Source organism: Hoplias malabaricus, chromosome 1, assembly GCF_029633855.1.
Source record: "Hoplias malabaricus isolate fHopMal1 chromosome 1, fHopMal1.hap1, whole genome shotgun sequence".
Lineage (NCBI taxonomy): Eukaryota > Metazoa > Chordata > Actinopteri > Characiformes > Erythrinidae > Hoplias > Hoplias malabaricus.
Genome location: NC_089800.1, coordinates 34,668,620 through 34,812,798, shown reverse-complemented (window position 1 = coordinate 34,812,798; position 144,179 = coordinate 34,668,620).

Sequence of the window (144,179 nt, the reverse complement as noted above, 5' to 3'; positions counted from 1 at the left end):
CTCGTGTCCGTAGCTTGAAAATTGACCGAGTTAGAGCAGTTCGAAAATTAATTCCATAGAAATGACTGGGGAAAAACAGAGCGAAAAACGAGTGTAGCGGACGAACGAGTGCGGGTATCGGAAAGCTGTATACAAGCACACATCGTCGCTATAGGACGCACGATTTCCAGGTGGAACGGAGTCGATAGCTCGAAAGCTGCGGGACTAGTTAAGCGGACAAGGAAACGCGGAATAATAAAAATAATAATAAAAATAATAATAATAATAATATGACTTTCGGATAACAATATATTGCGCGCTGCTGAAGCAGCTTGCGCAACATAACTAGAGGTCTGCATTTCCAGGAGGAAACGCGAGATGTTGCGCCGCCTAAACCCCTGCCTCCCGATCCGCATCTTTCCCGCTTAAAGCGAGGTCCTCGATACGGTAAACCCGCGTGGGTCACTAGGCGACGCTTATGGTGAAGGAGTTTACTGCTAAGCTGTCGGTAGTGGGATGTTAAGAGAGCACTCTCCCACAGCAGTTTACATTGGACTCTATGGAGCTCTGTAGGCCGTGAATGGAAAACGGGGTCAAAGGTCATGAAGCGGGCGGGGTATCGGCCTATAATTTCACGTGGTGGGACCGTGGACCCTCGGGTCTGCCCGTTTGAATTCTGGTGTCTCTAGCTCGAAAACTGAGCGTGTGACAGCAGTTTGAAAGTTTGACAAAAGTTTATGGACATATTTCCATTCATTCCTATGGGACAAAAGATGAAACTTCAAATGCTTACTGTGCTAAAACTATGCAACTTTTCCAAAAGCTGTATACAAGCCCGCATCCCACAGGGAAGCTCTACGAATGAAACTTTGAACGGAGTCGATATCTCGAAAACTGTGGGCGGAGTTAACCGGACAAGAATGAACGATCCTCAGAATGAAGGGCAGCAAACGTAACACTAGAGGTCTGCATTTCCAGGAGGAAACGCGAGATGTTTCGCCGCCTAAACCCCCGCCCCCCGATCCGCGTCTTTCCCCCTTAAAGCGAGGTCCTCGATACGGTAAACCCGCGTGGGTCACTAGGCGACGCTTATGGTGAAGGAGTTTACTGCTAAGCTGTCGGTAGTGGGATGTTAAGAGAGCACTCTCCCACAGCAGTTTACATTGGACTCTATGGAGCTGTGTAGGCCGTGAATGGAAAACGGGGTCAAAGGTCATGAAGCGGGTGGGCTATCGGCCTATAGTTTCACGTGGTGGGACCTTGGACTCTCGGATCTGCCCGATTGAATTCTGGTGTCTCTAGCTCGAAAACTGAGCGTGTGACAGCAGTTTGAAAGTTTGACAAAAGTTTATGGACATTTTCCCATTCATTCCTATGGGAGTAAAGATGAAACTTCAAATGCTTACTGTGCAAAAACTATGCAACTTTTCCAAAAGCTGTATACAAGCCCGCATCCCACAGGTAAGCTCTACGAAACAAACTTTGAACGGAGTCGATATCTCGAAAACTGTGGGCGGAGTTAACCGGACAAGGAATGAAGATCCTCAGAATGAAGGGCAGCAAACGTAACACTAGAGGTCTGCATTTCCAGGAGGAAACGCGAGATGTTGCGCCGCCTAAACCCCTGCCCCCCGATCCGCGTCTTTCCCGCTTAAAGCGAGGTCCTCGACACGGTAAACCCGCGTGGGTCACTAGGCGACGCTTATGGTGAAGGAGTTTACTGCTAAGCTGTCGGTAGTGGGATGTTAAGAGAGCACTCTCCCACAGCAGTTTACATTGGACTCTATGGAGCTGTGTAGGCCGTGAATGGAAAACGGGGTCAAAGGTCATGAAGCGGGTGGGCTATCGGCCTATAGTTTCACGTGGTGGGACCTTGGACTCTCGGATCTGCCCGTTTGAATTCTGGTGTCTCTAGCTCGAAAACTGAGCGTGTGACAGCAGTTTGAAAGTTTGACAAAAGTTTATGGACATTTTCCCATTCATTCCTATGGGAGAAAACACGAAAGTTCAAATGCTTACTGTGCAAAAACTATGTAACTTTTCCAAAAGCTGTATACAAGCCCGCATCCCACAGGGAAGCTCTACGAAACAAACTTTGAACGGAGTCGATATCTCGAAAACTGTGGGCGGAGTTAACCGGACAAAAATGAACGATCCTCAGAATGAAGGGCAGCAAACGTAACACTAGAGGTCTGCATTTCCAGGAGGAAACGCGAGATGTTGCGCCGCATAAACCCCCGCCCCCCGATCCGCGTCTTTCCCGCTTAAAGCGAGGTCCTCGATACGGTAAACCCGCGTGGGTCACTAGGCAACGCTTATGGTGAAGGAGTTTACTGCTAAGCTGTCGGTAGTGGGATGTTAATAGAGCACTGTCCCACAGCAGTTTACATTGGACTCTATGGAGCTCTGTAGGCCGTGAATGGAAAACGGGGTCAAAGGTCATGAAGCGGGTGGGCTATCGGCCCATAATTTTACGTGGTGGGACCGTGGACCCTCGGGTCTGCCCGTTTCAGTTCTGGTGTCTCTAGCTCGAAAACTGACCGTGTGACAGCAGTTTGAAAGTTTGAGAAAAGTTTATGGACATTTTTCCATTCATTCCTATGGGAGAAAATATGAAACTTCAAATGCTTACTGTGCAAAAACTATGTAACTTTTCCAAAAGCTGTATACAAGCCCGCATCCCACAGGGAAGCTCTACGAATGAAACTTTGAACGGAGTCGATATCTCGAAAACTGTGGGCGGAGTTAACCGGACAAGAATGAACGATCCTCAGAATGAAGGGCAGCAAACGTAACACTAGAGGTCTGCATTTCCAGGAGGAATCGCGAGATGTTGCGCCGCCTAAACCCCTGCCCCCCGATCCGCGTCTTTCCCGCTTAAAGCGAGGTCCTCGATACGGTAAACCCGCGTGGGTCACTAGGCGACGCTTATGGTGAAGGAGTTTACTGCTAAGCTGTCGGTAGTGGGATGTTAAGAGAGCACTCTCCCACAGCAGTTTACATTGGACTCTATGGAGCTCTGTAGGCCGTGAATGGAAAACGGGGTCAAAGGTCATGAAGCGGGCGGGGTATCGGCCTATAATTTCACGTGGTGGGACCTTGGACTCTCGGGTCTGCCCGTTTGAATTCTGGTGTCTCTAGCTCGAAAACTGAGCGTGTGACAGCAGTTTGAAAGTTTGACAAAAGTTTATGGACATATTTCCATTCATTCCTATGGGACAAAAGATGAAACTTAAAATGCTTACTGTGCTAAAACTATGCAACTTTTCCAAAAGCTGTATACAAGCCCGCATCCCACAGGGAAGCTCTACGAATGAAACTTTGAACGGAGTCGATATCTCGAAAACTGTGGGCGGAGTTAACCGGACAAGAACGAACGATCCTCAGAATGAAGGGCAGCAAACGTAACACTAGAGGTCTGCATTTCCAGGAGGAAACGCGAGATGTTGCGCCGCCTAAACCCCTGCCCCCCGATCCGCGTCTTTCCCGCTTAAAGCGAGGTCCTCGATACGGTAAACCCGCGTGGGTCACTAGGCGACGCTTATGGTGAAGGAGTTTACTGCTAAGCTATTGGTAGTGGGATGTTAAGAGAGCACTCTCCCACAGCAGTTTACATTGGACTCTATGGAGCTCTGTAGGCCGTGAATGGAAAACGGGGTCAAAGGTCATGAAGCGGGTGGGCTATCGGCCCATAATTTTACGTGGCGGGACCGTGGACCCTCGGGTCTGCCCGTTTGAGTTCTGGTGTCTCTAGCTCGAAAACTGACCCTGTGACAGCAGTTTGAAAGTTTGACAAAAGTTTATGGACATTTTTCCATTCATTCCTAAGGGAGTAAAGATGAAACTTCAAATGGTTACTGTGCGAAAACTATGCAACTTTTCCAAAAGCTGTATACAAGCCCGCATCCCACAGGGCAGCTCTACGAATGAAACTTTGAACGGAGTCGATATCTGGAAAACTGTGGGCGGAGTTAACCGGACAAGAATGAACGATCCTCAGAATGAAGGGCAGCAAACGTAACACTAGAGGTCTGCATTTCCAGGAGGAAACGCGAGATGTTGCGCCGCCTAAACCCCCGCCCCCCGATCCGCGTCTTTCCCGCTTAAAGCGAGGCCGTCGGTAGGTAAACCCTCGTGGGTCACTAGGCGACGCTTATGGTGAAGGAGTTTACTGCTAAGCTGTCGGTAGAGGGATGTTAAGAGAGCACTCTCCCACAGCAGTTTACATTGGACTCTATGGAGCTCTGTAGGCCGTGAAAGGAAAACGGGGTCAAAGGTCATGAAGCGGGTGGGCTATCGGCCCATAGTTTCACGTGCTGGGACCGTGGACCCTCGGGTCTGCCCGTTTGAGTTCTGGTGTCTCTAGCTAGAAAACTGACCGTGTAACAGCAGTTTTAAAGTTTGACAAAAGTTTATGGACATTTTTCCATTCATTCCTATGGGAGTAAAGATGAAACTTCAAATGCTTCCTGTGCGAAAACTATGTAACTTTTCCAAAAGCTGTATACAAGCCCGCATCCCACAGGGAAGCTCTACGAAACAAACTTTGAACGGAGTCGATATCTCAAAAACTGTGGGCGGAGTTAACCGGACAAGAACGAACGATCCTCAGAATGAAGGGCAGCAAACGTAACACTAGAGGTCTGCATTTCCAGGAGGAAACGCGAGATGTTGCGCCGCCTAAACCCCCGTCCCCCGATCCGCGTCTTAAAATGTTGAAAAGACAGCCAGTATATTGTGAATGAGGTATTCTTTAAAAATTCCACCTTAAGAAACCCTGGATAATTAAGACGTCCCCCTTAAAATGACCTTTAAAGTGTTAGACACTGCCTATGTATGTCTGTCCTTCATACCTCTCCCCCTCGGTCTCTGCCTCTGCCACTGCCCCTCCCCCCTCTCTCTCTCTCACACGCACGCTCACAGAATACAACTGACAGACTCATGATTCAATGAATTTCGACCGGTGGAGCACCCTCCAAAAAATCACCCGTAGCTCGAAAACTTTTCCCAACCAAAATTGAACGAAGCATACCGTAGCGACAAGGAGAGTCTGGTGCTCGAGATGGTGTAAAAATTTTTGCACTTTGAGCGAGATTTGATGGTGTAATTACGAGTTAAAAAGAGGCAAAGTTTTGAAAATCTGCGTGCCGACCCGCTCTTAAAATACATTGAGCTCTATGGGAGGAAAACCCTCCCAAGTGTGGAACAAAAATTCATAACTCAAGAACGGTATTCTCAAACGGTCTGAAACTTACAAGTTTGAGAAAGGGGACATTTCTCTACCATTTAAAATTTAAATGAAGTCTGTAGGTGAAAGTATAAGGAAGTTATGGTGAAATGTTCGGCAGAAAATTGAAAAAGAAAAAAAATAATTTCAATGGGTTCCTATGGGAGCGTACCCACCCTCCGAACAAATGCTTATAGCTCGGAAAGTTTTCCCCACATCACTTAACCGTATATACCGTTGCGACAAGGAGAGTCTGGGGATCGATATGGTATAAAAAAATTGCAGATTAAGTGAGAATTGAGCATGTTATGACGAGTTAAAAACAGGAGAAAATTTTAGAAACCGCACTCTGAGCTGCTCCAAAAATACATTGAACCCTATGGGAGCCGAAACCGTCCCTAGTGCCGAACAAAAATTCATAACTCAAAAACCGTATTTTCAATAATGTTCAAATTTAGAGGTGTTAGAAAGGACAAGTTTCTCTACCATTTAAAATTTAAATGAAGTTTCTAGGTGAAACTATAAGGAAGTTATGGCGATTTGTTCGGCTGAAAAGTGAAAAACCCGTTTTCTGAGAAGGAATCTACAGTGTATGATGTCACCCACTCTAAGAGCCTCCCATTGAAATGAATGGAGGGATTTTGAAGGAGTGATAGAAAGGGAAGGATGAGTGCAAAAATTCCGAAAACGGAAGTGACGGGAGCCGGTACGCCCGGGTCCGACCGTCTGAAATCCCGTGTCCGTAGCTTGAAAAATGACCGAGTTAGAGCACTTTGAAAATTAATTCCATAGAAATGACTGGGGAAAAACGGAGCGATAAACGAGTGTAGCGGACGAACGAGTGCGGGTATCGGAAAGCTGTATACAAGCCCACATCGTCGCTATAGGACGCACGATTTCCAGGTGGAACGGAGTCGATAGCTCGAAAGCTGCGGGACTAGTTAGGCGGACAAGGAAACGCGGAATAATAAAAATAATAATAATAATATGACTTAAGAAGAACAATATAACTAGAGGTCTGCATTTCCAGGAGGAAACGCGAGATGTTGCGCCGCCTAAACCCCTGCCCCCCGATCCGCGTCTTTCCCGCTTAAAGCGAGGTCCTCGACACGGTAAACCCGCGTGGGTCACTAGGCGACGCTTATGGTGAAGGAGTTTACTGCTAAGCTGTTGGTAGTGGGATGTTAAGAGAGCACTGTCCCACAGCAGTTTACATTGGACTATGTGGAGCTCTGTAGGCCGTGAATGGAAAACGGGGTCAAAGGTCATGAAGCGGGTGGGCTATCGGCCTATAATTTTACGTGGTGGGACCTTGGACCCTCGGGTCTGCCCGTTTGAGTTCTGGTGTCTCTAGCTCGAAAACTGAGCGTGTGACAGCAGTTTGAAAGTTTGACAAAAGTTTATGGACATTTTTCCATTCATTCCTATGGGAGTAAAGATGAAAGTTCAAAGGCTTCCTGTGCAAAAACTATGCAACTTTTCCAAAAGCTGTATACAAGCCCGCATCCCACAGGGCAGCTCTACGAAACAAACTTTGAACGGAGTCGATATCTCGAAAACTGTGGGCGGAGTTAACCGGACAAGAATGAACGATCCTCAGAATGAAGGGCAGCAAACGTAACACTAGAGGTCTGCATTTCCAGGAGGAAACGCGAGATGTTGCGCCGCCTAAACCCCCGTCCCCCGATCCGCGTCTTTCCCGCTTAAAGCGAGGCCCTCGATACGGTAAACCCGCGTGGGTCACTAGGCGACGCTTATGGTGAAGGAGTTTACTGCTAAGCTGTCGGTAGTGGCATGTTAAGAGAGCACTCTCCCACAGCAGTTTACATTGGACTCTATGGAGCTGTGTAGGCCGTGAAAGGAAAACGGGGTCAAAGGTCATGAAGCGGGTGGGCTATCGGCCTATAGTTTCACGTGGTGGGACCGTGGACCCTCGGGTCTGCCCGTTTGAGTTCTGGTGTCTCTAGCTCGAAAACTGACCGTGTGACAGCAGTTTAAAAGTTTGACAAAAGTTTATGGACATTTTTCCATTCATTCCTATGGGAGTAAGGATGAAACTTCAAATGCTTACTGTGCGAAAACTATGCAACTTTTCCAAAAGCTGTATACAAGCCCGCATCCCACAGGGAAGCTCTACGAAACAAACTTTGAACGGAGTCGATATCTCGAAAACTGTGGGCGGAGTTAACCGGACAAGAACGAACGATCCTCAGAATGAAGGGCAGCAAACGTAACACTAGAGGTCTGCATTTCCAGGAGGAAACGCGAGATGTTGCGCCGCCTAAACCCCCGTCCCCCGATCCGCGTCTTTCCCGCTTAAAGCGAGGTCCTCGATACGGTAAACCCGCGTGGGTCACTAGGCGACGCTTATGGTGAAGGAGTTTACTGCTAAGCTGTTGGTAGTGGGATGTTAAGAGAGCACTGTCCCACAGCAGTTTACATTGGACTCTATGGAGCTGTGTAGGCCGTGAATGGAAAACGGGGTCAAAGGTCATGAAGCGGGTGGGCTATCGGCCTATAGTTTCACGTGGTGGGACCGTGGACTCTCGGGTCTGCCCGTTTGAGTTCTGGTGTCTCTAGCTCGAAAACTGAGCGTGTGACAGCAGTTTGAAAGTTTGACAAAAGTTTATGGACATTTTTCCATTCATTCCTATGGGAGAAAAGATGAAACTTCAAATGCTTACTGTGCGAAAACTATGCAAATTTTCCAAAAGCTGTATACAAGCCCGCATCCCACAGGGAAGCTCTACGAATGAAACTTTGAACGGAGTCGATATCTCGAAAACTGTGGGCGGAGTTAACCGGACAAGAATGAACGATCCTCAGAATGAAGGGCAGCAAACGTAACACTAGAGGTCTGCATTTCCAGGAGGAAACGCGAGATGTTGCGCCGCCGAAACCCCCGTCCCCCGATCCGCGTCTTTCCCGCTTAAAGCGAGGTCCTCGATACGGTAAACCCGCGTGGGTCACTAGGCGACGCTTATGGTGAAAGAGTTTACTGCTAAGCTGTCGGTAGTGGGATGTTAATAGAGCACTGTCCCACAGCAGTTTACATTGGACTCTATGGAGCTGTGTAGGCCGTGAATGGAAAACGGGGTCAAAGGTCATGAAGCGGGTGGCCTATCGGCCCATAATTTTACGTGGTGGGACCGTGGACTCTCGGGTCTGACGGTTTCAGTTCTGGTGTCTCTAGCTCGAAAACTGAGCGTGTGACAGCAGTTTGAAAGTTTGACAAAAGTTTATGGACATTTTTCCATTCATTCCTATGGGAGAAAACACGAAACTTCAAATGCTTACTGTGCGAAAACTATGTAACTTTTCCAAAAGCTGTATACAAGCCCGCATCCCACAGGGAAGCTGTACGAAACAAACTTTGAACGGAGTCGATATCTCGAAAACTGTGGGCGGAGTTAACCGGACAAGGAATGAAGATCCTCAGAATGAAGGGCAGCAAACGTAACACTAGAGGTCTGCATTTCCAGGAGGAAACGCGAGATGTTGCGCCGCCTAAACCCCTGCCCCCCGATCCGCGTCTTTCCCGCTTAAAGCGAGGTCCTCGATACGGTAAACCCGCGTGGGTCACTAGGCGACGCTTATGGTGAAGGAGTTTACTGCTAAGCTGTTGGTAGTGGGATGTTAATAGAGCACTGTCCCACAGCAGTTTACATTGGACTCTATGGAGCTCTGTAGGCCGTGAATGGAAAAGGGGTCAAAGGTCATGAAGCGGGTGGGCTATCGGCCCATAGTTTTACGTGGTGGGACCGTGGACCCTCGGGTCTGCCCGTTTGAGTTCTGGTGTCTCTAGCTCGAAAACTGACCGTGTGACAGCAGTTTTAATATTTGACAAAAGTTTATGGACATTTTCCCATTCATTCCTATGGGAGAAAAGATGAAACTTCAAAGGCTTACTGTGCGAAAACTATGCAACTTTTCCAAAAGCTGTATACAAGCCCGCATCCCACAGGGAAGCTCTACGAAACAAACTTTGAACGGAGTCGATATCTCGAAAACTGTGGGCGGAGTTAACCGGACAAGAATGAACGATCCTCAGAATGAAGGGCAGCAAACGTAACACTAGAGGTCTGCATTTCCAGGAGGAAACGCGAGATGTTGCACCGCCTAAACCCCCGCCCCCCGATCCGCGTCTTTCCCGCTTAAAGCGAGGTCCTCGATACGGTAAACCCGCGTGGGTCACTAGGCGACGCTTATGGTGAAGGAGTTTACTGCTAAGCTGTCGGTAGTGGGATGTTAAGAGAGCACTCTCCCACAGCAGTTTACATTGGACTCTATGGAGCTCTGTAGGCCGTGAAAGGAAAACGGGGTCAAAGGTCATGAAGCAGGTGGGCTATCGGCCCATAAATTCACGTGGTGGGACCGTGGACTCTCGGGTGTGCCCGTTTGAATTCTGGTGTCTCTAGCTCGAAAACTGACCGTGTGACAGCAGTTTTAAAGTTTGACAAAAGTTTATGGACATTTTCCCATTCATTCCTATGGGAGAAAAGATGAAACTTCAAAGGCTTACTGTGCGAAAACTATGCAACTTTTCCAAAAGCTGTATACAAGCCCGCATCCCACAGGGAAGCTCTACGAAACAAACTTTGAACGGAGTCGATATCTCGAAAACTGTGGGCTGAGTTAACCGGACAAGAATGAACGATCCTCAGAATGAAGGGCAGCAAACGTAACACTAGAGGTCTGCATTTCCAGGAGGAAACGTGAGATGTTGCGCCGCCTAAACCCCCGTCCCCCGATCCGCGTCTTTCCCGCTTAAAGCGAGGTCCTCGATACGGTAAACCCGCGTGGGTCACTAGGCGACGCTTATGGTGAAGGAGTTTACTGCTAAGCTGTTGGTAGTGGGATGTTAAGAGAGCACTCTCCCACAGCAGTTTACATTGGACTCTATGGAGCTCAGTAGGGCGTGAATAGAAAACGATAAATTTTGAATTCCACCTTTAAAAACAATTCCACCTTAAGAAACCCAGAATTGTATTGAAATGTCCACATCACAGGCCAAAAGCAAAAAAAGATGGCCAATACATTTTAAATACCACCTTAATAAAAATTCCACCTTAAGAAACCCACAGTTGTATTGACACGTCCACCTTTAAAAATGACCACTTTAAATAAAGCTTAAAATGTCGAAAAGACAGCCAGTATATTGTGAATGAGGTATTCTTTAAAAATTCCACCTTAAGAAACCCTGGATAATTAAGACGTCCCCCTTAAAAATGACCTTTAAAGTGTTACAGACTGCCTGTGTATTTCTGTGGCCCTCACAGCTCTTCCCCTCAGTCTCTGCCTCTGCCCCTCCCCCTCCCCCCTCTGTCTCTCTCACACGCATGCTCACAGAATACAACTGACAGACTCATGATTCAATGAATTTCGACCGGGGAGCACCCTCCAAAAAATCACCCGTAGCTCGAAAACTTTTCCCAACCAAAATTGAACGAAGCATACCGTAGCGACAAGGAGAGTCTTGTGCTCGAGATGGTGTAAAAATTTTTGCACTTTGAGCGAGATTTGATGGTGTAATTACGAGTTAAAAACAGGCAAAGTTTTGAAAATCTGCGTGCAGACCCGCTCTTAAAATACATTGAGCTCTATGGGAGGAAAACCCTCCCAAGTGTCAAACAAAAATTCATAACTCAAGAACGGTATTCTCAAACGGTCTGAAACTTACAAGTGTGAGAAAGGGGAAATTTCTCTAGCATTTAAAGTTTAAATGAAGTCTGTAGGTGAAAGTATAAGGAAGTTATGGTGAAATGTTCGGCAGAAAATTGAAAAAGAAAAAAAAAAATTTAATGGGTTCCTATGGGAGCGTACCCACCCTCCGAACAAATGCTTATAGCTCGGAAAGTTTTCCCCACATCACTTAACCGTATATACCGTTGCGACAAGGAGAGTCTGGGGATCGATGTGGTATAAAAAAATTGCAGATTAAGTGAGAATTGAGCATGTTATGACGAGTTAAAAACAGGAGAAATTTTTAGAAACCGCACTCTGAGCTGCTCCAAAAATACATTGAACCCTATGGGAGCCGAAACCCTCCCTAGTGCCGAACAAAAATTCATAACTCAAAAACCGTATTTTCAATAATGTTCAAATTTAGAGGTCTTAGAAAGGACAAGTTTCTCTACCATTTAAAATTTAAATGAAGTTTCTAGGTGAAACTATAAGGAAGTTATGGCGATTTGTTCGGCTGAAAAGTGAAAAAACGGCTTTTTGCCACTGAAACTACAGTGGATGACATCACCCCCACTCTAAGGGCCTCCCATTGAAATGAATGGAGGGATTTTGAAGGAGGTATAGAAAGGGAAGGATGAGTGCAAAAATTCCGAAAACGGAAGTGATGGGAGCCGGTACGCCCGGGTCCGACCGTCGAAAATCCCGTGTCCGTAGCTTGAAAAATGACCGAGTTAGAGCACTTTGAAAATTAATTCCATAGAAATGACTGGGGAAAAACGGAGCGATAAACGAGTGTAGCGGACGAACGAGTGCGGGTATCGGAAAGCTGTATACAAGCCCACATCGTCGCTATAGGACGCACGATTTCCAGGTGGAACGGAGTCGATAGCTCGAAAGCTGCGGGACTAGTTAGGCGGACAAGGAAACGCGGAATAATAAGAATAAAAATAATAATAATATGACTTAAGAAGAACAATATATTGCGCGCTGCTAAAGCAGCTGGCGCAACATAACTAGAGGTCTGCATTTCCAGGAGGAAACGCGAGATGTTGCGCCGCCTAAACCCCCGCCCCCCGATCCGCGTCTTTCCCGCTTAAAGCGAGGTCCTCGATACGGTAAACCCACGTGGGTCACTAGGCGACGCTTATGGTGAAGGAGTTTACTGCTAAGCTGTTGGTAGTGGGATGTTAAGAGAGCAGTCTCCCACAGCAGTTTACATTGGACTCTATGGAGCTCTGTAGGTCGTGAATGGAAAACGGGGTCAAAGGTCATGAAGCGGGTGGGCTATCGGCCTATAATTTCAGGTGGTGGGACCGTGGACCCTCGGGTCTGACCGTTTGAATTCTGGTGTCTGTAGCTCGAAAAATGACCGTGTGACAGCAATTTGAAAGTTTGACAAAAGTTTATGGACATTTTTCCATTCATTCCTATGAGAGAAAAGATGAAACTTCAAATGCTTACTGTGCGAAAACTATGCAACTTTTCCAAAAGCTGTATACAAGCCCGCATCCCACAGGGAAGCTCTACGAATGAAACTTTGAACGGAGTCGATATCTCGAAAACTGTGGGCGGAGTTAACCGGACAAGAACAAACGATCCTCAGAATGAAGGGCAGCAAACGTAACACTAGAGGTCTGCATTTCCAGGAGGAAACGCGAGATGTTGCGCCGCCGAAACCCCCGTCCCCCGATCCGCGTCTTAAAATGTTGAAAAGACAGCCAGTATATTGTGAATGAGGTCTTTTTTAAAAATTCCACCTTAAGAAACCCTGGATAATTAAGACGTCCCCCTTAAAAATGACCTTTAAAGTGTTACAGACTGCCTGTGTATTTCTGTGGCCCTCACAGCTCTCCCCGTCAGTGTCTGCCTCTGCCCCTCCCCCTCCCCCCTCTGTGTCTCTCTCACACGCACGCTCACAGAATACAACTGACAAACTCACGATTCAATGAATTTCGACCGGGGAGCACCCTCCAAAAAATCACCCGTAGCTCGAAAACTTTTCCCAACCAAAATTGAACGAAGCATACCGTAGCGACAAGGAGAGTCTGGTGCTCGAGATGGTGTAAAAATTTTTGCACTTTGAGCGAGATTTGATGGTGTAATTACGAGTTAAAAACAGGCAAAGTTTTGAAAATTTGCGTGCAGACCCGCTCTTAAAATACATTGAGCTCTATGGGAGGAAAACCCTCCCATGTGTCAAACAAAAATTCATAACTCAAGAACGGTATTCTCAAACGGTCTGAAACTTACAAGTGTGAGAAAGGGGAAATTTCTCTAGCATTTAAAGTTTAAATGAAGTCTGTAGGTGAAAGTATAAGGAAGTTATGGTGAAATGTTCGGCAGAAAATTGAAAAAGAAAAAAAAAAATTTCAATGGGTTCCTATGGGAGCGTACCCACCCTCCGAACAAATGCTTATAGCTCGGAAAGTTTTCCCCACATCACTTAAACGTATATACCGTTGCGACAAGGAGAGTCTGGGGATCGATATGGTATAAAAAATTTGCAGATTAAGTGAGAATTGAGCATGTTATGACGAGTTAAAAACAGGAGAAAATTTTAGAAACCGCACTCTGAGCTGCTCCAAAAATACATTGAACCCTATGGGAGCCGAAACCCTCCCTAGTGCCGAACAAAAATTCATAACTCAAAAACCGTATTTTCAATAATGTTCAAATTTAGAGGTCTTAGAAAGGACAAGTTTCTCTACCATTTAAAATTTAAATGAAGTTTCTAGGTGAAACTATAAGGAAGTTATGGCGATTTGTTCGGCTGAAAAGTGAAAAAACGGCTTTTTGCCACTGAAACTACAGTGGATGACATCACCCCCACTCTAAGGGCCTCCCATTGAAATGAATGGAGGGATTTTGAAGGAGGTATAGAAAGGGAAGGATGAGTGCAAAAATTCTGAAAACGGAAGTGATGGGAGCCGGTACGCCCGGGTCCGACCGTCTAAAATCCCGTGTCCGTAGCTTGAAAAATGACCGAGTTAGAGCACTTTGAAAATTAATTCCATAGAAATGACTGGGGAAAAACGGAGCGATAAACGAGTGTAGCGGACGAACGAGTGCGGGTATCGGAAAGCTGTATACAAGCCCACATCGTCGCTATAGGACGCACGATTTCCAGGTGGAACGGAGTCGATAGCTCGAAAGCTGCGGGACTAGTTAGGCGGACAAGGAAACGCGGAATAATAAAAATAATAATAATAATATGACTTAAGAAGAACAATATATTGCGCGCTGCTGCTTAAAGCAGCAGGCGCAACATAACTAGAGGTCTGCATTTCCAGGAGGAAACGCGAGATGTTGCGCCGCCTAAACCCCTGCCCCCCGATCCGCGTCTTTCCCGCTTAAAGCGAGGTCCTCGACACGGTAAACCCGCGTGGGTCACTAGGCGACGCTTATGGTGAAGGAGTTTACTGCTAAGCTGTCGGTAGTGGGATGTTAAGGGAGCACTCTCCCACAGCAGTTTACATTGGACTCTATGGAGCTCTGTAGGCCGTGAATGGAAAACGGGGTCAAAGGTCATGAAGCGGGTGGGCTATCGGCCCATAATTTCACGTGGGGGGACCGTGGACTCTCGGGTCTGCCCGTTTGAGTTCTGGTGTCTCTAGCTCGAAAACTGACCGTGTGACAGCAGTTTGAAAGTTTGACAAAAGTTTATGGACATTTTTCCATTCATTCCTATGGGAGAAAAGATGAAACTTCAAATGCTTACTGTGCGAAAACTATGCAACTTTTCCAAAAGCTGTATACAAGCCCGCATCCCACAGGGAAGCTCTACGAATGAAACTTTGAACGGAGTCGATATCTCGAAAACTGTGGGCGGAGTTAACCGGACAAGGAATGAAGATCCTCAGAATGAAGGGCAGCAAACGTAACACTAGAGGTCTGCATTTCCAGGAGGAAACGCGAGATGTTGCGCCGCCTAAACCCCTGCCCCCCGATCCGCGTCTTTCCCGCTTAAAGCGAGGTCCTCGATACGGTAAACCCGCGTGGGTCACTAGGCGACGCTTATGGTGAAGGAGTTTACTGCTAAGCTGTTGGTAGTGGGATGTTAAGAGAGCACTCTCCCACAGCAGTTTACATTGGACTCTATGGAGCTGTGTAGGCCGTGAATGGAAAACGGGGTCAAAGGTCATGAAGCGGGTGGGCTATCGGCCTATAATTTCACGTGGTGGGACCTTGGACCCTCGGGTCTGCCCGTTTGAGTTCTGGTGTCTCTAGCTCGAAAACTGAGCGTGTGACAGCAGTTTGAAAGTTTGACAAAAGTTTATGGACATATATCCATTCATTCCTATGGGAGTAAAGATGAAAGTTCAAAGGCTTCCTGTGCAAAAACTATGCAACTTTTCCAAAAGCTGTATACAAGCCCGCATCCCACAGGGCAGCTCTACGGAACAAAATTTGAACGGAGTCGATATCTCGAAAACTGTGGGCGGAGTTAACCGGACAAGGAATGAAGATCCTCAGAATGAAGGGCAGCAAACGTAACACTAGAGGTCTGCATTTCCAGGAGGAAACGCGAGATGTTGCGCCGCCTAAACCCCTGCCCCCCGATCCGCGTCTTTCCCGCTTAAAGCGAGGTCCTCGATACGGTAAACCCGCGTGGGTCACTAGGCGACGCTTATGGTGAAGGAGTTTACTGCTAAGCTGTTGGTAGTGGGATGTTAAGAGAGCAGTCACCCACAGCAGTTTACATTGGACTCTATGGAGCTGTGTAGGCCGTGAATGGAAAACGGGGTCAAAGGTCATGAAGCGGGTGGGCTATCGGCCCATAGTTTCAAGTGCTGGGACCGTGGACCCTCGGGTCTGCCCGTTTGAGTTCTGGTGTCTCTAGCTCGAAAACTGAGCGTGTGACAGCAGTTTGAAAGTTTGACAAAAGTTTATGGACATTTTTCCATTCATTCCTATGGGAGTAAAGATGAAAGTTCAAAGGCTTCCTGTGCAAAAACTATGCAACTTTTCCAAAAGCTGTATACAAGCCCGCATCCCACAGGGAAGCTGTACGAAACAAACTTTGAACGGAGTCGATATCTCGAAAACTGTGGGCGGAGTTAACCGGACAAGAATGAACGATCCTCAGAATGAAGGGCAGCAAACGTAACACTAGAGGTCTGCATTTCCAGGAGGAAACGCGAGATGTTGCGCCGCCTAAACCCCCGCCCCCCGATCCGCGTCTTTCCCGCTTAAAGCGAGGTCCTCGACACGGTAAACCCTCGTGGGTCACTAGGCGACGCTTATGGTGAAGGAGTTTACTGCTAAGCTGTTGGTAGTGGGATGTTAAGAGAGCACTCTCCCACAGCAGTTTACATTGGACTCTATGGAGCTCTGTAGGCCGTGAAAGGAAAACGGGGTCAAAGGTCATGAAGCGGGTGGGCTATCGGCCTATAATTTCACGTGGCGGGACCGTGGACTCTCGGGTCTGCCCGTTTGAATTCTGGTGTCTCTAGCTCGAAAACTGACCGTGTGACAGCAGTTTGAAAGTTTGACAAAAGTTTATGGACATTTTTCCATTCATTCCTATGGGAGTAAAGATGAAACTTCAAATGCTTACTGTGCGAAAACTATGCAACTTTTCCAAAAGCTGTATACAAGCCCACGTCCCACAGGGCAGCTCTACGAAACAAACTTTGAACGGAGTCGATATCTCGAAAACTGTGGGCGGAGTTAACCGGACAAGAACGAACGATCCTCAGAATGAAGGGCAGCAAACGTAACACCAGGAGGAAACGCGAGATGTTGCGCCGCCTAAACCCCTGCCCCCCGATCCGCGTCTTTCCCGCTTAAAGCGAGGTCCTCGATACGGTAAACCCGCGTGGGTCACTAGGCGACGCTTATGGTGAAGGAGTTTACTGCTAAGCTGTCGGTAGTGGGATGTTAAGAGAGCACTCTCCCACAGCAGTTTACATTGGACTCTATGGAGCTCTGTAGGCCGTGAATGGAAAACGGGGTCAAAGGTCATGAAGCGGGTGGGCTATCGGCCTATAATTTCACGTGGTGGGACCTTGGACTCTCGGGTCTACCCGTTTGAATTCTGGTGTCTGTAGCTCGAAAACTGAGCGTGTGACAGCACTTTGAACGTTTGACAAAAGTTTATGGACATTTTTCCATTCATTCCTATGGGAGTAAAGATGAAGCTTCAAATGGTTACTGTGCGAAAACTATGCAACTTTTCCAAAAGCTGTATACAAGCCCGCATCCCACAGGGCAGCTCTACGAAACAAACTTTGAACGGAGTCAATATCTCGAAAACTGTGGGCGGAGTTAACCGGACAAGAACGAACGATCCTCAGAATGAAGGGCAGCAAACGTAACACTAGAGGTCTGCACTTCCAGGAGGAAACGCGAGATGTTGCGCCGCCTAAACCCCTGCCCCCCGATCCGCGTCTTTCCCGCTTAAAGCGAGGTCCTCGATACGGTAAACCCGTGTGGGTCACTAGGCGACGCCTATGGTGAAGGAGTTTACTGCTAAGCTGTTGGTAGTGGGATGTTAAGAGAGCACTCTCCCACAGCAGTTTACATTGGACTCTATGGAGCTCAGTAGGGCGTGAATAGAAAACGATACATTTTGAATTCCACCTTTAAAAACAATTCCACCTTAAGAAACCCAGAATTGTATTGAAATGTCCACATCACAGGCCAAAAGAGTCTTAAAAGCAAAAAAAGATGGCCAATACATTTTAAATACCACCTTAATAAAAATTCCACCTTAAGAAACCCACAGTTGTATTGACACGTCCACCTTTAAAAATGACCAGTTGAAATAAAGCTTAAAATGTCGAAAAGACAGCCAGTGTATTGTGAATGAGGTATTCTTAAAAAATTCCACCTTAAGAAACCCTTATGAAAATGACCTTTAAAGTGTTACAGACTGCCTGTGTATTTCTGTGGCCCTCACACCTCTTCCCCTCAGTCTCTGCCTCTGCCCCTCCCCCTCCCCCCTCTGTCTCTCTCACACGCACGCTCACAGAATACAACTGACAGACTCATGATTCAATGAATTTCGACCGGGGGGACCCTTCAAAAAATGACCCGTAGCTCGAAAACTTTTCCCAACCAAAATTGAACGAAGCATACCGTAGCGACAAGGAGAGTCTGGCGCTCGAGATGGTGTAAAAATTTTTTCAGTTTGAGCGAGAATTGATGGTGTAAAGATGAGTTAAAAAAGGGCAAATTTGAGAAAATTTGGCTTTCTGAAAATACATTGAACTCTATGGGAGCCGAAACGTCCTACTGCCAAACAAATCTTCATAACTCCAGAACCGTATCTTCAAATGATTTCAAATCTACATATTTTAGAAAGGGGAAGTTTCTCTACCATTTGAAAGTAAAATGAAGTCTGTAGGTGAAAGTATGAGGAAGTTATGGCAAAATGTTCGGCTAAAAGTTGAATATCGAAAAAGGACAGGCATATTCATTTCAATGTATTCCTATGGGAGCGTACCCACCCTCCGAACAAATGCTTATAGCTCAGAAAAGATATCCCAAATGGCTAAACTGCATATACCGTTGCGACAAGGAGAGTCCAAGGAAGAAGCTGGTATAAAAAATTAGCAGTTTGAGCGAGAATTGACCGTGTTATGACGAGTTAAAAACAGGAGAAAAATTTAGAAACCGCACTCTGAGCCGCTCCAAAAATACATTGAACTCTATGGGAGCCAAAACCCTCCCTAGTGCCGAACAAAAATTCATAACTCAAAAACCGTATTATCGATTACGTTCAAATTTACAGATGCTAGAAAGGACAAGTTTCTCTATCATTTAAAATTTAAATGAAGTTTTTAGGTGAAAGTATGAGAACGTTATGGTGAATTGTTCGGCTGAAAAGTGAAAAAACGGTTTTGGCCAGTGAACCCAGAGTGTCTATGATGTCACCCACTCTAAATGTCTTCCATACAAGTGAATGGAGGGATATTCAAGGAGGAATAGAAAGAGAGGGATGAGTGCGAGAGGTCCGAAAACGGAAGTGACGGGTCACGGTGCGCCCGGGTCCGATCGTCTGAAATCTCGTGTCCGTAGCTTGAAAATTGACCGAGTTAGAGCAGTTCGAAAATTAATTCCATAGAAATGACTGGGGAAAAACGGAGCGATAAACGAGTGTAGCGGACGAACGAGTGCGGGTATCGGAAAGCTGTATACAAGCCCACATCGTCGCTATAGGACGCACGAGTTCCAGGTGGAACGGAGTCGATAGCTCGAAAGCTGCGGGACTAGTTAGGCGGACAAGGAAACGCGGAATAATAATAATAATAATAATAATAATAATATGACTTACGGATAACAATATATCGCGCCGCTGCTTACAGCAGCAGGCGCAACATAACTAGAGGTCTGCATTTCCAGGAGGAAACGTGAGATGTTGCGCCGCCTAAACCCCCGTCCCCCGATCCGCGTCTTAAAATGTTGAAAAGACAGCCAGTATATTGTGAATGAGGTCTTTTTTCAAAAATTCCACCTTAAGAAACCCTGGATAATTAAGACGTCCCCCTTAAAAATGACCTTTAAAGTGTTACAGACTGCCTGTGTATTTCTGTGGCCCTCACAGCTCTCCCCGTCAGTGTCTGCCTCTGCCCCTCCCCCTCCCCCCTCTCTGTCTCTCTCACACGCACGCTCACAGAACACAACTGATAGACTCATGATTCAATGAATTTCGACCGGGGAGCACCCTCCAAAAAATCACCCGTAGCTCGAAAACTTTTCCCAACCAAAATTGAACGAAGCATACCGTAGCGACAAGGAGAGTCTTGTGCTCGAGATGGTGTAAAAATTTTTGCACTTTGAGCGAGATTTGATGGTGTAGTTACGAGTTAAAAACAGGCAAAGTTTTGAAAATTTGCGTGCCGAGCCGCTCTTAAAATACATTGAGCTCTATGGGAGGAAAACCCTCCCAAGTGTCAAACAAAAATTCATAACTCAAGAACGGTATTCTCAAACGGTCTGAAACTTACAAGTTTGAGAAAGGGGAAATTTCTCTACCATTTAAAATTTAAATGAAGTCTGTAGGTGAAAGTATAAGGAAGTTATGGTGAAATGTTCGGCAGAAAATTGAAAAAGAAAAAAAATAATTTCAATGGGTTCCTATGGGAGCGTACCCACCCTCCGAACAAATGCTTATAGCTCGGAAAGTTTTCCTCACATCACTTAACCGTATATACCGTTGCGACAAGGAGAGTCTGGGGATCGATATGGTATAAAAAATTTGCAGATTAAGTGAGAATTGAGCATGTTATGACGAGTTAAAAACAGGAGAAAATTTTAGAAACCGCACTCTGAGCTGCTCCAAAAATACATTGAACCCTATGGGAGCCGAAACCGTCCCTAGTGCCGAACAAAAATTCATAACTCAAAAACCGTATTTTCAATAATGTTCAAATTTAGAGGTCTAAGAAAGGACAAGTTTCTCTACCATTTAAAATTTAAATGAAGTTTCTAGGTGAAACTATAAGGAAGTTATGGCGATTTGTTCGGCTGAAAAGTGAAAAAACGGCTTTTTGCCACTGAAACTACAGTGGATGACATCACCCCCACTCTAAGAGCCTCCCATTGAAATGAATGGAGGGATTTTGAAGGAGGAAAAGAAAGGGAAGGATGAGTGCAAAAATTCCGAAAACGGAAGTGATGGGAGCCGGTACGCCCGGGTCCGACCGTCTGAAATCCCGTGTCCGTAGCTTGAAAAATGACCGAGTTAGAGCACTTTGAAAATTAATTCCATAGAAATGACTGGGGAAAAACAGAGCGAAAAACGAGTGTAGCGGACGAACGAGTGCGGGTATTGGAAAGCTGTATACAAGCCCACATCGTCGCTATAGGACGCACGATTTCCAGGTGGAACGGAGTCGATAGCTCAAAAGCTGCGGGACTAGTTAAGCGGACAAGGAAACGCGGAATAATAAAAATAATAATAATAATATGACTTACGGATAACAATATATCGCGCCGCTGCTTACAGCAGCAGGCGCAACATAACTAGAGGTCTGCATTTCCAGGAGGAAACGCGAGATGTTGCGCCGCCTAAACCCCCGTCCCCCGATCCGCGTCTTAAAATGTTGAAAAGACAGCCAGTATATTGTGAATGAGGTCTTTTTTAAAAATTCCACCTTAAGAAACCCTGGATAATTAAGACGTCCCCCTTAAAAATGACCTTTAAAGTGTTACAGACTGCCTGTGTATTTCTGTGGCCCTCACAGCTCTCCCCGTCAGTGTCTGCCTCTGCCCCTCCCCCTCCCCCCTCTGTGTCTCTCTCACACGCACGCTCACAGAATACAACTGACAAACTCACGATTCAATGAATTTCGACCGGGGAGCACCCTCCAAAAAATCACCCGTAGCTCGAAAACTTTTCCCAACCAAAATTGAACGAAGCATACCGTAGCGACAAGGAGAGTCTGGTGCTCGAGATGGTGTAAAAATTTTTGCACTTTGAGCGAGATTTGATGGTGTAATTACGAGTTAAAAACAGGCAAAGTTTTGAAAATCTGCGTGCCGACCCGCTCTTAAAATACATTGAGCTCTATGGGAGGAAAACCCTCCCAAGTGTCAAACAAAAATTCATAACTCAAGAACGGTATTATCAAACGGTCTGAAACTTACAAGTTTGAGAAAGGGGACATTTCTCTACCATTTAAAATTTAAATGAAGTCTGTAGGTGAAAGTATAAGGAAGTTATGGTGAAATGTTCGGCAGAAAATTGAAAAAGAAAAAAAATAATTTCAATGGGTTCCTATGGGAGCGTACCCACCCTCCGAACAAATGCTTATAGCTCGGAAAGTTTTCCCCACATCACTTAACCGTATATACCGTTGCGACAAGGAGAGTCTGGGGATCGATATGGTATAAAAAATATGCAGATTAAGTGAGAATTGAGCATGTTATGACGAGTTAAAAACAGGAGAAATTTTTAGAAACCGCACTCTGAGCTGCTCCAAAAATACATTGAACCCTATGGGAGCCGAAACCGTCCCTAGTGCCGAACAAAAATTCATAACTCAAAAACCGTATTTTCAATAATGTTCAAATTTAGAGGTCTAAGAAAGGACAAGTTTCTCTACCATTTAAAATTTAAATGAAGTTTCTAGGTGAAACTATAAGGAAGTTATGGCGATTTGTTCGGCTGAAAAGTGAAAAAACGGCTTTTTGCCACTGAAACTACAGTGGATGACATCACCCCCACTCTAAGAGCCTCCCATTGAAATGAATGGAGGGATTTTGAAGGAGGAAAAGAAAGGGAAGGATGAGTGCAAAAATTCCGAAAACGGAAGTGATGGGAGCCGGTACGCCCGGGTCCGACCGTCTGAAATCCCGTGTCCGTAGCTTGAAAAATGACCGAGTTAGAGCACTTTGAAAATTAATTCCATAGAAATGACTGGGGAAAAACGGAGCGATAAACGAGTGTAGCGGACGAACGAGTGCGGGTATCGGAAAGCTGTATACAAGCCCACATCGTCGCTATAGGACGCACGATTTCCAGGTGGAACGGAGTCGATAGCTCGAAAGCTGCGGGACTAGTTAGGCGGACAAGGAAATCCGGAATAATAAGAATAATAAAAAAAAAAATAATAATATGACTTTCGGATAACAATATATTGCGCGCTGCTGCTTAAAGCAGCAGGCGCAACATAACTAGAGGTCTGCATTTCCAGGAGGAAACGCGAGATGTTGCGCCGCCTAAACCCCCGCCCCCCGATCCGCGTCTTTACCGCTTAAAGCGAGGTCCTCGATACGGTAAACCCGCGTGGGTCACTAGGCGACGCTTATGGTGAAGGAGTTTACTGCTAAGCTGTTGGTAGTGGGATGTTAAGAGAGCACTGTCCCACAGCAGTTTACATTGGACTCTATGGAGCTGTGTAGGCCGTGAATGGAAAACGGGGTCAAAGGTCATGAAGCGGGTGGGCTATCGGCCTATAATTTTACGTGGTGGGACCTTGGACCCTCGGGTCTGCCCGTTTGAGTTCTGGTGTCTCTAGCTCGAAAACTGAGCGTGTGACAGCAGTTTGAAAGTTTGACAAAAGTTTATGGACATTTTTCCATTCATTCCTATGGGAGTAAAGATGAAAGTTCAAAGGCTTCCTGTGCAAAAACTATGCAACTTTTCCAAAAGCTGTATACAAGCCCGCATCCCACAGGGCAGCTCTACGAAACAAACTTTGAACGGAGTCGATATCTCGAAAACTGTGGGCAGAGTTAACCGGACAAAAATGAACGATCCTCAGAATGAAGGGCAGCAAACGTAACACTAGAGGTCTGCATTTCCAGGAGGAAACGCGAGATGTTGCGCCGCCTAAACCCCTGCCCCCCGATCCGCGTCTTTCCCGCTTAAAGCGAGGTCCTCGGTACGGTAAACCCGCGTGGGTCACTAGGCGATGCTTATGGTGAAGGAGTTTACTGCTAAGCTGTTGGTAGTGGGATGTTAAGAGAGCACTGTCCCACAGCAGTTTACATTGGACTCTATGGAGCTGTGTAGGCCGTGAATGGAAAACGGGGTCAAAGGTCATGAAGCGGGTGGGCTATCGGCCTATAATTTTACGTGGTGGGACCTTGGACCCTCGGGTCTGCCCGTTTGAGTTCTGGTGTTTCTAGCTCGAAAACTGAGCGTGTGACAGCAGTTTGAAAGTTTGACAAAAGTTTATGGACATTTTTCCATTCATTCCTATGGGAGTAAAGATGAAAGTTCAAAGGCTTCCTGTGCAAAAACTATGCAACTTTTCCAAAAGCTGTATACAAGCCCGCATCCCACAGGGCAGCTCTACGAAACAAACTTTGAACGGAGTCGATATCTCGAAAACTGTGGGCGGAGTTAACCGGACAAAAATGAACGATCCTCAGAATGAAGGGCAGCAAACGTAACACTAGAGGTCTGCATTTCCAGGAGGAAACGCGAGATGTTGCGCCGCCTAAACCCCTGCCCCCCGATCCGCGTCTTTCCCGCTTAAAGCGAGGCCCTCGATACGGTAAACCCGCGTGGGTCACTAGGCGACGCTTATGGTGAAGGAGTTTACTGCTAAGCTGTCGGTAGTGGGATGTTAAGAGAGCTCTCTCCCACAGCAGTTTACATTGGACTCTATGGAGCTCTGTAGGCCGTGAATGGAAAACGGGGTCAAAGGTCATGAAGCGGGCGGGGTATCGGCCTATAATTTCACGTGGTGGGACCTTGGACTCTCGGGTCTGCCCGTTTGAATTCTGGTGTCTCTAGCTCGAAAACTGAGCGTGTGACAGCAGTTTGAAAGTTTGACAAAAGTTTATGGACATATTTCCATTCATTCCTATGGGACAAAAGATGAAACTTCAAATGCTTACTGTGCTAAAACTATGTAACTTTTCCAAAAGCTGTATACAAGCCCGCATCCCACAGGGAAGCTCTACGAATGAAACTTTGAACGGAGTCGATATCTCGAAAACTGTGGGCGGAGTTAACCGGACAAGAACGAACGATCCTCAGAATGAAGGGCAGCAAACGTAACACCGGAGGTCTGCATTTCCAGGAGGAAACGCGAGATGTTGCGCCGCCTAAACCCCTGCCCCCCGATCCGCGTCTTTCACGCTTAAAGCGAGGTCCTCGACACGGTAAACCCACGTGGGTCACTAGGCGACGCTTATGGTGAAGGAGTTTACTGCTAAGCTGTTGGTAGTGGGATGTTAAGAGAGCACTCTCCCACAGCAGTTTACATTGGACTCTATGGAGCTGTGTAGGCCATGAATGGAAAATGGGGTCAAAGGTCATGACGTGGTTGGGCTATCGGCCCATAATTTTACGTGGTGGGACTGTGGACCCTCGGGTCTGCCCGTTTGAATTCTGGTGTGTCTAGCTCGAAAACTGACCGTGTGACAGCAGTTTTAAAGTTTGACAAAAGTTTATGGACATTTTTCCATTCATTCCTATGGGAGTAAAGATGAAAGTTCAAGGGCTTCCTGTGCAAAAACTATGCAACTTTTCCAAAAGCTGTATACAAGCCCGCATCCCACAGGGCAGCTCTACGAAACAAACTTTGAACGGAGTCGATATCGCGAAAACTGTGGGCGGAGTTAACCGGACAAGAATGAACGATCCTCAGAATGAAGGGCAGCAAACGTAACACTAGGCGACGCTTATGGTGAAGGAGTTTACTGCTAAGCTGTCGGTAGTGGGATGTTAAGAGAGCACTCTCCCACAGCAGTTTACATTGGACTCTATGGAGCTCTGTAGGCCGTGAATGGAAAACGGGGTCAAAGGTCATGAAGCGGGTGGGCTATCGGCCCATAATTTTACGTGGAGGGACCGTGGACCCTCGGGTCTGCCCGTTTGAGTTCTGGTGTCTCTAGCTCGAAAACTGACCGTGTGACAGCAGTTTGAAAGTTTGACAAAAGTTTATGGACATTTTTTCATTCATTTCTATGGGAGAAAATATGAAACTTCAAATGCTTACTGTGCAAAAACTATTTAACTTTTCCAAAAGCTGTATACAAGCCCGCATCCCACAGGGAAGCTCTACGAATGAAACTTTGAACGGAGTCGATATCTCGAAAACTGTGGGCGGAGTTAACCGGACAAGAATGAACGATCCTCAGAATGAAGGGCAGCAAACGTAACACTAGAGGTCTGCATTTCCAGGAGGAAACGCGAGATGTTGCGCCGCCGAAACCCCCGTCCCCCGATCCGCGTCTTAAAATGTTGAAAAGACAGCCAGTATATTGTGAATGAGGTCTTTTTTAAAAATTCCACCTTAAGAAACCCTGGATAATTAAGACGTCCCCCTTAAAAATGACCTTTAAAGTGTTACAGACTGCCTGTGTATTTCTGTGGCCCTCACAGCTCTCCCCGTCAGTGTCTGCCCCTCCCCCTCCCCCCTCTCTGTCTCTCTCACACGCACGCTCACAGAACACAACTGACAGACTCATGATTCAATGAATTTCGACCGGGGAGCACCCTCCAAAAAATCACCCATAGCTCGAAAACTTTTCCCAACCAAAATTGAACGAAGCATACCGTAGCGACAAGGAGAGTCTTGTGCTCGAGATGGTGTAAAAATTTTTGCACTTTGAGCGAGATTTGATGGTGTAGTTACGAGTTAAAAACAGGCAAAGTTTTGAAAATCTGCGTGCCGAGCCGCTCTTAAAATACATTGAGCTCTATGGGAGGAAAACCCTCCCAAGTGTCAAACAAAAATTCATAACTCAAGAACGGTATTATCAAACGGTCTGAAACTTACAAGTTTGAGAAAGGGGACATTTCTCTACCATTTAAAATTTAAATGAAGTCTGTAGGTGAAAGTATAAGGAAGTTATGGTGAAATGTTCGGCAGAAAATTGAAAAAGAAAAAAAATAATTTCAATGGGTTCCTATGGGAGCGTACTCACCCTCCGAACAAATGCTTATAGCTCGGAAAGTTTTCCCCACATCACTTAACCGTATATACCGTTGCGACAAGGAGAGTCTGGGGATCGATATGGTATAAAAATTTTGCAGATTAAGTGAGAATTGAGCATGTTATGACGAGTTAAAAACAGGAGAAAATTTTAGAAACCGCACTCTGAGCTGCTCCAAAAATACATTGAACCCTATGGGAGCCGAAACCGTCCCTAGTGCCGAACAAAAATTCATAACTCAAAAACCGTATTTTCAATAATGTTCAAATTTAGAGGTCTTAGAAAGGACAAGTTTCTCTACCATTTAAAATTTAAATGAAGTTTCTAGGTGAAAGTATGAGGAAGTTATGGTGAATTGTTCGGCTGAAAAGTGAAAAAACGGCTTTTTGCCACTGAAACTACAGTGGATGACATCACCCCCACTCTAAGAGCCTCCCATTGAAATGAATGGAGGGATTTTGAAGGAGGAAAAGAAAGGGAAGGATGAGTGCAAAAATTCCGAAAACGGAAGTGATGGGAGCCGGTACGCCCGGGTCCGACCGTCTGAAATCCCGTGTCCGTAGCTTGAAAAATGACCGAGTTAGAGCACTTTGAAAATTAATTCCATAGAAATGACTGGGGAAAAACAGAGCGAAAAACGAGTGTAGCGGACGAACGAGTGCGGGTATCGGAAAGCTGTATACAAGCCCACATCGTCGCTATAGGACGCACGATTTCCAGGTGGAACGGAGTCGATAGCTCAAAAGCTGCGGGACTAGTTAAGCGGACAAGGAAACGCGGAATAATAAAAATAATAATAAAAATAATAATAATATGACTTACGGATAACAATATATCGCGCCGCTGCTTACAGCAGCAGGCGCAACATAACTAGAGGTCTGCATTTCCAGGAGGAAACGCGAGATGTTGCGCCGCCTAAACCTCCGTCCCCCGATCCGCGTCTTTTCCGCTTAAAGCGAGGCCCTCGATACGGTAAACCCGCGTGGGTCACTAGGCGACGCTTATGGTGAAGGAGTTTACTGCTAAGCTGTCGGTAGTGGGATGTTAAGAGAGCACTCTCCCACAGCAGTTTACATTGGACTCTATGGAGCTCAGTAGGGCGTGAATGGAAAACGATACATTTTGAATTCCACCTTTAAAAACAATTCCACCTTAAGAAACCCAGAATTGTATTGAAATGTCCACATCACAGGCCAAAAGAGTCTTAAAAGCAAAAAAGATGGCCAATACATTTTAAATACCACCTTAATAAAAATTCCACCTTAAGAAACCCACAGTTGTATTGAGACATTCACCTTTAAAAATGACCACTTGAAATAAAGCTTAAATTGTCAAAAAGACAGCCAGTATATTGTGAATGAGGTATTCTTAAAAAATTCCACCTTAAGAAACCCTGGATAATTAAGATGTCCCCCTTAAAAATGACCTTTAAAGTGTTACAGACTGCCTGTGTATTTCTGTGGCCCTCACAGCTCTTCCCCTCAGTCTCTGCCTCTGCCCCTCCCCCTCCCCCCTCTGTCTCTCTCACACGCATGCTCACAGAATACAACTGACAGACTCATGATTCAATGAATTTCGACCGGGGAGCACCCTCCAAAAAATCACCCGTAGCTCGAAAACTTTTCCCAACCAAAATTGAACGAAGCATACCGTAGCGACAAGGAGAGTCTTGTGCTCGAGATGGTGTAAAAAATTTTGCACTTTGAGCGAGATTTGATGGTGTAATTACGAGTTAAAAACAGGCAAAGTTTTGAAAATCTGCGTGCCGACCCGCTCTTAAAATACATTGAGCTCTATGGGAGGAAAACCCTCCCAAGTGTCAAACAAAAATTCATATCTCAAGAACGGTATTCTCAAACGGTCTGAAACTTACAAGTGTGAGAAAGGGGAAATTTCTCTAGCATTTAAAGTTTAAATGAAGTCTGTAGGTGAAAGTATAAGGAAGTTATGGTGAAATGTTCGGCAGAAAATTGAAAAAGAAAAAAAAATAATTTCAATGGGTTCCTATGGGAGCGTACCCACCCTCCGAACAAATGCTTATAGCTCGGAAAGTTTTCCCCACATCACTTAACCGTATATACCGTTGCGACAAGGAGAGTCTGGGGATCGATATGGTATAAAAAATTTGCAGATTAAGTGAGAATTGAGCATGTTATGACGAGTTAAAAACAGGAGAAAATTTTAGAAACCGCACTCTGAGCTGCTCCAAAAATACATTGAACCCTATGGGAGCCGAAACCGTCCCTAGTGCCGAACAAAAATTCATAACTCAAAAACCGTATTTTCAATAATGTTCAAATTTAGAGGTCTTAGAAAGGACAAGTTTCTCTACCATTTAAAATTTAAATGAAGTTTCTAGGTGAAACTATAAGGAAGTTATGGCGATTTGTTCGGCTGAAAAGTGAAAAAACGGCTTTTTGCCACTGAAACTACAGTGGATGACATCACCCCCACTCTAAGAGCCTCCCATTGAAATGAATGGAGGGATTTTGAAGGAGGAAAAGAAAGGGAAGGATGAGTGCAAAAATTCCGAAAACGGAAGTGATGGGAGCCGGTACGCCCGGGTCCGACCGTCTGAAATCCCGTGTCCGTAGCTTGAAAAATGACCGAGTTAGAGCACTTTGAAAATTAATTCCATAGAAATGACTGGGGAAAAACGGAGCGAAAAACGAGTGTAGCGGACGAACGAGTGCGGGTATCGGAAAGCTGTATACAAGCCCACATCGTCGCTATAGGACGCACGATTTCCAGGTGGAACGGAGTCGATAGCTCGAAAGCTGCGGGACTAGTTAGACGGACAAGGAAACGCGGAATAATAAGAATAATAATAATAATAATAATAATAATATGACTTAAGAAGAACAATATATTGCGCGCTGCTGCTTAAAGCAGCAGGCGCAACATAACTAGAGGTCTGCATTTCCAGGAGGAAACGCGAGATGTTGCGCCGCCTAAATCCCTGCCCCCCGATCCGCGTCTTTCCCGCTTAAAGCGAGGTCCTCGATACGGTAAACCCTCGTGGGTCACTAGGCGACGCTTATGGTGAAGGAGTTTACTGCTAAGCTGTTGGTAGTGGGATGTTAAGAGAGCACTCTCCCACAGCAGTTTACATTGGACTCTATGGAGCTCTGTAGGCCGTGAATGGAAAACGGGGTCAAAGGTCATGAAGCGGGTGGGCTATCGGCCTATAATTTCACGTGGTGGGACCGTGGACTCTCGGGTCTGACGGTTTCAGTTCTGGTGTCTCTAGCTCGAAAACTGAGCGTGTGACAGCAGTTTGAAAGTTTGACAAAAGTTTATGGACATTTTTCCATTCATTCCTATGGGAGAAAACACGAAACTTCAAATGCTTACTGTGCGAAAACTATGTAACTTTTCCAAAAGCTGTATACAAGCCCGCATCCCACAGGGAAGCTGTACGAAACAAACTTTGAACGGAGTCGATATCTCGAAAACTGTGGGCGGAGTTAACCGGACAAGAATGAACGATCCTCAGAATGAAGGGCAGCAAACGTAACACTAGAGGTCTGCATTTCCAGGAGGAAACGCGAGATGTTGCGCCGCCTAAACCCCCGTCCCCCGATCCGCGTCTTTCCCGCTTAAAGGGAGGTCCTCGATACGGTAAACCCGCGTGGGTCACTAGGCGACGCTTATGGTGAAGGAGTTACCTGCTAAGCTGTCGGTAGTGGGATGTTAAGAGAGCACTCTCCCACAGCAGTTTACATTGGACTCTATGGAGCTCTGTAGGCCGTGAAAGGAAAACGGGGTCAAAGGTCATGAAGCGGGTGGGTTATCGGCCCATAATTTTACGTGGTGGGACCGTGGACCCTCGGGTCTGCCCGTTTGAGTTCTGGTGTCTCTAGCTCGAAAACTGACCGTGTGACAGCAGTTTGAATGTTTGACAAAAGTTTATGGACATTTTTCCATTCATTCCTATGTGAGAAAAGATGAAATTTCAAATGCTTCCTGTGCGAAAACTATGTAACTTTTCTAAAAGCTGTATACAAGCCCGCATCCCACAGGGAAGCTCTACGAAACAAACTTTGAACGGAGTCGATATCTCGAAAACTGTGGGCGGAGTTAACCGGACAAGAATGAACGATCCTCAGAATGAAGGGCAGCAAACGTAACACTAGAAGTCTGCATTTCCAGGAGGAAACGCGAGATGTTGCGCCGCCTAAACCCCCGTCCCCCGATCCGCGTCTTTTCCGCTTAAAGCGAGGTCCTCGGTACGGAAAACCTCGTGGGTCACTAGGCCACGCTATGGTGAAGGAGTTGACTGCTAAGCTGTTGGTAGTGGGATGTTAAGAGAGCACTCTCCCACAGCAGTTTACATTGGACTCTATGGAGCTCAGTAGGCCGTGAAAGGAAAACGGGGTCAAAGGTCATGAAGCAGGTGGGCTATCGGCCCATAAGTTTACGTGGTGGGACCGTGGACTCTCGGGTCTGCCCGTTTGAGTTCTGGTGTCTCTAGCTCGAAAACTGAGCGTGTGACAGCAGTTTGAAAGTTTGACAAAAGTTTATGGACATTTTTCCATTCATTCCTAATGGAGTAAAGATGAAACTTTAAATGCTTACTGTGCGAAAACTATGCAACTTTTCCAAAAGCTGTATACAAGCCCGCATCCCATAGGGCAGCTCTACGAGACAAACTTTGAACGGAGTCGATATCTCGAAAACTGTGGGCGGAGTTAACCGGACAAGAATGAACGATCCTCAGAATGAAGGGCAGCAAACGTAACACTAGAGGTCTGCATTTCCAGGAGGAAACGCGAGATGTTGCGCCGCCTAAACCCCCGCCCCCCGATCCGCGTCTTTCCCGCTTAAAGCGAGGTCCTCGATACGGTAAACCCGCGTGGGTCACTAGGCGACGCTTATGGTGAAGGAGTTTACTGCTAAGCTGTCGGTACTGGGATGTTAAGGGAGCACTCTCCCACAGCAGTTTACATTGGACTCTATGGAGCTCTGTAGGCCGTGAAAGGAAAACGGGGTCAAAGGTCATGAAGCGGGTGGGCTATCGGCCCATAAATTCACGTGGTGGGACCGTGGACTCTCGGGTCTGCCCGTTTGAATTCTGGTGTCTCTAGCTCGAAAACTGACCGTGTGACAGCAGTTTTAAAGTTTGACAAAAGTTTATGGACATTTTTCCATTCATTCCTATGGGAGAAAAAATGAAACTTCAAATGCTTACTGTGCGAAAACTATGTAACTTTTCCAAAAGCTGTATACAAGCCCGCATCCCACAGGGCAGCTCTACGAGACAAACTTTAAACGGAGTCTATATCTCGAAAACTGTGGGCGGAGTTAACCGGACAAAAATGAACGATCCTCAGAATGAAGGGCAGCAAACGTAACACTAGAGGTCTGCATTTCCAGGAGGAAACGCGAGATGTTGCACCGCCTAAACCCCCGTCCCCCGATCCGCGTCTTTCCCGCTTAAAGAGAGGCCCACGATACGGTAAACCCGCGTGGGTCACTAGGCGACGCTTATGGTGAAGGAGTTTACTGCTAAGCTGTCGGTAGTGGGATGTTAAGAGAGCACTCTCCCACAGCAGTTTACATTGGACTCTATGGAGCTCTGTAGGCCGTGAAAGGAAAACGGGGTCAAAGGTCATGAAGCGGGTGGGCTATCGGCCCATAAATTCACGTGGTGGGACCGTGGACTCTCGGGTCTGCCCGTTTGAATTCTGGTGTCTCTAGCTCGAAAACTGACCGTGTGACATCAGTTTGAAAGTTTGACAAAAGTTTATGGATATTTTTCCATTCATTCCTATGGGAGAAAACACGAAACTTCAAATGCTTACTGTGCGAAAACTATGTAACTTTTCCAAAAGCTGTATACAAGCCCGCATCCCACAGGGAAGCTCTACGAATGAAACTTTGAACGGAGTCGATATCTCGAAAACTGTGGGCGGAGTTAACCGGACAAAAATGAACGATCCTCAGAATTAAGGGCAGCAAACGTAACACCAGGAGGAAACGCGAGATGTTGCGCCGCCTAAACCCCTGCCCCCCGATCCGCGTCTTTCCCGCTTAAAGCGAGGTCCTCGATACGGTAAACCCGCGTGGGTCACTAGGCGACGCTTATGGTGAAGGAGTTTACTGCTAAGCTGTCGGTAGTGGGATGTTAAGAGAGCACTCTCCCACAGAAGTTTACATTGGACTCTATGGAGCTCTGTAGGCCGTGAATGGAAAACGATACATTTTGAATTCCACCTTTAAAAACAATTCCACCTTAAGAAACCCAGATATGTATTGAAATGTCCACATCACAGGCCAAAAGAGTCTTAAAAGCAAAAAAGATGGCCAATACATTTTAAATACCACCTTAATAAAAATTCCACCTTAAGAAACCCACAGTTGTATTGAGACATCCACCTTTAAAAATGACCACTTGAAATAAAGCTTAAAATGCCAAAAAGACAGCCAGTATATTGTGAATGAGGTATTCTTAAAAAATTCCACCTTAAGAAACCCTGGATAATTAAGACGTCCCCCTTAAAAATGACCTTTAAAGTGTTACAGACTGCCTGTGTATTTCTGTGGCCCTCACACCTCTCCTGTCAGTGTCTGCCTCTGCCCCTCCCCCTCCCCCCTCTCTGTCTCTCACACGCACGCTCACAGAATACAACTGACAGACTCATGATTCAATGAATTTCGACCGGTGGCGCACCTTCCAAAAAACCTCAAATATCTCAAAAACTTTTCCAGGTCCAAAAATGAACGAAGCATACCGTAGCGACAAGGAGAGTCTGGTGCTCGAGATGGTGTAAAAATTTTTGCACTTTGAGCGAGATTTGATGGTGTAATTACGAGTTAAAAACAGGCAAAGTTTTGAAAATCTGAGTGCCGAGCCGCTCTTAAAATACATTGAGCTCTATGGGAGGAAAACCCTCCCAAGTGTCAAACAAAAATTCATAACTCAAGAACGGTATTCTCAAACGGTCTGAAACTTACAAGTGTGAGAAAGGGGAAATTTCTCTACAATTTAAAGTTTAAATGAAGTCTGTAGGTGAAAGTATAAGGAAGTTATGGTGAAATGTTCGGCAGAAAATTGAAAAAGAAAAAAAATAATTTCAATGGGTTCCTATGGGAGCGTACCCACCCTCCGAACAAATGCTTATAGCTCGGAAAGTTTTCCCCACATCACTTAACCGTATATACCGTTGCGACAAGGAGAGTCTGGGGATCGATATGGTATAAAAAATTTTCAGATTAAGTGAGAATTGAGCATGTTATGACGAGTTAAAAACAGGAGAAAATTTTAGAAACCGCACTCTGAGCTGCTCCAAAAATACATTGAACCCTATGGGAGCCGAAACCCTCCCTAGTGCCGAACAAAAATTCATAACTCAAAAACCGTATTTTCAATAATGTTCAAATTTAGAGGTCTTAGAAAGGACAAGTTTCTCTACCATTTAAAATTTAAATGAAGTTTCTAGGTAAAAGTATGAGGAAGTTATGGCAATTTGTTCGGCTGAAAAGTGAAAAACCCGTTTTCTGAGAAGGAATCTACAGTGTATGATGTCACCCACTCTAAGAGCCTCCCATTGAAATGAATGGAGGGATTTTGAAGGAGTGATAGAAAGGGAAGGATGAGTGCAAAAATTCCGAAAACGGAAGTGATGGGAGCCGGTACGCCCGGGTCCGACCGTCTGAAATCCCGTGTCCGTAGCTTGAAAAATGACCGAGTTAGAGCACTTTGAAAATTAATTCCATAGAAATGACTGGGGAAAAACGGAGCGATAAACGAGTGTAGCGGACGAACGAGTGCGGGTATCGGAAAGCTGTATACAAGCCCACATCGTCACTATAGGACGCACGATTTCCAGGTGGAACGGAGTCGATAGCTCGAAAGCTGCGGGACTAGTTAGGCGGACAAGGAAACGCGGAATAATAAGAATAATAATAATAATAATATGACTTACGGATAACAATATATTGCGCCGCTGCTTAAAGCAGCAGGCGCAACATAATAATAATAACGAGATGTTGCGCCGCCTAAACCCCTGCCCCCCGATCCGCGTCTTTCCCGCTTAAAGCGAGGCCCTCGGTACGGTAAACCCGCGTGGGTCACTAGGCGACGCTTATGGTGAAGGAGTTTACTGCTAAGCTGTCGGTAGTGGGATGTTAAGAGAGCACTCTCCCACAGCAGTTTACATTGGACTCTATGGAGCTGTGTAGGCCGTGAATGGGAAACGGGGTCAAAGGTCATGAAGCGGGTGGGCTATCGGCCTATAATTTCACGTGGTGGGACCTTGGACTCTCGGGTCTGCCCGTTTGAATTCTGGTGTCTCTAGCTCGAAAACTGAGCGTGTGACAGCAGTTTGAAAGTTTGACAAAAGTTTATGGACATTTTTCCATTCATTCCTATGGGAGTAAAGATGAAACTTCAAATGCTTACTGTGCGAAAACTATGCAACTTTTCCAAAAGCTGTATACAAGCCCGCATCCCACAGGGAAGCTCTACGAATGAAACTTTGAACGGAGTCGATATCTCGAAAACTGTGGGCGGACTTAACCGGACAAGAAGGAACGATCCTCAGAATGAAGGGCAGCAAACGTAACACTAGAGGTCTGCATTTCCAGGAGGAAACGCGAGATGTTGCGCCGCCTAAACCCCCGCCCCCCGATCCGCGTCTTTCCCGCTTAAAGCGAGGTCCTCGATACGGTAAACCCGCGTGGGTCACTAGGCGACGCTTATGGTGAAGGAGTTTACTGCTAAGCTGTCGGTAGTGGGATGTTAATAGAGCACTGTCCCACAGCAGTTTACATTGGACTCTATGGAGCTCTGTAGGCCGTGAATGGAAAACGGGGTCAAAGGTCATGAAGCGGGTGGGCTATCGGCCCATAATTTTACGTGGTGGGACCGTGGACCCTCGGGTCTGCCCGTTTGAGTTCTGGTGTCTCTAGCTCGAAAACTGACCGTGTGACAGCAGTTTGAAAGTTTGAGAAAAGTTTATGGACATTTTTCCATTCATTCCTATGGGAGAAAATATGAATCTTCAAATGCTTACTGTGCAAAAACTATGCAACTTTTCCAAAAGCTGTATACAAGCCCGCATCCCACAGGGAAGCTCTACGAATGAAACTTTGAACGGAGTCGATATCTCGAAAACTGTGGGCGGAGTTAACCGGACAAGAATGAACGATCCTCAGAATGAAGGGCAGCAAACGTAACACTAGAGGTCTGCATTTCCAGGAGGAAACGCGAGATGTTGCGCCGCCGAAACCCCCGTCCCCCGATCCGCGTCTTTCCCGCTTAAAGCGAGGTCCTCGATACGGTAAACCCGCGTGGGTCACTAGGCGACGCTTATGGTGAAGGAGTTTACTGCTAAGCTGTTGGTAGTGGGATGTTAAGAGAGCACTCTCCCACAGCAGTTTACATTGGACTCTATGGAGCTCTGTAGGCTGTGAATGGAAAACGGGGTCAAAGGTCATGAAGCGGGCGTGGTATCGGCCTATAATTTCACGTGGCGGGACCGTGGACTCTCGGGTCTGCCCGTTTGAATTCTGGTGTCTGTAGCTCGAAAACTGACCGTGTGACAGCAGTTTGAAAGTTTGACAAAAGTTTATGGACATTTTTCCATTCATTCCTATGAGAGTAAAGATGAAACTTCAAATGCTTACTGTGCAAAAACTATGTAACTTTTCCAAAAGCTGTATACAAGCCCGCATCCCACAGGGAAGCTCTACGAAACAAACTTTGAACGGAGTCGATATCTCGAAAACTGTTGGCGGAGTTAACCGGACAAGAATGAACGATCCTCAGAATGAAGGGCAGCAAACGTAACACCAGGAGGAAACGCGAGATGTTGCGCCGCCTAAACCCCTGCCCCCCGATCCGCGTCTTTCCCGCTTAAAGCGAGGTCCTCGATACGGCAAACCCACGTGGGTCACTAGGCGACGCTTATGGTGAAGGAGTTTACTGCTAAGCTGTCGGTAGTGGGATGTTAAGAGAGCACTCTCCCACAGCAGTTTACATTGGACTCTGTGGAGCTCTGTAGGCCGTGAATGGAAAACGGGGTCAAAGGTCATGAAGCGGGTGGGCTATCGGCTCTTAATTTTACGTGGTGGGACCGTGGACCCTCGGGTCTGCCCGTTTGAATTCTGGTGTCTCTAGCTCGAAAACTGACCGTGTGACAGCAGTTTGAAAGTTTGACAAAAGTTTATGGACATTTTTCCATTCATTCCTATGAGAGTAAAGATGAAACTTCAAATGCTTACTGTGCAAAAACTATGTAACTTTTCCAAAAGCTGTATACAAGCCCGCATCCCACAGGGAAGCTCTACGAAACAAACTTTGAACGGAGTCGATATCTCGAAAACTGTTGGCGGAGTTAACCGGACAAGAATGAACGATCCTCAGAATGAAGGGCAGCAAACGTAACACCAGGAGGAAACGCGAGATGTTGCGCCGCCTAAACCCCTGCCCCCCGATCCGCGTCTTTCCCGCTTAAAGCGAGGTCCTCGATACGGTAAACCCGCGTGGGTCACTAGGCGACGCTTATGGTGAAGGAGTTTACTGCTAAGCTGTTGGTAGTGGGATGTTAAGAGAGCACTCTCCCACAGCAGTTTACATTGGACTCTGTGGAGCTCTGTAGGCCGTGAATGGAAAACGGGGTCAAAGGTCATGAAGCGGGTGGGCTATCGGCTCTTAATTTTACGTGGTGGGACCGTGGACCCTCGGGTCTGCCCGTTTGAATTCTGGTGTCTCTAGCTCGAAAACTGACCGTGTGACAGCAGTTTGAAAGTTTGACAAAAGTTTATGGACATTTTTCCATTCATTCCTATGGGAGTAAAGATGAAACTTCAAATGGTTACTGTGCGAAAACTATGCAACTTTTCCAAAAGCTGTATACAAGCCCGCATCCCACAGGGCAGCTCTACGAAACAAACTTTGAACGGAGTCGATATCTCGAAAACTGTGGGCGGAGTTAACCAGACAAGAATGAACGATCCTCAGAATGAAGGGCAGCAAACGTAACACTAGAGGTCTGCATTTCCAGGAGGAAACGCGAGATGTTGCGCCGCCTAAACCCCCGTCCCCCGATCCGCGTCTTTCCCGCTTAAAGCGAGGTCCTCGACACGGTAAACCCGCGTGGGTCACTAGGCGACGCTTATGGTGAAGGAGTTTACTGCTAAGCTGTTGGTAGTGGGATGTTAAGAGAGCACTGTCCCACAGCAGTTTACATTGGACTCTATGGAGCTGTGCAGGCCGTGAATGGAAAACGGGGTCAAAGGTCATGAAGCGGGTGGGCTATCGGCCTATAATTTCACGTGGTGGGACCGTGGACTCTCGGGTCTGCCCGTTTGAGTTCTGGTGTCTGTAGCTGGAAAACTGACCGTGTGACAGCAGTTTGAAAGTTTGACAAAAGTTTATGGACATTTTTCCATTCATTCCTATGGGAGAAAACACGAAACTTCAAATGCTTACTGTGCGAAAACTATGCAACTTTTCCAAAAGCTGTATACAAGCCCGCATCCCACAGGGAAGCTCTACGAAACAAACTTTGAACGGAGTCGATATCTCGAAAACTGTGGGCGGAGTTAACCGGACAAGAATGAACGATCCTCAGAATGAAGGGCAGCAAACGTAACACTAGAGGTCTGCATTTCCAGGAGGAAACGCGAGATGTTGCGCCGCCTAAACCCCCGTCCCCCGATCCGCGTCTTTTCCGCTTAAAGCGAGGTCCTCGGTACGGAAACCCTCGTGGGTCACTAGGCGACGCTATGGTGAAGGAGTTGACTGCTAAGCTGTTGGTAGTGGGATGTTAAGAGAGCACTCTCCCACAGCAGTTTACATTGGACTCTATGGAGCTCAGTAGGCCGTGAAAGGAAAACGGGGTCAAAGGTCATGAAGCAGGTGGGCTATCGACCCATAAGTTTACGTGGTGGGACCGTGGACTCTCGGGTCTGCCTGTTTGAGTTCTGGTGTCTCTAGCTCGAAAACTGAGCGTGTGACAGCAGTTTGAAAGTTTGACAAAAGTTTATGGACATTTTTCCATTCATTCCTATGGGAGTAAAGATGAAACTTTAAATGCTTACTGTGCGAAAACTATGCAACTTTTCCAAAAGCTGTATACAAGCCCGCATCCCATAGGGCAGCTCTACGAGACAAACTTTGAACGGAGTCGATATCTCGAAAACTGTGGGCGGAGTTAACCGGACAAGAATGAACGATCCTCAGAATGAAGGGCAGCAAACGTAACACTAGAGGTCTGCATTTCCAGGAGGAAACGCGAGATGTTGCGCCGCCTAAACCCCTGCCCCCCGATCCGCGTCTTTCCCGCTTAAAGCGAGGTCCTCGGTACGGTAAACCCGCGTGGGTCACTAGGCGACGCTTATGGTGAAGGAGTTTACTGCTAAGCTGTCGGTAGTGGGATGTTAAGAGAGCACTCTCCCACAGCAGTTTACATTGGACTCTATGGAGCTGTGTAGGCCGTGAATGGAAAACGGGGTCAAAGGTCATGAAGCGGGTGGGCTATCGGCCCATAGTTTCACGTGCTGGGACCGTGGACCCTCGGGTCTGCCCGTTTGAGTTCTGGTGTCTCTAGCTCGAAAACTGAGCGTTTGACAGCAGTTTGAATGTTTGACAAAAGTTTATGGACATTTTTCCATTCATTCCTATGGGAGAAAACACGAAACTTCAAATGCTTACTGTGCAAAAACTATGTAACTTTTCCAAAACCTGTATACAAGCCCGCATCCCACAGGGAAGCCCTACGAATGAAACTTTGAACGGAGTCGATATCTCGAAAACTGTGGGCGGAGTTAACCGGACAAGAATGAACGATCCTCAGAATTAAGGGCAGCAAACGTAACACTAGAGGTCTGCATTTCCAGGAGGAAACGCGAGATGTTGCGCCGCCTAAACCCCCGTCCCCCGATCCGCGTCTTTCCCGCTTAAAGAGAGTCCGTCGGTACGGTAAACCCGCATGGGTCACTAGGCGACGCTTATGGTGAAGGAGTTTACTGCTAAGCTGTTGGTAGTGGGATGTTAAGAGAGCACTCTCCCACAGCAGTTTACATTGGACTCTATGGAGCTGTGTAGGCCGTGAATGGAAAACGGGGTCAAAGGTCATGAAGCGGGTGGGCTATCGGCCTATAATTTCACGTGGTGGGACCTTGGACTCTCGGGTCTGCCCGTTTGAATTCTGGTGTCTCTAGCTCGAAAACTGAGCGTGTGACAGCAGTTTGAAAGTTTGACAAAAGTTTATGGACATTTTTCCATTCATTCCTATGGGAGTAAAGATGAAACTTCAAATGTTTACTGTGCGAAAACTATGCAACTTTTCCAAAAGCTGTATACAAGCCCGCATCCCACAGGGAAGCTCTACGAAACAAACTTTGAACGGAGTCGATATCTCGAAAACTGTTGGCGGAGTTAACCGGACAAGAATGAACGATCCTCAGAATGAAGGGCAGCAAACGTAACACTAGAGGTTTGCATTTCCAGGAGGAAACGCGAGATGTTGCGCCGCCTAAACCCCCGTCCCCCGATCCGCGTCTTTCCCGCTTAAAGCGAGGTCCTCGACACGGTAAACCCGCGTGGGTCACTAGGCGACGCTTATGGTGAAGGAGTTTACTGCTAAGCTGTTGGTAGTGGGATGTTAAGAGAGCACTGTCCCACAGCAGTTTACATTGGACTCTATGGAGCTGTGTAGGCCGTGAATGGAAAACGGGGTCAAAGGTCATGAAGCGGGTGGGCTATCGGCCTATAATTTCACGTGGTGGGACCGTGGACTCTCGGGTCTGCCCGTTTGAGTTCTGGTGTCTGTAGCTGGAAAACTGACCGTGTGACAGCAGTTTGAAAGTTTGACAAAAGTTTATGGACATTTTTCCATTCATTCCTATGGGAGAAAACACGAAACTTCAAATGCTTACTGTGCGAAAACTATGCAACTTTTCCAAAAGCTGTATACAAGCCCGCATCCCACAGGGAAGCTCTACGAAACAAACTTTGAACGGAGTCGATATCTCGAAAACTGTGGGCGGAGTTAACCGGACAAGAATGAACGATCCTCAGAATGAAGGGCAGCAAACGTAACACTAGAGGTCTGCATTTCCAGGAGGAAACGCGAGATGTTGCGCCGCCTAAACCCCCGTCCCCCGATCCGCGTCTTTCCCGCTTAAAGAGAGTCCGTCGGTACGGTAAACCCGCATGGGTCACTAGGCGACGCTTATGGTGAAGGAGTTTACTGCTAAGCTGTTGGTAGTGGGATGTTAAGAGAGCACTCTCCCACAGCAGTTTACATTGGACTCTATGGAGCTGTGTAGGCCGTGAATGGAAAACGGGGTCAAAGGTCATGAAGCGGGTGGGCTATCGGCCTATAATTTCACGTGGTGGGACCTTGGACTCTCGGGTCTGCCCGTTTGAATTCTGGTGTCTCTAGCTCGAAAACTGAGCGTGTGACAGCAGTTTGAAAGTTTGACAAAAGTTTATGGACATTTTTCCATTCATTCCTATGGGAGTAAAGATGAAACTTCAAATGGTTACTGTGCGAAAACTATGCAACTTTTCCAAAAGCTGTATACAAGCCCGCATCCCACAGGGAAGCTCTACGAAACAAACTTTGAACGGAGTCGATATCTCGAAAACTGTTGGCGGAGTTAACCGGACAAGAATGAACGATCCTCAGAATGAAGGGCAGCAAACGTAACACTAGAGGTCTGCATTTCCAGGAGGAAACGCGAGATGTTGCGCCGCCTAAACCCCCGTCCCCCGATCCGCGTCTTTCCCGCTTAAAGCGAGGTCCTCGACACGGTAAACCCGCGTGGGTCACTAGGCGACGCTTATGGTGAAGGAGTTTACTGCTAAGCTGTTGGTAGTGGGATGTTAAGAGAGCACTGTCCCACAGCAGTTTACATTGGACTCTATGGAGCTGTGTAGGCCGTGAATGGAAAACGGGGTCAAAGGTCATGAAGCGGGTGGGCTATCGGCCTATAATTTCACGTGGTGGGACCGTGGACTCTCGGGTCTGCCCGTTTGAGTTCTGGTGTCTGTAGCTGGAAAACTGACCGTGTGACAGCAGTTTGAAAGTTTGACAAAAGTTTATGGACATTTTTCCATTCATTCCTATGGGAGAAAACACGAAACTTCAAATGCTTACTGTGCGAAAACTATGCAACTTTTCCAAAAGCTGTATACAAGCCCGCATCCCACAGGGAAGCTCTACGAAACAAACTTTGAACGGAGTCGATATCTCGAAAACTGTGGGCGGAGTTAACCGGACAAGAATGAACGATCCTCAGAATGAAGGGCAGCAAACGTAACACTAGAGGTCTGCATTTCCAGGAGGAAACGCGAGATGTTGCGCCGCCTAAACCCCCGCCCCCCGATCCGCGTCTTTCCCGCTTAAAGCGAGGTCCTCGATACGGTAAACCCGCGTGGGTCACTAGGCCACGCTTATGGTGAAGGAGTTTACTGCTAAGCTGTTGGTAGTGGGATGTTAAGAGAGCAGTCTCCCAGAGCAGTTTACATTGGACTCTATGGAGCTCTGTAGGCCGTGAATGGAAAACGGGGTCAAAGGTCATGAAGCGGGTGGCCTATCGGCCCAAAATTTTACGTGGTGGGACCGTGGACTCTCGGGTCTGACCGTTTGAGTTCTGGTGTCTCTAGCTCGAAAACTGACCGTGTGACAGCAGTTTGAAAGTTTGACAAAAGTTTATGGAAATTTTTCCATTCATTCCTATGGGACAAAAGATGAAACTTCAAATGGTTACTGTGCAAAAAGTATGCAACTTATCCAATAGCTGTATACAAGCCCGCATCCCACAGGGAAGCTCTACGAATGAAACTTTGAACGGAGTCGATATCTCGAAAACTGTGGGCGGAGTTAACCGGACAAGAATGAACGATCCTCAGAATGAAGGGCAGCAAACGTAACACTAGAGGTCTGCATTTCCAGGAGGAAACGCGAGATGTTGCGCCGCCTAAACCCCTGCCCCCCATCCGCGTCTTTCCCGCTTAAAGCGAGGTCCTCGATACGGTAAACCCGCGTGGGTCACTAGGCGACGCTTATGGTGAAGGAGTTTACTGCTAAGCTGTCGGTAGTGGGATGTTAAGAGAGCACTCTCCCACACCAGTTTACATTGGACTCTATGGAGCTCTGTAGGCCGTGAATGGAAAACGGGGTCAAAGGTCATGAAGCGGGCGGGGTATCGGCCTATAATTTCACGTGGTGGGACCGTGGACTCTCGGGTCTGCCCGTTTGAGTTCTGGTGTCTCTAGCTCGAAAACTGACCGTGTGACAGCAGTTTGAAAGTTTGACAAAAGTTTATGGAAATTTTTCCATTCATTCCTATGGGACAAAAGATGAAACTTCAAATGGTTACTGTGCAAAAAGTATGCAACTTATCCAATAGCTGTATACAAGCCCGCATCCCACAGGGAAGCTCTACGAATGAAACTTTGAACGGAGTCGATATCTCGAAAACTGTGGGCGGAGTTAACCGGACAAGAATGAACGATCCTCAGAATGAAGGGCAGCAAACGTAACACTAGAGGTCTGCATTTCCAGGAGGAAACGCGAGATGTTGCGCCGCCTAAACCCCTGCCCCCCATCCGCGTCTTTCCCGCTTAAAGCGAGGTCCTCGATACGGTAAACCCGCGTGGGTCACTAGGCGACGCTTATGGTGAAGGAGTTTACTGCTAAGCTGTCGGTAGTGGGATGTTAAGAGAGCACTCTCCCACACCAGTTTACATTGGACTCTATGGAGCTCTGTAGGCCGTGAATGGAAAACGGGGTCAAAGGTCATGAAGCGGGCGGGGTATCGGCCTATAATTTCACGTGGTGGGACCGTGGACTCTCGGGTCTGCCCGTTTGAGTTCTGGTGTCTCTAGCTCGAAAACTGACCGTGTGACGGGAGTTTGAAAGTTTGACAAAAGTTTATGGACATTTTTCCATTCATTCCTATGGGAGTAAGGATGAAACTTCAAATGCTTACTGTGCGAAAACTATGCAACTTTTCCAAAAGCTGTATACAAGCCCGCATCCCACAGGGAAGCTCTACGAAACAAACTTTGAACGGAGTCGATATCTCGAAAACTGTGGGCGGAGTTAACCGGACAAGAATGAACGATCCTCAGAATGAAGGGCAGCAAACGTAACACTAGAGGTCTGCATTTCCAGGAGGAAACGCGAGATGTTGCGCCGCCTAAACCCCCGTCCCCCGATCCGCGTCTTTTCCGCTTAAAGCGAGGTCCTCGGTACGGAAACCCTCGTGGGTCACTAGGCGACGCTATGGTGAAGGAGTTGACTGCTAAGCTGTTGGTAGTGGGATGTTAAGAGAGCACTCTCCCACAGCAGTTTACATTGGACTCTATGGAGCTCAGTAGGCCGTGAAAGGAAAACGGGGTCAAAGGTCATGAAGCAGGTGGGCTATCGGCCCATAAGTTTACGTGGTGGGACCGTGGACTCTCGGGTCTGCCTGTTTGAGTTCTGGTGTCTCTAGCTCGAAAACTGAGCGTGTGACAGCAGTTTGAAAGTTTGACAAAAGTTTATGGACATTTTTCCATTCATTCCTATGGGAGTAAAGATGAAACTTTAAATGCTTACTGTGCGAAAACTATGCAACTTTTCCAAAAGCTGTATACAAGCCCGCATCCCATAGGGCAGCTCTACGAGACAAACTTTGAACGGAGTCGATATCTCGAAAACTGTGGGCGGAGTTAACCGGACAAGAATGAACGATCCTCAGAATGAAGGGCAGCAAACGTAACACTAGAGGTCTGCATTTCCAGGAGGAAACGCGAGATGTTGCGCCGCCTAAACCCCTGCCCCCCGATCCGCGTCTTTCCCGCTTAAAGCGAGGTCCTCGGTACGGTAAACCCGCGTGGGTCACTAGGCGACGCTTATGGTGAAGGAGTTTACTGCTAAGCTGTCGGTAGTGGGATGTTAAGAGAGCACTCTCCCACAGCAGTTTACATTGGACTCTATGGAGCTGTGTAGGCCGTGAATGGAAAACGGGGTCAAAGGTCATGAAGCGGGTGGGCTATCGGCCCATAGTTTCACGTGCTGGGACCGTGGACCCTCGGGTCTGCCCGTTTGAGTTCTGGTGTCTCTAGCTCGAAAACTGAGCGTTTGACAGCAGTTTGAATGTTTGACAAAAGTTTATGGACATTTTTCCATTCATTCCTATGGGAGAAAACACGAAACTTCAAATGCTTACTGTGCAAAAACTATGTAACTTTTCCAAAACCTGTATACAAGCCCGCATCCCACAGGGAAGCCCTACGAATGAAACTTTGAACGGAGTCGATATCTCGAAAACTGTGGGCGGAGTTAACCGGACAAGAATGAACGATCCTCAGAATTAAGGGCAGCAAACGTAACACTAGAGGTCTGCATTTCCAGGAGGAAACGCGAGATGTTGCGCCGCCTAAACCCCCGTCCCCCGATCCGCGTCTTTCCCGCTTAAAGAGAGTCCGTCGGTACGGTAAACCCGCATGGGTCACTAGGCGACGCTTATGGTGAAGGAGTTTACTGCTAAGCTGTTGGTAGTGGGATGTTAAGAGAGCACTCTCCCACAGCAGTTTACATTGGACTCTATGGAGCTGTGTAGGCCGTGAATGGAAAACGGGGTCAAAGGTCATGAAGCGGGTGGGCTATCGGCCTATAATTTCACGTGGTGGGACCTTGGACTCTCGGGTCTGCCCGTTTGAATTCTGGTGTCTCTAGCTCGAAAACTGAGCGTGTGACAGCAGTTTGAAAGTTTGACAAAAGTTTATGGACATTTTTCCATTCATTCCTAAGGGAGTAAAGATGAAACTTCAAATGGTTACTGTGCGAAAACTATGCAACTTTTCCAAAAGCTGTATACAAGCCCGCATCCCACAGGGAAGCTCTACGAAACAAACTTTGAACGGAGTCGATATCTCGAAAACTGTTGGCGGAGTTAACCGGACAAGAACGAACGATCCTCAGAATGAAGGGCAGCAAACGTAACACTAGAGGTCTGCATTTCCAGGAGGAAACGCGAGATGTTGCGCCGCCTAAACCCCCGTCCCCCGATCCGCGTCTTTCCCGCTTAAAGCGAGGTCCTCGACACGGTAAACCCGCGTGGGTCACTAGGCGACGCTTATGGTGAAGGAGTTTACTGCTAAGCTGTTGGTAGTGGGATGTTAAGAGAGCACTGTCCCACAGCAGTTTACATTGGACTCTATGGAGCTGTGTAGGCCGTGAATGGAAAACGGGGTCAAAGGTCATGAAGCGGGTGGGCTATCGGCCTATAATTTCACGTGGTGGGACCGTGGACTCTCGGGTCTGCCCGTTTGAGTTCTGGTGTCTGTAGCTGGAAAACTGACCGTGTGACAGCAGTTTGAAAGTTTGACAAAAGTTTATGGACATTTTTCCATTCATTCCTATGGGAGAAAACACGAAACTTCAAATGCTTACTGTGCGAAAACTATGCAACTTTTCCAAAAGCTGTATACAAGCCCGCATCCCACAGGGAAGCTCTACGAAACAAACTTTGAACGGAGTCGATATCTCGAAAACTGTGGGCGGAGTTAACCGGACATGAATGAACGATCCTCAGAATGAAGGGCAGCAAACGTAACACTAGAGGTCTGCATTTCCAGGAGGAAACGCGAGATGTTGCGCCGCCTAAACCCCCGCCCCCCGATCCGCGTCTTTCCCGCTTAAAGCGAGGTCCTCGATACGGTAAACCCGCGTGGGTCACTAGGCCACGCTTATGGTGAAGGAGTTTACTGCTAAGCTGTTGGTAGTGGGATGTTAAGAGAGCAGTCTCCCAGAGCAGTTTACATTGGACTCTATGGAGCTCTGTAGGCCGTGAATGGAAAACGGGGTCAAAGGTCATGAAGCGGGTGGCCTATCGGCCCATAATTTTACGTGGTGGGACCGTGGACTCTCGGGTCTGACCGTTTGAGTTCTGGTGTCTCTAGCTCGAAAACTGACCGTGTGACAGCAGTTTGAAAGTTTGACAAAAGTTTATGGAAATTTTTCCATTCATTCCTATGGGACAAAAGATGAAACTTCAAATGGTTACTGTGCAAAAAGTATGCAACTTATCCAATAGCTGTATACAAGCCCGCATCCCACAGGGAAGCTCTACGAATGAAACTTTGAACGGAGTCGATATCTCGAAAACTGTGGGCGGAGTTAACCGGACAAGAATGAACGATCCTCAGAATGAAGGGCAGCAAACGTAACACTAGAGGTCTGCATTTCCAGGAGGAAACGCGAGATGTTGCGCCGCCTAAACCCCTGCCCCCCATCCGCGTCTTTCCCGCTTAAAGCGAGGTCCTCGATACGGTAAACCCGCGTGGGTCACTAGGCGACGCTTATGGTGAAGGAGTTTACTGCTAAGCTGTCGGTAGTGGGATGTTAAGAGAGCACTCTCCCACACCAGTTTACATTGGACTCTATGGAGCTCTGTAGGCCGTGAATGGAAAACGGGGTCAAAGGTCATGAAGCGGGCGGGGTATCGGCCTATAATTTCACGTGGTGGGACCGTGGACTCTCGGGTCTGCCCGTTTGAGTTCTGGTGTCTCTAGCTCGAAAACTGACCGTGTGACGGCAGTTTGAAAGTTTGACAAAAGTTTATGGACATTTTTCCATTCATTCCTATGGGAGTAAGGATGAAACTTCAAATGCTTACTGTGCGAAAACTATGCAACTTTTCCAAAAGCTGTATACAAGCCCGCATCCCACAGGGAAGCTCTACGAAACAAACTTTGAACGGAGTCGATATCTCGAAAACTGTGGGCGGAGTTAACCGGACAAGAATGAACGATCCTCAGAATGAAGGGCAGCAAACGTAACACTAGAGGTCTGCATTTCCAGGAGGAAACGCGAGATGTTGCGCCGCCTAAACCCCTGCCCCCCGATCCGCGTCTTTCCCGCTTAAAACGAGGTCCTCGATACGGTAAACCCACGTGGGTCACTAGGCGACGCTTATGGTGAAGGAGTTTACTGCTAAGCTGTTGGTAGTGGGATGTTAAGAGAGCACTCTCCCACAGCAGTTTACATTGGACTCTATGGAGCTCTGTAGGCCGTGAAAGGAAAACGGGGTCAAAGGTCATGAAGCGGGTGGGCTATCGGCCCATAATTTCACGTGGTGGGACCGTGGACCCTCGGGTCTGCCCGTTTGAGTTCTGGTGTCTCTAGCTCGAAAACTGAGCGTGTGACAGCAGTTTTAAAGTTTGACAAAAGTTTATGGACATTTTTCCATTCTTTCCTATGGGAGTAAAGATGAAATTCAAATGCTTCCTGTGCGAAAACTATGCAACTTTTCCAAAAGCTGTATACAAGCCCGCATCCCACAGGGCAGCTCTACGAAACAAACTTTGAACGGAGTCGATATCTCGAAAACTGTGGGCGGAGTTAAACGGACAAGAATGAACGATCCTCAGAATGAAGGGCAGCAAACGTAACACTAGAGGTCTGCATTTCCAGGAGGAAACGCGAGATGTTGCGCCGCCTAAACCCCCGTCCCCCGATCCGCGTCTTTAGCGCTTAAAGCGAGGTCCTCGATACGGTAAACCCGCGTGGGTCACTAGGCGACGCTTATGGTGAAGGAGTTTACTGCTAAGCCGTCGGTAGTGGGATGTTAAGAGAGCACTCTCCCACAGCAGTTTACATTGGACTCTATGGAGCTCTGTAGGCCGTGAAAGGAAAACGGGGTCAAAGGTCATGAAGCGGGTGGGCTATCGGCCCATAAATTCACGTGGTGGGACCGTGGAGTCTCGGGTGTGCCCGTTTGAATTCTGGTGTCTCTAGCTCGAAAACTGACCGTGTGACAGCAGTTTTAAAGTTTGACAAAAGTTTATGGACATTTTTCCATTCATTCCTATGGGAGAAAAGATGAAACTTCAAATGCTTACTGTGCGAAAACTATGTAACTTTTCCAAAAGCTGTATACAAGCCCGCATCCCACAGGGCAGCTCTACGAGACAAACTTTGAACGGAGTCGATATCTCGAAAACTGTGGGCGGAGTTAACCGGACAAGAATGAACGATCCTCAGAATGAAGGGCAGCAAACGTAACACTAGAGGTCTGCATTTCCAGGAGGAAACGCGAGATGTTGCGCCGCCTAAACCCCTGCCCCCCGATCCGCGTCTTTCCCGCTTAAAGCGAGGTCCTCGATACGGTAAACCCACGTGGGTCACTAGGCGACGCTTATGGTGAAGGAGTTTACTGCTAAGCTGTTGGTAGTGGGATGTTAAGAGAGCACTCTCCCACAGCAGTTTACATTGGACTCTGTGGAGCTCTGTAGGCCGTGAATGGAAAACGGGGTCAAAGGTCATGAAGCGGGTGGGCTATCGGCCCATAATTTCATGTGGCGGGACCGTGGACTCTCGGGTCTGCCCGTTTGAATTCTGGTGTCTCTAGCTCGAAAACTGAGCGTGTGACAGCAGTTTGAAAGTTTGACAAAAGTTTATGGACATTTTTCCATTCATTCCTATGGGAGAAAACACGAAACTTCAAATGCTTACTGTGCGAAAACTATGCAACTTTTCCAAAAGCTGTATACAAGCCCGCATCCCACAGGGAAGCTCTACGAGACAAACTTTGAACGGAGTCGATATCTCGAAAACTGTGGGCGGAGTTAACCGGACAAGAACGAACGATCCTCAGAATGAAGGGCAGCAAACGTAACACTAGAGGTCTGCATTTCCAGGAGGAAACGCGAGATGTTGCGCCGCCTAAACCCCCGTCCCCCGATCCGCGTCTTTCCCGCTTAAAGCGAGGTCCTCGATACGGTAAACCCGCGTGGGTCACTAGGCGACGCTTATGGTGAAGGAGTTTACTGCTAAGCTGTCGGTAGTGGCATTGGACTCTATGTAGCTGTGTAGGCCGTGAATAGAAAACGGGGTCAAAGGTCATGAAGCGGGTGGGCTATCGGCCCATAATTTCACGTGGCGGGACCGTGGACTCTCGGGTCTGCCCGTTTGAATTCTGGTGTCTCTAGCTCGAAAACTGAGCGTGTGACAGCAGTTTGAAAGTTTGACAAAAGTTTATGGACATTTTTCCATTCATTCCTATGAGAGTAAAGATGAAACTTCAAATGCTTACTGTGCAAAAACTATGTAACTTTTCCAAAAGCTGTATACAAGCCCACATCCCACAGGGAAGCTCTACGAATGAAACTTTGAACGGAGTCGATATCTCGAAAACTGTGGGCGGAGTTAACCGGACAAGAATGAACGATCCTCAGAATGAAGGGCAGCAAACGTAACACTAGAGGTCTGCATTTCCAGGAGGAAACGCGAGATGTTGCGCCGCCTAAACCCCTGCCCCCCGATCCGCGTCTTTTCCGCTTAAAGCGAGGTCATCGATACGGTAAACCCGCGTGGGTCACTAGGCGACGCTTATGGTGAAGGAGTTTACTGCTAAGCTGTTGGTAGTGGGATGTTAAGAGAGCACTCTCCCACAGCAGTTTACATTGGACTCTATGGAGCTCAGTAGGCCGTGAATGGAAAACGGGGTCAAAGGTCATGAAGCGGGTGGGCTATCGGCCCATAATTTCACGTGGTGGGACCGTGGACTCTCGGGTCTGCCCGTTTGAGTTCTGGTGTCTCTAGCTCGAAAACTGACCGTGTGACAGCAGTTTGAAAGTTTGACAAAAGTTTATGGACATTTTTCCATTCATTCCTATGGGAGAAAATATGAAACTTCAAATGCTTACTGTGCAAAAACTATGTAACTTTTCCAAAAGCTGTATACAAGCCCGCATCCCACAGGGAAGCTCTACGAATGAAACTTTGAACGGAGTCGATATCTCGAAAACTGTGGGCGGAGTTAACCGGACAAGAATGAACGATCCTCAGAATGAAGGGCAGCAAACGTAACACTAGAGGTCTGCATTTCCAGGAGGAAACGCGAGATGTTGCGCCGCCGAAACCCCCGTCCCCCGATCCGCGTCTTTCCCGCTTAAAGCGAGGTCCTCGATACGGTAAACCCGCGTGGGTCACTAGGCGACGCTTATGGTGAAGGAGTTTACTGCTAAGCTGTCGGTAGTGGCATTGGACTCTATGTAGCTGTGTAGGCCGTGAATAGAAAACGGGGTCAAAGGTCATGAAGCGGGTGGGCTATCGGCCCATAATTTCACGTGGCGGGACCGTGGACTCTCGGGTCTGCCCGTTTGAATTCTGGTGTCTCTAGCTCGAAAACTGAGCGTGTGACAGCAGTTTGAAAGTTTGACAAAAGTTTATGGACATTTTTCCATTCATTCCTATGAGAGTAAAGATGAAACTTCAAATGCTTACTGTGCAAAAACTATGTAACTTTTCCAAAAGCTGTATACAAGCCCACATCCCACAGGGAAGCTCTACGAATGAAACTTTGAACGGAGTCGATATCTCGAAAACTGTGGGCGGAGTTAACCGGACAAGAATGAACGATCCTCAGAATGAAGGGCAGCAAACGTAACACTAGAGGTCTGCATTTCCAGGAGGAAACGCGAGATGTTGCGCCGCCTAAACCCCTGCCCCCCGATCCGCGTCTTTTCCGCTTAAAGCGAGGTCATCGATACGGTAAACCCGCGTGGGTCACTAGGCGACGCTTATGGTGAAGGAGTTTACTGCTAAGCTGTTGGTAGTGGGATGTTAAGAGAGCACTCTCCCACAGCAGTTTACATTGGACTCTATGGAGCTCAGTAGGCCGTGAATGGAAAACGGGGTCAAAGGTCATGAAGCGGGTGGGCTATCGGCCCATAATTTCACGTGGTGGGACCGTGGACTCTCGGGTCTGCCCGTTTGAGTTCTGGTGTCTCTAGCTCGAAAACTGACCGTGTGACAGCAGTTTGAAAGTTTGACAAAAGTTTATGGACATTTTTCCATTCATTCCTATGGGAGAAAATATGAAACTTCAAATGCTTACTGTGCAAAAACTATGTAACTTTTCCAAAAGCTGTATACAAGCCCGCATCCCACAGGGAAGCTCTACGAATGAAACTTTGAACGGAGTCGATATCTCGAAAACTGTGGGCGGAGTTAACCGGACAAGAATGAACGATCCTCAGAATGAAGGGCAGCAAACGTAACACTAGAGGTCTGCATTTCCAGGAGGAAACGCGAGATGTTGCGCCGCCGAAACCCCCGTCCCCCGATCCGCGTCTTTCCCGCTTAAAGCGAGGTCCTCGATACGGTAAACCCGCGTGGGTCAGTAGGCGACGCTTATGGTGAAGGAGTTTACTGCTAAGCTGTCGGTAGTGGGATGTTAAGAGAGCACTCTCCCACAGCAGTTTACATTGGACTCTATGGAGCTCTGTAGGCTGTGAATGGAAAACGGGGTCAAAGGTCATGAAGCGGGCGGGGTATCGGCCTATAATTTCACGTGGCGGGACCGTGGACTCTCGGGTCTGCCCGTTTGAATTCTGGTGTCTGTAGCTCGAAAACTGAGCGTGTGACAGCAGTTTGAAAGTTTGACAAAAGTTTATGGACATTTTTCCATTCATTCCTATGAGAGTAAAGATGAAACTTCAAATGCTTACTGTGCAAAAACTATGTAACTTTTCCAAAAGCTGTATACAAGCCCGCATCCCACAGGGAAGCTCTACGAAACAAACTTTGAACGGAGTCGATATCTCGAAAACTGTGGGCGGAGTTAACCGGACAAGAATGAACGATCCTCAGAATGAAGGGCAGCAAACGTAACACTAGAGGTCTGCATTTCCAGGAGGAAACGCGAGATGTTGCGCCGCCTAAACCCCTGCCCCCCGATCCGCGTCTTTCACGCTTAAAGCGAGGTCCTCGATACGGTAAACCCGCGTGGGTCACTAGGCGACGCCTATGGTGAAGGAGTTTACTGCTAAGCTGTCGGTAGTGGGATGTTAAGAGAGCACTCTCCCACAGCAGTTTACATTGGACTCTATGGAGCTGTGTAGGCCGTGAATGGAAAACGGGGTCAAAGGTCATGAAGCGGGTGGGCTATCGGCCTATAGTTTCACGTGGTGGGACCGTGGACCCTCGGGTCTGCCCGTTTGAGTTCTGGTGTCTCTAGCTCGAAAACTGACCGTGTGACAGCAGTTTAAAAGTTTGACAAAAGTTTATGGACACTTTTCCATTCATTCCTATGGGAGAAAAGTTGAAACTTCAAATGCTTACTGTGCTAAAACTATGTAACTTTTCCAAAAGCTGTATACAAGCCCGCATCCCACAGGGAAGCTCTACGAATGAAACTTTGAACGGAGTCGATATCTCGAAAACTGTGGGCGGAGTTAACCGGACAAGAATGAACGATCCTCAGAATGAAGGGCAGCAAACGTAACACTAGAGGTCTGCATTTCCAGGAGGAAACGCGAGATGTTGCGCCGCCTAAACCCCTGCCCCCCGATCCGCGTCTTTCCCGCTTAAAGCGAGGTCCTCGATACGGTAAACCCGCGTGGGTCAGTAGGCGACGCTTATGGTGAAGGAGTTTACTGCTAAGCTGTCGGTAGTGGGATGTTAAGAGAGCACTCTCCCACAGCAGTTTACATTGGACTCTATGGAGCTCTGTAGGCTGTGAATGGAAAACGGGGTCAAAGGTCATGAAGCGGGCGGGGTATCGGCCTATAATTTCACGTGGCGGGACCGTGGACTCTCGGGTCTGCCCGTTTGAATTCTGGTGTCTGTAGCTCGAAAACTGAGCGTGTGACAGCAGTTTGAAAGTTTGACAAAAGTTTATGGACATTTTTCCATTCATTCCTATGAGAGTAAAGATGAAACTTCAAATGCTTACTGTGCAAAAACTATGTAACTTTTCCAAAAGCTGTATACAAGCCCGCATCCCACAGGGAAGCTCTACGAAACAAACTTTGAACGGAGTCGATATCTCGAAAACTGTGGGCGGAGTTAACCGGACAAGAATGAACGATCCTCAGAATGAAGGGCAGCAAACGTAACACTAGAGGTCTGCATTTCCAGGAGGAAACGCGAGATGTTGCGCCGCCTAAACCCCTGCCCCCCGATCCGCGTCTTTCACGCTTAAAGCGAGGTCCTCGATACGGTAAACCCGCGTGGGTCACTAGGCGACGCCTATGGTGAAGGAGTTTACTGCTAAGCTGTCGGTAGTGGGATGTTAAGAGAGCACTCTCCCACAGCAGTTTACATTGGACTCTATGGAGCTGTGTAGGCCGTGAATGGAAAACGGGGTCAAAGGTCATGAAGCGGGTGGGCTATCGGCCTATAGTTTCACGTGGTGGGACCGTGGACCCTCGGGTCTGCCCGTTTGAGTTCTGGTGTCTCTAGCTCGAAAACTGACCGTGTGACAGCAGTTTAAAAGTTTGACAAAAGTTTATGGACACTTTTCCATTCATTCCTATGGGAGAAAAGTTGAAACTTCAAATGCTTACTGTGCAAAAACTATGTAACTTTTCCAAAAGCTGTATACAAGCCCGCATCCCACAGGGAAGCTCTACGAATGAAACTTTGAACGGAGTCGATATCTCGAAAACTGTGGGCGGAGTTAACCGGACAAGAATGAACGATCCTCAGAATGAAGGGCAGCAAACGTAACACTAGAGGTCTGCATTTCCAGGAGGAAACGCGAGATGTTGCGCCGCCTAAACCCCTGCCCCCCGATCCGCGTCTTTCTCGCTTAAAGCGAGATCCTCGATACGGTAAACCCGCGTGGGTCACTAGGCGACGCTTATGGTGAAGGAGTTTACTGCTAAGCTGTTGGTAGTGGGATGTTAAGAGAGCACTCTCCCACAGCAGTTTACATTGGACTCTATGGAGCTCTGTAGGCCGTGAATGGAAAACGGGGTCAAAGGTCATGAAGCGGGTGGGCTATCGGCCTATAATTTCACGTGGTGGGACCGTGGACTCTCGGGTCTGACGGTTTCAGTTCTGGTGTCTCTAGCTCGAAAACTGAGCGTGTGACAGCAGTTTGAAAGTTTGACAAAAGTTTATGGACATTTTTCCATTCATTCCTATGGGAGAAAACACGAAACTTCAAATGCTTACTGTGCGAAAACTATGTAACTTTTCCAAAAGCTGTATACAAGCCCGCATCCCACAGGGAAGCTGTACGAAACAAACTTTGAACGGAGTCGATATCTCAAAAACTGTGGGCGGAGTTAACCGGACAAGAATGAACGATCCTCAGAATGAAGGGCAGCAAACGTAACACTAGAGGTCTGCATTTCCAGGAGGAAACGCGAGATGTTACGCCGCCTAAACCCCTGCCCCCCGATCCGCGTCTTTCCCGCTTAAAGCGAGGTCCTCGATACGGTAAACCCGCGTGGGTCACTAGGCGACGCTTATGGTGAAGGAGTTTACTGCTAAGCTGTCGGTAGTGGGATGTTAAGAGAGAACTCTCCCACAGCAGTTTACATTGGACTCTATGGAGCTCTGTAGGCCGTGAATGGAAAACGGGGTCAAAGGTCATGAAGCGGGCGGGGTATCGGCCTATAATTTCACGTGGTGGGACCTTGGACTCTCGGGTCTGCCCGTTTGAATTCTGGTGTCTCTAGCTCGAAAACTGAGCGTGTGACAGCAGTTTGAAAGTTTGACAAAAGTTTATGGACATATTTCCATTCATTCCTATGGGACAAAAGATGAAACTTCAAATGCTTACTGTGCTAAAACTATGCAACTTTTCCAAAAGCTGTATACAAGCCCGCATCCCACAGGGAAGCTCTACGAATGAAACTTTGAACGGAGTCGATATCTCGAAAACTGTGGGCGGAGTTAACCGGACAAGAACGAACGATCCTCAGAATGAAGGGCAGCAAACGTAACACTAGAGGTCTGCATTTCCAGGAGGAAACGCGAGATGTTGCGCCGCCTAAACCCCCGCCCCCCGATCCGCGTCTTTCCCGCTTAAAGCGAGGTCCTCGATACGGTAAACCCGCGTGGGTCACTAGGCGACGCTTATGGTGAAGGAGTTTACTGCTAAGCTGTCGGTAGTGGGATGTTAAGAGAGCACTCTCCCACAGCAGTTTACATTGGACTCTATGGAGCTGTGTAGGCCGTGAATGGAAAACGGGGTCAAAGGTCATGAAGCGGGTGGGCTATCGGCCTATAATTTCACGTGGTGGGACCTTGGACTCTCGGGTCTGCCCGTTTGAATTCTGGTGTCTCTAGCTCGAAAACTGAGCGTGTGACAGCAGTTTGAAAGTTTGACAAAAGTTTATGGACATTTTTCCATTCATTCCTATGGGAGTAAAGATGAAACTTCAAATGGTTACTGTGCGAAAACTATGCAACTTTTCCAAAAGCTGTATACAAGCCCGCATCCCACAGGGAAGCTCTACGAAACAAACTTTGAACGGAGTCGATATCTCGAAAACTGTGGGCGGAGTTAACCGGACAAGAATGAACGATCCTCAGAATGAAGGGCAGCAAACGTAACACTAGAGGTCTGCATTTCCAGGAGGAAACGCGAGATGTTGCGCCGCCTAAACCCCCGTCCCCCGATCCGCGTCTTTCCCGCTTAAAGCGAGGTCCTCGATACGGTAAACCCGCGTGGGTCACTAGGCGACGCTTATGGTGAAGGAGTTTACTGCTAAGCTGTCGGTAGTGGGATGTTAAGAGAGCACTCTCCCACAGCAGTTTACATTGGACTCTGTGGAGCTCTGTAGGCCGTGAATGGAAAACGGGGTCAAAGGTCATGAAGCGGGTGGGCTATCGGCCCATAATTTTACGTGGTGGGACCGTGGACCCTCGGGTCTGCCCGTTTGAGTTCTGGTGTCTCTAGCTCGAAAACTGACCGTGTGACAGCAGTTTGAAAGTTTGACAAAAGTTTATGGACATTTTTCCATTCATTCCTATGGGAGAAAATTTGAAACTTCAAAAATGGTTACTGTGCTAAAACTATGTAACTTTTCCAAAAGCCGTATACAAGCCCGCATCCCACAGGGAAGCTGTACGAAACAAACTTTGAACGGAGTCGATATCTCGAAAACTGTGGGCGGAGTTAACCGGACAAGGAATGAAGATCCTCAGAATGAAGGGCAGCAAACGTAACACTAGAGGTCTGCATTTCCAGGAGGAAACGCGAGATGTTGCGCCGCCTAAATCCCCGCCCCCCGATCCGCGTCTTTCCCGCTTAAAGCGAGGCCCTCGATACGGTAAACCCGCGTGGGTCACTAGGCGACGCTTATGGTGAAGGAGTTTACTGCTAAGCTGTCGGTAGTGGGATGTTAAGAGAGCTCTCTCCCACAGCAGTTTACATTGGACTCTATGGAGCTCTGTAGGCCGTGAAAGGAAAACGGGGTCAAAGGTCATGAAGCGGGTGGGCTATCGGCCCATAGTTTCACGTGCTGGGACCGTGGACCCTCGGGTCTGCCCGTTTGAGTTCTGGTGTCTCTGGCTCGAAAACTGACCGTGTGACAGCAGTTTTAAAGTTTGACAAAAGTTTATGGACATTTTTCCATTCATTCCTATGGGAGTAAAGATGAAACTTCAAATGCTTACTGTGCGAAAACTATGCAACTTTTCCAAAAGCTGTATACAAGCCCGCATCCCACAGGGAAGCTCTACGAAACAAACTTTGAACGGAGTCGATATCTCGAAAACTGTGGGCGGAGTTAACCGGACAAGAATGAACGATCCTCAGAATGAAGGGCAGCAAACGTAACACTAGAGGTCTGCATTTCCAGGAGGAAACGCGAGATGTTGCGCCGCCTAAACCCCCGTCCCCCGATCCGCGTCTTAAAATGTTGAAAAGACAGCCAGTATATTGTGAATGAGGTGTTTTTTAAAAATTCCACCTTAAGAAACCCTGGATAATTAAGACGTCCCCCTTAAAAATGACCTTTAAAGTGTTACAGACTGCCTGTGTATTTCTGTGGCCCTCACAGCTCTCCCTGTCAGTCTCTGCCTCTGCCCCTCCCCCTCCCCCCTCTCTCTCTCTCACACGCACGCTCACAGAATACAACTGACAGACTCATGATTCAATGAATTTCGACCGGTGGGGCACCCTCCAAAAAACCTCAAATATCTCCAAAACTTTTCCCAACCAAAATTGAACGAAGCATACCGTAGCGACAAGGAGAGTCTTGTGCTCGAGATGGTGTAAAAATTTTTGCACTTTGAGCGAGATTTGATGGTGTAATTACGAGTTAAAAACAGGCAAAGTTTTGAAAATCTGCGTGCCGACCCGCTCTTAAAATACATTGAGCTCTATGGGAGGAAAACCCTCCCAAGTGTCAAACAAAAATTCATAACTCAAGAACGGTATTCTCAAACGGTCTGAAACTTACAAGTTTGAGAAAGGGGAAATTTCTCTACCATTTAAAATTTAAATGAAGTCTGTAGGTGAAAGTATAAGGAAGTTATGGTGAAATGTTCGGCAGAAAATTGAAAAAGAAAAAAAATAATTTCATTGGGTTCCTATGGGAGCGTACCCACCCTCCGAACAAATGCTTATAGCTCGGAAAGTTTTCCTCACATCACTTAACCGTATATACCGTTGCGACAAGGAGAGTCTGGGGATCGATATGGTATAAAACATTTGCAGATTAAGTGAGAATTGAGCATGTTATGACGAGTTAAAAACAGGAGAAAATTTTAGAAACCGCACTCTGAGCTGCTCCAAAAATACATTGAACCCTATGGGAGCCGAAACCGTCCCTAGTGCCGAACAAAAATTCATAACTCAAAAACCGTATTTTCAATAATGTTCAAATTTAGAGGTCTCAGAAAGGACAAGTTTCTCTACCATTTAAAATTTAAATGAAGTTTCTAGGTGAAACTATGAGGAAGTTATGGCGATTTGTTCGGCTGAAAAGTGAAAAAACGGCTTTTTGCCACTGAAACTACAGTGGATGACATCACCCCCACTCTAAGAGCCTCCCATTGAAATGAATGGAGGGATTTTGAAGGAGGAAAAGAAAGGGAAGGATGAGTGCAAAAATTCCGAAAACGGAAGTGATGGGAGCCGGTACGCCCGGGTCCGACCGTCTGAAATCCCGTGTCCGTAGCTTGAAAAATGACCGAGTTAGAGCACTTTGAAAATTAATTCCATAGAAATGACTGGGGAAAAACAGAGCGAAAAACGAGTGTAGCGGACGAACGAGTGCGGGTATCGGAAAGCTGTATACAAGCCCACATCGTCGCTATAGGACGCACGATTTCCAGGTGGAACGGAGTCGATAGCTCGAAAGCTGCGGGACTAGTTAAGCGGACAAGGAAACGCGGAATAATAAAAATAATAATAAAAATAATAATAATATGACTTACGGATAACAATATATTGCGCCGCTGCTTAAAGCAGCAGGCGCAACATAACTAGAGGTCTGCATTTCCAGGAGGAAACGCGAGATGTTGCGCCGCCTAAACCCCTGCCCCCCGATCCGCGTCTTTCCCGCTTAAAGCGAGGTCCTCGATACGGTAAACCCGCGTGGGTCACTAGGCCACGCTTATGGTGAAGGAGTTTACTGCTAAGCTGTCGGTAGTGGGATGTTAAGAGAGCAGTCTCCCACAGCAGTTTACATTGGACTCTATGGAGCTCTGTAGGCCGTGAATGGAAAACGGGGTCAAAGGTCATGAAGCGGGTGGGCTATCGGCCCATAATTTCACGTGGGGGGACCGTGGACTCTCGGGTCTGCCCGTTTGAGTTCTGGTGTCTCTAGCTCGAAAACTGAGCGTGTGACAGCAGTTTTAAAGTTTGACAAAAGTTTATGGACATTTTTCCATTCATTCCTATGGGAGAAAAGATGAAACTTCAAATGCTTACTGTGCGAAAACTATGCAACTTTTCCAAAAGCTGTATACAAGCCCGCATCCCACAGGGAAGCTCTACGAATGAAACTTTGAACGGAGTCGATATCTCGAAAACTGTGGGCGGAGTTACCCGGATAAGGAATGAAGATCCTCAGAATGAAGGGCAGCAAACGTAACACTAGAGGTCTGCATTTCCAGGAGGAAACGCGAGATGTTGCGCCGCCGAAACCCCCGTCCCCCGATCCGCGTCTTTCCCGCTTAAAGCAGGGTCCTCGATACGGTAAACCCGCGTGGGTCACTAGGCGACGCTTATGGTGAAGGAGTTTACTGCTAAGCTGTCGGTAGTGGGATGTTAAGAGAGCACTCTCCCACAGCAGTTTACATTGGACTCTATGGAGCTCAGTAGGCCGTGAAAGGAAAACGGGGTCAAAGGTCATGAAGCGGGTGGGCTATCGGCCCATAGTTTCACGTGCTGGGACCGTGGACCCTCGGGTCTGCCCGTTTGAGTTCTGGTGTCTCTAGCTCGAAAACTGACCGTGTGACAGCAGTTTTAAAGTTTGACAAAAGTTTATGGACATTTTTCCATTCATTCCTATGGGAGTAAAGATGAAACTTCAAATGCTTCCTGTGCGAAAACTATGTAACTTTTCCAAAAGCTGTATACAAGCCCGCATCCCACAGGGAAGCTCTACGAAACAAACTTTGAACGAAGTCGATATCTCGAAAACTTTGGGCGGAGTTAACCGGACAAGAATGAACGATCCTCAGAATGAAGGGCAGCAAACGTAACACCAGGAGGAAACGCGAGATGTTGCGCCGCCTAAACCCCCGTCCCCCGATCCGCGTCTTTCCCGCTTAAAGCGAGGTCCTCGATACGGTAAACCCGCGTGGGTCACTAGGCGACGCTTATGGTGAAGGAGTTTACTGCTAAGCTGTTGGTAGTGGGATGTTAAGAGAGCACTCTCCCACAGCAGTTTACATTGGACTCTATGGAGCTCAGTAGGGCGTGAATAGAAAACGATAAATTTTGAATTCCACCTTTAAAAACAATTCCACCTTAAGAAACCCAGAATTGTATTGAAATGTCCACATCACAGGCCAAAAGAGTCTTAAAAGCAAAAAAAGATGGCCAATACATTTTAAATACCACCTTAATAAAAATTCCACCTTAAGAAACCCACAGTTGTATTGACACGTCCACCTTTAAAAATGACCACTTGAAATAAAGCTTAAAATATTGAAAAGACAGCCAGTGTATTGTGAATGAGGCATTCTTTAAAAATTCCACCTTAAGAAACCCTGGATAATTAAGACGTCCCCCTTAAAAATGACCTTTAAAGTGTTACAGACTGCCTGTGTATTTCTGTGGCCCTCACACCTCTCTCGGTCAGTCTCTGCCTCTGCCCCTCCCCCTCCCCCCTCTGTCTCTCTCACACGCACGCTCACAGAACACAACTGACAGACTCAGGATTCAATGAATTTCGACCGGGGGGACCCTTCAAAAAATGACCCGTAGCTCGAAAACTTTTCCCAACCAAAATTGAACGAAGCATACCGTAGCGACAAGGAGAGTCTGGCGCTCGAGATGGTGTAAAAATTTTTTCAGTTTGAGCGAGAATTGATGGTGTAAAAATGAGTTAAAAAAGGGCAAATTTGAGAAAATTTGGCTTTCTGAAAATACATTGAACTCTATGGGAGCCGAAACGTCCTACTGCCAAACAAATCTTCATAACTCCAGAACCGTATCTTCAAATGATTTCAAATCTACATATTTTAGAAAGAAGAAGTTTCTCTACCATTTGAAAGTAAAATGAAGTCTGTAGGTGAAAGTATAAGGAAGTTATGGCAAAATGTTCGGCTAAAAGTTGAATATCGAAAAAGGACAGGCATATTCATTTCAATGTATTCCTATGGGAGCGTACCCACCCTCCGAACAAATGCTTATAGCTCAGAAAAGATATCCCGAATGGCTAAACTGCATATACCGTTGCGACAAGGAGAGTCCAAGGAAGAAGCTGGTATAAAAAATTAGCAGTTTGAGCGAGAATTGACCGTGTTATGACGAGTTAAAAACAGGAGAAAAATTTAGAAACCGCACTCTGAGCCGCTCCAAAAATACATTGAACTCTATGGGAGCCAAAACCCTCCCTAGTGCCGAACAAAAATTCATAACTCAAAAACCGTATTTTCGATTATGTTCAAATTTACAGATGCTAGAAAGGACAAGTTTATCTACCATTTAAAATTTAAATGAAGTTTCTAGGTGAAAGTATGAGGACGTTATGGCGATTTGTTCGGCTGAAAAGTGAAAAAACGGTTTTGGCCAGTGAACCCAGAGTGTCTATGACGTATCCCACTCTAAATGTCTTCCATACAAGTGAATGGAGGGATATTCAAGGAGAGATAGAAAGAGAAGGATGAGTGCGAGAGGTCCGAAAACGGAAGTGACGGGTCCCGGTGCGCCCGGGTCCGACCGTCTGAAATCTCGTGTCCGTAGCTTGAAAATTGACCGAGTTAGAGCAGTTCGAAAATTAATTCCATAGAAATGACTGGGGAAAAACAGAGCGAAAAACGAGTGTAGCGGACGAACGAGTGCGGGTATCGGAAAGCTGTATACAAGCACACATCGTCGCTATAGGACGCACGATTTCCAGGTGGAACGGAGTCGATAGCTCGAAAGCTGCGGGACTAGTTAAGCGGACAAGGAAACGCGGAATAATAAAAATAATAATAAAAATAATAATAATAATAATATGACTTTCGGATAACAATATATTGCGCGCTGCTGAAGCAGCTTGCGCAACATAACGAGATGTTGCGCCGCCTAAACCCCCGCCCCCCGATCCGCGTCTTTCCCGCTTAAAGCGAGGTCCTCGATACGGTAAACCCGCGTGGGTCACTAGGCGACGCTTATGGTGAAGGAGTTTACTGCTAAGCTGTCGGTAGTGGGATGTTAATAGAGCACTGTCCCACAGCAGTTTACATTGGACTCTATGGAGCTCTGTAGGCCGTGAATGGAAAACGGGGTCAAAGGTCATGAAGCGGGTGGGCTATCGGCCCATAATTTTACGTGGTGGGACCGTGGACCCTCGGGTCTGCCCGTTTGAGTTCTGGTGTCTCTAGCTCGAAAACTGACCGTGTGACAACACTTTGAAAGTTTGACAAAAGTTTATGGACATTTTTCCATTCATTCCTATGGGAGAAAAGTTGAAACTTCAAATGCTTACTGTGCAAAAACTATGCAACTTTTCCAAAACCTGTATACAAGCCCGCATCCCACAGGGAAGCTCAACGAAACAAACTTTGAACGGAGTCGATATCTCGAAAACTGTGGGCGGAGTTAACCGGACAAGAATGAACGATCCTCAGAATGAAGGGCAGCAAACGTAACACTAGAGGTCTGCATTTCCAGGAGGAAACACGAGATGTTGCGCCGCCTAAACCCCCGTCCCCCGATCCGCGTCTTTCCCGCTTAAAGCGAGGTCCTCGATACGGTAAACCCGCGTGGGTCACTAGGCGACGCTTATGGTGAAGGAGTTTACTGCTAAACTGTCGGTAGTGGGATGTTAAGAGAGCACTCTCCCACAGCAGTTTACATTGGACTCTATGGAGCTCTGTAGGCCGTGAAAGGAAAACGGGGTCAAAGGTCATGAAGCGGGTGGGTTATCGGCCCATAATTTTACGTGGTGGGACCGTGGACCCTCGGGTCTGTCCGTTTGAGTTCTGGTGTCTCTAGCTCGAAAACTGACCGTGTGACAGCAGTTTGAATGTTTGACAAAAGTTTATGGACATTTTTCCATTCATTCCTATGTGAGAAAAGATGAAACTTCAAATGCTTCCTGTGCGAAAACTATGTAACTTTTCTAAAAGCTGTATACAAGCCCGCATCCCACAGGGAAGCTCTACGAATGAAACTTTGAACGGAGTCGATATCTCGAAAACTGTGGGCGGAGTTAACCGGACAAGAATGAACGATCCTCAGAATGAAGGGCAGCAAACGTAACACTAGAGGTCTGCATTTCCAGGAGGAAACGCGAGATGTTGCGCCGCCTAAACCCCTGCCCCCCGATCCGCGTCTTTCCCGCTTAAAGCGAGGTCCTCGATACGGTAAACCCGCGTGGGTCACTAGGCGACGCCTATGGTGAAGGAGTTTACTGCTAAGCTGTTGGTAGTGGGATGTTAAGAGAGCACTCTCCCACAGCAGTTTACATTGGACTCTATGGAGCTGTGTAGGCCGTGAATGGAAAATGGGGTCAAAGGTCATGAAGCGGGCGGGGTATCGGCCTATAATTTCACGTGGTGGGACCGTGGACTCTCGGGTCTGACGGTTTCAGTTCTGGTGTCTCTAGCTCGAAAACTGAGCGTGTGACAGCAGTTTGAAAGTTTGACAAAAGTTTATGGACATTTTTCCATTCATTCCTATGGGAGAAAACACGAAACTTCAAATGCTTACTGTGCGAAAACTATGTAACTTTTCCAAAAGCTGTATACAAGCCCGCATCCCACAGGGAAGCTCTACGAATGAAACTTTGAACGGAGTCGATATCTCGAAAACTGTGGGCGGAGTTAACCGGACAAGAATGAACGATCCTCAGAATGAAGGGCAGCAAACGTAACACTAGAGGTCTGCATTTCCAGGAGGAAACGCGAGATGTTGCGCCGCCGAAACCCCTGCCCCCCGATCCGCGTCTTTCCCGCTTAAAGCGAGGTCCTCGATACGGTAAACCAGCGTGGGTCACTAGGCGACGCTTATGGTGAAGGAGTTTACTGCTAAGCCGTCGGTAGTGGGATGTTAAGAGAGCACTGTCCCACAGCAGTTTACATTGGACTCTATGGAGCTCTGTAGGCCGTGAATGGAAAACGGGGTCAAAGGTCATGAAGCGGGTGGGCTATCGGCCCATAATTTTACGTGGTGGGACCGTGGACCCTCGGGTCTGCCCGTTTGAGTTCTGGTGTCTCTAGCTCGAAAACTGACCGTGTGACAGCAGTTTTAAAGTTTGACAAAAGTTTATGGACATTTTTCCATTCATTCCTATGGGAGTTAAGATGAAACTTCAAATGCTTACTGTGCGAAAACTATGTAACTTTTCCAAAAGCTGTATACAAGCCCGCATCCCACAGGGAAGCTCTACGAGACAAACTTTGAACGGAGTCTATATCTCGAAAACTGTGGGCGGAGTTAACCGGACAAGAATGAACGATCCTCAGAATGAAGGGCAGCAAACGTAACACTAGAGGTCTGCATTTCCAGGAGGAAACGCGAGATGTTGCGCCGCCTAAACCCCCGCCCCCCGATCCGCGTCTTTCCCGCTTAAAGCGAGGTCCTCGATACGGTAAACCCGCGTGGGTCACTAGGCGACGCTTATGGTGAAGGAGTTTACTGCTAAGCTGTCGGTAGTGGGATGTTAAGAGAGCACTGTCCCACAGCAGTTTACATTGGACTCTATGGAGCTGTGTAGGCCGTGAATGGAAAACGGGGTCAAAGGTCATGAAGCGGGTGGGCTATCGGCCTATAATTTTACGTGGTGGGACCTTGGACCCTCGGGTCTGCCCGTTTGAGTTCTGGTGTCTCTAGCTCGAAAACTGAGCGTGTGACAGCAGTTTGAAAGTTTGACAAAAGTTTATGGACATTTTTCCATTCATTCCTATGGGAGTAAAGATGAAAGTTCAAAGGCTTCCTGTGCAAAAACTATGCAACTTTTCCAAAAGCTGTATACAAGCCCGCATCCCACAGGGAAGCTCTACGAAACAAACTTTGAACGGAGTCGATATCTCGAAAACTGTGGGCGGAGTTAACCGGACAAGAATGAACGATCCTCAGAATGAAGGGCAGCAAACGTAACACTAGAGGTCTGCATTTCCAGGAGGAAACGCGAGATGTTGCGCCGCCTAAACCCCCGCCCCCCGATCCGCGTCTTAAAATGTTGAAAAGACAGCCAGTATATTGTGAATGTGGTATTCTTTAAAAATTCCACCTTAAGAAACCCTGGATAATTAAGACGTCCCCCTTAAAAATGACCTTTAAAGTGTTACAGACTGCCTGTGTATTTCTGTGGCCCTCACAGCTCTCCCCGTCAGTCTCTGCCTCTGCCCCTCCCCCTCCCCCCTCTGTCTCTCTCACACGCACGCTCACAGAACACAACTGACAGACTCATGATTCAATCAATTTCGACCGGGGAGCACCCTCCAAAAAATCACCCGTAGCTCGAAAACTTTTCCCAACCAAAATTGAACGAAGCATACCGTAGCGACAAGGAGAGTCTGGTGCTCGAGATGGTGTAAAGATTTTTGCACTTTGAGCGAGATTTGATGGTGTAATTACGAGTTAAAAAGAGGCAAAGTTTTGAAAATCTGCGTGCCGACCCGCTCTTAAAATACATTGAGCTCTATGGGAGGAAAACCCTCCCAAGTGTGGAACAAAAATTCATAACTCAAGAACGGTATTCTCAAACGGTCTGAAACTTACAAGTTTGAGAAAGGGGACATTTCTCTACCATTTAAAATTTAAATGAAGTCTGTAGGTGAAAGTATAAGGAAGTTATGGTGAAATGTTCGGCAGAAAATTGAAAAAGAAAAAAAATAATTTCATTGGGTTCCTATGGGAGCGTACCCACCCTCCGAACAAATGCTTATAGCTCGGAAAGTTTTCCCCACATCACTTAACCGTATATACCGTTGCGACAAGGAGAGTCTGGGGATCGATATGGTATAAAATTTCAGATTAAGTGAGAATTGAGCATGTTATGACGAGTTAAAAACAGGAGAAAATTTTAGAAACCGCACTCTGAGCTGCTCCAAAAATACATTGAACCCTATGGGAGCCGAAACCGTCCCTAGTGCCGAACAAAAATTCATAACTCAAAAACCGTATTTTCAATAATGTTCAAATTTAGAGGTGTTAGAAAGGACAAGTTTCTCTACCATTTAAAATTTAAATGAAGTTTCTAGGTGAAACTATAAGGAAGTTATGGCGATTTGTTCGGCTGAAAAGTGAAAAAACGGCTTTTTGCCACTGAAACTACAGTGGATGACATCACCCCCACTCTAAGAGCCTCCCATTGAAATGAATGGAGGGATTTTGAAGGAGGAAAAGAAAGGGAAGGATGAGTGCAAAAATTCCGAAAACGGAAGTGATGGGAGCCGGTACGCCCGGGTCCGACCGTCTGAAATCCCGTGTCCGTAGCTTGAAAAATGACCGAGTTAGAGCACTTTGAAAATTAATTCCATAGAAATGACTGGGGAAAAACGGAGCGATAAACGAGTGTAGCGGACGAACGAGTGCGGGTATCGGAAAGCTGTATACAAGCCCACATCGTCGCTATAGGACGCACGATTTCCAGGTGGAACGGAGTCGATAGCTCGAAAGCTGCGGGACTAGTTAGGCGGACAAGGAAACGCGGAATAATAAAAATAATAATAATAATATGACTTAAGAAGAACAATATATTGCGCGCTGCTGCTTAAAGCAGCAGGCGCAACATAACTAGAGGTCTGCATTTCCAGGAGGAAACGCGAGATGTTGCGCCGCCTAAACCCCTGCCCCCCGATCCGCGTCTTTCCCGCTTAAAGCGAGGTCCTCGATACGGTAAACCCGCGTGGGTCACTAGGCGACGCTTATGGTGAAGGAGTTTACTGCTAAGCTGTCGGTAGTGGGATGTTAAGAGAGCACTCTCCCACAGCAGTTTACATTGGACTCTATGGAGCTCTGTAGGCCGTGAATGGAAAACGATACATTTTGAATTCCACCTTTAAAAACAATTCCACCTTAAGAAACCCAGAATTGTATTGAAATGTCCACATCACAGGCCAAAAGAGTCTTAAAAGCAAAAAAAGATGGCCAATACATTTTAAATACCACCTTAATAAAAATTCCACCTTAAGAAACCCACAGTTGTATTGACACGTCCACCTTTAAAAATGACCACTTTAAATAAAGCTTAAAATGTTGAAAAGACAGTCAGTATATTGTGAATGAGGTATTCTTTAAAAATTCCACCTTAAGAAACCCTGGATAATTAAGACGTCCCCCTTAAAAATGACCTTTAAAGTGTTACAGACTGCCTGTGTATTTCTGTGGCCCTCACAGCTCTTCCCCTCAGTCTCTGCCTCTGCCCCTCCCCCTCCCCCCTCTGTCTCTCTCACACGCATGCTCACAGAATACAACTGACAGACTCATGATTCAATGAATTTCGACCGGGGAGCACCCTCCAAAAAATCACCCGTAGCTCGAAAACTTTTCCCAACCAAAAATGAACAAAGCATACCGTAGCGACAAGGAGAGTCTTGTGCTCGAGATGGTGTAAAAATTTTTGCACTTTGAGCGAGATTTGATGGTGTAATTACGAGTTAAAAACAGGCAAAGTTTTGAAAATCTGCGTGCCGACCCGCTCTTAAAATACATTGAGCTCTATGGGAGGAAAACCCTCCCAAGTGTCAAACAAAAATTCATAACTCAAGAACGGTATTCTCAAACGGTCTGAAACTTACAAGTTTGAGAAAGGGGAAATTTCTCTACCATTTAAAATTTAAATGAAGTCTGTAGGTGAAAGTATAAGGAAGTTATGGTGAAATGTTCGGCAGAAAATTGAAAAAGAAAAAAAATAATTTCAATGGGTTCCTATGGGAGCGTACCCACCCTCCGAACAAATGCTTATAGCTCGGAAAGTTTTCCTCACATCACTTAACCGTATATACCGTTGCGACAAGGAGAGTCTGGGGATCGATATGGTATAAAAAATTTGCAGATTAAGTGAGAATTGAGCATGTTATGACGAGTTAAAAACAGGAGAAAATTTTAGAAACCGCACTCTGAGCTGCTCCAAAAATACATTGAACCCTATGGGAGCCGAAACCGTCCCTAGTGCCGAACAAAAATTCATAACTCAAAAACCGTATTTTCAATAATGTTCAAATTTAGAGGTCTCAGAAAGGACAAGTTTCTCTACCATTTAAAATTTAAATGAAGTTTCTAGGTGAAACTATGAGGAAGTTATGGCGATTTGTTCGGCTGAAAAGTGAAAAAACCGCTTTTTGCCACTGAAACTACAGTGGATGACATCACCCCCACTCTAAGAGCCTCCCATTGAAATGAATGGAGGGATTTTGAAGGAGGAAAAGAAAGGGAAGGATGAGTGCAAAAATTCCGAAAACGGAAGTGATGGGAGCCGGTACGCCCGGGTCCGACCGTCTGAAATCCCGTGTCCGTAGCTTGAAAAATGACCGAGTTAGAGCACTTTGAAAATTAATTCCATAGAAATGACTGGGGAAAAACAGAGCGAAAAACGAGTGTAGCGGACGAACGAGTGCGGGTATCGGAAAGCTGTATACAAGCCCACATCGTCGCTATAGGACGCACGATTTCCAGGTGGAACGGAGTCGATAGCTCGAAAGCTGCGGGACTAGTTAGGCGGACAAGGAAATCCGGAATAATAAGAATAATAAAAAAAAAAATAATAATATGACTTTCGGATAACAATATATTGCGCGCTGCTGCTTAAAGCAGCAGGCGCAACATAACTAGAGGTCTGCATTTCCAGGAGGAAACGCGAGATGTTGCGCCGCCTAAACCCCCGCCCCCCGATCCGCGTCTTTACCGCTTAAAGAGAGGCCGTCAGTACGGTAAACCCGCGTGGGTCACTAGGCGACGCCTATAGTGAAGGAGTTTACTGCTAAGCTGTTGGTAGTGGGATGTTAAGAGAGCACTCTCCCACAGCAGTTTACATTGGACTCTATGGAGCTCTGTAGGCCGTGAATGGAAAACGGGGTCAAAGGTCATGAAGCGGGTGGACTATCGGCCCATAATTTCACGTGGTGGGACCGTGGACTCTCGGGTCTGCCCGTTTGAGTTCTGGTGTCTCTAGCTCGAAAACTGACCGTGTGACAGCAGTTTGAAAGTTTGACAAAAGTTTATGGACATTTTTCCATTCATTCCTATGGGAGAAAACACGAAACTTCAAATGCTTACTGTGCGAAAACTATGTAACATTTACAAAAGCTGTATACAAGCCCGCATCCCACAGGGAAGCTGTACGAATGAAACTTTGAACGGAGTCGATATCTCGAAAACTGTGGGCGGAGTTAACCGGACAAGAATGAAGGATCCTCAGAATGAAGGGCAGCAAACTTAACACTAGAGGTCTGCATTTCCAGGAGGAAACGCGAGATGTTGCGCCGCCTAAACCCCCGCCCCCCGATCCGCGTCTTTACCGCTTAAAGCGAGGTCCTCGATACGGTAAACCCGCGTGGGTCACTAGGCGACGCTTATGGTGAAGGAGTTTACTGCTAAGCTGTTGGTAGTGGGATGTTAAGAGAGCACTGTCCCACAGCAGTTTACATTGGACTCTATGGAGCTGTGTAGGCCGTGAATGGAAAACGGGGTCAAAGGTCATGAAGCGGGTGGGCTATCGGCCCATAATTTCACGTGGGGGGACCGTGGACTCTCGGGTCTGCCTGTTTGAGTTCTGGTGTCTCTAGCTCGAAAACTGAGCGTGTGACAGCAGTTTGAAAGTTTGACAAAAGTTTATGGACATTTTTCCATTCATTCCTATGGGAGAAAAGATGAAACTTCAAATGCTTACTGTGCGAAAACTATGCAACTTTTCCAAAAGCTGTATACAAGCCCGCATCCCACAGGGAAGCTCTACGAATGAAACTTTGAACGGAGTCGATATCTCGAAAACTGTGGGCGGAGTTAACCGGACAAGGAATGAAGATCCTCAGAATGAAGGGCAGCAAACGTAACACTAGAGGTCTGCATTTCCAGGAGGAAACGCGAGATGTTGCGCCGCCTAAACCCCCGTCCCCCGATCCGCGTCTTAAAATGTTGAAAAGACAGCCAGTATATTGTGAATGAGGTCTTTTTTAAAAATTCCACCTTAAGAAACCCTGGATAATTCAGACGTCCCCCTTAAAAATGACCTTTAAAGTGTTACAGACTGCCTGTGTATTTCTGTGGCCCTCACAGCTCTCCCCGTCAGTGTCTGCCTCTGCCCCTCCCCCTCCCCCCTCTCTGTCTCTCTCACACGCACGCTCACAGAATACAACTGACAAACTCACGATTCAATGAATTTTGACCGGGGAGCACCCTCCAAAAAATCACCCGTAGCTCGAAAACTTTTCCCAACCAAAATTGAACGAAGCATACCGTAGCGACAAGGAGAGTCTGGTGCTCGAGATGGTGTAAAAATTTTTGCACTTTGAGCGAGATTTGATGGTGTAATTACGAGTTAAAAACAGGCAAAGTTTTGAAAATTTGCGTGCAGACCCGCTCTTAAAATACATTGAGCTCTATGGGAGGAAAACCCTCCCATGTGTCAAACAAAAATTCATAACTCAAGAACGGTATTCTCAAACGGTCTGAAACTTACAAGTGTGAGAAAGGGGAAATTTCTCTAGCATTTAAAGTTTAAATGAAGTCTGTAGGTGAAAGTATAAGAAAGTTATGGTGAAATGTTCGGCAGAAAATTGAAAAAGAAAAAAAAAAATTTCAATGGGTTCCTATGGGAGCGTACCCACCCTCCGAACAAATGCTTATAGCTCGGAAAGTTTTCCCCACATCACTTAACCGTATATACCGTTGCGACAAGGAGAGTCTGGGGATCGATATGGTATAAAAAAATTGCAGATTAAGTGAGAATTGAGCATGTTATGACGAGTTAAAAACAGGAGAAAATTTTAGAAACCGCACTCTGAGCTGCTCCAAAAATACATTGAACCCTATGGGAGCCGAAACCCTCCCTAGTGCCGAACAAAAATTCATAACTCAAAAACCGTATTTTCAATAATGTTCAAATTTAGAGGTCTTAGAAAGGACAAGTTTCTCTACCATTTAAAATTTAAATGAAGTTTCTAGGTGAAAGTATGAGGAAGTTATGGTGATTTGTTTGGCTGAAAAGTGAAAAACCCGTTTTCTGAGAAGGAATCTACAGTGTATGACGTCACCCACTGTAAGAGCCTCCCATTGAAATGAATGGAGGGATTTTGAAGGAGTGATAGAAAGGGAAGGATGAGTGCAAAAATTCCGAAAACGGAAGTGATGGGAGCCGGTACGCCCGGGTCCGACCGTCTGAAATCCCGTGTCCGTAGCTTGAAAAATGACCGAGTTAGAGCACTTTGAAAATTAATTCCATAGAAATGACTGGGGAAAAACGGAGCGATAAACGAGTGTAGCGGACGAACGAGTGCGGGTATCGGAAAGCTGTATACAAGCCCACATCGTCGCTATAGGACGCACGATTTCCAGGTGGAACGGAGTCGATAGCTCGAAAGCTGCGGGACTAGTTAAGCGGACAAGGAAACGCGGAATAATAAAAATAATAATAAAAATAACTAGAGGTCTGCATTTCCAGGAGGAAACGCGAGATGTTGCGCCGCCTAAACCCCCGTCCCCCGATCCGCGTCTTTCCCGCTTAAAGCGAGGTCCTCGATACGGTAAACCCGCGTGGGTCACTAGGCGACGCTTATGGTGAAGGAGTTTACTGCTAAGCTGTCGGTAGTGGGATGTTAAGAGAGCACTCTCCCACAGCAGTTTACATTGGACTCTATGGAGCTCTGTAGGCCGTGAAAGGAAAACGGGGTCAAAGGTCATGAAGCGGGTGGGCTATCGGCCCATAAATTCACGTGGTGGGACCGTGGACTCTCGGGTCTGCCCGTTTGAATTCTGGTGTCTCTAGCTCGAAAACTGACCGTGTGACAGCAGTTTTAAAGTTTGACAAAAGTTTATGGACATTTTTCCATTCATTCCTATGGGAGAAAAGTTGAAATTTCAAATGCTTACTGTGCTAAAACTATGTAACTTTTCCAAAAGCTGTATACAAGCCCGCATCCCACAGGGAAGCTGTACGAAACAAACTTTGAACGGAGTCGATATCTCGAAAACTGTGGGCGGAGTTAACCGGACAAGAACAAACGATCCTCAGAATGAAGGGCAGCAAACGTAACACTAGAGGTCTGCATTTCCAGGAGGAAACGCGAGATGTTGCGCCGCCTAAACCCCCGTCCCCCGATCCGCGTCTTTCCCGCTTAAAGCGAGGTCCTCGGTACGGTAAACCCACGTGGGTCACTAGGCGACGCTTATGGTGAAGGAGTTTACTGCTAAGCTGTCGGTAGTGGGATGTTAAGAGAGCTCTCTCCCACAGCAGTTTACATTGGACTCTAAGGAGCTCTGTAGGCCGTGAAAGGAAAACGGGGTCAAAGGTCATGAAGCGGGTGGGCTATCGGCCCATAAATTCACGTGGTGGGACCGTGGACTCTCGGGTGTGCCCGTTTGAATTCTGGTGTCTCTAGCTCGAAAACTGACTGTGTGACAGCAGTTTTAAAGTTTGACAAAAGTTTATGGACATTTTCCCATTCATTCCTATGGGAGAAAAGATGAAACTTCAAAGGCTTACTGTGCGAAAACTATGCAACTTTTCCAAAAGCTGTATACAAGCCCGCATCCCACAGGGAAGCTCTACGAAACAAACTTTGAACTAGCTCTACGAAACAAACTTTGAACGGAGTCGATATCTCGAAAACTGTGGGCGGAGTTAACCGGACAAGAATGAACGATCCTCAGAATGAAGGGCAGCAAACATAACACTAGAGGTCTGCATTTCCAGGAGGAAACGCGAGATGTTGCGCCGCCTAAACCCCCGTCCCCCGATCCGCGTCTTTTCCGCTTAAAGCGAGGTCCTCGATACGGTAAACCCGCGTGGGTCACTAGGCGACACTTATGGTGAAGGAGTTTACTGCTAAGCTGTCGGTAGTGGGATGTTAAGAGAGCACTCTCCCACAGCAGTTTACATTGGACTCTATGGAGCTCTGTAGGCCGTGAATGGAAAACGGGGTCAAAGGTCATGAAGCGGGCGGGGTATCGGCCTATAATTTCACGTGGTGGGACCGTGGACTCTCGGGTCTGCCCGTTTGAGTTCTGGTGTCTCTAGCTCGAAAACTGACCGTGTGACAGCAGTTTGAAAGTTTGACAAAAGTTTATGGACATTTTTCCATTCATTCCTATGGGAGTTAAGATGAAACTTCAAATGCTTACTGTGCGAAAACTATGTAACTTTTCCAAAAGCTGTATACAAGCCCGCTTCCCACAGGGAAGCTCTACGAAACAAACTTTGAACGGAGTCGATATCTCGAAAACTGTGGGCGGAGTTAACCGGACAAGAATGAACGATCCTCAGAATGAAGGGCAGCAAACGTAACACTAGAGGTCTGCATTTCCAGGAGGAAACGCGAGATGTTGCGCCGCCGAAACCCCCGTCCCCCGATCCGCGTCTTAAAATGTTGAAAAGACAGCCAGTATATTGTGAATGAGGTCTTTTTTAAAAATTCCACCTTAAGAAACCCTGGATAATTAAGACGTCCCCCTTAAAAATGACCTTTAAAGTGTTACAGACTGCCTGTGTATTTCTGTGGCCCTCACAGCTCTCCCCGTCAGTGTCTGCCTCTGCCCCTCCCCCTCCCCCCTCTGTGTCTCTCTCACACGCACGCTCACAGAATACAACTGACAAACTCACGATTCAATGAATTTCGACCGGGGAGCACCCTCCAAAAAATCACCCGTAGCTCGAAAACTTTTCCCAACCAAAATTGAACGAAGCATACCGTAGCGACAAGGAGAGTCTGGTGCTCGAGATGGTGTAAAAATTTTTGCACTTTGAGCGAGATTTGATGGTGTAATTACGAGTTAAAAACAGGCAAAGTTTTGAAAATTTGCGTGCAGACCCGCTCTTAAAATACATTGAGCTCTATGGGAGGAAAACCCTCCCATGTGTCAAACAAAAATTCATAACTCAAGAACGGTATTCTCAAACGGTCTGAAACTTACAAGTGTGAGAAAGGGGAAATTTCTCTAGCATTTAAAGTTTAAATGAAGTCTGTAGGTGAAAGTATAAGGAAGTTATGGTGAAATGTTCGGCAGAAAATTGAAAAAGAAAAAAAAAAATTTCAATGGGTTCCTATGGGAGCGTACCCACCCTCCGAACAAATGCTTATAGCTCGGAAAGTTTTCCCCACATCACTTAACCGTATATACCGTTGCGACAAGGAGAGTCTGGGGATCGATATGGTATAAAAAATTTGCAGATTAAGTGAGAATTGAGCATGTTATGACGAGTTAAAAACAGGAGAAAATTTTAGAAACCGCACTCTGAGCTGCTCCAAAAATACATTGAACCCTATGGGAGCCGAAACCCTCCCTAGTGCCGAACAAAAATTCATAACTCAAAAACCGTATTTTCAATAATGTTCAAATTTAGAGGTCTTAGAAAGGACAAGTTTCTCTACCATTTAAAATTTAAATGAAGTTTCTAGGTGAAAGTATGAGGAAGTTATGGTGATTTGTTTGGCTGAAAAGTGAAAAACCCGTTTTCTGAGAAGGAATCTACAGTGTATGACGTCACCCACTGTAAGAGCCTCCCATTGAAATGAATGGAGGGATTTTGAAGGAGGAATAGAAAGGGAAGGATGAGTGCAAAAAATCTGAAAACGGAAGTGATGGGAGCCGGTACGCCCGGGTCCGACCGTCTGAAATCCCGTGTCCGTAGCTTGAAAAATGACCGAGTTAGAGCACTTTGAAAATTAATTCCATAGAAATGACTGGGGAAAAACGGAGCGATAAACGAGTGTAGCGGACGAACGAGTGCGGGTATCGGAAAGCTGTATACAAGCCCACATCGTCGCTATAGGACGCACGATTTCCAGGTGGAACGGAGTCGATAGCTCGAAAGCTGCGGGACTAGTTAAGCGGACAAGGAAACGCGGAATAATAAAAATAATAATAAAAATAATAATAATAATATGACTTACGGATAACAATATATTGCGCCGCTGCTTAAAGCAGCAGGCGCAACATAACTAGAGGTCTGCATTTCCAGGAGGAAACGCGAGATGTTGCGCCGCCTAAACCCCCGCCCCCCGATCCGCGTCTTTCCCGCTTAAAGCGAGGTCCTCGATACGGTAAACCTGCGTGGGTCACTAGGCGACGCTTATGGTGAAGGAGTTTACTGCTAAGCTGTCGGTAGTGGGATGTTAAGAGAGCTCTCTCCCACAGCAGTTTACATTGGACTCTATGGAGCTCTGTAGGCCGTGAATGGAAAACGGGGTCAAAGGTCATGAAGCGGGTGGGCTATCGGCCTATAGTTTCACGTGGTGGGACCGTGGACCCTCGGGTCTGCCCGTTTGAGTTCTGGTGTCTCTAGCTCGAAAACTGACCGTGTGACAGCAGTTTTAAAGTTTGACAAAAGTTTATGGACATTTTTCCATTCATTCCTATGGGAGTAAAGATGAAACTTCAAATGGTTACTGTGCGAAAACTATGCAACTATTCCAAAAGCTGTATACAAGCCCGCATCCCACAGGGCAGCTCTACGAAATAAACTTTGAACGGAGTCAATATCTCGAAAACTGTGGGCGGAGTTAACCAGACAAGAATGAACGATCCTCAGAATGAAGGGCAGCAAACGTAACACCAGGAGGAAACGCGAGATGTTGCGCCGCCGAAACCCCCGTCCCCCGATCCGCGTCTTAAAATGTTGAAAAGACAGCCAGTATATTGTGAATGAGGTCTTTTTTAAAAATTCCACCTTAAGAAACCCTGGATAATTAAGACGTCCCCCTTAAAAATGACCTTTAAAGTGTTACAGACTGCCTGTGTATTTCTGTGGCCCTCACAGCTCTCCCCGTCAGTGTCTGCCTCTGCCCCTCCCCCTCCCCCCTCTGTGTCTCTCTCACACGCACGCTCACAGAATACAACTGACAAACTCACGATTCAATGAATTTCGACCGGGGAGCACCCTCCAAAAAATCACCCGTAGCTCGAAAACTTTTCCCAACCAAAATTGAACGAAGCATACCGTAGCGACAAGGAGAGTCTGGTGCTCGAGATGGTGTAAAAATTTTTGCACTTTGAGCGAGATTTGATGGTGTAATTACGAGTTAAAAACAGGCAAAGTTTTGAAAATTTGCGTGCAGACCCGCTCTTAAAATACATTGAGCTCTATGGGAGGAAAACCCTCCCATGTGTCAAACAAAAATTCATAACTCAAGAACGGTATTCTCAAACGGTCTGAAACTTACAAGTGTGAGAAAGGGGAAATTTCTCTACCATTTAAAGTTTAAATGAAGTCTGTAGGTGAAAGTATAAGGAAGTTATGGTGAAATGTTCGGCTGAAAATTGAAAAAGAAAAAAAAAAATTTCAATGGGTTCCTATGGGAGCGTACCCACCCTCCGAACAAATGCTTATAGCTCGGAAAGTTTTCCCCACATCACTTAACCGTATATACCGTTGCGACAAGGAGAGTCTGGGGATCGATATGGTATAAAGAATTTGCAGATTAAGTGAGAATTGAGCATGTTATGACGAGTTAAAAACAGGAGAAAATTTTAGAAACCGCACTCTGAGCTGCTCCAAAAATACATTGAACCCTATGGGAGCCGAAACCGTCCCTAGTGCCGAACAAAAATTCATAACTCAAAAACCGTATTTTCAATAATGTTCAAATTTAGAGGTCTTAGAAAGGACAAGTTTCTCTACCATTTAAAATTTAAATGAAGTTTCTAGGTGAAAGTATGAGGAAGTTATGGTGATTTGTTTGGCTGAAAAGTGAAAAACCCGTTTTCTGAGAAGGAATCTACAGTGTATGACGTCACCCACTGTAAGAGCCTCCCATTGAAATGAATGGAGGGATTTTGAAGGAGGAATAGAAAGGGAAGGATGAGTGCAAAAAATCTGAAAACGGAAGTGATGGGAGCCGGTACGCCCGGGTCCGACCGTCTGAAATCCCGTGTCCGTAGCTTGAAAAATGACCGAGTTAGAGCACTTTGAAAATTAATTCCATAGAAATGAATGGGGAAAAACGGAGCGATAAACGAGTGTAGCGGACGAACGAGTGCGGGTATCGGAAAGCTGTATACAAGCCCACATCGTCGCTATAGGACACACGATTTCCAGGTGGAACGGAGTCGATAGCTCGAAAGCTGCGGGACTAGTTAAGCGGACAAGGAAACGCGGAATAATAAAAATAATAATAAAAATAATAATAATAATATGACTTACGGATAACAATATATTGCGCCGCTGCTTAAAGCAGCAGGCGCAACATAACTAGAGGTCTGCATTTCCAGGAGGAAACGCGAGATGTTGCGCCGCCTAAACCCCCGCCCCCCGATCCGCGTCTTTCCCGCTTAAAGCGAGGTCCTCGATACGGTAAACCCGCGTGGGTCACTAGGCGACGCTTATGGTGAAGGAGTTTACTGCTAAGCTGTCGGTAGTGGGATGTTAAGAGAGCAGTCTCCCACAGCAGTTTACATTGGACTCTATGGAGCTCTGTAGGCCGTGAATGGAAAACGGGGTCAAAGGTCATGAAGCGGGTGGGCTATCGGCCTATAGTTTCACGTGGTGGGACCGTGGACTCTCGGGTCTGCCCGTTTGAGTTCTGGTGTCTCTAGCTCGAAAACTGACCGTGTGACAGCAGTTTGAAAGTTTGACAAAAGTTTATGGACATTTTTCCATTCATTCCTATGGGAGTAAAGATGAAACTTCAAATGCTTACTGTGCGAAAACTATGTAACTTTTCCAAAAGCTGTATACAAGCCCGCATCCCACAGGGAAGCTCTACGAATGAAACTTTGAACGGAGTCGATATCTCGAAAACTGTGGGCGGAGTTAACCGGACAAGAATGAACGATCCTCAGAATGAAGGGCAGCAAACGTAACACTAGAGGTCTGCATTTCCAGGAGGAAACGCGAGATGTTGCGCCGCCTAAACCCCTGCCCCCCGATCCGCGTCTTTCACGCTTAAAGCGAGGTCCTCGATACGGTAAACCCGCGTGGGTCACTAGGCGACGCCTATGGTGAAGGAGTTTACTGCTAAGCTGTCGGTAGTGGGATGTTAAGAGAGCACTCTCCCACAGCAGTTTACATTGGACTCTATGGAGCTGTGTAGGCCGTGAATGGAAAACGGGGTCAAAGGTCATGAAGCGGGTGGGCTATCGGCCTATAGTTTCACGTGGTGGGACCGTGGACCCTCGGGTCTGCCCGTTTGAGTTCTGGTGTCTCTAGCTCGAAAACTGACCGTGTGACAGCAGTTTAAAAGTTTGACAAAAGTTTATGGACACTTTTCCATTCATTCCTATGGGAGAAAAGTTGAAACTTCAAATGCTTACTGTGCTAAAACTATGTAACTTTTCCAAAAGCTGTATACAAGCCCGCATCCCACAGGGAAGCTCTACGAATGAAACTTTGAACGGAGTCGATATCTCGAAAACTGTGGGCGGAGTTAACCGGACAAGAATGAACGATCCTCAGAATGAAGGGCAGCAAACGTAACACTAGAGGTCTGCATTTCCAGGAGGAAACGCGAGATGTTGCGCCGCCTAAACCCCTGCCCCCCGATCCGCGTCTTTCTCGCTTAAAGCGAGATCCTCGATACGGTAAACCCGCGTGGGTCACTAGGCGACGCTTATGGTGAAGGAGTTTACTGCTAAGCTGTTGGTAGTGGGATGTTAAGAGAGCACTCTCCCACAGCAGTTTACATTGGACTCTATGGAGCTCTGTAGGCCGTGAATGGAAAACGGGGTCAAAGGTCATGAAGCGGGTGGGCTATCGGCCTATAATTTCACGTGGTGGGACCGTGGACTCTCGGGTCTGACGGTTTCAGTTCTGGTGTCTCTAGCTCGAAAACTGAGCGTGTGACAGCAGTTTGAAAGTTTGACAAAAGTTTATGGACATTTTTCCATTCATTCCTATGGGAGAAAACACGAAACTTCAAATGCTTACTGTGCGAAAACTATGTAACTTTTCCAAAAGCTGTATACAAGCCCGCATCCCACAGGGAAGCTGTACGAAACAAACTTTGAACGGAGTCGATATCTCGAAAACTGTGGGCGGAGTTAACCGGACAAGAATGAACGATCCTCAGAATGAAGGGAAGCAAACGTAACACTAGAGGTCTGCATTTCCAGGAGGAAACGCGAGATGTTGCGCCGCCTAAACCCCTGCCCCCCGATCCGCGTCTTTCCCGCTTAAAGCGAGGTCCTCGATACGGTAAACCCGCGTGGGTCACTAGGCGACGCTTATGGTGAAGGAGTTTACTGCTAAGCTGTCGGTAGTGGGATGTTAAGAGAGCACTCTCCCACAGCAGTTTACATTGGACTCTATGGAGCTCTGTAGGCCGTGAATGGAAAACGATACATTTTGAATTCCACCTTTAAAAACAATTCCACCTTAAGAAACCCAGAATTGTATTGAAATGTCCACATCACAGGCCAAAAGAGTCTTAAAAGCAAAAAAGATGGCCAATACATTTTAAATACCACCTTAATAAAAATTCCACCTTAAGAAACCCACAGTTGTATTGAGACATCCACCTTTAAAAATGACCACTTGAAATAAAGCTTAAAATGCCAAAAAGACAGCCAGTATATTGTGAATGAGGTATTCTTAAAAAATTCCACCTTAAGAAACCCTGGATAATTAAGACGTCCCCCTTAAAAATGACCTTTAAAGTGTTACAGACTGCCTGTGTATTTCTGTGGCCCTCACACCTCTCCTGTCAGTGTCTGTCTCTGCCCCTCCCCCTCCCCCCTCTCTGTCTCTCACACGCACGCTCACAGAATACAACTGACAGACTCATGATTCAATGAATTTCGACCGGTGGCGCACCTTCCAAAAAACCTCAAATATCTCAAAAACTTTTCCAGGTCCAAAAATGAACGAAGCATACCGTAGCGACAAGGAGAGTCTGGTGCTCGAGATGGTGTAAAAATTTTTGCACTTTGAGCGAGATTTGATGGTGTAATTACGAGTTAAAAACAGGCAAAGTTTTTAAAATCTGAGTGCCGAGCCGCTCTTAAAATACATTGAGCTCTATGGGAGGAAAACCCTCCCAAGTGTCAAACAAAAATTCATAACTCAAGAACGGTATTCTCAAACGGTCTGAAACTTACAAGTGTGAGAAAGGGGAAATTTCTCTACCATTTAAAGTTTAAATGAAGTCTGTAGGTGAAAGTATAAGGAAGTTATGGTGAAATGTTCGGCAGAAAATTGAAAAAGAAAAAAAATAATTTCAATGGGTTCCTATGGGAGCGTACCCACCCTCCGAACAAATGCTTATAGCTCGGAAAGTTTTCCTCACATCACTTAACCGTATATACCGTTGCGACAAGGAGAGTCTGGGGATCGATATGGTATAAAAAATTTTCAGATTAAGTGAGAATTGAGCATGTTATGACGAGTTAAAAACAGGAGAAAATTTTAGAAACCGCACTCTGAGCTGCTCCAAAAATACATTGAACCCTATGGGAGCCGAAACCCTCCCTAGTGCCGAACAAAAATTCATAACTCAAAAACCGTATTTTCAATAATGTTCAAATTTAGAGGTCTTAGAAAGGACAAGTTTCTCTACCATTTAAAATTTAAATGAAGTTTCTAGGTGAAAGTATGAGGAAGTTATGGCAATTTGTTCGGCTGAAAAGTGAAAAACCCGTTTTCTGAGAAGGAATCTACAGTGTATGATGTCACCCACTCTAAGAGCCTCCCATTGAAATGAATGGAGGGATTTTGAAGGAGTGATAGAAAGGGAAGGATGAGTGCAAAAATTCCGAAAACGGAAGTGATGGGAGCCGGTACGCCCGGGTCCGACCGTCTGAAATCCCGTGTCCGTAGCTTGAAAAATGACCGAGTTAGAGCACTTTGAAAATTAATTCCATAGAAATGACTGGGGAAAAACGGAGCGATAAACGAGTGTAGCGGACGAACGAGTGCGGGTATCGGAAAGCTGTATACAAGCCCACATCGTCACTATAGGACGCACGATTTCCAGGTGGAACGGAGTCGATAGCTCGAAAGCTGCGGGACTAGTTAGGCGGACAAGGAAACGCGGAATAATAAGAATAATAATAATAATAATATGACTTACGGATAACAATATATTGCGCCGCTGCTTAAAGCAGCAGGCGCAACATAATAATAATAACGAGATGTTGCGCCGCCTAAACCCCCGCCCCCCGATCCGCGTCTTTCCCGCTTAAAGCGAGGCCCTCGGTACGGTAAACCCGCGTGGGTCACTAGGCGACGCTTATGGTGAAGGAGTTTACTGCTAAGCTGTCGGTAGTGGGATGTTAAGAGAGCACTCTCCCACAGCAGTTTACATTGGACTCTATGGAGCTGTGTAGGCCGTGAATGGAAAACGGGGTCAAAGGTCATGAAGCGGGTGGGCTATCGGCCTATAGTTTCACGTGGTGGGACCGTGGACCCTCGGGTCTGCCCGTTTGAGTTCTGGTGTCTCTAGCTCGAAAACTGACCGTGTGACAGCAGTTTAAAAGTTTGACAAAAGTTTATGGACACTTTTCCATTCATTCCTATGGGAGAAAAGTTGAAACTTCAAATGCTTACTGTGCTAAAACTATGTAACTTTTCCAAAAGCTGTATACAAGCCCGCATCCCACAGGGAAGCTCTACGAATGAAACTTTGAACGGAGTCGATATCTCGAAAACTGTGGGCGGAGTTAACCGGACAAGAATGAACGATCCTCAGAATGAAGGGCAGCAAACGTAACACTAGAGGTCTGCATTTCCAGGAGGAAACGCGAGATGTTGCGCCGCCTAAACCCCTGCCCCCCGATCCGCGTCTTTCTCGCTTAAAGCGAGATCCTCGATACGGTAAACCCGCGTGGGTCACTAGGCGACGCTTATGGTGAAGGAGTTTACTGCTAAGCTGTTGGTAGTGGGATGTTAAGAGAGCACTCTCCCACAGCAGTTTACATTGGACTCTATGGAGCTCTGTAGGCCGTGAATGGAAAACGGGGTCAAAGGTCATGAAGCGGGTGGGCTATCGGCCTATAATTTCACGTGGTGGGACCGTGGACTCTCGGGTCTGACGGTTTCAGTTCTGGTGTCTCTAGCTCGAAAACTGAGCGTGTGACAGCAGTTTGAAAGTTTGACAAAAGTTTATGGACATTTTTCCATTCATTCCTATGGGAGAAAACACGAAACTTCAAATGCTTACTGTGCGAAAACTATGTAACTTTTCCAAAAGCTGTATACAAGCCCGCATCCCACAGGGAAGCTGTACGAAACAAACTTTGAACGGAGTCGATATCTCGAAAACTGTGGGCGGAGTTAACCGGACAAGAATGAACGATCCTCAGAATGAAGGGCAGCAAACGTAACACTAGAGGTCTGCATTTCCAGGAGGAAACGCGAGATGTTGCGCCGCCTAAACCCCTGCCCCCCGATCCGCGTCTTTCCCGCTTAAAGCGAGGTCCTCGATACGGTAAACCCGCGTGGGTCACTAGGCGACGCTTATGGTGAAGGAGTTTACTGCTAAGCTGTCGGTAGTGGGATGTTAAGAGAGCACTCTCCCACAGCAGTTTACATTGGACTCTATGGAGCTCTGTAGGCCGTGAATGGAAAACGATACATTTTGAATTCCACCTTTAAAAACAATTCCACCTTAAGAAACCCAGAATTGTATTGAAATGTCCACATCACAGGCCAAAAGAGTCTTAAAAGCAAAAAAGATGGCCAATACATTTTAAATACCACCTTAATAAAAATTCCACCTTAAGAAACCCACAGTTGTATTGAGACATCCACCTTTAAAAATGACCACTTGAAATAAAGCTTAAAATGCCAAAAAGACAGCCAGTATATTGTGAATGAGGTATTCTTAAAAAATTCCACCTTAAGAAACCCTGGATAATTAAGACGTCCCCCTTAAAAATGACCTTTAAAGTGTTACAGACTGCCTGTGTATTTCTGTGGCCCTCACACCTCTCCTGTCAGTGTCTGCCTCTGCCCCTCCCCCTCCCCCCTCTCTGTCTCTCACACGCACGCTCACAGAATACAACTGACAGACTCATGATTCAATGAATTTCGACCGGTGGCGCACCTTCCAAAAAACCTCAAATATCTCAAAAACTTTTCCAGGTCCAAAAATGAACGAAGCATACCGTAGCGACAAGGAGAGTCTGGTGCTCGAGATGGTGTAAAAATTTTTGCACTTTGAGCGAGATTTGATGGTGTAATTACGAGTTAAAAACAGGCAAAGTTTTGAAAATCTGAGTGCCGAGCCGCTCTTAAAATACATTGAGCTCTATGGGAGGAAAACCCTCCCAAGTGTCAAACAAAAATTCATAACTCAAGAACGGTATTCTCAAACGGTCTGAAACTTACAAGTGTGAGAAAGGGGAAATTTCTCTACCATTTAAAGTTTAAATGAAGTCTGTAGGTGAAAGTATAAGGAAGTTATGGTGAAATGTTCGGCAGAAAATTGAAAAAGAAAAAAAATAATTTCAATGGGTTCCTATGGGAGCGTACCCACCCTCCGAACAAATGCTTATAGCTCGGAAAGTTTTCCTCACATCACTTAACCGTATATACCGTTGCGACAAGGAGAGTCTGGGGATCGATATGGTATAAAAAATTTTCAGATTAAGTGAGAATTGAGCATGTTATGACGAGTTAAAAACAGGAGAAAATTTTAGAAACCGCACTCTGAGCTGCTCCAAAAATACATTGAACCCTATGGGAGCCGAAACCCTCCCTAGTGCCGAACAAAAATTCATAACTCAAAAACCGTATTTTCAATAATGTTCAAATTTAGAGGTCTTAGAAAGGACAAGTTTCTCTACCATTTAAAATTTAAATGAAGTTTCTAGGTGAAAGTATGAGGAAGTTATGGCAATTTGTTCGGCTGAAAAGTGAAAAACCCGTTTTCTGAGAAGGAATCTACAGTGTATGATGTCACCCACTCTAAGAGCCTCCCATTGAAATGAATGGAGGGATTTTGAAGGAGTGATAGAAAGGGAAGGATGAGTGCAAAAATTCCGAAAACGGAAGTGATGGGAGCCGGTACGCCCGGGTCCGACCGTCTGAAATCCCGTGTCCGTAGCTTGAAAAATGACCGAGTTAGAGCACTTTGAAAATTAATTCCATAGAAATGACTGGGGAAAAACGGAGCGATAAACGAGTGTAGCGGACGAACGAGTGCGGGTATCGGAAAGCTGTATACAAGCCCACATCGTCACTATAGGACGCACGATTTCCAGGTGGAACGGAGTCGATAGCTCGAAAGCTGCGGGACTAGTTAGGCGGACAAGGAAACGCGGAATAATAAGAATAATAATAATAATAATATGACTTACGGATAACAATATATTGCGCCGCTGCTTAAAGCAGCAGGCGCAACATAATAATAATAACGAGATGTTGCGCCGCCTAAACCCCCGCCCCCCGATCCGCGTCTTTCCCGCTTAAAGCGAGGCCCTCGGTACGGTAAACCCGCGTGGGTCACTAGGCGACGCTTATGGTGAAGGAGTTTACTGCTAAGCTGTCGGTAGTGGGATGTTAAGAGAGCACTCTCCCACAGCAGTTTACATTGGACTCTATGGAGCTGTGTAGGCCGTGAATGGAAAACGGGGTCAAAGGTCATGAAGCGGGTGGGCTATCGGCCTATAGTTTCACGTGGTGGGACCGTGGACCCTCGGGTCTGCCCGTTTGAGTTCTGGTGTCTCTAGCTCGAAAACTGACCGTGTGACAGCAGTTTAAAAGTTTGACAAAAGTTTATGGACACTTTTCCATTCATTCCTATGGGAGAAAAGTTGAAACTTCAAATGCTTACTGTGCTAAAACTATGTAACTTTTCCAAAAGCTGTATACAAGCCCGCATCCCACAGGGAAGCTCTACGAATGAAACTTTGAACGGAGTCGATATCTCGAAAACTGTGGGCGGAGTTAACCGGACAAGAATGAACGATCCTCAGAATGAAGGGCAGCAAACGTAACACTAGAGGTCTGCATTTCCAGGAGGAAACGCGAGATGTTGCGCCGCCTAAACCCCTGCCCCCCGATCCGCGTCTTTCTCGCTTAAAGCGAGATCCTCGATACGGTAAACCCGCGTGGGTCACTAGGCGACGCTTATGGTGAAGGAGTTTACTGCTAAGCTGTTGGTAGTGGGATGTTAAGAGAGCACTCTCCCACAGCAGTTTACATTGGACTCTATGGAGCTCTGTAGGCCGTGAATGGAAAACGGGGTCAAAGGTCATGAAGCGGGTGGGCTATCGGCCTATAATTTCATGTGGTGGGACCGTGGACTCTCGGGTCTGACGGTTTCAGTTCTGGTGTCTCTAGCTCGAAAACTGAGCGTGTGACAGCAGTTTGAAAGTTTGACAAAAGTTTATGGACATTTTTCCATTCATTCCTATGGGAGAAAACACGAAACTTCAAATGCTTACTGTGCGAAAACTATGTAACTTTTCCAAAAGCTGTATACAAGCCCGCATCCCACAGGGAAGCTGTACGAAACAAACTTTGAACGGAGTCGATATCTCGAAAACTGTGGGCGGAGTTAACCGGACAAGAATGAACGATCCTCAGAATGAAGGGCAGCAAACGTAACACTAGAGGTCTGCATTTCCAGGAGGAAACGCGAGATGTTGCGCCGCCTAAACCCCTGCCCCCCGATCCGCGTCTTTCCCGCTTAAAGCGAGGTCCTCGATACGGTAAACCCGCGTGGGTCACTAGGCGACGCTTATGGTGAAGGAGTTTACTGCTAAGCTGTCGGTAGTGGGATGTTAAGAGAGCACTCTCCCACAGCAGTTTACATTGGACTCTATGGAGCTCTGTAGGCCGTGAATGGAAAACGATACATTTTGAATTCCACCTTTAAAAACAATTCCACCTTAAGAAACCCAGAATTGTATTGAAATGTCCACATCACAGGCCAAAAGAGTCTTAAAAGCAAAAAAGATGGCCAATACATTTTAAATACCACCTTAATAAAAATTCCACCTTAAGAAACCCACAGTTGTATTGAGACATCCACCTTTAAAAATGACCACTTGAAATAAAGCTTAAAATGCCAAAAAGACAGCCAGTATATTGTGAATGAGGTATTCTTAAAAAATTCCACCTTAAGAAACCCTGGATAATTAAGACGTCCCCCTTAAAAATGACCTTTAAAGTGTTACAGACTGCCTGTGTATTTCTGTGGCCCTCACACCTCTCCTGTCAGTGTCTGCCTCTGCCCCTCCCCCTCCCCCCTCTCTGTCTCTCACACGCACGCTCACAGAATACAACTGACAGACTCATGATTCAATGAATTTCGACCGGTGGCGCACCTTCCAAAAAACCTCAAATATCTCAAAAACTTTTCCAGGTCCAAAAATGAATGAAGCATACCGTAGCGACAAGGAGAGTCTGGTGCTCGAGATGGTGTAAAAATTTTTGCACTTTGAGCGAGATTTGATGGTGTAATTACGAGTTAAAAACAGGCAAAGTTTTGAAAATCTGAGTGCCGAGCCGCTCTTAAAATACATTGAGCTCTATGGGAGGAAAACCCTCCCAAGTGTCAAACAAAAATTCATAACTCAAGAACGGTATTCTCAAACGGTCTGAAACTTACAAGTGTGAGAAAGGGGAAATTTCTCTACCATTTAAAGTTTAAATGAAGTCTGTAGGTGAAAGTATAAGGAAGTTATGGTGAAATGTTCGGCAGAAAATTGAAAAAGAAAAAAAATAATTTCAATGGGTTCCTATGGGAGCGTACCCACCCTCCGAACAAATGCTTATAGCTCGGAAAGTTTTCCTCACATCACTTAACCGTATATACCGTTGCGACAAGGAGAGTCTGGGGATCGATATGGTATAAAAAATTTTCAGATTAAGTGAGAATTGAGCATGTTATGACGAGTTAAAAACAGGAGAAAATTTTAGAAACCGCACTCTGAGCTGCTCCAAAAATACATTGAACCCTATGGGAGCCGAAACCCTCCCTAGTGCCGAACAAAAATTCATAACTCAAAAACCGTATTTTCAATAATGTTCAAATTTAGAGGTCTTAGAAAGGACAAGTTTCTCTACCATTTAAAATTTAAATGAAGTTTCTAGGTGAAAGTATGAGGAAGTTATGGCAATTTGTTCGGCTGAAAAGTGAAAAACCCGTTTTCTGAGAAGGAATCTACAGTGTATGATGTCACCCACTCTAAGAGCCTCCCATTGAAATGAATGGAGGGATTTTGAAGGAGTGATAGAAAGGGAAGGATGAGTGCAAAAATTCCGAAAACGGAAGTGATGGGAGCCGGTACGCCCGGGTCCGACCGTCTGAAATCCCGTGTCCGTAGCTTGAAAAATGACCGAGTTAGAGCACTTTGAAAATTAATTCCATAGAAATGACTGGGGAAAAACGGAGCGATAAACGAGTGTAGCGGACGAACGAGTGCGGGTATCGGAAAGCTGTATACAAGCCCACATCGTCACTATAGGACGCACGATTTCCAGGTGGAACGGAGTCGATAGCTCGAAAGCTGCGGGACTAGTTAGGCGGACAAGGAAACGCGGAATAATAAGAATAATAATAATAATAATATGACTTACGGATAACAATATATTGCGCCGCTGCTTAAAGCAGCAGGCGCAACATAATAATAATAACGAGATGTTGCGCCGCCTAAACCCCCGCCCCCCGATCCGCGTCTTTCCCGCTTAAAGCGAGGCCCTCGGTACGGTAAACCCGCGTGGGTCACTAGGCGACGCTTATGGTGAAGGAGTTTACTGCTAAGCTGTCGGTAGTGGGATGTTAAGAGAGCACTCTCCCACAGCAGTTTACATTGGACTCTATGGAGCTGTGTAGGCCGTGAATGGAAAACGGGGTCAAAGGTCATGAAGCGGGTGGGCTATCGGCCTATAATTTCACGTGGTGGGACCTTGGACTCTCGGGTCTGCCCGTTTGAATTCTGGTGTCTCTAGCTCGAAAACTGAGCGTGTGACAGCAGTTTGAATGTTTGACAAAAGTTTATGGACATTTTTCCATTCATTCCTATGGGAGTAAAGATGAAACTTCAAATGCTTACTGTGCGAAAACTATGCAACTTTTCCAAAAGCTGTATACAAGCCCGCATCCCACAGGGAAGCTCTACGAATGAAACTTTGAACGGAGTCGATATCTCGAAAACTGTGGGCGGAATTAACCGGACAAGAAGGAACGATCCTCAGAATGAAGGGCAGCAAACGTAACACTAGAGGTCTGCATTTCCAGGAGGAAACGCGAGATGTTGCGCCGCCTAAACCCCTGCCCCCCGATCCGCGTCTTTCCCGCTTAAAGCGAGGTCCTCGACACGGTAAACCCGCGTGGGTCACTAGGCGACGCTTATGGTGAAGGAGTTTACTGCTAAGCTGTCGGTAGTGGGATGTTAATAGAGCACTGTCCCACAGCAGTTTACATTGGACTCTATGGAGCTCTGAAGGCCGTGAATGGAAAACGGGGTCAAAGGTCATGAAGCGGGTGGGCTATCGGCCCATAATTTTACGTGGTGGGACCGTGGACCCTCGGGTCTGCCCGTTTGAGTTCTGGTGTCTCTAGCTCGAAAACTGACCGTGTGACAGCAGTTTGAAAGTTTGAGAAAAGTTTATGGACATTTTTCCATTCATTCCTATGGGAGAAAATATGAAACTTCAAATGCTTACTGTGCAAAAACTATGCAACTTTTCCAAAAGCTGTATACAAGCCCGCATCCCACAGGGAAGCTCTACGAATGAAACTTTGAACGGAGTCGATATCTCGAAAACTGTGGGCGGAGTTAACCGGACAAGAATGAACGATCCTCAGAATGAAGGGCAGCAAACGTAACACTAGAGGTCTGCATTTCCAGGAGGAAACGCGAGATGTTGCGCCGCCTAAACCCCCGTCCCCCAATCCGCGTCTTAAAATGTTGAAAAGACAGGCAGTATATTGTGAATGAGGTGTTTTTTAAAAATTCCACCTTAAGAAACCCTGGATAATTAAGACGTCCCCCTTAAAAATGACCTTTAAAGTGTTACAGGCTGCCTGTGTATTTCTGTGGCCCTCACAGCTCTCCCTGTCAGTCTCTGCCTCTGCCCCTCCCCCTCCCCCCTCTCTGTCTCTCACACGCACGCTCACAGAATACAACTGACAGACTCATGATTCAATGAATTTCGACCGGTGGGGCACCCTCCAAAAAACCTCAAATATCTCCAAAACTTTTCCAGGTCCAAAAATGAACGAAGCATACCGTAGCGACAAGGAGAGTCTGGTGCTCGAGATGGTGTAAAAATTTTTGCACTTTGAGCGAGATTTGATGGTGTAATTACGAGTTAAAAACAGGCAAAGTTTTGAAAATCTGCGTGCCGACCCGCTCTTAAAATACATTGAGCTCTATGGGAGGAAAACCCTCCCAAGTGTCAAACAAAAATTCATAACTCAAGAACGGTATTATCAAACGGTCTGAAACTTACAAGTTTGAGAAAGGGGAAATTTCTCTACCATTTAAAATTTAAATGAAGTCTGTAGGTGAAAGTATAAGGAAGTTATGGTGAAATGTTCGGCAGAAAATTGAAAAAGAAAAAAAATAATTTCAATGGGTTCCTAAGGGAGCGTACCCACCCTCCGAACAAATGCTTATAGCTCAGAAAGTTTTCCCCACATCACTTAACCGTATATACCGTTGCGACAAGGAGAGTCTGGGGATCGATATGGTATAAAAAATTTGCAGATTAAGTGAGAATTGAGCATGTTATGACGAGTTAAAAACAGGAGAAAATTTTAGAAACCGCACTCTGAGCTGCTCCAAAAATACATTGAACCCTATGGGAGCCGAAACCGTCCCTAGTGCCGAACAAAAATTCATAACTCAAAAACCGTATTTTCAATAATGTTCAAATTTAGAGGTCTTAGAAAGGACAAGTTTCTCTACCATTTAAAATTTAAATGAAGTTTCTAGGTGAAACTATAAGGAAGTTATGGCGATTTGTTCGGCTGAAAAGTGAAAAAACGGCTTTTTGCCACTGAAACTACAGTGGATGACATCACCCCCACTCTAAGAGCCTCCCATTGAAATGAATGGAGGGATTTTGAAGGAGGAAAAGAAAGGGAAGGATGAGTGCAAAAATTCCGAAAACGGAAGTGATGGGAGCCGGTACGCCCGGGTCCGACCGTCTGAAATCCCGTGTCCGTAGCTTGAAAAATGACCGAGTTAGAGCACTTTGAAAATTAATTCCATAGAAATGACTGGGGAAAAACGGAGCGATAAACGAGTGTAGCGGACGAACGAGTGCGGGTATCGGAAAGCTGTATACAAGCCCACATCGTCGCTATAGGACGCACGATTTCCAGGTGGAACGGAGTCGATAGCTCGAAAGCTGCGGGACTAGTTAGGCGGACAAGGAAATCCGGAATAATAAGAATAATAAAAAAAAAAATAATAATATGACTTTCGGATAACAATATATTGCGCGCTGCTGCTTAAAGCAGCAGGCGCAACATAACTAGAGGTCTGCATTTCCAGGAGGAAACGCGAGATGTTGCGCCGCCGAAACCCCCGTCCCCCGATCCGCGTCTTTCCCGCTTAAAGCGAGGTCCTCGATACGGTAAACCCGCGTGGGTCACTAGGCGACGCTTATGGTGAAGGAGTTTACTGCTAAGCTGTTGGTAGTGGGATGTTAAGAGAGCACTCTCCCACAGCAGTTTACATTGGACTCTATGGAGCTCTGTAGGCTGTGAATGGAAAACGGGGTCAAAGGTCATGAAGCGGGCGTGGTATCGGCCTATAATTTCACGTGGCGGGACCGTGGACTCTCGGGTCTGCCCGTTTGAATTCTGGTGTCTGTAGCTCGAAAACTGACCGTGTGACAGCAGTTTGAAAGTTTGACAAAAGTTTATGGACATTTTTCCATTCATTCCTATGAGAGTATAGATGAAACTTCAAATGCTTACTGTGCAAAAACTATGTAACTTTTCCAAAAGCTGTATACAAGCCCGCATCCCACAGGGAAGCTCTACGAAACAAACTTTGAACGGAGTCGATATCTCGAAAACTGTTGGCGGAGTTAACCGGACAAGAATGAACGATCCTCAGAATGAAGGGCAGCAAACGTAACACCAGGAGGAAACGCGAGATGTTGCGCCGCCTAAACCCCTGCCCCCCGATCCGCGTCTTTCCCGCTTAAAGCGAGGTCCTCGATACGGCAAACCCACGTGGGTCACTAGGCGACGCTTATGGTGAAGGAGTTTACTGCTAAGCTGTCGGTAGTGGGATGTTAAGAGAGCACTCTCCCACAGCAGTTTACATTGGACTCTGTGGAGCTCTGTAGGCCGTGAATGGAAAACGGGGTCAAAGGTCATGAAGCGGGTGGGCTATCGGCTCTTAATTTTACGTGGTGGGACCGTGGACTCTCGGGTCTGCCCGTTTGAATTCTGGTGTCTCTAGCTCGAAAACTGACCGTGTGACAGCAGTTTGAAAGTTTGACAAAAGTTTATGGACATTTTTCCATTCATTCCTATGGGAGTAAAGATGAAACTTCAAATGGTTACTGTGCGAAAACTATGCAACTTTTCCAAAAGCTGTATACAAGCCCGCATCCCACAGGGCAGCTCTACGAAACAAACTTTGAACGGAGTCGATATCTCGAAAACTGTGGGCGGAGTTAACCGGACAAGAATGAACGATCCTCAGAATGAAGGGCAGCAAACGTAACACTAGAGGTCTGCATTTCCAGGAGGAAACGCGAGATGTTGCGCCGCCTAAACCCCCGTCCCCCGATCCGCGTCTTTCCCGCTTAAAGCGAGGTCCTCGACACGGTAAACCCGCGTGGGTCACTAGGCGACGCTTATGGTGAAGGAGTTTACTGCTAAGCTGTTGGTAGTGGGATGTTAAGAGAGCACTGTCCCACAGCAGTTTACATTGGACTCTATGGAGCTGTGTAGGCCGTGAATGGAAAACGGGGTCAAAGGTCATGAAGCGGGTGGGCTATCGGCCTATAATTTCACGTGGTGGGACCGTGGACTCTCGGGTCTGCCCGTTTGAGTTCTGGTGTCTGTAGCTGGAAAACTGACCGTGTGACAGCAGTTTGAAAGTTTGACAAAAGTTTATGGACATTTTTCCATTCATTCCTATGGGAGAAAACACGAAACTTCAAATGCTTACTGTGCGAAAACTATGCAACTTTTCCAAAAGCTGTATACAAGCCCGCATCCCACAGGGAAGCTCTACGAAACAAACTTTGAACGGAGTCGATATCTCGAAAACTGTGGGCGGAGTTAACCGGACAAGAATGAACGATCCTCAGAATGAAGGGCAGCAAACGTAACACTAGAGGTCTGCATTTCCAGGAGGAAACGCGAGATGTTGCGCCGCCTAAACCCCCGTCCCCCGATCCGCGTCTTTCCCGCTTAAAGAGAGTCCGTCGGTACGGTAAACCCGCATGGGTCACTAGACGACGCTTATGGTGAAGGAGTTTACTGCTAAGCTGTTGGTAGTGGGATGTTAAGAGAGCACTCTCCCACAGCAGTTTACATTGGACTCTATGGAGCTGTGTAGGCCGTGAATGGAAAACGGGGTCAAAGGTCATGAAGCGGGTGGGCTATCGGCCTATAATTTCACGTGGTGGGACCTTGGACTCTCGGGTCTGCCCGTTTGAATTCTGGTGTCTCTAGCTCGAAAACTGAGCGTGTGACAGCAGTTTGAAAGTTTGACAAAAGTTTATGGACATTTTTCCATTCATTCCTATGGGAGTAAAGATGAAACTTCAAATGGTTACTGTGCGAAAACTATGCAACTTTTCCAAAAGCTGTATACAAGCCCGCATCCCACAGGGAAGCTCTACGAAACAAACTTTGAACGGAGTCGATATCTCGAAAACTGTTGGCGGAGTTAACCGGACAAGAATGAACGATCCTCAGAATGAAGGGCAGCAAACGTAACACTAGAGGTCTGCATTTCCAGGAGGAAACGCGAGATGTTGCGCCGCCTAAACCCCTGCCCCCCGATCCGCGTCTTTCCCGCTTAAAGCGAGGTCCTCGATACGGTAAACCCGCGTGGGTCACTAGGCGACGCTTATGGTGAAGGAGATTACTGCTAAGCTGTCGGTAGTGGGATGTTAAGAGAGCACTCTCCCACAGCAGTTTACATTGGACTCTATGGAGCTCTGTAGGCCGTGAATGGAAAACGGGGTCAAAGGTCATGAAGCGGGTGGGCTATCGGCCTATAGTTTCACGTGGTGGGACCGTGGACCCTCGGGTCTGCCCGTTTGAGTTCTGGTGTCTCTAGCTCGAAAACTGACCGTGTGACAGCAGTTTGAATGTTTGACAAAAGTTTATGGACATTTTTCCATTCATTCCTATGGGAGTAAAGATGAAAGTTCAAATGCTTACTGTGCGAAAACTATGTAACTTTTCCAAAAGCTGTGTACAAGCCCGCATCCCACAGGGAAGCCCTACGAATGAAACTTTGAACGGAGTCGATATCTCGAAAACTGTGGGCGGAGTTAACCGGACAAGAACGAACGATCCTCAGAATGAAGGGCAGCAAACGTAACACTAGAGGTCTGCATTTCCAGGAGGAAACGCGAGATGTTGCGCCGCCTAAACCCCCGTCCCCCGATCCGCGTCTTAAAATGTTGAAAAGACAGCCAGTATATTGTGAATGAGGTCTTTTTTAAAAATTCCACCTTAAGAAACCCTGGGTAATTAAGACGTCCCCCTTAAAAATGACCTTTAAAGTGTTACAGACTGCCTGTGTATTTCTGTGGCCCTCACACCTCTCCCCGTCAGTCTCTGACTCTGCCCCTCCCCCTCCCCCCTCTGTCTCTCTCACACGCACGCTCACAGAATACAACTGACAGACTCATGATTCAATGAATTTTGACCGGGGAGCACCCTCCAAAAAATCACCCGTAGCTCGAAAACTTTTCCCAACCAAAATTGAACGAAGCATACCGTAGCGACAAGGAGAGTCTTGTGCTCGAGATGGTGTAAAAATTTTTGCACTTTGAGCGAGATTTGATGGTGTAATTACGAGTTAAAAACAGGCAAAGTTTTGAAAATCTGCGTGCCGACCCGCTCTTAAAATACATTGAGCTCTATGGGAGGAAAACCCTCCCAAGTGTGGAACAAAAATTCATAACTCAAGAACGGTATTATCAAACGGTCTGAAACTTACAAGTTTGAGAAAGGGGACATTTCTCTACCATTTAAAATTTAAATGAAGTCTGTAGGTGAAAGTATAAGGAAGTTATGGTGAAATGTTCGGCAGAAAATTGAAAAAGAAAAAAAATAATTTCAATGGGTTCCTATGGGAGCGTACCCACCCTCCGAACAAATGCTTATAGCTCGGAAAGTTTTCCTCACATCACTTAACCGTATATACCGTTGCGACAAGGAGAGTCTGGGGATCGATATGGTATAAAAAAATTGCAGATTAAGTGAGAATTGAGCATGTTATGACGAGTTAAAAACAGGAGAAAATTTTAGAAACCGCACTCTGAGCTGCTCCAAAAATACATTGAACCCTATGGGAGCCGAAACCGTCCCTAGTGCCGAACAAAAATTCATAACTCAAAAACCGTATTTTCAATAATGTTCAAATTTAGAGGTCTTAGAAAGGACAAGTTTCTCTGCCATTTAAAATTTAAATGAAGTTTCTAGTTGAAACTATAAGGAAGTTATGGCGATTTGTTCGGCTGAAAAGTGAAAAAACGGCTTTTTGCCACTGAAACTACAGTGGATGACATCACCCCCACTCTAAGAGCCTCCCATTGAAATGAATGGAGGGATTTTGAAGGAGGAAAAGAAAGGGAAGGATGAGTGCAAAAATTCCGAAAACGGAAGTGATGGGAGCCGGTACGCCCGGGTCCGACCGTCTGAAATCCTGTGTCCGTAGCTTGAAAAATGACCGAGTTAGAGCACTTTGAAAATTAATTCCATAGAAATGACTGGGGAAAAACGGAGCGAAAAACGAGTGTAGCGGACGAACGAGTGCGGGTATCGGAAAGCTGTATACAAGCCCACATCATCGCTATAGGATGCACGATTTCCAGGTGGAACGGAGTCGATAGCTCGAAAGCTGCGGGACTAGTTAGGCGGACAAGGAAATCCGGAATAATAAGAATAATAAAAAAAAAAATAATAATATGACTTTCGGATAACAATATATTGCGCGCTGCTGCTTAAAGCAGCAGGCGCAACATAATAATAACTAGAGGTCTGCATTTCCAGGAGGAAACGCGAGATGTTGCGCCGCCTAAACCCCCGTCCCCCGATCCGCGTCTTTCCCGCTTAAAGCGAGGTCCTCGATACGGTAAACCCGCGTGGGTCACTAGGCGACGCTTATGGTGAAGGAGTTTACTGCTAAGCTGTCGGTAGTGGGATGTTAAGAGAGCACTGTCCCACAGCAGTTTACATTGGACTCTATGGAGCTGTGTAGGCCGTGAATGGAAAACGGGGTCAAAGGTCATGAAGCGGGTGGGCTATAGGCCTATAGTTTCACGTGGTGGGACCGTGGACCCTTGGGTCTGCCCGTTTGAGTTCTGGTGTCTCTAGCTCGAAAACTGACCGTGTGACAGCAGTTTTAAAGTTTGACAAAAGTTTATGGACATTTTTCCATTCATTCCTATGGGAGTAAAGATGAAACTTCAAATGCTTACTGTGCGAAAACTATGTAACTTTTCCAAAAGCTGTATACAAGCCCGCATCCCACAGGGCAGCTCTACGAGACAAACTTTGAACGGAGTCTATATCTCGAAAACTGTGGGCGGAGTTAACCGGACAAGAATGAACGATCCTCAGAATGAAGGGCAGCAAACGTAACACTAGAGGTCTGCATTTCCAGGAGGAAACGCGAGATGTTGCGCCGCCTAAACCCCTGCCCCCCGATCCGCGTCTTTCCCGCTTAAAGCGAGGTCCTCGATACGGTAAACCCGCGTGGGTCACTAGGCGACGCTTATGGTGAAGGAGTTTACTGCTAAGCTGTCGGTAGTGGGATGTTAAGAGAGCACTCTCCCACAGCAGTTTACATTGGACTCTATGGAACTCTGTAGGCCGTGAAAGGAAAACGGGGTCAAAGGTCATGAAGCGGGTGGGCTATCGGCCTATAGTTTCACGTGGTGGGACCGTGGACCCTTGGGTCTGCCCGTTTGAGTTCTGGTGTCTCTAGCTCGAAAACTGACCGTGTGACAGCAGTTTTAAAGTTTGACAAAAGTTTATGGACATTTTTCCATTCATTCCTATGGGAGTAAAGATGAAACTTCAAATGCTTCCTGTGCGAAAACTATGTAACTTTTCCAAAATCTGTATACAAGCCCGCATCCCACAGGGAAGCTCTACGAAACAAACTTTGAAACGGAGTCGATATCTCGAAAACTGTGGGCGGAGTTAACCGGACAAGAATGAACGATCCTCAGAATGAAGGGCAGCAAACGTAACACTAGAGGTCTGCATTTCCAGGAGGAAACGCGAGATGTTGCGCCGCCTAAACCCCCGTCCCCCGATCCGCGTCTTTCCCGCTTAAAGAGAGGCCGTCGGTACGGAAAAGCCGCGTGGGTCACTAGGCGACGCTTATGGTGAAGGAGTTTACTGCTAAGCTGTTGGTAGTGGGATGTAAAGAGAGCACTCTCCCACAGCAGTTTACATTGGACTCTATGGAGCTGTGTAGACCGTGAATGGAAAACGGGGTCAAAGGTCATGAAGCGGGTGGGCTATCGGCCTATAATTTCAGGTGGGGGGACCGTGGACCCTCGGGTCTGCCCGTTTGAGTTCTGGTGTCTCTAGCTCCAAAACTGACCGTGTGACAGCAGTTTGAAAGTTTGACAAAAGTTTATGGACATTTTTCCATTCATTCCTATGGGAGAAAAGATGAAACTTCAAAGGCTTACTGTGCGAAAACTATGTAACTTTTCCAAAAGCTGTATACAAGCCCGCATCCCACAGGGAAGCTCTACGAAACAAACTTTGAACGGAGTCGATATCTGGAAAACTGTGGGCGGAGTTAACCGGACAAGAATGAACGATCCTCAGAATGAAGGGCAGCAAACGTAACACTAGAGGTCTGCATTTCCAGGAGGAAACGCGAGATGTTGCGCCGCCTAAATCCCTGCCCCCCGATCCGCGTCTTTCCCACTTAAAGCGAGGTCCTCGATACGGTAAACCCACGTGGGTCACTAGGCGACGCTTATGGTGAAGGAGTTTACTGCTAAGCTGTTGGTAGTGGGATGTTAAGAGAGCACTCTCCCACAGCAGTTTACATTGGACTCTATGGAGCTCTGTAGGCCGTGAATGGAAAACGGGGTCAAAGGTCATGAAGCGGGTGGGCTATCGGCCTATAGTTTCACGTGCTGGGACCGTGGACCCTCGGGTCTGCCCGTTTGAGTTCTGGTGTCTCTAGCTCGAAAACTGACCGTGTGACAGCAGTTTGAATGTTTGACAAAAGTTTATGGACATTTTTCCATTCATTCCTATGTGAGAAAAGATGAAACTTCAATTGCTTCCTGTGCGAAAACTATGTAACTTTTCTAAAAGCTGTATACAAGCCCGCATCCCACAGGGAAGCTCTACGAAACAAACTTTGAACGGAGTCGATATCTCGAAAACTGTGGGCGGAGTTAACCGGACAAGAATGAACGATCCTCAGAATGAAGGGCAGCAAACGTAACACCAGGAGGAAACACGAGATGTTGCGCCGCCGAAACCCCTGCCCCCCGATCCGCGTCTTTCTCGCTTAAAGCGAGGTCCTCGATACGGTAAACCCGCGTGGGTCACTAGGCGACGCTTATGGTGAAGGAGTTTACTGCTAAGCTGTCGGTAGTGGGATGTTAAGAGAGCACTCTCCCACAGCAGTTTACATTGGACTCTATGGAGCTCTGTAGGCTGTGAAAGGAAAACGGGGTCAAAGGTCATGAAGCGGGTGGGCTATCGGCCCATAATTTTACGTGGTGGGACCGTGGACCCTCGGGTCTACCCGTTTGAGTTCTGGTGTCTCTAGCTCGAAAACTGACCGTGTGACAGCAGTTTGAATGTTTGACAAAAGTTTATGGACATTTCTCCATTCATTCCTATGGGAGAAAATATGAAACTTCAAATGCTTACTGTGCAAAAACTATGCAACTTTTCCAAAAGCTGTATACAAGCCCGCATCCCACAGGGCAGCTCTACGAAACAAACTTTGAACGGAGTCGATATCTCGAAAACTGTGGGCGGAGTTAACCGGACAAGAATGATTGATCCTCAGAATGAAGGGCAGCAAACGTAACACTAGAGGTCTGCATTTCCAGGAGGAAACGCGAGATGTTGCGCCGCCTAAACCCCTGCCCCCCGATCCGCGTCTTTACCGCTTAAAGCGAGGTCCTCGATACGGTAAACCCACGTGGGTCACTAGGCGACGCTTATGGTGAAGGAGTTTACTGCTAAGCCGTCGGTAGTGGGATGTTAAGAGAGCACTCTCCCACAGCAGTTTACATTGGACTCTATGGAGCTCTGTAGGCCGTGAATGGAAAACGGGGTCAAAGGTCATGAAGCGGGTGGGCTATCGGCCTATAGTTTCACGTGGTGGGACCGTGGACCCTCGGGTCTGCCCGTTTGAATTCTGGTGTGTCTAGCTCGAAAACTGACCGTGTGACAGCAGTTTAAAAATTTGACAAAAGTTTATGGACATTTTTCCATTCATTCCTATGGGAGTAAAGATGAAACTTAAAATGCTTCCTGTGCGAAAACTATGTAACTTTTCCAAAAGCTGTATACAAGCCCGCATCCCACAGGGAAGCTCTACGAAACAAACTTTGAACGGAGTCGATATCTCGAAAACTGTGGGCGGAGTTAACCGGACAAGAATGAACGATCCTCAGAATGAAGGGCAGCAAACGTAACACTAGAGGTCTGCATTTCCAGGAGGAAACGCGAGATGTTGCGCCGCCTAAACCCCTGCCCCCCGATCCGCGTCTTTCCCGCTTAAAGCGAGGTCCTCGACACGGTAAACCCGCGTGGGTCACTAGGCGACGCTTATGGTGAAGGAGTTTACTGCTAAGCTGTTGGTAGTGGGATGTTAAGAGAGCACTGTCCCACAGCAGTTTACATTGGACTATGTGGAGCTGTGTAGGCCGTGAATGGAAAACGGGGTCAAAGGTCATGAAGCGGGTGGGCTATCGGCCCATAATTTCACGTGGTGGGACCTTGGACTCTCGGGTCTGCCCGTTTGAGTTCTGGTGTCTCTAGCTCGAAAACTGAGCGTGTGACAGCAGTTTGAAAGTTTGACAAAAGTTTATGGACATTTTTCCATTCATTCCTATGGGAGAAAAGATGAAACTTCAAATGCTTACTGTGCGAAAACTATGCAAATTTTCCAAAAGCTGTATACAAGCCCGCATCCCACAGGGAAGCTCTACGAATGAAACTTTGAACGGAGTCGATATCTCGAAAACTGTGGGCGGAGTTAACCGGACAAGAATGAACGATCCTCAGAATGAAGGGCAGCAAACGTAACACTAGAGGTCTGCATTTCCAGGAGGAAACGCGAGATGTTGCGCCGCCTAAACCCCTGCCCCCCGATCCGCGTCTTTCCCGCTTAAAGCGAGGTCCTCGATACGGTAAACCCGCGTGGGTCACTAGGCGACGCTTATGGTGAAGGAGTTTACTGCTAAGCTGTTGGTAGTGGGATGTTAAGAGAGCACTCTCCCACAGCAGTTTACATTGGACTCTATGGAGCTCTGTAGGCCATGAAAGGAAAACGGGGTCAAAGGTCATGAAGCGGGTGGGCTATCGGCCCATAGTTTCATGTGGTGGGACCGTGGACCCTCGGGTCTGCCCGTTTGAGTTCTGGTGTCTCTAGCTCGAAAACTGACCGTGTGACAGCAGTTTGAAAGTTTGACAAAAGTTTATGGACATTTTTCCATTCATTCCTATGGGAGTAAAGATGAAACTTCAAATGCTTACTGTGCGAAAACTATGTAACTTTTCCAAAAGCTGTATACAAGCCCGCATCCCACAGGGAAGCTCTACGAATGAAACTTTGAACGGAGTCGATATCTCGAAAACTGTGGGCGGAGTTAACCGGACAAGATTGAACGATCCTCAGAATGAAGGGCAGCAAACGTAACACTAGAGGTCTGCATTTCCAGGAGGAAACGCGAGATGTTGCGCCGCCTAAGCCCCTGCCCCCCGATCCGCGTCTTTCCCGCTTAAAGCGAGGTCCTCGATACGGTAAACCCGCGTGGGTCACTAGGCGACGCTTATGGTGAAGGAGTTTACTGCTAAGCTGTCGGTAGTGGGATGTTAAGAGAGCACTCTCCCACAGCAGTTTACATTGGACTCTATGGAGCTCTGTAGGCCGTGAATGGAAAACGATACATTTTGAATTCCACCTTTAAAAACAATTCCACCTTAAGAAACCCAGAATTGTATTGAAATGTCCACATCACAGGCCAAAAGAGTCTTAAAAGCAAAAAAAGATGGCCAATACATTTTAAATACCACCTTAATAAAAATTCCACCTTAAGAAACCCACAGTTGTATTGACACGTCCACCTTTAAAAATGACCACTTTAAATAAAGCTTAAAATGTCGAAAAGACAGCCAGTATATTGTGAATGAGGTATTCTTTAAAAATTCCACCTTAAGAAACCCTGGATAATTAAGACGTCCCCCTTAAAAATGACCTTTAAAGTGTTACAGACTGCCTGTGTATTTCTGTGGCCCTCACAGCTCTTCCCCTCAGTCTCTGCCTCTGCCCCTCCCCCTCCCCCCTCTGTCTCTCTCACACGCATGCTCACAGAATACAACTGACAGACTCATGATTCAATGAATTTCGACCGGGGAGCACCCTCCAAAAAATCACCCGTAGCTCGAAAACTTTTCCCAACCAAAAATGAACAAAGCATACCGTAGTGACAAGGAGAGTCTTGTGCTCGAGATGGTGTAAAAATTTTTGCACTTTGAGCGAGATTTGATGGTGTAATTACGAGTTAAAAACAGGCAAAGTTTTGAAAATCTGCGTGCCGACCCGCTCTTAAAATACATTGAGCTCTATGGGAGGAAAACCCTCCCAAGTGTCAAACAAAAATTCATAACTCAAGAACGGTATTCTCAAACGGTCTGAAACTTACAAGTTTGAGAAAGGGGAAATTTCTCTACCATTTAAAATTTAAATGAAGTCTGTAGGTGAAAGTATAAGGAAGTTATGGTGAAATGTTCGGCAGAAAATTGAAAAAGAAAAAAAATAATTTCAATGGGTTCCTATGGGAGCGTACCCACCCTCCGAACAAATGCTTATAGCTCGGAAAGTTTTCCTCACATCACTTAACCGTATATACCGTTGCGACAAGGAGAGTCTGGGGATCGATATGGTATAAAACATTTGCAGATTAAGTGAGAATTGAGCATGTTATGACGAGTTAAAAACAGGAGAAAATTTTAGAAACCGCACTCTGAGCTGCTCCAAAAATACATTGAACCCTATGGGAGCCGAAACCGTCCCTAGTGCCGAACAAAAATTCATAACTCAAAAACCGTATTTTCAATAATGTTCAAATTTAGAGGTCTCAGAAAGGACAAGTTTCTCTACCATTTAAAATTTAAATGAAGTTTCTAGGTGAAACTATGAGGAAGTTATGGCGATTTGTTCGGCTGAAAAGTGAAAAAACGGCTTTTTGCCACTGAAACTACAGTGGATGACATCACCCCCACTCTAAGAGCCTCCCATTGAAATGAATGGAGGGATTTTGAAGGAGGAAAAGAAAGGGAAGGATGAGTGCAAAAATTCCGAAAACGGAAGTGATGGGAGCCGGTACGCCCGGGTCCGACCGTCTGAAATCCCGTGTCCGTAGCTTGAAAAATGACCGAGTTAGAGCACTTTGAAAATTAATTCCATAGAAATGACTGGGGAAAAACAGAGCGAAAAACGAGTGTAGCGCACGAACGAGTGCGGGTATCGGAAAGCTGTATACAAGCCCACATCGTCGCTATAGGACGCACGATTTCCAGGTGGAACGGAGTCGATAGCTCGAAAGCTGCGGGACTAGTTAAGCGGACAAGGAAACGCGGAATAATAAAAATAATAATAAAAATAATAATAATATGACTTACGGATAACAATATATTGCGCCGCTGCTTAAAGCAGCAGGCGCAACATAACTAGAGGTCTGCATTTCCAGGAGGAAACGCGAGATGTTGCGCCGCCTAAACCCCCGCCCCCCGATCCGCGTCTTTCCCGCTTAAAGCGAGGTCCTCGATACGGTAAACCCGCGTGGGTCACTAGGCCACGCTTATGGTGAAGGAGTTTACTGCTAAGCTGTTGGTAGTGGGATGTTAAGAGAGCAGTCTCCCAGAGCAGTTTACATTGGACTCTATGGAGCTCTGTAGGCCGTGAATGGAAAACGGGGTCAAAGGTCATGAAGCGGGTGGCCTATCGGCCCATAATTTTACGTGGTGGGACCGTGGACTCTCGGGTCTGACCGTTTGAGTTCTGGTGTCTCTAGCTCGAAAACAGACCGTGTGACAGCAGTTTGAAAGTTTGACAAAAGTTTATGGAAATTTTTCCATTCATTCCTATGGGACAAAAGATGAAACTTCAAATGGTTACTGTGCAAAAAGTATGCAACTTATCCAATAGCTGTATACAAGCCCGCATCCCACAGGGAAGCTCTACGAATGAAACTTTGAACGGAGTCGATATCTCGAAAACTGTGGGCGGAGTTAACCGGACAAGAATGAACGATCCTCAGAATGAAGGGCAGCAAACGTAACACTAGAGGTCTGCATTTCCAGGAGGAAACGCGAGATGTTGCGCCGCCTAAACCCCTGCCCCCCGATCCGCGTCTTTCCCGCTTAAAGCGAGGTCCTCGATACGGTAAACCCGCGTGGGTCACTAGGCGACGCTTATGGTGAAGGAGTTTACTGCTAAGCCGTCGGTAGTGGGATGTTAAGAGAGCACTCTCCCACAGCAGTTTACATTGGACTCTATGGAGCTGTGTAGGCCGTGAATGGAAAACGGGGTCAAAGGTCATGAAGCGGGTGGGCTATCGGCCTATAATTTCACGTGGTGGGACCTTGGACTCTCGGGTCTGCCCGTTTGAATTCTGGTGTCTCTAGCTCGAAAACTGAGCGTGTGACAGCAGTTTGAAAGTTTGACAAAAGTTTATGGACATTTTTCCATTCATTCCTATGGGAGTAAAGATGAAACTTCAAATGCTTACTGTGCGAAAACTATGCAACTTTTCCAAAAGCTGTATACAAGCCCGCATCCCACAGGGAAGCTCTACGAATGAAACTTTGAACGGAGTCGATATCTCGAAAACTGTGGGCGGAATTAACCGGACAAGAAGGAACGATCCTCAGAATGAAGGGCAGCAAACGTAACACTAGAGGTCTGCATTTCCAGGAGGAAACGCGAGATGTTGCGCCGCCTAAACCCCTGCCCCCCGATCCGCGTCTTTCCCGCTTAAAGCGAGGTCCTCGACACGGTAAACCCGCGTGGGTCACTAGGCGACGCTTATGGTGAAGGAGTTTACTGCTAAGCTGTTGGTAGTGGGATGTTAAGAGAGCACTGTCCCACAGCAGTTTACATTGGACTATGTGGAGCTGTGTAGGCCGTGAATGGAAAACGGGGTCAAAGGTCATGAAGCGGGTGGGCTATCGGCCCATAATTTCACGTGGTGGGACCTTGGACTCTCGGGTCTGCCCGTTTGAGTTCTGGTGTCTCTAGCTCGAAAACTGAGCGTGTGACAGCAGTTTGAAAGTTTGACAAAAGTTTATGGACATATATCCATTCATTCCTATGGGAGTAAAGATGAAACTTCAAATGCTTACTGTGCGAAAACTATGCAAATTTTCCAAAAGCTGTATACAAGCCCGCATCCCACAGGGAAGCTCTACGAATGAAACTTTGAACGGAGTCGATATCTCGAAAACTGTGGGCGGAGTTAACCGGACAAGAATGAACGATCCTCAGAATGAAGGGCAGCAAACGTAACACTAGAGGTCTGCATTTCCAGGAGGAAACGCGAGATGTTGCGCCGCCTAAACCCCTGCCCCCCGATCCGCGTCTTTCCCGCTTAAAGCGAGGTCCTCGATACGGTAAACCCGCGTGGGTCACTAGGCGACGCTTATGGTGAAGGAGTTTACTGCTAAGCTGTCGGTAGTGGGATGTTAATAGAGCACTGTCCCACAGCAGTTTACATTGGACTCTATGGAGCTCTGTAGGCCGTGAATGGAAAACGGGGTCAAAGGTCATGAAGCGGGTGGGCTATCGGCCCATAATTTTACGTGGTGGGACCGTGGACCCTCGGGTCTGCCCGTTTGAGTTCTGGTGTCTCTAGCTCGAAAACTGACCGTGTGACAGCAGTTTGAAAGTTTGAGAAAAGTTTATGGACATTTTTCCATTCATTCCTATGGGAGAAAATATGAAACTTCAAATGCTTACTGTGCAAAAACTATGCAACTTTTCCAAAAGCTGTATACAAGCCCGCATCCCACAGGGAAGCTCTACGAATGAAACTTTGAACGGAGTCGATATCTCGAAAACTGTGGGCGGAGTTAACCGGACAAGAATGAACGATCCTCAGAATGAAGGGCAGCAAACGTAACACTAGAGGTCTGCATTTCCAGAAGGAAACGCGAGATGTTGCGCCGCCTAAACCCCTGCCCCCCGATCCGCGTCTTTCCCGCTTAAAGCGAGGTCCTCGATACGGTAAACCCGCGTGGGTCACTAGGCGACGCTTATGGTGAAGGAGTTTACTGCTAAGCTGTCGGTAGTGGGATGTTAAGAGAGCAGTCTCCCACAGCAGTTTACATTGGACTCTATGGAGCTCTGTAGGCCGTGAATGGAAAACGGGGTCAAAGGTCATGAAGCGGGCGGGGTATCGGCCTATAATTTCACGTGGTGGGACCTTGGACTCTCGGGTCTGCCCGTTTGAATTCTGGTGTCTCTAGCTCGAAAACTGAGCGTGTGACAGCAGTTTGAAAGTTTGACAAAAGTTTATGGACATATTTCCATTCATTCCTATGGGACAAAAGATGAAACTTCAAATGCTTACTGTGCTAAAACTATGCAACTTTTCCAAAAGCTGTATACAAGCCCGCATCCCACAGGGAAGCTCTACGAATGAAACTTTGAACGGAGTCGATATCTCGAAAACTGTGGGCGGAGTTAACCGGACAAGAACGAACGATCCTCAGAATGAAGGGCAGCAAACGTAACACCAGGAGGAAACGCGAGATGTTGCGCCGCCTAAACCCCCGTCCTCCGATCCGCGTCTTTCCCGCTTAAAGCGAGGTCCTCGGTACGGTAAACCCACGTGGGTCACTAGGCGACGCTTATGGTGAAGGAGTTTACTGCTAAGCTGTCGGTAGTGGGATGTTAAGAGAGCACTCTCCCACAGCAGTTTACATTGGACTCTATGGAGCTCTGTAGGCCGTGAAAGGAAAACGGGGTCAAAGGTCATGAAGCGGGTGGGTTATCGGCCCATAATTTTACGTGGTGGGACCGTGGACCCTCGGGTCTGCCCGTTTGAGTTCTGGTGTCTCTAGCTCGAAAACTGACCGTGTGACAGCAGTTTGAATGTTTGACAAAAGTTTATGGACATTTTTCCATTCATTCCTATGTGAGAAAAGATGAAACTTCAAATGCTTCCTGTGCGAAAACTATGTAACTTTTCTAAAAGCTGTATACAAGCCCGCATCCCACAGGGAAGCTCTACGAAACAAACTTTGAACGGAGTCGATATCTCGAAAACTGTGGGCGGAGTTAACCGGACAAGAATGAACGATCCTCAGAATGAAGGGCAGCAAACGTAACACTAGAGGTCTGCATTTCCAGGAGGAAACGCGAGATGTTGCGCCGCCGAAACCCCCGTCCCCCGATCCGCGTCTTTCCCGCTTAAAGCGAGGTCCTCGACACGGTAAACCCGCGTGGGTCACTAGGCGACGCTTATGGTGAAGGAGTTTACTGCTAAGCTGTTGGTAGTGGGATGTTAAGAGAGCACTGTCCCACAGCAGTTTACATTGGACTATGTGGAGCTGTGTAGGCCGTGAATGGAAAACGGGGTCAAAGGTCATGAAGCGGGTGGGCTATCGGCCCATAATTTCACGTGGTGGGACCTTGGACTCTCGGGTCTGCCCGTTTGAGTTCTGGTGTCTCTAGCTCGAAAACTGAGCGTGTGACAGCAGTTTGAAAGTTTGACAAAAGTTTATGGACATTTTTCTATTCATTCCTATGGGAGAAAAGATGAAACTTCAAATGCTTACTGTGCGAAAACTATGCAAATTTTCCAAAAGCTGTATACAAGCCCGCATCCCACAGGGCAGCTCTACGAAACAAACTTTGAAGGGAGTCGATATCTCGAAAACTGTGGGCGGAGTTAACCGGACAAGAACGAACGATCCTCAGAATGAAGGGCAGCAAACGTAACACTAGAGGTCTGCATTTCCAGGAGGAAACGCGAGATGTTGCGCCGCCTAAACCCCCGTCCCCCGATCCGCGTCTTTCCCGCTTAAAGCGAGGTCCTCGATACGGTAAACCCGCGTGGGTCACTAGGCGACGCTTATGGTGAAGGAGTTTACTGCTAAGCTGTTGGTAGGTGGATGTTAAGAGAGCACTCTCCCACAGCAGTTTACATTGGACTCTATGGAGCTCAGTAGGGTGTGAATAGAAAACGATACATTCTGAATTCCACCTTTAAAAACAATTCCACCTTAAGAAACCCAGAATTGTATTGAAATGTCCACATCACAGGCCAAAAGAGTCTTAAAAGCAAAAAAAGATGGCCAATACATTTTAAATACCACCTTAATAAAAATTCCACCTTAAGAAACCCACAGTTGTATTGACACGTCCACCTTTAAAAATGACCACTTGAAATAAAGCTTAAAATGTCGAAAAGACAGCCAGTATATTGTGAATGAGGTATTCTTAAAAAATTCCACCTTAAGAAACCCTGGATAATTAAGACGTCCCCCTTAAAAATGACCTTTAAAGTGTTACAGACTGCCTGTGTATTTCTGTGGCCCTCACAGCTCTTCCCCTCAGTCTCTGCTTCTGCCCCTCCCCCTCCCCCCTCTGTCTCTCTCACACGCACGCTCACAGAATACAACTGACAGACTCATGATTCAATGAATTTCGACCGGTGGAGCACCCTCCAAAAAATCACCCGTAGCTCGAAAACTTTTCCCAACCAAAATTGAACGAAGCATACCGTAGCGACAAGGAGAGTCTTGTGCTCGAGATGGTGTAAAAATTTTTTCAGTTTGAGCGAGAATTGATGGTGTAAAGATGAGTTAAAAAAGGGCAAATTTGAGAAAATTTGGCTTTCTGAAAATACATTGAACTCTATGGGAGCCGAAACGTCCTACTGCCAAACAAATCTTCATAACTCCAGAACCGTATCTTCAAATGATTTAAAATCTACATATTTTAGAAAGGGGAAGTTTCTCTACCATTTGAAAGTAAAATGAAGTCTGTAGGTGAAAGTATAAGGAAGTTATGGCAAAATGTTCGGCTAAAAGTTGAATATCGAAAAAGGACAGGCATATTCATTTCAATGTATTCCTATGGGAGCGTACCCACCCTCCGAACAAATGCTTATAGCTCAGAAAAGATATCCCAAATGGCTAAACTGCATATACCGTTGCGACAAGGAGAGTCCAAGGAAGAAGCTGGTATAAAAAATTAGCAGTTTGAGCGAGAATTGACCATGTTATGACGAGTTAAAAACAGGAGAAAAATTTAGAAACCGCACTCTGAGCCGCTCCAAAAATACATTGAACTCTATGGGAGCCAAAACCCTCCCTAGTGCCGAACAAAAATTCATAACTCAAAAACCGTATTATCGATTACGTTCAAATTTACAAATGCTAGAAAGGACAAGTTTCTCTATCATTTAAAATTTAAATGAAGTTTTTAGGTGAAAGTATGAGAACGTTATGGTGAATTGTTCGGGTGAAAAGTGAAAAAACGGTTTTGGCCAGTGAACCCAGAGTGTCTATGATGTCACCCACTCTAAATGTCTTCCATACAAGTGAATGGAGGGATATTCAAGGAGGAATAGAAAGAGAGGGATGAGTGCGAGAGGTCCGAAAACGGAAGTGACGGGTCACGGTGCGCCCGGGTCCGACCGTCTGAAATCTCGTGTCCGTAGCTTGAAAATTGACCGAGTTAGAGCAGTTCGAAAATTAATTCCATAGAAATGACTGGGGAAAAACAGAGCGAAAAACGAGTGTAGCGGACGAACGAGTGCGGGTATCGGAAAGCTGTATACAAGCCCACATCGTCGCTATAGGACGCACGAATTCCAGGTGGAACGGAGTCGATAGCTCGAAAGCTGCGGGACTAGTTAGGCGGACAAGGAAACGCGGAATAATAAAAATAATAATAAAAATAATAATAATAATAATATGACTTAAGAAGAACAATATATTGCGCGCTGCTGCTTAAAGCAGCAGGCGCAACATAACTAGGCGACGCTTATGGTGAAGGAGTTTACTGCTAAGCTGTCGGTAGTGGGATGTTAAGAGAGCACTCTCCCACAGCAGTTTACATTGGACTCTATGGAGCTGTGTAGGCCGTGAATGGAAAACGGGGTCAAAGGTCATGAAGCGGGTGGGCTATCGGCCTATAATTTCACGTGGTGGGGCCTTGGACTCTCGGGTCTGCCCGTTTGAATTCTGGTGTCTCTAGCTCGAAAACTGAGCGTGTGACAGCAGTTTGAAAGTTTGACAAAAGTTTATGGACATTTTTCCATTCATTCCTATGGGAGTAAAGATGAAACTTCAAATGCTTACTGTGCGAAAACTATGCAACTTTTCCAAAAGCTGTATACAAGCCCGCATCCCACAGGGAAGCTCTACGAATGAAACTTTGAACGGAGTCGATATCTCGAAAACTGTGGGCGGAATTAACCGGACAAGAAGGAACGATCCTCAGAATGAAGGGCAGCAAACGTAACACTAGAGGTCTGCATTTCCAGGAGGAAACGCGAGATGTTGCGCCGCCTAAACCCCTGCCCCCCGATCCGCGTCTTTCCCGCTTAAAGCGAGGTCCTCGACACGGTAAACCCGCGTGGGTCACTAGGCGACGCTTATGGTGAAGGAGTTTACTGCTAAGCTGTTGGTAGTGGGATGTTAAGAGAGCACTGTCCCACAGCAGTTTACATTGGACTATGTGGAGCTGTGTAGGCCGTGAATGGAAAACGGGGTCAAAGGTCATGAAGCGGGTGGGCTATCGGCCCATAATTTCACGTGGTGGGACCTTGGACTCTCGGGTCTGCCCGTTTGAGTTCTGGTGTCTCTAGCTCGAAAACTGAGCGTGTGACAGCAGTTTGAAAGTTTGACAAAAGTTTATGGACATATATCCATTCATTCCTATGGGAGTAAAGATGAAACTTCAAATGCTTACTGTGCGAAAACTATGCAAATTTTCCAAAAGCTGTATACAAGCCCGCATCCCACAGGGAAGCTCTACGAATGAAACTTTGAACGGAGTCGATATCTCGAAAACTGTGGGCGGAGTTAACCGGACAAGAATGAACGATCCTCAGAATGAAGGGCAGCAAACGTAACACTAGAGGTCTGCATTTCCAGGAGGAAACGCGAGATGTTGCGCCGCCTAAACCCCCGCCCCCCGATCCGCGTCTTTCCCGCTTAAAGCGAGGTCCTCGATACGGTAAACCCGCGTGGGTCACTAGGCGACGCTTATGGTGAAGGAGTTTACTGCTAAGCTGTCGGTAGTGGGATGTTAATAGAGCACTGTCCCACAGCAGTTTACATTGGACTCTATGGAGCTCTGTAGGCCGTGAATGGAAAACGGGGTCAAAGGTCATGAAGCGGGTGGGCTATCGGCCCATAATTTTACGTGGTGGGACCGTGGACCCTCGGGTCTGCCCGTTTGAGTTCTGGTGTCTCTAGCTCGAAAACTGACCGTGTGACAGCAGTTTGAAAGTTTGAGAAAAGTTTATGGACATTTTTCCATTCATTCCTATGGGAGAAAATATGAAACTTCAAATGCTTACTGTGCAAAAACTATGCAACTTTTCCAAAAGCTGTATACAAGCCCGCATCCCACAGGGAAGCTCTACGAATGAAACTTTGAACGGAGTCGATATCTCGAAAACTGTGGGCGGAGTTAACCGGACAAGAATGAACGATCCTCAGAATGAAGGGCAGCAAACGTAACACTAGAGGTCTGCATTTCCAGGAGGAAACGCGAGATGTTGCGCCGCCTAAACCCCTGCCCCCCGATCCGCGTCTTTCCCGCTTAAAGCGAGGTCCTCGATACGGTAAACCCGCGTGGGTCACTAGGCGACGCTTATGGTGAAGGAGTTTACTGCTAAGCTGTCGGTAGTGGGATGTTAAGAGAGCAGTCTCCCACAGCAGTTTACATTGGACTCTATGGAGCTCTGTAGGCCGTGAATGGAAAACGGGGTCAAAGGTCATGAAGCGGGCGGGGTATCGGCCTATAATTTCACGTGGTGGGACCTTGGACTCTCGGGTCTGCCTGTTTGAATTCTGGTGTCTCTAGCTCGAAAACTGAGCGTGTGACAGCAGTTTGAAAGTTTGACAAAAGTTTATGGACATATTTCCATTCATTCCTATGGGACAAAAGATGAAACTTCAAATGCTTACTGTGCTAAAACTATGCAACTTTTCCAAAAGCTGTATACAAGCCCGCATCCCACAGGGAAGCTCTACGAATGAAACTTTGAACGGAGTCGATATCTCGAAAACTGTGGGCGGAGTTAACCGGACAAGAACGAACGATCCTCAGAATGAAGGGCAGCAAACGTAACACCAGGAGGAAACGCGAGATGTTGCGCCGCCTAAACCCCCGTCCTCCGATCCGCGTCTTTCCCGCTTAAAGCGAGGTCCTCGGTACGGTAAACCCACGTGGGTCACTAGGCGACGCTTATGGTGAAGGAGTTTACTGCTAAGCTGTCGGTAGTGGGATGTTAAGAGAGCACTCTCCCACAGCAGTTTACATTGGACTCTATGGAGCTCTGTAGGCCGTGAAAGGAAAACGGGGTCAAAGGTCATGAAGCGGGTGGGTTATCGGCCCATAATTTTACGTGGTGGGACCGTGGACCCTCGGGTCTGCCCGTTTGAGTTCTGGTGTCTCTAGCTCGAAAACTGACCGTGTGACAGCAGTTTGAATGTTTGACAAAAGTTTATGGACATTTTTCCATTCATTCCTATGTGAGAAAAGATGAAACTTCAAATGCTTCCTGTGCGAAAACTATGTAACTTTTCTAAAAGCTGTATACAAGCCCGCATCCCACAGGGAAGCTCTACGAATGAAACTTTGAACGGAGTCGATATCTCGAAAACTGTGGGCGGAGTTAACCGGACAAGAACGAACGATCCTCAGAATGAAGGGCAGCAAACGTAACACTAGAGGTCTGCATTTCCAGGAGGAAACGCGAGATGTTGCGCCGCCGAAACCCCCGTCCCCCGATCCGCGTCTTAAAATGTTGAAAAGACAGCCAGTATATTGTGAATGAGGTCTTTTTTAAAAATTCCACCTTAAGAAACCCTGGATAATTAAGACGTCCCCCTTAAAAATGACCTTTAAAGTGTTACAGACTGCCTGTGTATTTCTGTGGCCCTCACAGCTCTCCCCGTCAGTGTCTGCCTCTGCCCCTCCCCCTCCCCCCTCTGTGTCTCTCTCACACGCACGCTCACAGAATACAACTGACAAACTCACGATTCAATGAATTTCGACCGGGGAGCACCCTCCAAAAAATCACCCGTAGCTCGAAAACTTTTCCCAACCAAAATTGAACGAAGCATACCGTAGCGACAAGGAGAGTCTGGTGCTCGAGATGGTGTAAAAATTTTTGCACTCTGAGCGAGATTTGATGGTGTAATTACGAGTTAAAAACAGGCAAAGTTTTGAAAATTTGCGTGCAGACCCGCTCTTAAAATACATTGAGCTCTATGGGAGGAAAACCCTCCCATGTGTCAAACAAAAATTCATAACTCAAGAACGGTATTCTCAAACGGTCTGAAACTTACAAGTGTGAGAAAGGGGAAATTTCTCTAGCATTTAAAGTTTAAATGAAGTCTGTAGGTGAAAGTATAAGGAAGTTATGGTGAAATGTTCGGCAGAAAATTGAAAAAGAAAAAAAATAATTTCAATGGGTTCCTATGGGAGCGTACCCACCCTCCGAACAAATGCTTATAGCTCGGAAAGTTTTCCTCACATCACTTAACCGTATATACCGTTGCGACAAGGAGAGTCTGGGGATCGATATGGTATAAAAAATTTGCAGATTAAGTGAGAATTGAGCATGTTATGACGAGTTAAAAACAGGAGAAAATTTTAGAAACCGCACTCTGAGCTGCTCCAAAAATACATTGAACCCTATGGGAGCCGAAACCCTCCCTAGTGCCGAACAAAAATTCATAACTCAAAAACCGTATTTTCAATAATGTTCAAATTTAGAGGTCTTAGAAAGGACAAGTTTCTCTACCATTTAAAATTTAAATGAAGTTTCTAGGTGAAACTATAAGGAAGTTATGGCGATTTGTTCGGCTGAAAAGTGAAAAAACGGCTTTTTGCCACTGAAACTACAGTGGATGACATCACCCCCACTCTAAGGGCCTCCCATTGAAATGAATGGAGGGATTTTGAAGGAGGTATAGAAAGGGAAGGATGAGTGCAAAAATTCTGAAAACGGAAGTGATGGGAGCCGGTACGCCCGGGTCCGACCGTCTAAAATCCCGTGTCCGTAGCTTGAAAAATGACCGAGTTAGAGCACTTTGAAAATTAATTCCATAGAAATGACTGGGGAAAAACGGAGCGATAAACGAGTGTAGCGGACGAACGAGTGCGGGTATCGGAAAGCTGTATACAAGCCCACATCGTCGCTATAGGACGCACGATTTCCAGGTGGAACGGAGTCGATAGCTCGAAAGCTGCGGGACTAGTTAGGCGGACAAGGAAACGCGGAATAATTAAAATAATAATAATAATATGACTTAAGAAGAACAATATATTGCGCGCTGCTGCTTAAAGCAGCAGGCGCAACATAACTAGAGGTCTGCATTTCCAGGAGGAAACGCGAGATGTTGCGCCGCCTAAACCCCTGCCCCCCGATCCGCGTCTTTCCCGCTTAAAGCGAGGTCCTCGACACGGTAAACCCGCGTGGGTCACTAGGCGACGCTTATGGTGAAGGAGTTTACTGCTAAGCTGTTGGTAGTGGGATGTTAAGAGAGCACTGTCCCACAGCAGTTTACATTGGACTATGTGGAGCTGTGTAGGCCGTGAATGGAAAACGGGGTCAAAGGTCATGAAGCGGGTGGGCTATCGGCCCATAATTTCACGTGGTGGGACCTTGGACTCTCGGGTCTGCCCGTTTGAGTTCTGGTGTCTGTAGCTCGAAAACTGAGCGTGTGACAGCAGTTTGAAAGTTTGACAAAAGTTTATGGACATGTTTCCATTCATTCCTATGGGAGAAAAGATGAAACTTCAAATGCTTACTGTGCGAAAACTATGCAAATTTTCCAAAAGCTGTATACAAGCCCGCATCCCACAGGGAAGCTCTACGAATGAAACTTTGAACGGAGTCGATATCTCGAAAACTGTGGGCGGAGTTAACCGGACAAGAATGAACGATCCTCAGAATGAAGGGCAGCAAACGTAACACTAGAGGTCTGCATTTCCAGGAGGAAACGCGAGATGTTGCGCCGCCTAAACCCCTGCCCCCCGATCCGCGTCTTTCCCGCTTAAAGCGAGATCCTCGATACGGTAAACCCACGTGGGTCACTAGGCGACGCTTATGGTGAAGGAGTTTACTGCTAAGCTGTTGGTAGTGGGATGTTAAGAGAGCACTCTCCCACAGCAGTTTACATTGGACTCTGTGGAGCTCTGTAGGCCGTGAATGGAAAATGGGGTCAAAGGTCATGAAGCGGGTGGGCTATCGGCTCTTAATTTTACGTGGTGGGACCGTGGACCCTCGGGTCTGCCCGTTTGAATTCTGGTGTCTCTAGCTCGAAAACTGACCGTGTGACAGCAGTTTGAAAGTTTGACAAAAGTTTATGGACATTTTTCCATTCATTCCTATGGGAGTAAAGATGAAACTTCAAATGGTTACTGTGCGAAAACTATGCAACTTTTCCAAAAGCTGTATACAAGCCCGCATCCCACAGGGCAGCTCTACGAAACAAACTTTGAACGGAGTCGATATCTCGAAAACTGTGGGCGGAGTTAACCGGACAAGAATGAACGATCCTCAGAATGAAGGGCAGCAAACGTAACACTAGAGGTCTGCATTTCCAGGAGGAAACGCGAGATGTTGCGCCGCCTAAACCCCCGTCCCCCGATCCGCGTCTTTCCCGCTTAAAGCGAGGTCCTCGATACGGTAAACCCGCGTGGGTCACTAGGCGACGCTTATGGTGAAGGAGTTTACTGCTAAGCTGTTGGTAGTGGGATGTTAAGAGAGCACTGTCCCACAGCAGTTTACATTGGACTCTATGGAGCTGTGTAGGCCGTGAATGGAAAACGGGGTCAAAGGTCATGAAGCGGGTGGGCTATCGGCCTATAGTTTCACGTGGTGGGACCGTGGACTCTCGGGTCTGCCCGTTTGAGTTCTGGTGTCTCTAGCTCGAAAACTGACCGTGTGACAGCAGTTTGAAAGTTTGACTAAAGTTTATGGACATTTTTCCATTCATTCCTATGGGAGAAAAGATGAAACTTCAAAGGCTTACTGTGCAAAAACTATGCAACTTTTCCAAAAGCTGTATACAAGCCCGCATCCCACAGGGAAGCTCTACGAGACAAACTTTGAACGGAGTCGATATCTCGAAAACTGTGGGCGGAGTTAACCGGACAAGAATGAACGATCCTCAGAATGAAGGGCAGCAAACGTAACACTAGAGGTCTGCATTTCCAGGAGGAAACGCGAGATGTTGCGCCGCCTAAACCCCCGTCCCCCGATCCGCGTCTTTCCCGCTTAAAGCGAGGTCCTCGATACGGTAAACCCGCGTGGGTCACTAGGCGATGCTTATGGTGAAGGAGTTTACTGCTAAGCTGTCGGTAGTGGGATGTTAAGAGAGCACTCTCCCACAGCAGTTTACATTGGACTCTATGGAGCTGTGTAGGCCGTGAATGGAAAACGATACATTTTGAATTCCACCTTTAAAAACAATTCCACCTTAAGAAACCCAGAATTGTATTGAAATGTCCACATCACAGGCCAAAAGAGTCTTAAAAGCAAAAAAAGATGGCCAATACATTTTAAATACCACCTTAATAAAAATTCCACCTTAAGAAACCCACAGTTGTATTGACACGTCCACCTTTAAAAATGACCACTTTAAATAAAGCTTAAAATGTCGAAAAGACAGGCAGTATATTGTGAATGAGGTATTCTTAAAAAATTCCACCTTAAGAAACCCTGGATAATTAAGATGTCCCCCTTAAAAATGACCTTTAAAGTGTTACAGACTGCCTGTGTATTTCTGTGGCCCTCACAGCTCTTCCCCTCAGTCTCTGCCTCTGCCCCTCCCCCTCCCCCCTCTGTCTCTCTCACACGCACGCTCACAGAATACAACTGACAGACTCATGATTCAATGAATTTCGACCGGTGGCGCACCTTCCAAAAAACCTCAAATATCTCAAAAACTTTTCCAGGTCCAAAAATGAACGAAGCATACCGTAGCGACAAGGAGAGTCTGGTGCTCGAGATGGTGTAAAAATTTTTGCACTTTGAGCGAGATTTGATGGTGTAATTACGAGTTAAAAACAGGCAAAGTTTTGAAAATCTGCGTGCCGAGCCGCTCTTAAAATACATTGAGCTCTATGGGAGGAAAACCCTCCCAAGTGTGGAACAAAAATTCATAACTCAAGAACGGTATTCTCAAACGGTCTGAAACTTACAAGTGTGAGAAAGGGGAAATTTCTCTACCATTTAAAGTTTAAATGAAGTCTGTAGGTGAAAGTATAAGGAAGTTATGGTGAAATGTTCGGCAGAAAATTGAAAAAGAAAAAAAATAATTTCAATGGGTTCCTATGGGAGCGTACCCACCCTCCGAACAAATGCTTATAGCTCGGAAAGTTTTCCTCACATCACTTAACCGTATATACCGTTGCGACAAGGAGAGTCTGGGGATCGATATGGTATAAAAAATTTGCAGATTAAGTGAGAATTGAGCATGTTATGACGAGTTAAAAACAGGAGAAAATTTTAGAAACCGCACTCTGAGCTGCTCCAAAAATACATTGAACCCTATGGGAGCCGAAACCGTCCCTAGTGCCGAAAAAAAATTCATAACTCAAAAACCGTATTTTCAATAATGTTCAAATTTAGAGGTCTTAGAAAGGACAAGTTTCTCTACCATTTAAAATTTAAATGAAGTTTCTAGGTGAAAGTATGAGGAAGTTATGGCAATTTGTTCGGCTGAAAAGTGAAAAACCCGTTTTCTGAGAAGGAATCTACAGTGTATGATGTCACCCACTCTAAGAGCCTCCCATTGAAATGAATGGAGGGATTTTGAAGGAGTGATAGAAAGGGAAGGATGAGTGCAAAAATTCCGAAAACGGAAGTGATGGGAGCCGGTACGCCCGGGTCCGACCGTCTGAAATCCCGTGTCCGTAGCTTGAAAAATGACCGAGTTAGAGCACTTTGAAAATTAATTCCATAGAAATGACTGGGGAAAAACGGAGCGATAAACGAGTGTAGCGGACGAACGAGTGCGGGTATCGGAAAGCTGTATACAAGCCCACATCGTCGCTATAGGACGCACGATTTCCAGGTGGAACGGAGTCGATAGCTCGAAAGCTGCGGGACTAGTTAGGCGGACAAGGAAACGCGGAATAATAAAAATAATAATAATAATAATAAAAATAATAATAATATGACTTAAGAAGAACAATATATTGCGCGCTGCTGCTTAAAGCAGCAGGCGCAACATAACTAGAGGTCTGCATTTCCAGGAGGAAACACGAGATGTTGCGCCGCCGAAACCCCCGTCCCCCGATCCGCGTCTTAAAATGTTGAAAAGACAGGCAGTATATTGTGAATGAGGTCTTTTTTAAAAATTCCACCTTAAGAAACCCTGGATAATTAAGACGTCCCCCTTAAAAATGACCTTTAAAGTGTTACAGACTGCCTGTGTATTTCTGTGGCCCTCACAGCTCTTCCCCTCAGTCTCTGACTCTGCCCCTCCCCCTCCCCCCTCTGTCTCTCTCTCACACGCACGCTCACAGAATACAACTGACAGACTCATGATTCAATGAATTTCGACCGGGGAGCACCCTCCAAAAAATCACCCGTAGCTCGAAAACTTTTCCCAACCAAAATTGAACGAAGCATACCGTAGCGACAAGGAGAGTCTTGTGCTCGAGATGGTGTAAAAATTTTTGCACTTTGAGCGAGATTTGATGGTGTAATTACGAGTTAAAAACAGGCAAAGTTTTGAAAATCTGCGTGCCGACCCGCTCTTAAAATACATTGAGCTCTATGGGAGGAAAACCCTCCCAAGTGTCAAACAAAATTTCATAACTCAAGAACGGTATTATCAAACGGTCTGAAACTTACAAGTTTGAGAAAGGGGACATTTCTCTACCATTTAAAGTTTAAATGAAGTCTGTAAGTGAAAGTATAAGGAAGTTATGGTGAAATGTTCGGCAGAAAATTGAAAAAGAAAAAAAATAATTTCAATGGGTTCCTATGGGAGCGTACCCACCCTCCGAACAAATGCTTATAGCTCGGAAAGTTTTCCCCACATCACTTAACCGTATATACCGTTGCGACAAGGAGAGTCTGGGGATCGATGTGGTATAAAAAAATTGCAGATTAAGTGAGAATTGAGCATGTTATGACGAGTTAAAAACAGGAGAAATTTTTAGAAACCGCACTCTGAGCTGCTCCAAAAATACATTGAACCCTATGGGAGCCGAAACCCTCCCTAGTGCCGAACAAAAATTCATAACTCAAAAACCGTATTTTCAATAATGTTCAAATTTAGAGGTGTTAGAAAGGACAAGTTTCTCTACCATTTAAAATTTAAATGAAGTTTCTAGGTGAAAGTATGAGGAAGTTATGGCGATTTGTTCAGCTGAAAAGTGAAAAACCCGTTTTCTGAGAAGGAATCTACAGTGTATGATGTCACCCACTCTAAGAGCCTCCCATTGAAATGAATGGAGGGATTTTGAAGGAGTGATAGAAAGGGAAGGATGAGTGCAAAAATTCCGAAAACGGAAGTGACGGGAGCCGGTACGCCCGGGTCCGACCGTCTGAAATCCCGTGTCCGTAGCTTGAAAAATGACCGAGTTAGAGCACTTTGAAAATTAATTCCATAGAAATGACTGGGGAAAAACGGAGCGATAAACGAGTGTAGCGGACGAACGAGTGCGGGTATCGGAAAGCTGTATACAAGCCCACATCGTCGCTATAGGACGCACGATTTCCAGGTGGAACGGAGTCGATAGCTCGAAAGCTGCGGGACTAGTTAGGCGGACAAGGAAACGCGGAATAATAAAAATAATAATAATAATATGACTTAAGAAGAACAATATATTGCGCGCTGCTGCTTAAAGCAGCAGGCGCAACATAACTAGAGGTCTGCATTTCCAGGAGGAAACGCGAGATGTTGCGCCGCCTAAACCCCCGTCCCCCGATCCGCGTCTTTCCCGCTTAAAGCGAGGTCCTCGATACGGTAAACCCGCGTGGGTCACTAGGCGACGCTTATGGTGAAGGAGTTTACTGCTAAGCTGTCGGTAGTGGGATGTTAATAGAGCACTGTCCCACAGCAGTTTACATTGGACTCTATGGAGCTCTGTAGGCCGTGAATGGAAAACGGGGTCAAAGGTCATGAAGCGGGTGGCCTATCGGCCCATAATTTTACGTGGTGGGACCGTGGACCCTCGGGTCTGCCCGTTTGAGTTCTGGTGTCTCTAGCTCGAAAACTGACCGTGTGACAGCACTTTGAATGTTTGACAAAAGTTTATGGACATTTTTCCATTCATTCCTATGGGAGAAAAGTTGAAACTTCAAATGCTTACTGTGCTAAAACTATGTAACTTTTCCAAAAGCTGTATACAAGCCCGCATCCCACAGGGAAGCTCTACGAGACAAACTTTGAACGGAGTCGATATCTTGAAAACTGTGGGCGGAGTTAACCGGACAAGAATGAACGATCCTCAGAATGAAGGGCAGCAAACGTAACACTAGAGGTCTGCATTTCCAGGAGGAAACGCGAGATGTTGCGCCGCCTAAATCCCTGCCCCCCGATCCGCGTCTTTCCCGCTTAAAGCGAGGTCCTCGATACGGTAAACCCGCGTGGGTCACTAGGCGACGCTTATGGTGAAGGAGTTTACTGCTAAGCTGTTGGTAGTGGGATGTTAAGGGAGCACTCTCCCACAGCAGTTTACATTGGACTCTATGGAGCTCTGTAGGCCGTGAATGTAAAACGAGGTCAAAGGTCATGAAGCGGGTGGGCTATCGGCCTATAATTTCACGTGGCGAGACCGTGGACTCTCGGGTCTGCCCGTTTGAGTTCTGGTGTCTCTAGCTCGAAAACTGACCGTGTGACAGCAGTTTGAAAGTTTGACAAAAGTTTATGGACATTTCTTCATTCATTCCTATGGGAGAAAACACGAAACTTCAAATGCTTACTGTGCAAAAACTATGTAACTTCTCCAAAAGCTGTATACAAGCCCGCATCCCACAGGGAAGCTCTACGAAACAAACTTTGAACGGAGTCGATATCTCGAAAACTGTGGGCGGAGTTAACCGGACAAGGAATGAAGATCCTCAGAATGAAGGGCAGCAAACGTAACACCAGGAGGAAACGCGAGATGTTGCGCCGCCTAAACCCCTGCCCCCCGATCCGCGTCTTTCCCGCTTAAAGCGAGGTCCTCGACACGGTAAACCCGCGTGGGTCACTAGGCGACGCTTATGGTGAAGGAGTTTACTGCTAAGCTGTTGGTAGTGGGATGTTAAGAGAGCACTGTCCCACAGCAGTTTACATTGGACTATGTGGAGCTGTGTAGGCCGTGAATGGAAAACGGGGTCAAAGGTCATGAAGCGAGTGGGCTATCGGCCCATAATTTCACGTGGTGGGACCTTGGACTCTCGGGTCTGCCCGTTTGAGTTCTGGTGTCTCTAGCTCGAAAACTGAGCGTGTGACAGCAGTTTGAAAGTTTGACAAAAGTTTATGGACATTTTTCCATTCATTCCTATGGGAGAAAAGATGAAACTTCAAATGCTTACTGTGCGAAAACTATGCAACTTTTCCAAAAGCTGTATACAAGCCCGCATCCCACAGGGACGCTCTACGAATGAAACTTTGAACGGAGTCGATATCTCGAAAACTGTGGGCGGAGTTAACCGGACAAGAATGAACGATCCTCAGAAATAAGGGCAGCAAACGTAACACTAGAGGTCTGCATTTCCAGGAGGAAACGCGAGATGTTGCGCCGCCAAAACCCCCGTCCCCCGATCCGCGTCTTTCCCGCTTAAAGCGAGGTCCTCGATACGGTAAACCCGCGTGGGTCACTAGGCGACGCTTATGGTGAAAGAGTTTACTGCTAAGCTGTCGGTAGTGGGATGTTAATAGAGCACTGTCCCACAGCAGTTTACATTGGACTCTATGGAGCTGTGTAGGCCGTGAAAGGAAAACGGGGTCAAAGGTCATGAAGCGGGTGGGCTATCGGCCCATAAATTCACGTGGTGGGACCGTGGACTCTCGGGTGAGCCCGTTTGAATTCTGGTGTCTCTAGGTCGAAAACTGACCGTGTGACAGCAGTTTTAAAGTTTGACAAAAGTTTATGGACATTTTCCCATTCATTCCCATGGGAGAAAAGATGAAACTTCAAAGGCTTACTGTGCGAAAACTATGCAACTTTTCCAAAAGCTGTATACAAGCCCGCATCCCACAGGGAAGCTCTACGAAACAAACTTTGAACGGAGTCGATATCTCGAAAACTGTGGGCGGAGTTAACCGGACAAGAATGAACGATCCTCAGAATGAAGGGCAGCAAACGTAACACTAGAGGTCTGCATTTCCAGGAGGAAACGCGAGATGTTGCGCCGCCTAAACCCCCGTCCCCCGATCCGCGTCTTTCCCGCTTAAAGCGAGGTCCTCGATACGGTAAACCCGCGTGGGTCACTAGGCCACGCTTATGGTGAAGGAGTTTACTGCTAAGCTGTCGGTAGTGGGATGTTAAGAGAGCAGTCTCCCACAGCAGTTTACATTGGACTCTATGGAGCTCTGTAGGCCGTGAATGGAAAACGGGGTCAAAGGTCATGAAGCGGGTGGGCTATCGGCCCATAATTTCACGTGGGGGGACCGTGGACTCTCGGGTGTGCCCGTTTGAATTCTGGTGTCTCTAGGTCGAAAACTGACCGTGTGACAGCAGTTTTAAAGTTTGACAAAAGTTTATGGACATTTTCCCATTCATTCCTATGGGAGAAAAGATGAAATTTCAAAGGCTTACTGTGCGAAAACTATGCAACTTTTCCAAAAGCTGTATACAAGCCCGCATCCCACAGGGAAGCTCTACGAAACAAACTTTGAACGGAGTCGATATCTCGAAAACTGTGGGCGGAGTTAACCGGACAAGAATGAACGATCCTCAGAATGAAGGGCAGCAAACGTAACACTAGAGGTCTGCATTTCCAGGAGGAAACGCGAGATGTTGCGCCGCCTAAACCCCCGCCCCCCGATCCGCGTCTTTCCCGCTTAAAGCGAGGTCCTCGATACGGTAAACCAGCGTGGGTCACTAGGCGACGCTTATGGTGAAGGAGTTTACTGCTAAGCTGTCGGTAGTGGGATGTTAAGAGAGCACTCTCCCACAGCAGTTTACATTGGACTCTATGGAGCTCTGTAGGCCGTGAAAGGAAAACGGGGTCAAAGGTCATGAAGCGGGTGGGCTATCGGCCCATAGTTTCACGTGCTGGGACCGTGGACCCTCGGGTCTGCCCGTTTGAGTTCTGGTGTCTCTAGCTCGAAAACTGACCGTGTGACAGCAGTTTGAAAGTTTGACAAAAGTTTATGGACATTTTTCCATTCATTCCTATGGGAGTAAAGATGAAACTTCAAATGCTTACTGTGCGAAATCTATGTAACTTTTCCAAAAGCTGTATACAAGCCCGCATCCCACAAGGAAGCTCTACGAAACAAACTTTGAACGGGGTCGATATCTCGAAAACTGTGGGCGGAGTTAACCGGACAAGGAATGAAGATCCTCAGAATGAAGGGCAGCAAACGTAACACTAGAGGTCTGCATTTCCAGGAGGAAACGCGAGATGTTGCGCCGCCTAAACCCCCGTCCCCCGATCCGCGTCTTTCCCGCTTAAAGCGAGGTCCTCGATACGGTAAACCCGCGTGGGTCACTAGGCGACGCTTATGGTGAAGGAGTTTACTGCTAAGCTGTCGGTAGTGGGATGTTAAGAGAGCACTCTCCCACAGCAGTTTACATTGGACTCTATGGAGCTCAGTAGGGCGTGAATAGAAAACGATACATTTTGAATTCCACCTTTAAAAACAATTCCACCTTAAGAAACCCAGAATTGTATTGAAATGTCCACATCACAGGCCAAAAGAGTCTTAAAAGCAAAAAAAGATGGCCAATACATTTTAAATACCACCTTAAGAAACACACAGTTGTATTGACACGTCCACCTTTAAAAATGACCAGTTGAAATAAAGCTTAAAATGTCGAAAAGACAGCCAGTGTATTGTGAATGAGGTATTCTTAAAAAATTCCACCTTAAGAAACCCTGGATAATTAAGACGTCCCCCTTAAAAATGACCTTTAAAGTGTTACAGACTGCCTGTGTATTTCTGTGGCCCTCACAGCTCTTCCCCTCAGTCTCTGCCTCTGCCCCTCCCCCTCCCCCCTCTGTCTCTCTCACACGCACGCTCACAGAATACAACTGACAGACTCATGATTCAATGAATTTCGACCGGGGAGCACCCTTCAAAAAATGACCCGTAGCTCGAAAACTTTTCCCAACCAAAATTGAACGAAGCATACCGTAGCGACAAGGAGAGTCTGGCGCTCGAGATGGTGTAAAAATTTTTTCAGTTTGAGCGAGAATTGATGGTGTAAAGATGAGTTAAAAAAGGGCAAATTTGAGAAAATTTGGCTTTCTGAAAATACATTGAACTCTATGGGAGCCGAAACGTCCTACTGCCAAACAAATCTTCATAACTCCAGAACCGTATCTTCAAATGATTTCAAATCTACATATTTTAGAAAGGGGAAGTTTCTCTACCATTTGAAAGTAAAATGAAGTCTGTAGGTGAAAGTATAAGGAAGTTATGGCAAAATGTTCGGCTAAAAGTTGAATATCGAAAAAGGACAGGCATATTCATTTCAATGTATTCCTATGGGAGCGTACCCACCCTCCGAACAAATGCTTATAGCTCAGAAAAGATATCCCAAATGGCTAAACTGCATATACCGTTGCGACAAGGAGAGTCCAAGGAAGAAGCTGGTATAAAAAATTAGCAGTTTGAGCGAGAATTGACCATGTTATGACGAGTTAAATACAGGAGAAAAATTTAGAAACCGCACTCTGAGCCGCTCCAAAAATACATTGAACTCTATGGGAGCCAAAACCCTCCCTAGTGCCGAACAAAAATTCATAACTCAAAAACCGTATTATCGATTACGTTCAAATTTACAGATGCTAGAAAGGACAAGTTTCTCTATCATTTAAAATTTAAATGAAGTTTTTAGGTGAAAGTATGAGAACGTTATGGTGAATTGTTCGGCTGAAAAGTGAAAAAACGGTTTTGGCCAGTGAACCCAGAGTGTCTATGATGTCACCCACTCTAAATGTCTTCCATACAAGTGAATGGAGGGATATTCAAGGAGGAATAGAAAGAGAGGGATGAGTGCGAGAGGTCCGAAAACGGAAGTGACGGGTCACGGTGCGCCCGGGTCCGACCGTCTGATATCTCATGTCCGTAGCTTGAAAATTGACCGAGTTAGAGCAGTTCGAAAATTAATTCCATAGAAATGACTGGGGAAAAACGGAGCGATAAACGAGTGTAGCGGACGAACGAGTGCGGGTATCGGAAAGCTGTATACAAGCCCACATCGTCGCTATAGGACGCACGATTTCCAGGTGGAACGGAGTCGATAGCTCGAAAGCTGCGGGACTAGTTAGGCGGACAAGGAAACGCGGAATAATAAGAATAATAATAATAATAATAATATGACTTACGGATAACAATATATCGCGCCGCTGCTTACAGCAGCAGGCGCAACATAACTAGAGGTCTGCATCTCCAGGAGGAAACGCGAGATGTTGCGCCGCCTAAACCCCTGCCCCCCGATCCGCGTCTTTCCCGCTTAAAGCGAGGTCCTCGATACGGTAAACCCGCGTGGGTCACTAGGCGACGCTTATGGTGAAGGAGTTTACTGCTAAGCTGTTGGTAGTGGGATGTTAAGAGAGCACTCTCCCACAGCAGTTTACATTGGACTCTATGGAGCTGTGTGGGCCGTGAAAGGAAAACGGGGTCAAAGGTCATGAAGCGGGCGGGCTATCGGCCCATAATTTTACGTGGTGGGACCGTGGACCCTCGGGTCTGCCCGTTTGAATTCTGGTGTCTCTAGCTCGAAAACTGACCGTGTGACAGCACTTTGAAAGTTTGACAAAAGTTTATGGACATTTTTCCATTCATTCCTATGGGAGTAAAGATGAAACTTCAAATGGTTACTGTGCGAAAACTATGCAACTTTTCCAAAAGCTGTATACAAGCCCGCATCCCACAGGGCAGCTCTACGAAACAAACTTTGAACGGAGTCGATATCTCGAAAACTGTGGGCGGAGTTAACCGGACAAGAACGAACGATCCTCAGAATGAAGGGCAGCAAACGTAACACTAGAGGGCTGCATTTCCAGGAGGAAACGCGAGATGTTGCGCCACCGAAACCCCTGCCCCCCGATCCGCGTCTTTCCCGCTTAAAGCGAGGTCCTCGATACGGTAAACCCGCGTGGGTCACTAAGCGACGCTTATGGTGAAGGAGTTTACTGCTAAGCCGTCGGTAGTGGGATGTTAAGAGAGCACTCTCCCACAGCAGTTTACATTGGACTCTATGGAGCTCTGTAGGCCGTGAATGGAAAACGGGGTCAAAGGTCATGAAGCGGGTGGGCTATCGGCCCATAATTTTACGTGGTGGGACCGTGGACCCTCGGGTCTGCCCGTTTGAGTTCTGGTGTCTCTAGCTCGAAAACTGACCGTGTGACAGCAGTTTTAAAGTTTGACAAAAGTTTATGGACATTTTTCCATTCATTCCTATGGGAGTTAAGATGAAACTTCAAATGCTTACTGTGCGAAAACTATGTAACTTTTCCAAAAGCTGTATACAAGCCTGCATCCCACAGGGAAGCTCTACGAGACAAACTTTGAACGGAGTCTATATCTCGAAAACTGTGGGCGGAGTTAACCGGACAAGAATGAACGATCCTCAGAATGAAGGGCAGCAAACGTAACACTAGAGGTCTGCATTTCCAGGAGGAAACGCGAGATGTTGCGCCGCCTAAACCCCTGCCCCCCGATCCGCGTCTTTCTCGCTTAAAGCGAGGTCCTCGATACGGTAAACCCGCGTGGGTCACTAGGCGACGCTTATGGTGAAGGAGTTTACTGCTAAGCTGTCGGTAGTGGGATGTTAAGAGAGCACTCTCCCACAGCAGTTTACATTGGACTCTATGGAGCTCTGTAGGCCGTGAAAGGAAAACGGGGTCAAAGGTCATGAAGCGGGTGGGTTATCGGCCCATAATTTTACGTGGTGGGACCGTGGACCCTCGGGTCTGTCCGTTTGAGTTCTGGTGTCTCTAGCTCGAAAACTGACCGTGTGACAGCAGTTTGAAAGTTTGACAAAAGTTTATGGACATTTTTCCATTCATTCCTATGGGAGTAAAGATGAAAGTTCAAAGGCTTCCTGTGCAAAAACTATGCAACTTTTCCAAAAGCTGTATACAAGCCCGCATCCCACAGGGAAGCTCTACGAAACAAACTTTGAACGGAGTCGATATCTCGAAAACTGTGGGCGGAGTTAACCGGACAAGAATGAACGATCCTCAGAATGAAGGGCAGCAAACGTAACACTAGAGGTCTGCATTTCCAGGAGGAAACGCGAGATGTTGCGCCGCCTAAACCCCTGCCCCCCGATCCGCGTCTTTCTCGCTTAAAGCGAGGTCCTCGATACGGTAAACCCGCGTGGGTCACTAGGCGACGCTTATGGTGAAGGAGTTTACTGCTAAGCTGTCGGTAGTGGGATGTTAAGAGAGCACTCTCCCACAGCAGTTTACATTGGACTCTATGGAGCTCTGTAGGCCGTGAAAGGAAAACGGGGTCAAAGGTCATGAAGCGGGTGGGTTATCGGCCCATAATTTTACGTGGTGGGACCGTGGACCCTCGGGTCTGTCCGTTTGAGTTCTGGTGTCTCTAGCTCGAAAACTGACCGTGTGACAGCAGTTTGAAAGTTTGACAAAAGTTTATGGACATTTTTCCATTCATTCCTATGTGAGAAAAGATGAAACTTCAAATGCTTCCTGTGCGAAAACTATGTAACTTTTCTAAAAGCTGTATACAAGCCCGCATCCCACAGGGAAGCTCTACGAAACAAACTTTGAACGGAGTCGATATCTCGAAAACTGTGGGCGGAGTTAACCGGACAAGAATGAACGATCCTCAAAATGAAGGGCAGCAAACGTAACACTAGAGGTCTGCATTTCCAGGAGGAAACGCGAGATGTTGCGCCGCCTAAACCCCCGTCCCCCGATCCGCGTCTTTTCCGCTTAAAGCGAGGTCCTCGGTACGGAAACCCTCGTGGGTCACTAGGCGACGCTATGGTGAAGGAGTTGACTGCTAAGCTGTTGGTAGTGGGATGTTAAGAGAGCACTGTCCCACAGCAGTTTACATTGGACTCTATGGAGCTGTGTAGGCCGTGAATGGAAAACGGGGTCAAAGGTCATGAAGCGGGTGGGCTATCGGCCTATAATTTTACGTGGTGGGACCTTGGACCCTCGGGTCTGCCCGTTTGAGGTCTGGTGTCTCTAGCTCGAAAACTGAGCGTGTGACAGCAGTTTGAAAGTTTGACAAAAGTTTATGGACATTTTTCCATTCATTCCTATGGGAGTAAAGATGAAAGTTCAAAGGCTTCCTGTGCAAAAACTATGCAACTTTTCCAAAAGCTGTATACAAGCCCGCATCCCACAGGGAAGCTCTACGAAACAAACTTTGAACGGAGTCGATATCTCGAAAACTGTGGGCGGAGTTAACCGGACAAGAATGAACGATCCTCAGAATGAAGGGCAGCAAACGTAACACTAGAGGTCTGCATTTCCAGGAGGAAACGCGAGATGTTGCGCCGCCTAAACCCCCGTCCCCCGATCCGCGTCTTAAAATGTTGAAAAGACAGCCAGTATATTGTGAATGAGGTATTCTTTAAAAATTCCACCTTAAGAAACCCTGGATAATTAAGACGTCCCCCTTAAAAATGACCTTTAAAGTGTTACAGACTGCCTGTGTATTTCTGTGGCCCTCACAGCTCTCCTCGTCAGTCTCTGCCTCTGCCCCTCCCCCTCCCCCCTCTGTCTCTCTCACACGCACGCTCACAGAACACAACTGACAGACTCATGATTCAATCAATTTCGACCGGGGAGCACCCTCCAAAAAATCACCCGTAGCTCGAAAACTTTTCCCAACCAAAATTGAACGAAGCATACCGTAGCGACAAGGAGAGTCTGGTGCTCGAGATGGTGTAAAAATTTTTGCACTTTGAGCGAGATTTGATGGTGTAATTACGAGTTAAAAAGAGGCAAAGTTTTGAAAATCTGCGTGCCGACCCGCTCTTAAAATACATTGAGCTCTATGGGAGGAAAACCCTCCCAAGTGTGGAACAAAAATTCATAACTCAAGAACGGTATTCTCAAACGGTCTGAAACTTACAAGTTTGAGAAAGGGGACATTTCTCTACCATTTAAAATTTAAATGAAGTCTGTAGGTGAAAGTATAAGGAAGTTATGGTGAAATGTTCGGCAGAAAATTGAAAAAGAAAAAAAATAATTTCAATGGGTTCCTATGGGAGCGTACCCACCCTCCGAACAAATGCTTATAGCTCGGAAAGTTTTCCCCACATCACTTAACCGTATATACCGTTGCGACAAGGAGAGTCTGGGGATCGATATGGTATAAAAAAATTTCAGATTAAGTGAGAATTGAGCATGTTATGACGAGTTAAAAACAGGAGAAAATTTTAGAAACCGCACTCTGAGCTGCTCCAAAAATACATTGAACCCTATGGGAGCCGAAACCGTCCCTAGTGCCGAACAAAAATTCATAACTCAAAAACCGTATTTTCAATAATGTTCAAATTTAGAGGTGTTAGAAAGGACAAGTTTCTCTACCATTTAAAATTTAAATGAAGTTTCTAGGTGAAACTATAAGGAAGTTATGGCGATTTGTTCGGCTGAAAAGTGAAAAAACGGCTTTTTGCCACTGAAACTACAGTGGATGACATCACCCCCACTCTAAGAGCCTCCCATTGAAATGAATGGAGGGATTTTGAAGGAGTGATAGAAAGGGAAGGATGAGTGCAAAAATTCCGAAAACGGAAGTGACGGGAGCCGGTACGCCCGGGTCCGACCGTCTGAAATCCCGTGTCCGTAGCTTGAAAAATGACCGAGTTAGAGCACTTTGAAAATTAATTCCATAGAAATGACTGGGGAAAAACGGAGCGATAAACGAGTGTAGCGGACGAACGAGTGCGGGTATCGGAAAGCTGTATACAAGCCCACATCGTCGCTATAGGACGCACGATTTCCAGGTGGAACGGAGTCGATAGCTCGAAAGCTGCGGGACTAGTTAGGCGGACAAGGAAACGCGGAATAATAAAAATAATAATAATAATATGACTTAAGAAGAACAATATATTGCGCGCTGCTGCTTAAAGCAGCAGGCGCAACATAACTAGAGGTCTGCATTTCCAGGAGGAAACGCGAGATGTTGCGCCGCCGAAACCCCTGCCCCCCGATCCGCGTCTTTACCGCTTAAAGCGAGGTCCTCGATACGGTAAACCCGCGTGGGTCACTAGGCGACGCTTATGGTGAAGGAGTTTACTGCTAAGCTGTCGGTAGTGGGATGTTAAGAGAGCACTCTCCCACAGCAGTTTACATTGGACTCTATGGAGCTCTGTAGGCCCTGAATGGAAAACGGGGTCAAAGGTCATGAAGCGGGCGGGGTATCGGCCTATAATTTCACGTGGTGGGACCGTGGACTCTCGGGTCTGCCCGTTTGAGTTCTGGTGTCTCTAGCTCGAAAACTGACCGTGTGACAGCAGTTTGAAAGTTTGACAAAAGTTTATGGACATTTTTCCATTCATTCCTATGGGAGTTAAGATGAAACTTCAAATGCTTACTGTGCGAAAACTATGTAACTTTTCCAAAAGCTGTATACAAGCCCGCATCCCACAGGGCAGCTCTACGAAACAAACTTTGAAGGGAGTCGATATCTCGAAAACTGTGGGCGGAGTTAACCGGACAAGAATGAACGATCCTCAGAATGAAGGGCAGCAAACGTAACACTAGAGGTCTGCATTTCCAGGAGGAAACGCGAGATGTTGCGCCGCCTAAACCCCTGCCCCCCGATCCGCGTCTTTCCCGCTTAAAACGAGGTCCTCGATACGGTAAACCCACGTGGGTCACCAGGCGACGCTTATGGTGAAGGAGTTTACTGCTAAGCTGTCGGTAGTGGGATGTTAAGAGAGCACTCTCCCACAGCAGTTTACATTGGACTCTATGGAGCTGTGTAGGCCGTGAATGGAAAACGGGGTCAAAGGTCATGAAGCGGGTGGGCTATCGGCCCATAGTTTCACGTGCTGGGACCGTGGACCCTCGGGTCTGCCCGTTTGAGTTCTGGTGTCTCTAGCTCGAAAACTGAGCGTTTGACAGCAGTTTGAATGTTTGACAAAAGTTTATGGACATTTTTCCATTCATTCCTATGGGAGAAAACACGAAACTTCAAATGCTTACTGTGCAAAAACTATGTAACTTTTCCAAAACCTGTATACAAGCCCGCATCCCACAGGGAAGCCCTACGAATGAAACTTTGAACGGAGTCGATATCTCGAAAACTGTGGGCGGAGTTAACCGGACAAGAATGAACGATCCTCAGAATTAAGGGCAGCAAACGTAACACTAGAGGTCTGCATTTCCAGGAGGAAACGCGAGATGTTGCGCCGCCTAAACCCCTGCCCCCCGATCCGCGTCTTTCCCGCTTAAAGCGAGGTCCTCGATACGGTAAACCCGCGTGGGTCACTAGGCGACGCTAATGGTGAAGGAGTTTACTGCTAAGCTGTTGGTAGTGGGATGTTAAGAGAGCATTCTCCCACAGCAGTTTACATTGGACTCTATGGAGCTCTGTAGGCCGTGAATGGAAAACGATACATTTTGAATTCCACCTTTAAAAACAATTCCACCTTAAGAAACCCAGAATTGTATTGAAATGTCCACATCACAGGCCAAAAGAGTCTTAAAAGCAAAAAAAGATGGCCAATACATTTTAAATACCACCTTAATAAAAATTCCACCTTAAGAAACCCACAGTTGTATTGACACGTCCACCTTTAAAAATGACCACTTTAAATAAAGCTTAAAATGTCGATAAGACAGCCAGTATATTGTGAATGAGGTATTCTTTAAAAATTCCACCTTAAGAAACCCTGGATAATTAAGACGTCCCCCTTAAAAATGACCTTTAAAGTGTTACAGACTGCCTGTGTATTTCTGTGGCCCTCACAGCTCTTCCCCTCAGTCTCTGACTCTGCCCCTCCCCCTCCCCCCTCTGTTTCTCTCACACGCACGCTCACAGAATACAACTGACAGACTCATGATTCAATGAATTTCGACCGGTGGGGCACCCTCCAAACAACCTCAAATATCTCCAAAACTTTTCCAGGTCCAAAAATGAACGAAGCATACCGTAGCGACAAGGAGAGTCTGGTGCTCGAGATGGTGTAAAAATTTTTGCACTTTGAGCGAGATTTGATGGTGTAATTACGAGTTAAAAACAGGCAAAGTTTTGAAAATCTGCGTGACGACCCGCTCTTAAAATACATTGAGCTCTATGGGAGGAAAACCCTCCCAAGTGTGGAACAAAAATTCATAACTCAAGAACGGTATTATCAAACGGTCTGAAACTTACAAGTGTGAGAAAGGGGAAATTTCTCTACCATTTAAAGTTTAAATGAAGTCTGTAGGTGAAAGTATAAGGAAGTTATGGTGAAATGTTCGGCAGAAAATTGAAAAAGAAAAAAAATAATTTCAATGGGTTCCTATGGGAGCGTACCCACCCTCCGAACAAATGCTTATAGCTCGGAAAGTTTTCCCCACATCACTTAACCGTATATACCGTTGCGACAAGGAGAGTCTGGGGATCGATATGGTATAAAAAATTTGCAGATTAAGTGAGAATTGAGCATGTTATGACGAGTTAAAAACAGGAGAAAATTTTAGAAACCGCACTCTGAGCTGCTCCAAAAATACATTGAACCCTATGGGAGCCGAAACCCTCCCTAGTGCCGAACAAAAATTCATAACTCAAAAACCGTATTTTCAATAATGTTGAAATTTAGAGGTCTCAGAAAGGACAAGTTTCTCTACCATTTAAAATTTAAATGAAGTTTCTAGGTGAAAGTATAAGGAAGTTATGGCGATTTGTTCGGCTGAAAAGTGAAAAAACGGCTTTTTGCCACTGAAACTACAGTGGATGACATCACCCCCACTCTAAGAGCCTCCCATTGAAATGAATGGAGGGATTTTGAAGGAGGAAAAGAAAGGGAAGGATGAGTGCAAAAATTCCGAAAACGGAAGTGATGGGAGCCGGTACGCCCGGGTCCGACCGTCTGAAATCCCGTGTCCGTAGCTTGAAAAATGACCGAGTTAGAGCACTTTGAAAATTAATTCCATAGAAATGACTGGGGAAAAACGGAGCGATAAACGAGTGTAGCGGACGAACGAGTGCGGGTATCGGAAAGCTGTATGCAAGCCCACATCGTCGCTATAGGACGCACGATTTCCAGGTGGAACGGAGTCGATAGCTCGAAAGCTGCGGGACTAGTTAGGCGGACAAGGAAATCCGGAATAATAAGAATAATAAAAAAAAAAATAATAATATGACTTTCGGATAACAATATATTGCGCGCTGCTGCTTAAAGCAGCAGGCGCAACATAACTAGAGGTCTGCATTTCCAGGAGGAAACGCGAGATGTTGCGCCGCCTAAACCCCCGCCCCCCGATCCGCGTCTTTACCGCTTAAAGCGAGGTCCTCGATACGGTAAACCCGCGTGGGTCAATAGGCGACGCTTATGGTGAAGGAGTTTACTGCTAAGCTGTTGGTAGTGGGATGTTAAGAGAGCACTGTCCCACAGCAGTTTACATTGGACTCTATGGAGCTGTGTAGGCCGTGAATGGAAAACGGGGTCAAAGGTCATGAAGCGGGCGGGGTATCGGCCTATAATTTCACGTGGCGGGACCGTGGACTCTCGGGTCTGCCCGTTTGAATTCTGGTGTCTGTAGCTCGAAAACTAAGCGTGTGACAGCAGTTTGAAAGTTTGACAAAAGTTTATGGACATTTTTCTATTCATTCCTAAGGGAGAAAAGATGAAACTTCAAATGCTTACTGTGCGAAAACTATGTAACTTTTCCAAAAGCTGTATACAAGCCCGCATCCCACAGGGAAGCTCTACGAATGAAACTTTGAACGGAGTCGATATCTCGAAAACTGTGGGCGGAGTTAACCGGACAAGAATGAACGATCCTCAGAATGAAGGGCAGCAAACGTAACACTAGGCGACGCTTATGGTGAAGGAGTTTACTGCTAAGCTGTCGGTAGTGGGATGTTAATAGAGCACTGTCCCACAGCAGTTTACAATGGACTCTATGGAGCTCTGTAGGCCGTGAATGGAAAACGGGGTCAAAGGTCATGAAGCGGGTGGGCTATCGGCCCATAATTTTACGTGGTGGGACCGTGGACCCTCGGGTCTGCCCGTTTGAGTTCTGGTGTCTCTAGCTCGAAAACTGACCGTGTGACAGCAGTTTGAAAGTTTGAGAAAAGTTTATGGACATTTTTCCATTCATTCCTATGGGAGAAAATATGAAACTTCAAATGCTTACTGTGCAAAAACTATGTAACTTTTCCAAAAGCTGTATACAAGCCCGCATCCCACAGGGAAGCTCTACGAATGAAACTTTGAACGGAGTCGATATCTCGAAAACTGTGGGCGGAGTTAACCGGACAAGAATGAACGATCCTCAGAATGAAGGGCAGCAAACGTAACACTAGAGGTCTGCATTTCCAGGAGGAAACGCGAGATGTTGCGCCGCCTAAATCCCCGTCCCCCGATCCGCGTCTTTCCCGCTTAAAGCGAGGTCCTCGATACGGTAAACCCGCGTGGGTCACTAGGCGACGCTTATGGTGAAGGAGTTTACTGCTAAGCTGTTGGTAGTGGGATGTTAAGAGAGCACTCTCCCACAGCAGTTTACATTGGACTCTATGGAGCTCAGTAGGGCGTGAATAGAAAACGATAAATTTTGAATTCCACCTTTAAAAACAATTCCACCTTAAGAAACCCAGAATTGTATTGAAATGTCCACATCACAGGCCAAAAGCAAAAAAAGATGGCCAATACATTTTAAATACCACCTTAATAAAAATTCCACCTTAAGAAACCCACAGTTGTATTTACACGTCCACCTTTAAAAATGACCACTTTAAATAAAGCTTAAAATGTCGAAAAGACAGCCAGTATTTTGTGAATGAGGTATTCTTAAAAAATTCCACCTTAAGAAACCCTGGATAATTAAGATGTCCCCCTTAAAAATGACCTTTAAAGTGTTACAGACTGCCTGTGTATTTCTGTGGCCCTCACAGCTCTTCCCCTCAGTCTCTGCCTCTGCCCCTCCCCCTCCCCCCTCTGTCTCTCTCACACGCATGCTCACAGAATACAACTGACAGACTCATGATTCAATGAATTTCGACCGGGGAGCACCCTCCAAAAAATCACCCGTAGCTCGAAAACTTTTCCCAACCAAAATTGAACGAAGCATACCGTAGCGACAAGGAGAGTCTTGTGCTCGAGATGGTGTAAAAATTTTTGCACTTTGAGCGAGATTTGATGGTGTAATTACGAGTTAAAAACAGGCAAAGTTTTGAAAATCTGCGTGCCGACCCGCTCTTAAAATACATTGAGCTCTATGGGAGGAAAACCCTCCCAAGTGTCAAACAAAAATTCATAACTCAAGAACGGTATTCTCAAACGGTCTGAAACTTACAAGTTTGAGAAAGGGGAAATTTCTCTACAATTTAAAATTTAAATGAAGTCTGTAGGTGAAAGTATAAGGAAGTTATGGTGAAATGTTCGGCAGAAAATTGAAAAAGAAAAAAAATAATTTCAATGGGTTCCTATGGGAGCGTACCCACCCTCCGAACAAATGCTTATAGCTCGGAAAGTTTTCCTCACATCACTTAACCGTATATACCGTTGCGACAAGGAGAGTCTGGGGATCGATATGGTATAAAAAATTTGCAGATTAAGTGAGAATTGAGCATGTTATGACGAGTTAAAAACAGGAGAAAATTTTAGAAACCGCACTCTGAGCTGCTCCAAAAATACATTGAACCCTATGGGAGCCGAAACCCTCCCTAGTGCCGAACAAAAATTCATAACTCAAAAACCGTATTTTCAATAATGTTCAAATTTAGAGGTCTCAGAAAGGACAAGTTTCTCTACCATTTAAAATTTAAATGAAGTTTCTAGGTGAAACTATGAGGAAGTTATGGCGATTTGTTCGGCTGAAAAGTGAAAAAACGGCTTTTTGCCACTGAAACTACAGTGGATGACATCACCCCCACTCTAAGAGCCTCCCATTGAAATGAATGGAGGGATTTTGAAGGAGGAAAAGAAAGGGAAGGATGAGTGCAAAAATTCCGAAAACGGAAGTGATGGGAGCCGGTACGCCCGGGTCCGACCGTCTGAAATCCCGTGTCCGTAGCTTGAAAAATGACCGAGTTAGAGCACTTTGAAAATTAATTCCATAGAAATGACTGGGGAAAAACAGAGCGAAAAACGAGTGTAGCGGACGAACGAGTGCGGGTATCGGAAAGCTGTATACAAGCCCACATCGTCGCTATAGGACGCACGATTTCCAGGTGGAACGGAGTCGATAGCTCGAAAGCTGCGGGACTAGTTAAGCGGACAAGGAAACGCGGAATAATAAAAATAATAATAAAAATAATAATAATATGACTTACGGATAACAATATATTGCGCCGCTGCTTAAAGCAGCAGGCGCAACATAACTAGAGGTCTGCATTTCCAGGAGGAAACGCGAGATGTTGCGCCGCCTAAACCCCTGCCCCCCGATCCGCGTCTTTCCCGCTTAAAGCGAGGTCCTCGATACGGTAAACCCGCGTGGGTCACTAGGCGACGCTTATGGTGAAGGAGTTTACTGCTAAGCTGTTGGTAGTGGGATGTTAAGAGAGCAGTCTCCCACAGCAGTTTACATTGGACTCTGGAGCTGTGTAGGCCGTGAATGGAAAACGGGGTCAAAGGTCATGAAGCGGGTGGGGTATCGGCTCATAATTTTACGTGGTGGGACCGTGGACCCTCGGGTCTGCCCGTTTGAATTCTGGTGTGTGTAGCTCGAAAACTGACCGTGTGACAGCAGTTTGAAAGTTTGACAAAAGTTTATGGACATTTTTCCATTCATTCCTATGGGAGTAAAGATGAAACTTCAAATGTTTCCTGTGCGAAAACTATGCAACTTTTCCAAAAGCTGTATACAAGCCCGCATCCCACAGGACAGCTCTACGAGACAAACTTTGAACGGAGTCGATATCTCGAAAACTGTGGGCGGAGTTAACCGGACAAGAATGAACGATCCTCAGAATGAAGGGCAGCAAACGTAACACTAGAGGTCTGCATTTCCAGGAGGAAACGCGAGATGTTGCGCCGCCTAAACCCCCGCCCCCCGATCCGCGTCTTTCCCGCTTAAAGCGAGGTCCTCGATACGGTAAACCCGCGTGGGTCACTAGGCGACGCTTATGGTGAAGGAGTTTACTGCTAAGCTGTCGGTAGTGGGATGTTAAGAGAGCACTCTCCCACAGCAGTTTACATTGGACTCTATGGAGCTGTGTAGGCCGTGAATGGAAAACGGGGTCAAAGGTCATGAAGCGGGTGGGCTATCGGCCTATAGTTTCACGTGGTGGGACCTTGGACTCTCGGGTCTGCCCGTTTGAATTCTGGTGTCTCTAGCTCGAAAACTGACCGTGTGACAGCAGTTTGAAAGTTTGACAAAAGTTTATGGACATTTTCCCATTCATTCCTATGGGAGTAAAGATGAAACTTCAAATGCTTACTGTGCAAAAACTATGCAACTTTTCCAAAAGCTGTATACAAGCCCGCATCCCACAGGTAAGCTCTACGAAACAAACTTTGAACGGAGTCGATATCTCGAAAACTGTGGGCGGAGTTAACCGGACAAGGAATGAAGATCCTCAGAATGAAGGGCAGCAAACGTAACACTAGAGGTCTGCATTTCCAGGAGGAAACGCGAGATGTTGCGCCGCCTAAACCCCTGCCCCCCGATCCGCGTCTTTCCCGCTTAAAGCGAGGTCCTCGACACGGTAAACCCGCGTGGGTCACTAGGCGACGCTTATGGTGAAGGAGTTTACTGCTAAGCTACTGCTAAGTAGTGGGATGTTAAGAGAGCACTGTCCCACAGCAGTTTACATTGGACTATGTGGAGCTGTGTAGGCCGTGAATGGAAAACGGGGTCAAAGGTCATGAAGCGGGTGGGCTATCGGCCCATAATTTCACGTGGTGGGACCTTGGACTCTCGGGTCTGCCCGTTTGAGTTCTGGTGTCTCTAGCTCGAAAACTGAGCGTGTGACAGCAGTTTGAAAGTTTGACAAAAGTTTATGGACATTTTTCCATTCATTCCTATGGGAGAAAAGATGAAACTTCAAATGCTTACTGTGCGAAAACTATGCAACTTTTCCAAAAGCTGTATACAAGCCCGCATCCCACAGGGAAGCTCTACGAATGAAACTTTGAACGGAGTCGATATCTCGAAAACTGTGGGCGGAGTTAACCGGACAAGAATGAACGATCCTCAGAATGAAGGGCAGCAAACGTAACACTAGAGGTCTGCATTTCCAGGAGGAAACGCGAGATGTTGCGCCGCCTAAACCCCCGCCCCCCGATCCGCGTCTTTCCCGCTTAAAGCGAGGTCCTCGATACGGTAAACCCGCGTGGGTCACTAGGCGACGCTTATGGTGAAGGAGTTTACTGCTAAGCTGTCGGTAGTGGGATGTTAAGAGAGCACTCTCCCACAGCAGTTTACATTGGACTCTATGGAGCTCTGTAGGCCGTGAAAGGAAAACGGGGTCAAAGGTCATGAAGCGGGTGGGCTATCGGCCCATAAATTCACGTGGTGGGACCGTGGACTCTCGGGTGTGCCCGTTTGAATTCTGGTGTCTCTAGCTCGAAAACTGACCGTGTGACAGCAGTTTTAAAGTTTGACAAAAGTTTATGGACATTTTCCCATTCATTCCTACGGGAGAAAAGATGAAACTTCAAAGGCTTACTGTGCGAAAACTATGCAACTTTTCCAAAAGCTGTATACAAGCCCGCATCCCACAGGGAAGCTCTATGAAACAAACTTTGAACGGAGTCGATATCTCGAAAACTGTGGGCTGAGTTAACCGGACAAGAATAAACAATCCTCAGAATGAAGGGCAGCAAACGTAACACTAGAGGTCTGCATTTCCAGGAGGAAACGTGAGATGTTGCGCCGCCTAAACCCCCGTCCCCCGATCCGCGTCTTTCCCGCTTAAAGCGAGGTCCTCGATACGGTAAACCCGCGTGGGTCACTAGGCGACGCTTATGGTGAAGGAGTTTACTGCTAAGCTGTTGGTAGTGGGATGTTAAGAGAGCACTCTCCCACAGCAGTTTACATTGGACTCTATGGAGCTCGGTAGGGCGTGAATAGAAAACGATAAATTTTGAATTCCACCTTTAAAAACAATTCCACCTTAAGAAACCTAGAATTGTATTGAAATGTCCACATCACAGGCCAAAAGCAAAAAAAGATGGCCAATACATTTTAAATACCACCTTAATAAAAATTCCACCTTAAGAAACCCACAGTTGTATTGACACGTCCACCTTTAAAAATGACCACTTTAAATAAAGCTTAAAATGTCGAAAAGACAGCCAGTATATTGTGAATGAGGTATTCTTTAAAAATTCCACCTTAAGAAACCCTGGATAATTAAGACGTCCCCCTTAAAAATGACCTTTAAAGTGTTACAGACTGCCTGTGTATTTCTGTGGCCCTCACAGCTCTTCCCCTCAGTCTCTGCCTCTGCCCCTCCCCCTCCCCCCTCTGTCTCTCTCACACGCATGCTCACAGAATACAACTGACAGACTCATGATTCAATGAATTTCGACCGGGGAGCACCCTCCAAAAAATCACCCGTAGCTCGAAAACTTTTCCCAACCAAAATTGAACGAAGCATACCGTAGCGACAAGGAGAGTCTTGTGCTCGAGATAGTGTAAAAAATTTTGCACTTTGAGCGAGATTTGATGGTGTAATTACGAGTTAAATACAGGCAAAGTTTTGAAAATCTGCGTGCCGACCCGCTCTTAAAATACATTGAGCTCTATGGGAGGAAAACCCTCCCAAGTGTCAAACAAAAATTCATAACTCAAGAACGGTATTCTCAAACGGTCTGAAACTTACAAGTTTGAGAAAGGGGAAATTTCTCTACCATTTAAAATTTAAATGAAGTCTGTAGGTGAAAGTATAAGGAAGTTATGGTGAAATGTTCGGCAGAAAATTGAAAAAGAAAAAAAATAATTTCAATGGGTTCCTATGGGAGCGTACCCACCCTCCGAACAAATGCTTATAGCTCGGAAAGTTTTCCTCACATCACTTAACCGTATATACCGTTGCGACAAGGAGAGTCTGGGGATCGATATGGTATAAAAAAATGTGCAGATTAAGTGAGAATTGAGCATGTTATGACGAGTTAAAAACAGGAGAAAATTTTAGAAACGGCACTCTGAGCTGCTCCAAAAATACATTGAACCCTATGGGAGCCGAAACCCTCCCTAGTGCCGAACAAAAATTCATAACTCAAAAACCGTATTTTCAATAATGTTCAAATTTAGAGGTCTTAGAAAGGACAAGTTTCTCTACCATTTAAAATTTAAATGAAGTTTCTAGGTGAAAGTATGAGGAAGTTATGGCGATTTGTTCGGCTGAAAAGTGAAAAAACGGCTTTGGCCACTGAAACTACAGTGGATGACATCACCCCCACTCTAAGGGCCTCCCATTGAAATGAATGGAGGGATTTTGAAGGAGGTATAGAAAGGGAAGGATGAGTGCAAAAATTCCGAAAACGGAAGTGATGGGAGCCGGTACGCCCGGGTCCGACCGTCTAAAATCCCGTGTCCGTAGCTTGAAAAATGACCGAGTTAGAGCACTTTGAAAATTAATTCCATAGAAATGACTGGGGAAAAACGGAGCGATAAACGAGTGTAGCGGACGAACGAGTGCGGGTATCGGAAAGCTGTATACAAGCCCACATCGTCGCTATAGGACGCACGATTTCCAGGTGGAACGGAGTCGATAGCTCGAAAGCTGCGGGACTAGTTAGGCGGACAAGGAAACGCGGAATAATAAGAATAAAAATAATAATAATATGACTTAAGAAGAACAATATATTGCGCGCTGTTAAAGCAGCTGGCGCAACATAACTAGAGGTCTGCATTTCCAGGAGGAAACGCAAGATGTTGTGCCGCCGAAACCCCCGTCCCCCGATCCGCGTCTTTCCCGCTTAAAGCGAGGTCCTCGATACGGTAAACCCGCGTGGGTCACTAGGCGACGCTTATGGTGAAGGAGTTTACTGCTAAGCTGTTGGTAGTGGGATGTTAAGAGAGCACTCTCCCACAGCAGTTTACATTGGACTCTATGGAGCTCTGTAGGCTGTGAATGGAAAACGGGGTCAAAGGTCATGAAGCGGGCGGGGTATCGGCCTATAATTTCACGTGGCGGGACCGTGGACTCTCGGGTCTGCGCGTTTGAATTCTGGTGTCTGTAGCTCGAAAACTGAGCGTGTGACAGCAGTTTGAAAGTTTGACAAAAGTTTATGGACATTTTTCCATTCATTCCTACGGGAGAAAAGATGAAACTTCAAATGCTTACTGTGCGAAAACTATGTAACTTTTCCAAAAGCTGTATACAAGCCCGCATCCCACAGGGAAGCTCTACGAATGAAACTTTGAACGGAGTCGATATCTCGAAAACTGTGGGCGGAGTTAACCAGACAAGAATGAACGATCCTCAGAATGAAGGGCAGCAAACGTAACACTAGAGGTCTGCATTTCCAGGAGGAAACGCGAGATGTTGCGCCGCCTAAACCCCCGCCCCCCGATCCGCGTCTTTCCCGCTTAAAGCGAGGTCCTCGACACGGTAAACCCGCGTGGGTCACTAGGCGACGCTTATGGTGAAGGAGTTTACTGCTAAGCTGTCGGTAGTGGGATGTTAAGAGAGCACTCTCCCACAGCAGTTTACATTGGACTCTATGGAGCTCTGTAGGCCGTGAAAGGAAAACGTGGTCAAAGGTCATGAAGCGGGTGGGCTATCGGCCCATAATTTTACGTGGAGGGACCGTGGACCCTCGGGTCTGCCCGTTTGAGTTCTGGTGTCTCTAGCTCGAAAACTGACCGTGTGACAGCAGTTTGAAAGATTGACAAAAGTTTATGGACATTTTTCCATTCATTCCTATGGGAGTAAAGATGAAACTTCAAATGGTTACTGTGCGAAAACTATGCAACTTTTCCAAAAGCTGTATACAAGCCCGCATCCCACAGGGAAGCTCTACGAAACAAACTTTGAACGGAGTCGATATCTCGAAAACTGTGGGCGGAGTTAACCGGACAAGAATGAACGATCCTCAGAATGAAGGGCAGCAAACGTAACACTAGAGGTCTGCATTTCCAGGAGGAAACGCGAGATGTTGCGCCGCCGAAACCCCCGTCCCCCGATCCGCGTCTTTCCCGCTTAAAGCGAGGTCCTCGATACGGTAAACCCGCGTGGGTCACTAGGCGACGCTTATGGTGAAGGAGTTTACTGCTAAGCTGTTGGTAGTGGGATGTTAAGAGAGCACTGTCCCACAGCAGTTTACATTGGACTCTATGGAGCTCTGTAGGCTGTGAATGGAAAACGGGGTCAAAGGTCATGAAGCGGGCGGGGTATCGGCCTATAATTTCACGTGGCGGGACCGTGGACTCTCGGGTCTGCCCGTTTGAATTCTGGTGTCTGTAGCTCGAAAACTGAGCGTGTGACAGCAGTTTGAAAGTTTGACAAAAGTTTATGGACATTTTTCCATTCATTCCTACGGGAGAAAAGATGAAACTTCAAATGCTTACTGTGCGAAAACTATGTAACTTTTCCAAAAGCTGTATACAAGCCCGCATCCCACAGGGAAGCTCTACGAATGAAACTTTGAACGGAGTCGATATCTCGAAAACTGTGGGCGGAGTTAACCAGACAAGAATGAACGATCCTCAGAATGAAGGGCAGCAAACGTAACACTAGAGGTCTGCATTTCCAGGAGGAAACGCGAGATGTTGCGCCGCCTAAACCCCCGCCCCCCGATCCGCGTCTTTCCCGCTTAAAGCGAGGTCCTCGACACGGTAAACCCGCGTGGGTCACTAGGCGACGCTTATGGTGAAGGAGTTTACTGCTAAGCTGTCGGTAGTGGGATGTTAAGAGAGCACTCTCCCACAGCAGTTTACATTGGACTCTATGGAGCTCTGTAGGCCGTGAAAGGAAAACGTGGTCAAAGGTCATGAAGCGGGTGGGCTATCGGCCCATAATTTTACGTGGAGGGACCGTGGACCCTCGGGTCTGCCCGTTTGAGTTCTGGTGTCTCTAGCTCGAAAACTGACCGTGTGACAGCAGTTTGAAAGATTGACAAAAGTTTATGGACATTTTTCCATTCATTCCTATGGGAGTAAAGATGAAACTTCAAATGGTTACTGTGCGAAAACTATGCAACTTTTCCAAAAGCTGTATACAAGCCCGCATCCCACAGGGAAGCTCTACGAAACAAACTTTGAACGGAGTCGATATCTCGAAAACTGTGGGCGGAGTTAACCGGACAAGAATGAACGATCCTCAGAATGAAGGGCAGCAAACGTAACACTAGAGGTCTGCATTTCCAGGAGGAAACGCGAGATGTTGCGCCGCCGAAACCCCCGTCCCCCGATCCGCGTCTTTCCCGCTTAAAGCGAGGTCCTCGATACGGTAAACCCGCGTGGGTCACTAGGCGACGCTTATGGTGAAGGAGTTTACTGCTAAGCTGTTGGTAGTGGGATGTTAAGAGAGCACTGTCCCACAGCAGTTTACATTGGACTCTATGGAGCTCTGTAGGCTGTGAATGGAAAACGGGGTCAAAGGTCATGAAGCGGGCGGGGTATCGGCCTATAATTTCACGTGGCGGGACCGTGGACTCTCGGGTCTGCCCGTTTGAATTCTGGTGTCTGTAGCTCGAAAACTGAGCGTGTGACAGCAGTTTGAAAGTTTGACAAAAGTTTATGGACATTTTTCCATTCATTCCTATGAGAGTAAAGATGAAACTTCAAATGCTTACTGTGCAAAAACTATGTAACTTTTCCAAAAGCTGTATACAAGCCCACATCCCACAGGGAAGCTCTACGAGACAAACTTTGAACGGAGTCGATATCTCGAAAACTGTGGGCGGAGTTAACCGGACAAGAATGAACGATCCTCAGAATGAAGGGCAGCAAACGTAACACTAGAGGTCTGCATTTCCAGGAGGAAACGCGAGATGTTGCGCCGCCGAAACCCCCGTCCCCCGATCCGCGTCTTTCCCGCTTAAAGCGAGGTCCTCGATACGGTAAACCCGCGTGGGTCACTAGGCGACGCTTATGGTGAAGGAGTTTACTGCTAAGCTGTTGGTAGTGGGATGTTAAGAGAGCACTCTCCCACAGCAGTTTACATTGGACTCTATGGAGCTCTGTAGGCTGTGAATGGAAAACGGGGTCAAAGGTCATGAAGCGGGCGTGGTATCGGCCTATAATTTCACGTGGCGGGACCGTGGACTCTCGGGTCTGCCCGTTTGAATTCTGGTGTCTGTAGCTCGAAAACTGACCGTGTGACAGCAGTTTGAAAGTTTGACAAAAGTTTATGGACATTTTTCCATTCATTTCTATGAGAGTAAAGATGAAACTTCAAATGCTTACTGTGCAAAAACTATGCAACTTTTCCAAAAGCTGTATACAAGCCCGCATCCCACAGGTAAGCTCTACGAAACAAACTTTGAACGGAGTCGATATCTCGAAAACTGTGGGCGGAGTTAACCGGACAAAAACGAACGATCCTCAGAATTAAGGGCAGCAAACGTAACACTAGAGGTCTGCATTTCCAGGAGGAAACGCGAGATGTTGCGCCGCCTAAACCCCCGTCCCCCGATCCGCGTCTTTCCCGCTTAAAGCGAGGTCCTCGATACGGTAAACCCGCGTGGGTCACTAGGCGACGCTTATGGTGAAGGAGTTTACTGCTAAGCTGTCGGTAGTGGGATGTTAATAGAGCACTGTCCCACAGCAGTTTACATTGGACTCTATGGAGCTCTGTAGGCCGTGAATGGAAAACGGGGTCAAAGGTCATGAAGCGGGTGGCCTATCGGCCCATAATTTTACGTGGTGGGACCGTGGACCCTCGGGTCTGCCCGTTTGAGTTCTGGTGTCTCTAGCTCGAAAACTGACCTTGTGACAGCACTTTGAATGTTTGACAAAAGTTTATGGACATTTTTCCATTCATTCCTATAGGAGAAAAGTTGAAACTTCAAATGCTTACTGTGCTAAAACTATGTAACTTTTCCAAAAGCTGTATACAAGCCCGCATCCCACAGGGAAGCTGTACGAATGAAACTTTGAACGGAGTCGATATCTCGAAAACTGTGGGCGGAGTTAACCGGACAAGAACGAACGATCCTCAGAATGAAGGGCAGCAAACGTAACACTAGAGGTCTGCATTTCCAGGAGGAAACGCGAGATGTTGCGCCGCCTAAACCCCTGCCCCCCGATTCGCGTCTTTCCCGCTTAAAGCGAGGTCCTCGATACGGTAAACCCACGTGGGTCACTAGGCGACGCTTATGGTGAAGGAGTTTACTGCTAAGCTGTCGGTAGTGGGATGTTAAGAGAGCACTCTCCCACAGCAGTTTACATTGGACTCTATGGAGCTCTGTAGGCCGTGAATGGAAAACGGGGTCAAAGGTCATGAAGCGGGTGGGCTATCGGCCCATAGTTTCACGTCCTGGGACCGTGGACCCTCGGGTCTGCCCGTTTGAGTTCTGGTGTCTCTAGCTGGAAAACTGACCGTGTGACAGCAGTTTGAAAGTTTGACAAAAGTTTATGGACATTTTTCCATTCATTCCTATGGGAGTAAAGATGAAGGTTCAAATGCTTACTGTGCGAAAACTATGTAACTTTTCCAAAAGCTGTATACAAGCCCGCATCCCA